Source organism: Episyrphus balteatus, chromosome 2 (genome assembly GCF_945859705.1).
Source record: "Episyrphus balteatus chromosome 2, idEpiBalt1.1, whole genome shotgun sequence".
Lineage (NCBI taxonomy): Eukaryota > Metazoa > Arthropoda > Insecta > Diptera > Syrphidae > Episyrphus > Episyrphus balteatus.
The window spans coordinates 118,099,112-118,243,290 of NC_079135.1; the positions used below are offsets into that span (position 1 = coordinate 118,099,112).

At 29.9% G+C, this 144,179-nt stretch overlaps 1 protein-coding gene across 2 annotated transcripts; it reads right to left on the reverse strand.

Moving 5' to 3' along the window:
* Positions 1-16,051: 16,051 nt before the first annotated feature.
* Positions 16,052-90,888, reverse strand: LOC129909813 (chitin deacetylase 1). 2 transcript variants are annotated; one of them, XM_055986910.1, is made up of 8 exons: positions 90,444-90,888; positions 64,282-64,373; positions 63,846-63,957; positions 57,401-57,528; positions 40,020-40,162; positions 18,168-18,387; positions 17,711-18,096; positions 16,052-16,568 (listed from the first exon to the last, which is right to left on the reverse strand). In XM_055986910.1, the coding sequence occupies exons 1-8, from the start codon at positions 90,508-90,510 to the stop codon at positions 16,238-16,240; spliced, it is 1,479 nt and encodes a 492-aa protein (XP_055842885.1). In that variant the 5' UTR covers positions 90,511-90,888; the 3' UTR covers positions 16,052-16,237. The 2 variants fall into 2 exon arrangements, with proteins under 2 accessions (XP_055842885.1, XP_055842886.1); XM_055986911.1 differs by lacking the exon at positions 90,444-90,888 and adding an exon at positions 64,980-65,076.
* Between the last annotated feature and the right edge of the window lie 53,291 nt (positions 90,889-144,179).

Consider the following 144,179-nt stretch of genomic DNA (forward strand, 5'->3'; position numbering starts at 1 on the left):
CAACTTACCCCACATACGGGGCAAAGTGTAACACATACCGGGGTAGGTTGTACCAAGAACTAAAAATAAGAGAAAAATACCTTTATTTGTTTATATTTATTTGTTTTTAATTAATAACAATAAAAACAAATCTTAGTCATGAAATTTTGGTGCAAATTTGTAAAAAGTGGAGCAAATCCAAGATTTCCAGAGAAAATTTGACAGTAGTCTTAAATAAAAGTTATTCGAATTCATAAATTGTTTTATAAGCTTTATGAATTCAAATGGTGGTTCAAAAATGTGTTTCCAATTTCAAAATAAATACAAATTCAATTACAAGCATTCATATTCAGGGTTGTTAATTATATTAGGTAAACAGTTTTTCAGTATAGGTAGGTTTTTACATGGTACAACTTGCCCCGGAAAAATGTTACAACTAGCCCCAGCATGAAATTTGGCACATAAAATCAATTTAAAAAAAAAGCGAAACTGATATAGACATAACACATACACGCAATTTGAGCCAAAACACGGTTGCATATAACAAAAAAACACTTAGCACTCTATCTTTTTCGGGTAAAGAGGTAGACCAAAAATAAAATTAAAAAAAAAAGTTACAAACATGCATTTTTTGGGCACCACTAGTGTAACTTCTCACCCTGTCGTCTAATCTTCATCTGAAGAAAATGTGCCGGTAGATATTCAAAAATTGAGCATTTTTCTCCTTTACGCGTTTCTTAATATTGAAAGGAACATCGCTTTTTTTAGCTGTTAATTCTTACCCCTGTTACATTTAGCCCCACTCTCCCCTATTTGTTTTGTTTACATAATTATGACCAGTATGGATTATTATTCATGGTCAAGGTGTTTCTGGTTTCTGGGTGGTTTCATGCGCGTATGGATTATATGGAATGTATACAAAAAGAGGTTTTGTATGGGATTGAGGTTGGTTGGGACTGCGGGTCACAACAAATTTTAAAAACACTATTTAAAAATTAAAATAAAGCGTTTAATTGTGGCTTTTGAAAAAAATATCCTTCATAACTCTTAGTGTTGCCGTTGTTTTTTAATATTTTTTTTAAATATTAGGTTGTTTTTTAGAAAATTTCCCCTCCCGCCTAAACAGGGTTAGATAGACCCCCCCTCCCAAAGTAAAAAATACTTGTATTGAACCCTTCTACAAAATACAGTTATCAAATCTCAGCGCCATAGTTATCGTGCTCTCCCCTCACCCTGTTTTTTCTAATTTTTTTTATTGATTTTTCGTTCTAGTGAGGGAACGGTACGTCGGAGAAAAAAACCTTATATGAGAAAAACATAGTTAATTAATAGTTCTTCAATTTTTATAACAACAATTTTTTGATAAAAGTTTAAAATAAAAAGTTATGGTGCATATAAAAAAAAAGTGAGCATAGCATTTTACGAAAATCATTATAATTCCTAAATGGTGGGTTTTAGAGTAAAAAGTTATAAAATATATTTTGTGGGAAATAAAATTTACTACAAGTTTGTCTCATAACATTTTTCTCTAACACCAAAACTAGCCGAACTACAAGCGATAGTCGCAAAACTGTTCAAAACAAAATGGCGGCCAAAGTCGTCCAGACATTTGTTCGGAAAATGGGGGGTTTAGTTCCTGTACTAGTGTACTTTCATATTTTAGGTACGAATTGCAGTTGCGAATTATTTCTCAGACCTCCATACAACCAAATATAATTTGACTGGACTAAAGTTTCATATAGCACCAATGCCTTCAAACGTAGACAAAAAAAAAAAAGTGTGTGTACACATGTACACGCGACTGAAGTTATACTTCTTATTCAGTAAATGTAAATGAATTTTATTTGATATTTTTAATTTCTATTATTAAATTAATTAATCCACACTTCGTTTTTTACATTTTTATCAAGTGAACAATAAATTAATTCTTTCATCTTCCTTGCGTCCATGTAGTTTTCAATTTATTCTGTGAAATTTACTCATGTTGTGCGGTTCAGAACGTACGGTATATGGTTAACGAAAGTAAATGAATTGCGCATAAAATGTGCGATGTGGTAATTTTATGAGAATTGTGTGTGCTTCAGCACTAGTAGCATAGAAGAAGGAATACCTAGAGAGCCGACTCGTACCCCCCTTACCTAAAACACCCGCAAATTTAATTTCAGATAATCTCTCTTATTTTTCTCTTGTTTTCCTATCTGTGAATACGTGTGAAAAGTACAATTCGTTTAATACCTTCCTTTCACCAGTAGATGTCCTCACAAATTTTGAATTTAAACATGATTTTGGTTTGTACATGAACTTGAATAGCTCAAATAGCTCACTCCAGACACCCACCTTTCAATAAATATGTACAGAAGTAAAAAAAAAGGTTCGTGTTTTGAATTTATTATATTATTTTTTTATGAATTTATTTCCTACTGAGCACTTAAATTGTTTTTAATTGTTTTGAGCTCAACTCCACAGTTGAATGTGTTGGTGCCATTTAAAATGCACGGGAAAACTACCACATATAAGCACTGTGGAGTTTTGCCTCTCATTGCAGCTTGTAGGGTGGAAGAGAAAAACCAACAGAAGTCGAGTCTCTAGGTATTCCTTCCTCTATGACTAGTAGTAGCAATATGGAACTTGCAGGGTTGCTACAAAGCTCAAAAGTTAGCTGAGCTCAGCTCACAGCTCAGCTCAAATTTTGAGCTATCTCACTTTTGAGCTATGTACCATAGCTCAGCTCATTTGAGCTGTGCTGAAAGTGAGCTGAGCTGATGGTTGAGCTGAGCTGTTGGGTGAGCTGAGCTGTCGATGAGCTGAGCTGAGCTGTTGGGTGAGCTAAGGTAAAGTGAGCTGAGCTGAGCTGTGATGGGTGAGAGGATACATTGATTTTTATTTGGAAAGTATAATGACATATGAAGATATTTTAAACTTTTATAAAACACCATAGCTTAAGATGTTTGGTTCTAGTTATTAATGGAATTATTTTAGCACATGGATATTTTTATAAATAAAACAGATAATTTTTCGTGATCTTTTTTCTTGGTTTTTTTAATAGTAAATACATTTCTATTTTTTTTAGTAAAATTTTGCTTTTTTTATCATAAAAAAACATTCCGGTACAATCCGGTTTTTCGACTTTTTCAAAATTCCGAGAAAATCGCGTTTGAAAGTTGGGGTAATTTTTTTTTTCGAAAAATCCCCGAATCTTTGAACGCTCCTGGAAGCTAAACCGCTTGAGAGCAATATTTGGGAGTGATGCCAAATGATAGCTTGTGTCATGGGCCTACGCTTTGCACATTATCAGATTTTTATAAAATCGCCTTCCATGTTAAACCGCCACATCATGACTTTTTTTTGAGAATCGTGCCTATTATTTTTTTACTTTTAAGTTCTCCCGGTTTGAGAACTCTTGGACCTACAGGGATGGGAGTTGTACCCAAATGTAGGTTAGAGTCCCCGCTACCTTTTGGCATCAAAAATTTTATTTTCATTTTCTTCAAAATTCCGTTATATAGGCGTTGGAAGTTGAGGCGCGAAAAAGCTTCTGGGAGCTGAACGCTTTGACCTAGAGACATGGGAGTGGTTCCATATGATAGCTTATATTCTTAGCTACTCGATAGTGGTATAATCAGTTTTTTCAAAATTCCGAGAAAATCGCGTTTGAAAGTTGGGGTAAAATTTTCTCTCGAAAAATCCCCCAATATTTGAACGCTCCTCGAAGCTAAACCGCTTGAGAGCAATTTTTGGGAGTGATGCCAAATGATAGCTTGTGTCATGGGCCTAGGCTTTGCACATTGTCAGATTTTTAAAAAAGCGCCTTCCATGTTAAACCGCCACATCATGCCTATTTTTTCAGAATCATGCCTATTTTTTTTTTCTTTTAAGTTCTCCCGGTTTGAGAACGCGTGGACCTACAGGGATGAGAGTTGTACCCAAATGTAGGTAAGAGTCCCCGCTACCTTTTGGCATCAAAAAATTTTTTTTCATTTTCTTCAAAATTCCGAGATATAGGCGTTGGAAAGCTTTGATCTAGAGACATGGGAGTGGTTCCATATGATAGCTTATATTCTCAGCTACCCGATAGTGGTATAATCGGGTTTTTCGAGTTTTTTCAAAATTCCGAGAAAATCGCGTTTGAAAGTTGGAGTAAAATTTTTTTTCGAAAAATCCCCGAATCTTTGAACGCTCCTGGAAGCTAAACCGCTTGAGAGCAATTTTTGGGAGTGATGCCAAATGATAGCTTGTGTCATGGGCCTACTCTTTGCACATTGTCAGATTTTTAAAAAATCGCCTTCCATGTTAAACCGCCACATCATGCCTATTTTTTCAGAATCGTGCCTATTTTTTTTTTTTTCTTTTAAGTTCTCCCGGTTTGAGAACGCGTGGACCTACAGGGATGAGAGTTGTACCCAAATGTAGGCTAGAGTCCCCGCTACCTTTTGGCATCAAAACATTTTTTTTTAATTTTCTTCAAAATTCCGAGATATAGGCGTTGGAAAGCTTTGATCTAGAGACATGGGAGTGGTTCCATATGATAGCTTATATTCTCAGCTACCCGATAGTGGTATAATCGGGTTTTTCGAGTTTTTTCAAAATTCCGAGATAATCGCGTTTGAAAGTTGGAGTAAAATTTTTTTTCGAAAAATCCCCGAATCTTTGAACGCTCCTGGAAGCTAAACCGCTTGAGAGCAATTTTTGGGAGTGATGCCAAATGATAGCTTGTGTCATGGGCCTACTCTTTGCACATTGTCAGATTTTTAAAAAATCGCCTTCCATGTCAAACCGCCACATCATGCCTATTTTTTCAGAATCGTGCCTATTTTTTTTTTTTCTTTTAAGTTCTCCCGGTTTGAGAACGCGTTAACCTACAGGGATGAGAGTTGTACCCAAATGTAGGTTAGAGTCCCCGCTACAAAAATGGCATCAAAAATTTTTTTTCATTTTCTTCAAAATTCCGGGATATAGGCATTGGAAGTTGGGGGCGCTCACTTTCAGCTCAGCTCACTCAGCTCAAATGAGCTGAGCTATGGTACCTAGCTCAAAAGTGAGCTAACTAAACTGAAATGTGAGCTTTTTGCAACCCTGGCAACTTGCCACATGCAAATTACCACATGCAACTTGTCACATGTTGCCACATGCAGCTTGCCACATGCAACTTGCCACACGCAACTTGCCACATACAACTTGCCACATGAAACATGTAACTTGCAACGTGTTGTGTGTTTTATGTTTGCCGTACTGCGGCGTACTGCATTTTAAAATACTAAAGTACTGCCTACTCTAAAGGTGAAACGACAGCCCTGCTACCCAGGGTGATCGCGTCATAATCCCTTTGACATTCTTGTCAAAAAGTAAATTTTCATACCCACCCTCCCATAAGAAGTATAACTTCAAAAATTGATTTTTCAGATTGAATTTTTTAGATTTGAGCCCAATTTTGTTATCATTTTTTTCAATTTAAGCTTTCTTATCAAATGCGATTTTGTACAGAAAAAATAGTAATTTTTTTCTTTCAAACGTTCAAAAGTTCCCACATCATTAAAATTGAAATTGCTTCAAAAGCGGGGAAAAAAAGTCTAATTCGTTCCACATTCGTGTAGTGCGGCTAAAGGAAAAATATCTCTATTTGATGATGCTTCCAACATTGGACTATGAATTGATGAGCATAGGAGTTTCATAGATCGAACGAAATAAAAAGAAAGGTAGGCCTAAAAACTCCTGGTACAAGCAAATGCAAAAACACCAGTATTCAGTTGGCCTCAGAAACGGAACAATACAAAACCGGGAGGCTTGCCGCCGATTTCTGAGGTCAACCCGGCGAACCCCACAGGCGGATCACTAGTGTGAAGCAGTAACGTGGGAAGGTTATGATCCCCTCGACATCGAGATCATAACAGCGCCGAGAAAAAGGAAGAAGAAGGAGTTTCATAGATCGGATCATTGAAACAAATAAGGAAGAGAATTGGATACAGAACGGAACCCTGGGGCACACCAGCGCTTATTTTATGAGCTTCAGACTTAAATCCATCTAAAATGACCTGCTTCGAATGGTTTCAAAGGAAATTTCTAATCAAACAAAGAAAGGAATCATCAATACCTATTGCATGCATGCAATAAGAAAGCTTGAAGCCAAAGTCTCTGAAATTTTTTTAAATCATGAAGGGCAATCTTAATTTCGTCAACTGATGTAGATTTGTTTCGCTGTAACACTGTCCGGTGAGATATACCTGCCATCACATCACAAGTGGAGTTATTAAAGCGCTCATATGAAAAAAATTAATCAAATTGACCCGTGGTGTTCAGCAATAAGGCTGTTACCAAAGTGAATGCTGAATGAAACGTTAATGAGCGTATTCGCTTGAACTACAAAAAAAAATCATTTATATCTCACTATCTCAGCCAAAATGTCAGAAGTAGGTTAGAAATCAATATCAGCTAATAACTCTTAGGATTTTAATTAAACAAAATATGTTTATTTTGGCATCTAACGTCCTACTTTTAAAATAAAAAAATATTTTTTTAGCCCTTATTAACAGTACAGTGCCATAGAACCGTTTTCTTCATATCGGACTTTCTGATAAGTGACTTAGAGGATTGTAATAATTTATGTTAAAAAAAATGATTTTGAAAAAATTTGAAAAAAAATCTTTAAAAAAAAAAACGGTTCCTACAATTTTGGAAAATTCTAGAAATTAAATGGCGTTTTCAGTTTGAAGATAACAACGATTTAAGAGGCTGTTTTTGTTATTTAAAACAATTTATAATGTTTTTTTTTACATTTCTTATAAAATTAATATTAAAATTTAATTCTTTTACCTAATACTATAAAAAAAAACTTTAACATTCTAAGCAAGCTTTACCATAAGAGCAAGTACGGTACATGCGACCCAGTCGTGCGTTAAGCTACAATAATTTTTATCGAGAAATGAAAAATATGCTTGTAAATCGAAAAATCTAAAATCCGGAATTTCGAACATACTTCGCCATACCAAATTTTGAGCTCAAAATTGGATTTCATATTCTACACCATCATTTTAACCTGAGTCATTTCATTTACATACTTACATTTACATTACATTTCATACTGCAATTGACTGAGATAAAGTAAGTGGAATTTTGTCAAGGATGATCGTTCTACTTAATATCATTAACCTTGAGTTTATCAGAGATAAAGTTTATGTCGAAATTTTTATGAAATATCGTAAACTTTGTTTGCACCTACGGTTTTTATGTATTTTGCCCATGTAAATTAGGGTGACCGTTATTTCCCAAAGTGATGTTTTCGGGTGAGACATCCTCCAGATCGAAAGTTTAGGACCTGAATACAGGAACTGTTAATTCTGGTTGCAAAATAGTTCCTTTAAAAGATCACAACCAAAATTTGACGTTAAAAAATGTTTTTATATTTTATTTCGGTTTTTGAAATTATTAGCTGTTTTTGTAGTTTTTGCTTTTACGTTTTATTTTATTCTTCTTAAAGTACACCACTTACAATTACTGTTTTTCGAAAACTTAACGGCAATCGCTTTGTCTCAACAAATACTCGATACGACATTTTTTAGTTTTTTTTTTTTATTTACCGTTTTTACGAAGTTTCGGCCAAAATAAAACTTCAGACCTACTCCACTGCAGTTTCCAGTATTTGTTGAGACAAAGCGATTGCCGTTAAGTTTTTGAAAAACAGTTGAGTTTTACGGCAGTGGCAGAAGTCCAAAGACCAGCAGTTAAATTGTCTGCAAAGTTCAGGGTCATCTTATTTCATTATTTGTGGATCATTTTTCTAGTTAAATTTCATTATGAAATTTGTATCGTATAAGTTTACAAGAAAATATAGTCGAAAACAACTTATTTAAGACGCCATTTTTTGTAAATGCAGGTACTAAGGTGGAAAAACCGAGATGCATAATCGAAATTTTAGAAGAACAAGATACCGATATCTATAATAAAATCTCTCTTTTTCAGTACTCCCTTTAAACTTTTGTGTAAAATGTAGTCCATCTCTCCTGAGAATACTTGACTAGGATAGGTATATCCTCAGATGTTAATGATTTCTTTCCTTTATCCTTTCACATGAACTTTTTCTTCCTTTAAAAACCATAATATAATTTCCAATTTCTCTGTTTGACATAAATCTTCCACGAATGTTTGAAAAAAAGTTCTCTATAATATTTTAACTATTCAATTTTGATACCTCAAATGTTCCATTTTAAATGCAATTTTTGAAAATATACGAGTATATTTATATAAATTAATTTTATTACCCGCTCCTCATGCATACAAAACATTTTCAGTTTTAGAACTCTTTGATATCGTTCTTTTGTGAAAATTCATCAACCACATTTTTGGCGCTCTTCATCATCAACGGAACCAAATAAAACTAATTAGCTTAACCGAATTCTGTCATAGTTTAGAATTCTTTGGTGGTATTTTCGGTTTTTGTGGTTTACAAAAAAAAAAAAAAACCATTATATCTATACCGAAAATTTATATATGTTTTTCAACTTCAAATGAAAAAGGATTAAAATGTTGTAAAACTATGTGTATGCTAGTGACATTAAAATGACTTCTACAAATGGAAAATTATAATTCCAAATGAAAAAAAAAAAAAAAAAATTCTAAAATATGCGAAATTCTATTATTTTTCTCGACAGGGTGCATTTGATGAGCTTAGTAGAGGCTTATGTGTGTTGGTTAAATGATTTTTCTGATTAAATACATTTGCGCGCATTTAATTTTAAATTTCATAAATTAACATCTCTCTCAGACTAAAACTATAACTAAATGAAAAAAGGATTGGAAATTTTAAATATAAATGAAATTTAATTGCCAAACACCCAGCAATAGGACTTAATGATGAGCTTAATTAAAATACTAATTTTATTTGGAAAATATTTTAAGTGATGATATTTTTGAATAATCAATTTATGACAGGATCGGATTTTTGTGAAAAGTTAAAAAGTTCTATTGCAATATTTTGATAGTCATTGGAATCAATACTTTGCGCCATACCTCCAACAAAAGTTAGTTCGATCCTGTTCAAATTTATTCAATGCCCTTTAATTTGACCATAAAAACACATAAAATGACCAACATAGAAACACGTGTGATATCAATATTTTAATTTGTTTTCAAAAAAAGGCAAACAAAAAAATTGAAAAAATAAAAAATAAAACAGTAATTAAAATTGAAAATAGGTTTTTTGATTTAATCCAGTTCGTAGAACTCTAAAGCTACATAACTATGCATCGATATTTTTGTTTAAATTTATGCAATATTATTATAATTGTATGCAATATTTTTGTAAGGTTAAATGCATTCGCAAAATCTCTCTAATTCTAAACGGAAATGTTTAATTGCTTAAAATATGCTGGGATTTATTTAATTAATTTTCATTATACGAGCATGTATTCGACTTTTCTCAAATCATTTATATTATTTGCTTTTTTTTTGGTATTGGCATTTAAATAGAATAATATTTAAAATATGAACAATATATTAGTTTGTATTATAAAATATTTTTATTTGTTATAGTGATTAGAATAATTGGCAATTAAAATTAATTTTAATCAACGATAATTTTGTATTTTATAATTTATTGCATAACAAAAGACATTTTTTAGATATTACTCATTTAAGATAGGTAATACTATTTGTGTACAATTAAGTTCATATTTTCGATTGAAAAATTAATATAAATGAATTAAGTTAAGTTTATATTTAAATTAATAATAATAAGAATGAATTTACAAAAAATATTTCCGAAAAAGATAAATTTTTTTTTGAGTTAATTAACTTTTGCATTTCAGCCTTTGAATATTTGGAAATTTTTGCTGAAAGTAACATAATAAACAGATATAAAGCAGAAAATAGTTATTAGTGGTTCAATGGTTGCTCAGGGTTCGAACGCCTCCTCTAATTCTATAAAAACGAATGGCAGGCATTTTACAATTTAAAACTTTAACACTTAGAATATTTCTGATTCATCTTCAATTTTCCACCTTTGTTTAGTTTCATATTTTTTTTTCTGTCGAATTTTGTCTGAGCCCTAAGATTTTTTTCTACTGCAGTGAGAAATGGTATTTTCCATTTTGTCAATCACCTTGTCCCTAAAAGAAAATAAAAAAAAAATTGCAAGCAAAACTGAAAAAATGCTAAAAAAAATTGTTATTTACACCTCTTAAGCCGGTTGTTGTGTTCTAGGGTTGCCATAGATAAATTTTCCAAAATCATTTTTTAGGCTTACTCTTTTTTTTATTTTATTTAATTTAATGAAAAAAAAAAGAAGAAGAATGTAAAAGACAAATTTGTAGTTTTATAGGTATTAAACTAATATTTTTATTAAGAAAAAACTGAATTTGCAATTATATTTAAAGAAATAATTGAAAAATAAGTAAGAATAAATGAGAAATAATAAGAGTCCTTTAAAAAGTATTGAAATTCCCATGTTACCTTTGTGAAAGTCTGAAAAAAAGCTCTTAATTCATCCAAAAAGGAAGAAAAATAAAAACAAACATTTAGCAACTCTGGTCCTTCTATAACAAATGAGAATCCCACAAAATAAAAGTAAAAACAAAATTAAAAAAAAAAGAAGAAATTGAGGTGGTTTCTTGCTTATTTTGTATTTTATTTTAATTAATATTTTTTTTTTCGTCATCGTTAACACAAAAAAAAGGACGAAATTATGTAGAAAAGTAATCTTCCTCTTGGTGTCGTCCCTGAAGTTCATTTGTTCAGTGTTTTGTTGTTGGCGATTTTACTCTTCTTTTTTTTTTTGTTTTTGTGGTTGATTTTCCTTCGCCCATTGTTTTTACTGTCGATGATGATTATGGTGTAAATCTTTACCAACGGAACATGAAAGTAAATCCCTTAAAGGATTTTAATAAAATCTAGTTCGCTCTTACTAAGGAAGATAGTGGGGGTGGTTTTATTTGTTTTTTTTTTTTTTTTAGTTTTAGGTTGGTTGTTTTAATTTTTCTGTCTTTTCAAAAAAAGAAATTCCTTCACTTTTTCTATAGTTCCTACTCTAGTTTGCAGGACTATTATAGTGTTTACTATAGTATTTTTTTTTTTTTTTGTATTATGAAAAAGTTTTAATTATCCTTCAGCTGTCTTTTGTTACAAGGAGAAATTTATATTCAGCTTTTACTTTTCAGTGCATTTTTGGTGGTAGCTAGTTCAGCAATTTAAAATTTAGTTAAGGATTCTTAGAACTCGGAAATTGGAAAATGAGCTCAGAAGCAGTGGCGTATTGAGGGGGGGGCTCAGGGGGCTCAAGCCCCCCCCAAGCCTTCAAGATCATGTTTTTATTTAGCTGATTTCATCAAAATGTACATGATTAATTGAAACTTGTTCGTAAATCTTAGAGATTTAGAGGCATCACAGATGCTCGAGCCCCCTCCAAATTCTAAAACGGCTGTTTGGGTTTGTTTGAGTAAGAGCCTTAGCTGACGATGAGGGTTGTAATAATTTTTTTTTTCAGATTTTAGTCCAATTCCGAATTCTTTAGATAATTTTCTTAGTATTTTGACGTCCAATTACATTACCATTAAATTTTTGCAATACTTCTTATGCATTCTCAAAACGCCGTATTTGATCATATATTTACTTTTTTTTTATTAATATTTTTCTCAAAGATATTGGAAATATAAATTTTTGATCAAAATCTCAAAATCTAAGTGGTCAACAGGTTTCTTTAAGAAAATTGCAGTTTGCGCTTCCGATTAGGATTAAAGAGCAACATATTACGAAAAAACATATATATTTCGAATTAAACATCAAAAAGAATTTCATTCAAATTAGTTTTTGAGACTTTCACGTTCTGATTCACTTTTTGCGTATTCACTTGCCGAAAGTGAAATAGGTGTTCTGCATTTTTTAACTCATTTAGATTTTCTAATCGAATTCAATTCACTTTGTTTCTGTTCGTGAATTTGGGGGCCTTTCTCAATGAATCTGCAACTGCAGTAATTTCAATAGAAACAAAATAAAAATGGAAGATCCTTCAGTTTTGACAATTAGAAGCAATTTCGAAGTTTTCAAAACCGATCGAAATGAAGAATATTGATATTTATTTCACGTGAAATTGAAAAGTGATTTGAATTCACTTTCGTTCGAATTGCGGAACATGGCCACATATAACGAAAATATTGGTGAGTTTAGCCCAAAAACTCTTGACGTGATAGGAATAAATCTGTAAACAGTTTTGGATTCAGCACATGACAAAGTTCGAACGAAATAAAGAGTTTTTTTAAGGATGACTCAACTCCTTGCTGTTTAAACTGTTTGGGACACAAGAACTTTGAAAAAAAACTAGGTACCTACTCTGAATGTGAAAGGAGGAGACAGTAGTACGAATCTGTCTAGAGCAGTATAATGCTACTTTACCACTTTCAGTACCGCAGCACCAGCGTTTAACTCTCGATGAAAGATTAATAAAAAGAAATGAAATTTTTTTCGCGCATTAACCCTCTAAAAAATGTTTGAAAAATTTTCCAGCCCCCTCCAACATTTTTTCTGGATACGCCACTGCTCAGAAGTATTGCCAAAGAAAATTCATTACTTGTTTTGAATTAGTCTTTTCTAAGGTTTTTATCCAAAGTCAATTATTTTATCACTTGAATGGAAATTATGTATTTCTTAAGGACATTCGATTAAAGTACCTACATTTTTCTCCCAATTTCTATACAACAAACACTAAATAACTAACTTATATTAAGTGTGAAATGCCTTCATTTCCACCACAATAAAACAAAAGGAGGACAAAAAAAAAACATAAACAAAAAAAAATGTCCTACGCCCTTATTGCCAGGTTAATTGCCTAGTTAATGGCAAACTGTGTGTCATCTCATTAATTATAAGGACACTCAAAGTGAAATACTATCCTGCCGGCACAACAAATATAAATGCTTTTATCACTGTCACACTTATATGTAATTAATTGTAACCTAAAACATGTTTGAATCATGTTTTCGAAATGCGCGTTTGTACTTTTTAACCTTTATAGCCCACTTACTTATAATTTTCAAAATAAGGATTTATTGTGATGATAAATTAAAATATCAGATTTAATTAATTTGTAGGAGTCCGAGTCCTTGGATAAAATTTAAGATTTTTTAACATTTTTAAAATTCAATACAAAATTTACCTCAGCTCTAAAAAGTATGCAATCCGAAATTGTAGGTGAGAAAAATACTCAAGAAAGTGTTGCTGGGGCCAATGTCAATTGGATTTTATGCCTCACAGCCGTATTATATATTCGCCACATCTATGAATGCATAAACATACAAACATAGCAATCATATAGAACGCGAAAAAAAGATGTCAAGTGTCCTATTTAAGCGGTTGATGGGCTTAAAGCAACTTAACATTTTTTTTTCTACCCCTTGAATTTTTTTTCTTCTTCTTTCATTTCTTCTATACTCTTAATATTATTCAACACTCTGTTTGTCTTTGGGGTCGGGGTCTTCTTTTTTCTATTTTCTTTCGATGAGACAAAAAAACCTTAGAAGAGTGTCCTTATAATTTCATTATCATACTTTTACTGTGACCTTTTGTGTTTTCTTTGTTTTTATTGCTGTGCCAGAAAAATGCAAACATCCTTGATCTCCAGGACATTAGTGGGTCGCATCTTAATGTGGGACATTGTACTTGAACTATTTACTTGTTTCCTTTTTATTTTTTGTTTTGTTTTTTATAATGGAGTATTTAAGTGAAACCATTACATTAGAAAGATTCTTTTTTTTTTAAGGTTGTACTTAATTTTTTTTTGTTTGTGTTTCATTTTGTGACAGTAAAGTCCTTTGGAATGCCAGAATTGTAGATTGTATAGTCCATTAACAAAGTGGTGGAAAATTGGTCAGTCAGTTATGATTTTATTTCGTAAGGCTTAATGAGAAACTTTTATGGTTTTATTTAGGCTTAAAAAAATAGAAGTGGACAGGAGAGTTTAAAGTTCATAAAATATTTGGTGATTCAACTTGAATGTCTTTCGTGTTTTGAAATATTTGTGGGCGAAATAAACTCAAATGAAAATAAAAACGTTTTGAAATGCTTATTGGTCATATTTGTGTTAGCTTAAGATATCAAAATAATGACATTTAACAAAATTTGAAATCAAAAAGTTCAATTAAAACCAACAAAATTAAGTAACCACAAATATTTTCAAACCTTGTATTATATTGTTTTATTTCTTGAATTCAAAAGCTTTAATGTAGTTAAAAGTCCTCATTGAAAAGTCTTCATAATGTATGAGAACTTCAAGGCGTAAAACGTGTGTCTTCATGGAGTTAAAAGTTCTCATTGAAAAGTCTCTATAATGAATGAGAACTTAATGGAGTAAAAAGTGTGTCTTCATGGAGTAAAAAGTTCTCATTGAAAAAACTTCATAACGAATGAGAACTTCAGGGAGTAAAAAATGTGACTTCATGGAGTAAAAAGTTCTCATTGAAAAGTCTTCATAATGTATGAGAACTTTAAGGAGTAAAAAATGTGACTTCATGGAGTAAAAAGTCCTCATTGAAAAGTCTTCATAATGTATGAGAACTTCAGTTAGTGAAAAGTGTGCCTTCATGGAGTAAAAAGTTCTCATTGAAAAGTCTTCATAATGTATGAGAACTTTAGGGAGTAAAAAATGTGACTTCATGGAGTAAAAAGTCCTCATTGAAAAGTCTTCATAATGTATGAGAACTTCAGTTATTGAAAAGTGTGCCTTCATGGAGTTAAAAGTTCTCATTGAAAAGTCTTCATAATGTATGAGAACTTCAAGGAGTAAAAAGTGTGTCTTCATGGAGTAAAAAGTTCTGATTGAAAAGTTTATATATTGAATGAGAACTTCAGGGAGTGAAAAGTGTGCCTAAATGAAGTAAAAAGTCCTCATTGAAAAGTCTTCATAATGAATGAGAACTTCATGGAGTAAAAAGTGTGTCTTCATGGAGTGAAAAGTCCTCATTGAAAAGTCTTCATAATGAATGAGAACTTCATGGAGTAAAAATTGAGTGAAAAGTGTGCCTAAATGAAGTAAAAAGTCCTCATTGAAAAGTCTTCATAATGAATGAGAACTTCATGGAGTAAAAATTGAGTGAAAAGTGTGCCTAAATGAAGTAAAAAGTCCTCATTGAAATGTCTTCATAATGAATGAGAACTTCATGGAGTAAAAAGTGTGTCTTCATCGAGTAAAAAGTCCTTATAGAAAAATCTTTATAATGTATGAGAACTTCAGAGAGTAAAAAATGTGTCTTCATGGAGTAAAAAGTTTTGATTGAAAAGTTTATATATTGAATGAGAACTCCAGGGATTGAAAAGTGTGCCTAAATGAAGTAAAAAGTCCTCATTGAAAAGTCTTCATAATGAATGAGAACTTTAGGGAGTAAAAAATGTGACTTCATGGAGTAAAAAGTCCTCATAGAAAAGTCTTTATAATGTATGAGAACTTCAAAGAGTAAAACGTGTGTCTTCATGGAGTAAAAAGTTCTGATTGAAAAGTTTATATATTGAATGAGAACTTCAGGGAGTGAAAAGTGTGCCTAAATGAAGTAACAAGTCCTCATTGAAAAGTCTTCATAATGAATGAAAACTTCAAGGAGTAAAAAGTGTGTCTTCATCGAGTAAAAAGTCCTCATAGAAAAGTCTTTATAATGTATGAGAACTTCAGAGAGTAAAAAGTGTGTCTTCATGGAGTAAAAACTTCTCATTGAAAAGTCTCTATAATGAATGAGAACTCCAGGGAGTGAAAAGTGTGCCTAAATGAAGTAAAAAGACCTCATTGAAAAGTCTTCATAATAAATGAGAACTTCAGGGAGTGAAAAATGTACCTTCATGGATAAAATAGACCTCATTAAAAAGTGTCCGCTTAACTTACCTGCTCATCATTTTTAATTTATCATATTATTTTAATGTAAAAAAAAATAATCAAATCCTGAAAATTATAATCTCATTTATTTATTGTATAAAAATAAAGAAACAAACAAACAAGACTCTTTACAAAACATTACAAATCTAATGACAAAATTATTTTCTCTTAACAACTAAATCATTTGGAAAGTAAAACAAAAAAAAAAAAATTATAACAAAAATAAAAGCAGAAAGGATTTTTTTTCAAAGAATCAGGAATTAAGAATTAAAAATTTAGAATCATTAAGTCAAAAAAACAATTTTACAAACAAAAAAATAATATAGACTAAAGAATCATTCTGACTCTACCATCATGACCATTATAAAAGTCATGATGATTGTTAAGCTGTTAAAAATAAAGCACACTCCTTTTTTTTTTCTAATTTGTACTCTCGGGTTGGGCATCTCCTTGACTAGTTCCCGTATAAACATAGTTATCCCGACCAACAATACCAGTACCCTCGGCATCACCCAACCATGGATAGGTATTTGGACATTCCCGGCATGTTTCCATATAACGGGTATCTGAGATATTTTTCTCGGGATTCTTAAAACTCAATCCACAATAATTTGATGTGAAACATGGTTTTGGTGCAGTTGGTACACGTTTTTGACAATCCCATGATTCGATGGAGCTCAGTCGGTTAAGTTCCTTGGGGTCGGTGATCCAGGTGAGAGCTTGAGTCACGGTAACAATGTATACATCAGGCCTGAAAGGAAAAAAGATTCATTTGTAAATAAGTACTTAAAAAATTTAAATAATACAAATTTATCTTTAATCGGTTACAAAAAAAAAAACAAATTTCCCTCAACATAACCCCAAAATGATTCTCCTTAATTGCATCACATTCCAATTAATGTAAAACAATTTGTTCAATTTGACTTTACATTTTCTGTTCCTGTTTATCTTTTTCAACAAAAAATAGAAAAAAAAAGAAAAATATTCTTCAAAAAAAAAAAAACTTAAACTTTCTAATTGGAAACCTATGTTGAGCAGAACAAACACCTAAACTCTCCAACAACTAAAAAATTCCCATCATCATCACAACTTTACTCTCTATACAACACCCAAGGTGCAAAACAGACACAAAAAATAAAAAAAAAAAAAACTTTTACGTAGTAAAACTTCCCCTTATCCATATAATCATCATCGTCATTCCTATCCCTATACACTATAGCTCCATCCCAGAGATATCCTTGTGCCTAGAAAACCATCGTAAACAAATTAAATACTCTTGTCACCTAAGCCAAGAAAAAAAAAATGACAAAAAAACTTCGTCAACAGCAAATGTTTACCAATACATTGTTTGGCAGGAAAAAACTTTTTCCATGTCACGATGAAACTCATCCTTTTTTTCTCACAGGATACCTTCACAAAAAAAAAATAAAACAACAACACCTCATCTCGTACCTTGATCTTTCGAAAATGACCAAAAACAACCAACAACAACGACGATATGGAAGGACGAAAAGTTTAAATGGCATTTTGTGTAGCCAAGCCTTGTCAACAAAATTTTAGTTTTTTTTTTCCATTCCCATTTGACACAAAAAGTGTCAAACACTAGCCATTGATTTTATGTCACTCCTGTCACATTGTTTACTCGCATTGAAAACACACCCAACTTCAGGTCATATAGATTATTGTCATTTGAATTAAAAATTTAATTTCTAATTTCATTTCGTCACTCGGCTAGTTTTGAATTAGTTTGACAGGAATATGTCATTTTATGAATTCCCACACGACCTGATGCAACGCTCCCAAATCCATTTAAACTTTTCTAATTACAAACTCCTATAACGCTTCTATAACGGTGTAAAATATAGTGAATTTTAATCCAAATCATATACTCACAATGTCAAAGCCCAATCGAGGAACTTGTGTAATCCAAGTTCCAACTGTTTGGTCTGGAACCAATTGGTGTGGAATGGCATCATGTATGGAGCTTTGTTTTGTTCATAATAACGACTGAAATCCTCTTGCAGCCATTCGACAACTTCATTCTCATCCAAACTATGCAAGACACATTGATCCAAGTACGGACAGTGACCACCCTCATAGCCTTCGACATAATGGGTATTTAATGGCACTTCCCAGACTCCAGGGAATTGCCTAGTGGGGCAGGTGCCGCTCTTGCATTCATGAGAGATTTTAAAGTCCAAAGTGTATGGCCAAACTGGTACATTTACTGGCGGAACTGTCACTGAACTGTCATAGATGTAGCCAAAGTCCTCGATAACCTGGGGCGGGAAATAAACGTAAAAGACAATTAAAAATGATAGCCTGGGTGCATATTAAGATTCGTTCTTACCTTGTATTGAGTATTCCTGCCGGGTTTCAAGAATGGTGCTCGCATGCCAACAACTTCACTGACAGACACATTTGCAAAGTATCTCAAAATTTCACGCATTCCAATCATCTCACCGACCCATTCCTCGTAGCCTTTGTCTTGTAGACCGTTTTGAAGTGAAATGGTTTCGGTAGCAATTTCGTGTCCTTCATAGGCCAAGGTCTGGATTTGTTGGTAGTTGCTGCAATACAGATAAGAGAAGTGTTTTCAGTTAGAACAACATTTTATATAGCTTAGAGGGGGGATTCAAATACCCCTTAGAGGTTTTTCTAAATAACCCCCAATGGGCTATTTTTGGATATTACCCCCCACAGAAATTGTCTCAGATATCTATCTGTATAGAAAAAAAGAGAGGGGATTTGCATTCGGGATGTGTGTTATGTAGGTCTGGTGTTTTTGTTTCGAAAATGAGTTTGTCCTTCTGTTTTTTCAATGCGGTTTAGATGGAACTGAGAATGGCTCTGATGTAGGGAAATGTGTGGTAGTACAGAGAGGTATAAGGTGTGTATTTGCATTCAGTATTCCTTGGAGAGATGATAGTTTTTCGGCAATCGCAATAGTTTCTAAAGTGAAAAACACACATCGTAGGAGAGACAGACAAGCGATGAGATTTAGAAAACATTTTAATACGTTTTGAATGGTCCACAAAGAGCAGAGCAGACTTTTCCCTTAGTGCGTGTATGCATTGGAATAAGTGTGTGTTTTTTTTTGGCTAAAATGTTGAAATTGTACTTAAGGGGCTGGGAAGAGGGAATTATTTTTGCTTTAAAATAACAGTTGGTCGAAGGAAGAGTGGTTGCCAACTTCTGTTGTCAACAATTTGGGGAACATATTCAAATTTTCTTGTTTCTTTTTCAAGTTCAAAATTTGAAATAAAATTGAAAAAAAAAAAAAAAATGACTTTTAAGATAAATTTTTCAAGAATCTTTGAGCGGAAGCCCTGAATTTCCAATTCGTATAGCTAAATCTAAATCATTCAAACATAAAAAAGTTGATAATTTTATTTACTTTTGCTCTATAAAATGAAGAATACAATAATTGATAAAATACAATTAGACCATTTTAAACCCACTACGCATTGAAGTGAATTGTCCACAACAGCAATTCTTATGTGAAATGTATACTGTTTATCACGGAGCATATAGCTAATAGCACCTGTACTAAATGGTTTAAAAGAAGCTTTAAAATGTTTCATTGAAAGAAGGAAGTCGTTAATAAATTTGAACTGCTGCCCTTTTTCCGAAAAAATTTGGACACGTAGCTGAAATATTAAAAGGTAACAAAAAAACTCTATATTTTCTTTATTAATGTACTTTGAGGTGTCATTGGGCATTATAAAGAAAAACCGAGAGCATTAAAGCTGAAATTGTAAGTTGTACAACAAAAGAAATTTCGATAAACTTTGTAAACTTTGACCTACAACAACAACTTGAAGGATGCTAGTGAAAATAATAGTCTATCCACTGGCGTTGATGAGCCAGTGTGGGTGAGGTACTAGCCTCTGAAACTCGCTTCGTCTGGTTCAATACTCAAGTGTACCTATCGAAAAAAGTTTTCCTAGTATGAAAACATACAAAAAATTTAGAAGCTTGTAAATATTTTAAAAGTTCCATTAATGGTTCAATAACTTCTCATAGAGGTGAGCTAAGTCGTGATTTTTCAATCACAGGTATACCTGTGACTGTGATTTTGAATTCACGGTCATTGTAAGCTGTGATTTTTAACCGTGATTTAAATTTTTTTTAATGAAAATCCAAAAAAAAAAAAAATTACACGTAGCATTATTAACGTTTGTATTTTCCAATATATACATTTCTTTACGATTTTTCACGTAGGAAGTACTAATGAAGCTCAAATACGAGTGTATTTGAAACAATGGAGCTGATTTTTCGAGGAAAACTCCTGGTTTAAGCAAACAGATCCGCGATTTACCAAAGCCATCCGTGATTATACACTCAAAAAATTTCATGTGTAAATAGTACTAATAACTGCGTACATTCTACGAATTTTATTCGTGGTTTTCAGCCACGAATATTATTCGTAAAATAGACGTATATTAGTACTTTAACAATATTTTATTAGTATTCGTAGAAAATCATGCGTATATTGTACGAATACTATTAGTAGATTTACGTTCCCATTCGTACATTGTACGAATAATATTGTAGTATTTACTAATTCATTCGTACATTGTACAGCACTATTCGTATATTGTACGAATAGAATTGTAATATTTACGAATGGCTTTACTAATAATTCGTACATTATACAGTGCTATTCGTATATTGTACGAATGTTATTTATTGTAGAACTTTCCGCCATTGAATTTTTTTCCTGAAATTTCCTGAAATATGAATTGTTGAAATAATTATTCAAGCATATAACTGTACTGCAAAACTACAAAAATATATTTCATTAATATTTTACATTTATAAATGAAATGAATGTTTTTTTATCTTAAATATTATACCATATGTAATGTATTCCACGGTGTTCATATTGTTTGTCTTGGAAGGCCACTGAAAATATACAAACATTTAACATTGAAAATCCTTCGAAAAAATGTCTACTTACTACAAATATTTTTAGAAAAGCTCCAGTAACCAGTGACAGGTTTTGATATCGTCCGCCATTTTTCAATTTGTTAAGCTGATTGTTGACGATTTTCAGATGCTAATTTTGAAAGAGTATTCCAAAATGAAAGTAAAAAGGCACTTAATAAATCAATATTTATGAAATAACATAGATATATGTATATTTTAATGTAACATTAATGTTTCACAACAATGAATAATTCTTAAACATAAATTTACTCACCTGGTTTTTGTTATAATTGTAGTTGTTCGTTCGGTTTAGTAATCACTTTATATATCCACGTTAAACTTTATATTAAATGTACATAGCTACACCCAGAGAAAAAACGCATAGTAATTTTTAATCCGTTCTACATTGAATCAATGGTGAAAAATATATTCATTAATTTTCTAAAAAGTAGTCCTATGCTTAAGTTACAGTTTGTCACATCAATTTTTATAAGTGAGATGGCACAGTGGTAAAACACAAGCTTGTCAACCCAGGTATAGCAGGTTCGATCCCCAGCGGATGCCAGTTTTACTTTTTTTTATTTTTTTAATGTGTGAACAACTTTGATTTAATGTGTGAACAACTTTGATTTAATGTGTGAACAACTTTGATTTAAAGTGTGCTACTTTGATTCAATCATTTTCCACTTTAGGCTAAAAATGTAGTGATTTTCCATTGATTCAAAGTGGTTTAGATTGATTTTACGTTGTTTTTTGGCTCAGTGTATAAAGAAACAAGCACTAACTTTTGACGCACTGAAACTAAACTATTTTTATAAACTTTATATTTTTAAATTATATTAATTTTATGTATATTTTCCACGAAATATAAATGTTATACATGCGACGACACGCGTATTGCAACTAATTTTTTGATGCTATTTAGGAATGGAAAACGTTTAACAAATAACGGAAATAACGGGTATTTCGGTTCAAAATTGTTGCAACTCAACGAATTATTCGTACATTCTACTAATAATGCGTACAGGTACCTTACGAATGAATTTTGGCTACGAATATTAGTTTTTATTAGTAAATATTACGAATTTATTAGTAAATACTACGAATTTATTAGTAAAAACTACGAAGTCATTCGTACGAGGAATTCACGAATGTTATTAGTAATATGTACAGTGTACACAATAATTCGTACAATGTACTCATGAAATTTGTTTAATTTTTGTTTACGAATAAAATTAGTGCATTGAACGAATAAATTCGTGCATTATACCACACTTATTAGTAAAACTTTACTAATGCATTCGTAAAAATATTACCGCACGAATACATCGTATATTTTACGAATATGCGTACAATACACGAATATTTTTTCTACGAATGCCATTCGTAGCCGTTTTACTAATAAATTTTTTGAGTGTACTGGGGAAAACATTATTTTGTCTAAGCGACTCTTGATTTTACGGGAGAAATTTATTATATCACGGGAAAAGTAGCATTGAAAACCCTTATTCTAATCAGGGCAACCTGCGATTTCACAGCCAATATTTGCGGGCAAACCGTGATTCTTCTGGAGCCATACGTGATTGTGAGGGGTAAACAAAACATTAATTTTACCGAACGTGCGTGAATTCCGGTAAAAAACAATTCACATTTACACAAGAACTGTTGAAAAGTTGTTTTGGGAAAAATCACAGGTTAGAAATAATTCCAAAGCACTTGTGAAGTGAATTCCGGTCAAACCAATCCACGTTTACAGAAGAACTGTTGAAAAGTTGTTTTGGGAAAAATCACAGGTTATAATTTCCAATGCACTTGTGTAAATTCCGATAAAAACAATTCACGTTTACACAAGAACTGTTGCAAAAGCTATTTATTTCCAAAATCAAAGGTAAGTCAAAAGTAATTTTCAATGCATTTTCGTGAATTCCGCTTTAAATTCACGTTTCCATAAGAATTGGTGCAAAAGTTATTTTGAAAAAAATCACGGGTTTAAAAAAAATCCTTAACATTTGCGTGAATTCCGGTCAAAACAATTCACGTTTACAAAAGAATTATTGCAAAAGTTGTTTTGGGAAAAATCACAGGTTAAAAAAAATTGGAAAGCAAATGCGTGAATTCCAGTCAAACCAATTCATTTTTAATAAAGAACTGTTGCAATAGCTGTTTTGAAAAATCGCAGGTTATAATTTGAATTTCTAATGCACTTGTGTAACATGAATTATTTTACGCGGAATTCACGAAAACGCATTGAAAATGACTTTGCCTCACTTCAGTGCCAACTGTAAAGTAAAAAGTGAATATCCAATTCACGGTTAAGGTAATCACAGGTTATTTGAAGACTGTTCACAGGTAGTAATTGTGATTTGTCAATCACAGGTTAAAAATCACAGGTCGTGATTTTTTGCTCATCTCTAACTTCTCAATTGTATTTGGAAATAAAATTTCTGAACAAGGAATGAAACAAGGCTGCAGCTTAAGTCCCTTACTTTTCGCCTTGCAGCAATGAAGCAATAAAGAGGAGCACGAGTTCTAACGATAACGAATGCAAATGATATCGGTGTACTTACAGAGTAACCTGGAGGTCTCTAACTAATGACACGAGCTGTGTTTTACAGGACAGTCGGTTAAAAAAAAAATAGAGATAATATCATGGTTTCAGTTATGAAGTAATACAGTCAAACTTCCATAACTCGAACTTAATTAAGTCTAAGCCTATATATGTGGAAGTTTTTTTTTTTTTGAGAACTTTGGTTATAAAACAGTAGGTTTCCAGTTTTTGTTTTCATCTCTTTAAGTCGAAGTTTCTCTAACTCGAAGACTCTGTGCAGATAGCCAGAAGCTCGTTTCATACTGGCATATTTGGGCAAATAGATGGGTATTTAACTTTCCTATTCAACTGATATCAAAACAGAGATCGAGGAAAAACATGCAAGCTATGTTACTTATATTATAAGGGAAGTAGGACCTTTTATACTTTTTGAGTCGATTCGATTCTAGTAAAAAACTGAGAGAGTATTTTGGGTAGGATTTAAATAAGCGATGCTGAAATGCTTAAAATTCAAATTAGAATAGGCTAGTCTAGTGTTTGATGCAAGATAACTTAAACATAAGTTTATCTAGCACTCCGAACAATTGCATCAACTGAGTTAACTCTAAGATTATTTGTTTTGCAGGGTTGCTAATCATACGGCCTGATGTGAACGATGGTAAAAATCTGACTTTTTAAGTCTCATTAGATGCGGTGTCTGAAACTATATCTTAAATTAATTAAATAATAAAACATATAAACAAAATTTGAAAAAAAAAATAAAGTTCGCTGATCAGCTCTTTTGTTTAAATCAGGTGAATTATTCTTCCTTATTTAAATAAAAGAAGATTCCTTTATTTAAACTAGATATATTATAGCAATGTTTGTCAGTCAAGAACTTTCTTTCTTTTTGAAAAGAAAATTTATAAATTCTAAAACACATTGTCTAATTGATTTTTTTCTCTACATATTGGCAACCATTCAAAAGTTTTTTTTTTTTTTTTTTTAATTTTTCGGGGTCAGCCTCAATGTGTTTTGAAGTTGATTAAAAACAAAAATTTAGAATTGGTCATCGTCTCATATACACATGAGTATTTTTGTGTATACATTTGAACCACATGTGAGATTTGTGACAGATAGATACTAGAGAAGGACCAGAAGGATTTTGGTTTTATAAAATTTTTGTTTTGAAATAAAAGTTTTGTTTCGAATTCATATATGCACCATACACCAGATAGGATATGCATGTACGCATGCATTTAGTATGGAAATTAAGTTAAAAGCATGAATTAATTTGTTAACGAGAGTTGCTTATCATCAACATGGAATGCATGGTGTTGTCTCAGTGTGACAGAATATAGACATGAGGAGGTTACACATGTGTAAACAGAAAACATCATGGGTGACTAACTTAGTCAGGGCAGTAATCTTGTAAATTAATTTTGACCTACAGATGTAAGAATAAACTACTATAAATGTCAAAAATTTACACCAGATGTTAAAAAATGTTAATTTAAGAAGATTCAAAGGTAACTTTAAAAACTTGTTCTACATATTTATTTTGTATTTGTTTCATGGATTTGATCAAAATTATCATTTTACAAAATTTTCGAATTTTTGGATATCAGTCAATTTTTGAAGTACATTTTTGACTTTTTTAGGTTCTTTACTTTCGATATTCTGCTTTCTCGTATTTTTGACTTCAATTTTTAAAAAAAAATTTCAATTCACAGTAAAATAAGAAACAAGCTAGAAATGATTATGTACCATTACAATATTCCAACGCAACAGCCTTACTTAATGAGCTAATAACAGAATGTTTTACACCACATAAAGACCTACAATAAACCGTTTTAATACTTGCAACTTCTATTAACCGCACGAACTACACCATCAGGTGCTAGTTAATAAAGGAAACAAGATATAATAATAAAATGAGGAGAAGAAAATGTAAAAAAAAAACTATATACTATAGAACATCCTGGCAAAGAGAGTCAAAGAAAATTAAACATCCAGGTAGTTAGGTTAAGTGCCCCGACGGACGTGTATCCTGCACATCTTCGTCAAAAGAATATATAAAAAAAAAAACAACCAAGCTCATATCCCCTCAAGATAGAGAGAATGGAATATGGGACCTTTTGCCTTATATTCGACTTTATACTTTTGAGACACCACCAAAGCCAAATCATCATGTACTACCAAAGTGCACATCCATTTTTAGAAAATTTGTGTCGTTTCCGCCTCCGTCGTCATCGTCAACGACTCGTCGTCGTCCTTTAAAGTTTTTTTGTTTTTTTTTTCTATCTTCTCATCTGTTTGAAGAAAATTTCCATAATATTACTTCTGGTAACGTCCTTTCACGTAGCCAGCACCGGTTTTTCAGTTATAAAAGGTGTGTATATAGTGTATGAATATATGCGGTCTGTGTGAGAAGGTCTTGAAAATTTTTGTAGGAGGTTTATGAGTGTATGGAATCACGTAGTCCTTCGCGCTTAGTAATAATGTTGGTGAATGTTAAGTTCTCTGACAGCTGTTAAACTTTAGGTCATTATGGGGGTAGTTTTGTTTTTTTTTTTGTGAGAAAAGGAAAAAAAAAAGTCCATTTAGAATGAGCCGTATAGCATACTTTTAGGAACCTTAATTCAACGGTCGCGGTTAAAAAGGAAGAAGGGTTGTTGGGAAGGAAAATTTTTAGTTTCCTGTGACGTGTGTAGTTAGGATTTTTATTCATCGTAAAGAGGTTGCATATGAAACCAGAGCGCAGCGCAGCGCAGCGGTTGACTTAAGTATATCCACAAAAAAAAAAAAAGAAACCTCTGTCGACGTGTCTTGAGCTTCTCTATATTAGAATGCTTATGAGGATTTATAGCTGTCATCTCAAAAAAACAAAAAAAAAAAAATACTTTCGTGTGACCTGGGGACTTAAATATATCTGAATTAGGACATTTTTGAATGGTTATCTCTCTGGAGGCGGACAAAAAAGTTTATTCTTATTTTTAATGGCATATACTCTTGTGGTTGTGTCGGATGGTATTTTGTGAGTTTTTTGAGGGAAGGAAGTTTAATAAAGTACCTTTACCATTTTTGCACTAAATGGTTGCCATTATCCTAAATACCGTACCTAACTAAAAATGTTTATGGATTTAGTTTTTTTTTTGCGGTGCAACGTGATGCAGGAATTTCAAATTTTAAGATTAGCTTTTTAGAAGTTATGGTTTCCCAAATGAAGGAGATGGTCTAATAGGTATGTTTAATGGGTTTGTTTTTTTATTGAAAATGATGGAGAACTTTTGAAATGTTATCATATATGTACATACCTACATTCAAAGAAGGGAATGTTTAAACTCTTTTACCTAATTGTCTTAGAAAAGTCGAGGAAATGCAGAAAAAAGTTAAAAAAAAAACAATAATTTCGTTTAATTAGCCAGTCTGAAGTGCAAAATCAATATAGATAACTTTTCTCAAGTGCCTAGATGCCTTGATGTTAATTTAGCCTGCAGTCTATCAGCTGCCTTTATTTTTCAAAATATTCGTCATATATTTTCCAAGATCCGAAGTGACGTTTGAGGTGTCAAATGGATGGAATCAGAGTATTAATTTAACTGTCAATCTCCCATGTTAATATGATTTTATGTATTAAACATTGCATTCAATCTCTTAAAAATATGATTACATTCAAATCTAATTTAATCATCTACTTTCCACAATAATTCCACCAATAAAAGTTACTTCTAATTCCTGCGAAAATTATATGACGATTTCTAAAAAAGTTCTTTATCCCTACCTACATTAATATTTCCTAAGCTAGCTATTCAAAAAGCTGAGGAACACATCAATTAACTTTTTAGAATTCAACAACAATAGGAGTTTTTGGATCAATTAATAAAGATCGGAGGTTTTATGCCTTTGAAGTCTTTCAACTTCTGTATTTGAGAGTCGATTTCTAGTACAAGCTTGACTGAACATGACTTTTGACAGGTATACATTCAAGGATACTAAATAATGTATGGTTATAAAAAAACAAGCCTCTAATTAGTTTTTGTCAATCTCAGTTCCCTTGCCCTGTGGATCGCTAATAAAATAAAACATAAGTTGAACTTAGCTGCTGCTCTCATAACATGCTAATGCAAATCACAGGTGACAAATGCTTTCGGTCACGAAGCGAAATATTTCCTGGAACTAAACTATCCAAATATAGTATAATATAATAAGGCATCGAAATTTGGAAGGATTATGGAAAACCATTAATTACACCGGCACACAAAAAAAAAAAGTGTCATGTACCAGAAACCAGACCTATCTTTCTATATGTTTTTGGACACGCTGAATCAGAATTTCAAGTCCGTTTGGCCCTGTCACCCTCCAGTTTTGAGCTGTGACTGCATTTCGTTTGAATTTGTATGACTTTTATGGAGTTTTTTTGCATTTTTCTCAAAACTGAAGGGTGTTCGGGCAAAACGGACTTGAAATTCGAATTCAGCGAGTCCAAAAACATATAGAAAGATAGGTCTGGTTCCTGGTACATGAAACTTTTTTTTTTGTGTTCCGGTGATGAAAGCGACATGTCGTGAAAATGCCAGCACACCAAAAAAAAGTTGTATGTACCAGGAACCAGACCTATCTTTCTATATGTTTTTGGACCCGCTGAATCCGAATTTCAAGTCCGTTTTGCCCGGTCACTGAGAAAAATGTAAAAAATACCCCAAAAAAGGCAAAAAACTTCTTTTTTTTTAGTTTTTTGCATTTTACTCAAAACTGGAGGGTGACAGGGCCAAACGGACTTGAAATTCGGATTCAGCATGACCAAAAACATATATAGAAACATAGGTCCGGTTTCTGGTACATGACACTTTTTTTATTTTGTGTGCCGGTGAGTGAATAATTTAAAATTAATGTTGAAATCGTCTTAATGTTTTTTAGAATTGAAATAACTTAAGCTAATTTTTAAATTTAAATCAGGTTTCAACTTTGGTTGCAGTTTACCATAAATAATAATAATTGTCAATAGTTAGAAAACATGGTAAGAAAGCACTCGTCTAGTGATAGTGATCCAAGAGTTGCGGGATCGATCTCTAGTAGCTGCCGTTTTTTTTTTTTTTAGTTAAAATGCCCTCACATAGAAATAATAAGATTTGCTTCTTTAACTAAATGGATTTCTTGTCCACTTTATTTATGACGGGAGTCTTCTTGGCAAAAAAACCATGTAGAATTTCGGTTAATTTAAGGGGTTATTATCTAGTTTTAATTTTGAAAAAAATCAAATATTTTGTATAGCATATTTTAAATATATGTACATGTACATATAGGAATAGGTATTTAAGAAAATTGTCCGAAGATTTCACATTGATACGGCAATTAGTAAAGGAGAAATTAGAGTATTTGTGAAGACGTTTTCAATTAGTTTACATGGTTCCCAAAATCTCGAAACAGTTTTGTCGGTGAGCAAAATTTCTCCTAAACGGCTGAACCGATTTGCTTAAAATTTTCACACGATCTTTTTAGATTCCTTTTTGCAGGTAATGAACGAAGAACAAATTTTCTAACAGTACTTCGATATTTTAAGCCACTTTAAAGTGAAAATCTTGTAAAAAACGATTTTTTTACTTTGATAAGATGCCATTTTGCCAAAAATCAATATTTTGACTATTCCTCCATTCATTACCTGTATTCATCTATTCTAAAAACTTCTTTACTTTTTATGAACATTTCTGGAATAACCAGAATTGTGAATTGTATGCTCATAGAAAAATTCTAATACAAAGTTTTCATTCACTTTGACTTTTTTTTTGTCTAATGCTGATAATGTTTGTTTTTTGGGGTTCAATTTATACCAATTGTTTTTTTTTTTTTTGAAGAACTAGATCTCAATAATATAAAAACCTTTTATTCAAAATTCATCTTGATGCACAAAATTGCAGATCCTAAAAGAAAAGAGTCCAGCTTTGTTCTAATCTAGAACTTATATTACCGGTAATTTACTGCAATTCCTGGAATGTGAATGCAGTATAATATACACTTCAAAGTACCAACATTACCCAAATAATGACTCTTGTTGGCCTTCTTTCTTTAATAAGCGAAAAAAAGAGGATTATCTATTGCAGCATTAGGACCGTAACAACAACAAAAAAAAAACGAAACAGTCTCTATATAGTCAAGTTCTAACTAAAAATCTTAATTTGCAGGCAAATTTGATTTCAGTTTTTTGTGTTCTTCTTCAAAACTAACAAATCCCTTGAATACTATGAAACTGAAATACATATTACGACTATGGTACTTTACCCTGATACTTTCTAGACGACTTCAAAAAATGTGTTAATACTAACCATATAGTCAATGGTTCTTTTCTTCCATCTTTAACATCTCCCGCAAGTCTCAAACAATAGATAGCTACACTCATAGAGAGAGAAACGACACACAAGACATATTTTTGTTTGCGTACTTTAAAATGTCATTCCGTCGCCCGTTGCCGTTGTGGGACACTTTTGTCGGAAATGAGTCTCATTTCTCTTAAAATTCAAACAACAACAACAAAATAAAATGTCTAAAGAAACACATTTTGCATTGTTTGAATGCGCTCTTGCTGCCAGTAGCTAGCTAGTTGATGACTGTGTTGCCAAAACATCCTTTGTATTCTCTCGAATTATATATAGCACAAGTTTTTTTTTTTGTATACAAAATAGGAGGGTGGCAACGACGAAGGGCGTGGGCGGTTGTAAAGAAAGCCCCCGGAGTACTTCATCTCTATCCCCAGCTATATAATATGTTGTAGGTACCTCGACTACTGCTATTCTTCATGCGAACAATAGCGAAACTTTAATTGAAGAAGTTACACTTTTCAGCAGAGTGCAACTAGCCAAACAAACAGCACAAAGGAAAAAGGATCCAAACAAAAAAATATAAAATAAAAAAAACTTCTTATGAAAGGACGAAAGGAGTGAAAAAACAAAGACAAGTATCTCACCGCCTTTTTAAGTGCGAACCTTAGCCGAGAATCGGTCCCGAATGGATGCATTCAGCATCTCAGAAGTAAAGAAGAATGCAGAGATTTGAAAAGTTTGCTCCCCGATAAGATGGAAAGTAATTTTGCATTCTTTGGTTTGTGCAGCCAGGGCAAGCTTTAAAAGCAAGGCAGTAGGTATACTCTACTCACTTCCAGTGTAGCTATAGTGGAGACGAAGAAGAAGCAGTGGTTGCTCGCTTTGCACAACAATTTTAATTGCGTGAAAAGTTAAGTTTCTGATAGGTATAGAGTTGAATTGTTTGCAACCATCACAGATGCAGCGATGCACTAGCGCCCTCTATATATACATGTGCAAACTGAGACTTCTAACATCTATGTGTGGCAATGATGGTGGCGGTAATGGGTTATTGGATTGATGAGGGGGGAATTGGGCTTTTCTATTGTTTCTATAGAACAGCCTAAGGGGGTTGCTTGGTCTATTGCTGATGTTCTTTTTTATTTTCACTATTCATCCTATCAGGCCTGAGGTTTTTCAGGTGAATTTCGTGTGTATGTACTTTTGTTGCTGAATTTATTTGCTCACAGTTCTCGCAATGCTTTGGGCTTAAATTTCTTCAGAGGAAAATTGTATAGAGTGTGGTTGTTGTGTTGCGCTTTTTTTTGTGTGGTAATGATGGTGGAAGGAAGGTCAGTAGCGTATCAATTCTAAGAATTTCTGGACTAAGGTTCTTATATTAATTTTCCTTTAAATTTCTTCAAGGAATTGATGTACCCAATAAAGTAGGAAATTTGATATGTTTACACACAGTGAACGGAAGATTGTAAGTATTTATCTATTCTGGAAGGCATTTAGATTAGGTCAAAAAATGCTATTTACTAAAAAAAAATTACCGAACTATATGATTTCTTGGGAACCTTTACAGCCTATATAATAGGATTCTTAAAGATGAAAATTTAGAGTGTTATAGTAGAAAATCCCGCCTAGAACGACCTACCCTCATCCTTATACATACCAGAATTACAGTTTTTTTTCGACAACTCTACCCTGCTTATATGATTATTGTAAAAGGTGTAAAAAAATATTATGTCAGAGAAAATTGAATTTAAAAAATTTGAATATTCAGGATATTTAGAAATTTCACATTTTAGTAGGTTAAACTGAGGTGAATTTAGAAAAAGGTCAACAATTTATTTCCTTAATAAAACGTGGTAGAAAAAAGATTAATACTGAAATCGCTAGATATTGTTAATATCTAAAAGTCACACATACAAATGAAAAATGTAAAAAATCTTCAACTCGAAATATGGACGTTTAAAAGTCCAAACCGTGAAATATGATATTTGAAAAATAATTCATCATAAATCAACATGAAAGGTGTTTGAAATAATGTTTATGTTATTAGAGAGCAAAAAGAAATTAACTTGACACGTATCTGCCAAATTTTTGATTTAACATAGTTTTTGGCTCCTGTGTATTTTAGAAAAATTACGAATTTTTACATTTCAACTGTTTAACGAAAAAAAAAACGAAATTTTGTAAATATTTTTCTAGTGACTTAATACGTTTTCTGGGGCATATTGAATATGCCCTATTTTATTTATTTTTCAAAATACCTCCAAAATCTGGATTTAGTTACAAAAAACGTTTTTTTTTTGGACCTTCAAACATCGCATATACTTTTATTTTATAGGTATATTGTTGTAATATCTTCTTTTAAAAACAGGTTTGAATATTACAATCAGTTGAAAATTAACGAAGCTAGAGTATTTGCAATGTAACTTTTAAGGTTTTGGCGGATGTTAACACATGACATTATTAGGGTTTTCGGATTATCCGCGTTATATATATAAATATAAAGTGAGTTCACTACTGTACTCACCCCGAACGTTTCGAATTACAATGAGCGTGGTCACCAGGAAACTGCCAGCGAGATGTAATGTGCGATTCGTGAAGCGATCGAAATAAAACGACATCAATATTTCAATCGGGACGAAAGTTTAAGCTATCTCGTACGTGGTACCCTTTAATAAACTCGTCACGATCTATCCAATAGCCGCTTCACACCAACAAAGATACAGTGAGTACGGTTTGCTCCCAACTTGCAAGCTTACAACAAAACACGGAACCTCCTACGCCCCGCTACAACTTGCGTAGCCAAAATCGCATATAACATCTCGCCGGCAGTTTCCCGGTGACCACGCTCATTGTAATTTGAAGCGAAACGTTCGGGGTGAGTACAGTAGTGAACTCACTTTATATTTATATATATAACGCGGATAGTCCGAAAACCCTAATAATGTCATATTTTCAATGTGTTAGATTTAATAGAACACTCTTAGTTAAGCTAGGCGCACACATGCGATTTTGATTGCGCGATTATTCAGTCGCAATTTAGATGACAACAATTTCAATGACTGTAGACACAATTTTCAAATTTTTAATCGCGGGAAGCATGTGTGTTCACAGGCATTGAAATCCTTGTGATCCATTTTTGCGACTGAATAATCGCGCGACTAAAATCGCATGTGTGCGCCTAGCCTTTAGGTACTATCAAAATGCAGAGTATTACGCTTCGTTACAGGCTGTGGATCCACGTGTTTTCCCGGGAAGGAAAAAACTGTGGAAAGTGGATTTTTTAACAGTAAATCTTAACTTATCACTTCATTTTTCCATTATTTTGTTGAAACGCCACTGCACTGCAAGATTTTTTTTTGTTTTTATTGAAATGGCTGTTTTAGATAGATCCTTTTCCTGTTGCGAAAAAGCTTTCTTGTTATTGTAAAACTGTTGGATGTGTTTTTTTTTTTTTTAATTCATTCTCTTTTTTTTGTTTTGTTCTGTTGGTACAATTAATTTACTACGCTAGCCAGAATATTGTATAGTTAGTTGTTACTTACCTACAAGCAACAACTACAACTGTTTATATCGTATAATATAGGTATACTCGTACCTAACCTATCTACCTTTTTATACGTTGATGGTATGTAAGTTGGATATAGTGAGTGAGATTTTATTTTTGTTATTCATTTGAAAGCGTACCAGCGAAAAAGTTACGATCGCATTACATTTTTGTTGTAACAAATATAATGTTGGTTGTATGTTTGTATTATATATGTTTGGCCAACAATGCATTTAGATATAATATAGCAATCTACTGTGTAGATATATTGGTCTAGGGAGTGAATTAAATTGAGTATATTTCTATATACCAAAACTTTGCAAAACCGTCCAACCAGACCATAGAGACCAAACCATTTCAAACTCCATGGCAAAACTACTCTCTTCTTGAGAATTAATTTGAAACAATTTCGCAAAAAGTTTGGTTTTTGCATTGTTTCGTTTTGGTGGAATTGGGCAGCGTATATAGTGTATTTGGCAGTGGTTGTATAGTATTATGATGCAGCTCCTCGATTAAAATAATTTGACTCTAGAGGTAATACGAGTGTGTAGGTATAGAACACGGTTAAAAGTTCTATTTTGTGATAATTTATTTTTTAAAGTTATAGTAAAGGGAACAGAAAGGCTTTAATTAAAGGTAGAAGTTAAAATTAATTTATATTCAAAGATATGAAGTTAAGAATGATATTATGAAGTTAAAAAAAGTAAAATAACAAAATAGCTTTATTTCGTTTATTTCTCAACGATTTCAGTTCTTTTGTGTACCAAGATTGATTTAAATTCGTATTTTTCATTTTTTTCATGGAAAGAGTATTAATAAGACAATTGTTTAGAATACTATAGAAACTGTTAACAGCTTCATCAATATTAGACAAAGACAATACGTCTGATATTCCAGACCTATATAAGTTTTCAGATAGCAACTCAAAATTTGCTTTTCTGAAATCAAAAAAATAGGAGCAATCAATGTCATTACTGTTTTCAGTAACATGACTGCTACAGTCAAAAAAGATTTCCAAGGGTGGATGGTAATTATCTATATTAGTAATTCCAATTCTAGACTCTAGAACAAGGGTACTAATAGCGTCAGAGGAAAATACCAAATCGAGAGTTCGATTTTTAAAGTTTTTAATACAGCTTATTTGCTGTAAGTCAGAATAACTAATTTTATCAAGAAAAGCCAGTTCATTTTGAGAGGAAGTCAACGAAGGTTCTTGGTAAGTTTCGTCTTCCGACGGAATCCATTGAATGTGTGGTAAGTTGAAATCTCCCACAAGTAATATATTGCTGTTGGGGCAAACCAGGTCAAGTACGAAGTCTAAAGCAAAGGAAAGTTCGACATAAACGGATGCTGAACTTTTTGGAGGAATGTATGCGTTTAGAATATAAACAAAATTATTTTCTACAGTAAGTTTTACACAAATTAAATCAATTGATAGTTTAAAAGGGAATGAAATAGAAGAAGAAACAAATTTATTATGTACAGCTATTAAGACACCTCCCCCCAATTCCTTTGAGTTTCCAACATGACGATCCTTTCTATAAACTAAGAACTCTTGGCAAAAAAGTTCCGTGTCCAAAAAACTTGGGTTTAACCAGGTTTCTGTCAGAGCAAAAATATCATGTGGGAATGTTTGAGAATTGACGAAGATGTCAGCGGTTTTGCTTCGAAGCCCTCTTACGTTTTGGTAGAAGAGGGTGATCCTACTGAGTTTTTTGATGGAAGATCCTTAGGCAAATTGCGTTTTCTTGTGGAGCAGAATTCCTTAACTAGTGTTCCAGGAGGCCAGTTATTAATATTGCAAATAGAATCGAAATGCAGTGGATTTGTAATTATTTTAAAAGAAGAGATAAAGCTATTGGGTTTACTGATTTTCGTACATTTTATATAAGTGTGATGGTATGCTATTACAAGAGACTAAGTGGGAGATAACATCTTCAGGAGCTGTGTCAGGATCCAAACGTGAAACGAAAATAGTTTTAGGTTTGGAAACAGCCTTGATAAGTTTAGGATTGGAAATGGAATTTGTTGTGGAAGTGGTTTCAATGGGTTCAGGAAGTTCTAATGTGTTGGCAGTGTTGGAAAGGTTGGATCTGAGGTTAGTTCTTTTTGGAGGTGGGCCAGAATTTTTAGTATGTGATAAGGAGTCGGCATCTCTACTTCTTTTCTTAACTTTTGAAACATGGTTTTTCTGAATACCTGACCCTGATTGGGCAAGGATGTCTTCATTAACAGAAGAAATTTTATTTTGGTGATTTTCAGAAATTAAATCGGTCGTTGAAGTGGAATTATCTACCATCTGTTGTTTTAAAATGTCCTTTGAAAGTTTTAAAATGTCTGCTTTAAAAGAAGACATTTTAAAAGCTAATCTTGATATTGTTAATTCGCGGCAGTCAGGGCAATACCAATAGGCAAACTTGGAATTAAAAAATAAATAAATAAAATAAAAAAATTTAAAAAAAAACAAACAAATTAAACTTTAAAAAAATTTAATAAGAAAAAAATAAAATTATTATGGTCTACAGCAGGAATCGAAACTATTTATTTAATTAAAAAAAAAAAAAATAATAAAAAAAAAATGTTTGGTTCCAAGTGGGAATTGAACTCAGAGCACTAAGATCTGAACTCTTAAAACTGCGCGCTTACTAGTTGGGCCACGGAGGCTGTAAATTATTGGAAGAAAATATTTAATATGATGCAAATGAAAAAGAAATATAATTAAATTTAAAATGAAAAATAAATAATTATAACATATAAAAATATGATAACGTTAAAAGCTTTGGTTTGTAATGTAGGGGAAGTGCTGTCTTATATAACAAAATAAATACACACTTACCTATGCATGCAAGCAATAAACAAAGACAAAACAAAACAAAAAAAAAATACTAAAAGCTTTGCAATAAAATAAAATTAAATAATTACACTTTTTATAACTAGAAACAAAAAAGAAAATTTACGTTTAAACACAAATTTAATAATAAACTAATTTGACAAATTCAAATAGTCCACTTTTTTCAGTGCACATTGACAAAAAACTTGCTATTAGAACTACAAATTATAAATAAAATGTTAAGAAAAACACGGACTAAAATTTACACACAGCTTTTAAGTATGAACCAGTGCTCTACTGTACATATGTACATATAATATTGCATATCAGAAGTTCAGCAAATAATAACCAAATTATTGGGACATCCAAAATTTAGAGAATATTGCACAAACAATAATAGAATATGAAATTTCAATCACTCATTATGATTCTATGTAGGACCTACATTGTATTGTATATTGTAGGTGTTGAAAGACTTGAACTTCTAATAAGGAAGGCATACTTTTACGACCACAAGAGTAAAATCACAACAAAACATTACTGTTAAAAAAAGAGCCAAGTTCTCCTATGTTGAAATTATTCTGGTACAAAAATTACTGAGATGTAAAAGTTTACCAGGTTCTAAAGACAATTATTTTTCTTTTAATTACCGATTTTTAAAGTTATTTGAAATAACTGCCAAGTAAACAATAAAAAATTTTATTGATACGAATTTGAACCCAAACTTTAGAACTTGGTAAACTTTTACATCTCAGTATTTTTTGTGCCAGCATAATTTCAACATAGGAGAACTTGGCTCTTTTTTTAACAGAAATGTTTTTGTTGTGATTTCACTACTTTTTGCAAGGTATGGCTGAAGAATTGAATATCTCTATATTTGATGAAAATTCAGTGAAAATGTCTAAAATTCTCAAGTTTTAAATTTTTTCTTTTGTATGTACTACCATCTCTACCATTCTACCAAATTTCAAGATTCTACGATAATCAGAAATGCTCTATAATATTTGATGAAAATTCAGCGGAAATGGGCGAAAACCTCAAAATTTCGATTTTTCCCTTTGTATACACCACAAGTCCTATCATCGTGTTTCTACGATAGCTGGAAGTTCTCCATAATTTTGATGATCTGTCAGTGAGTCAGTTACGGTTTTTCTGATTTTTGAAACTACTCATTGTAAGAACCTGAAATTTTGTGAGGAGTTTGGTTTGGACCATCAGCTGAACAAATGTAGCGCGTTTGAAATTTCTAGCCTCTTTGGTATGGAAATTAGAGGGGGGTCGAAGCTGGCCTGAGTTGTTTCTTGTAAATAAGGGTGTAGTGAAAAAGTTGCTAGAGAACTTGGCTGGACACTACCGTGCCCATTTGATTATAAAATAATGTCTATTAAATTAAATGTGTGTTAACCTAAAAAACTCAAAATAAAACAAATTTGGAAAATTTTGGTTTTTATACAGGTCCAATGATTTTGCTTGATACGATCATTTTTTTTCTGAGAGCCTATTGAAAATCACTAAAAAAATCAAGAATTTTGTTTGTTCCTTTAATTTTTTGGGCTAGTGTATGTTTCAAGGAATAGGGTCACTGAGGCGTATGCGTGACATTTGTTTATAAAACCTCAATTACAACTGTAAAATTACTTCGCTTACCAAATAATTAAAAAAAAATGTTTTTATTGAATCTTTCAATTGATAGCTTTAACTGGTCGTTCACAATTTTACATGTTTGGGTTACACAGAGCTATATTTGAATGCTTTCATAATCTAGTAGCTAGAAATCTTTTCTTTTTGCTCTTTTTTATTAAGAAAGAAAAGATCGATAAATACTTTGGTACAAATTTTTCAAAAAAAACTAAGGTACAATTTCGGTAAAAAGGTTCCGTTGCTAAATTAAAAACTTGGGACTTTGACTTTCAAAGGCGAAAAAAGCTTTTATTTTATATCTCATTAGATGCTCTCTCTAAAGTGAGGAAAATAAATATTGAAAAAAAAAAAATCAAGTTCGCTGCTCAGCTCTTTTGTTTAAATCAGGTAAATTATTCTAACTTATTTTTATAAAACTAGTTTCATTTATTTTAACAAGATATATTATAGAAATTGATATATATGTTTATCATTCAAGAAATATAAATTTCGCTTCTGTAAGGCAACGCCATAAGCGCAGCGTAACATGTTTTTAAAGCCCGAATAAGTCTCTCAATAATAACAACATGAATTGATCTGATTTAAGTTTAAATAAGCATTTTATTTCAATATAGTTTGCTTTGGAAGGTTCACATCGTAAAATTAAACAAAATACATTTAAGAAGCAATAAAAAAATTTGTGAAAAACTTAATAAAAATTACACCAAATAATGACTTATTGACTGGTCAAGAATAACTGAAAGGTGTGAGGTCCTATTACAAAGCCATATTTGGGAAGAAAACCGATTTTCTTATTGCCATGAAAAAGTATCCTAATAGCCATTGGGTACCAAAAAACAATCACTCAAAAACGAGGAAGACATAATAACAGCAATGTAAGACTAGAATAGGCTATTATACGCCTTTTAAAATCAGAAAGCGCAAAGGAAAATAACTTTTCAACGTGGGTAACACACAAAATTTAACAACAAACAGTGAACCCCATGAAATACTCTTCAGTTCAGTATTCAGTACTGAAAAGGACTTTAAAAAGTCTAATGGGGTGTACTTTTTGATTTTAACATCAGATGTTGCTAAAGCTTGACGTAAAATATGACCCTGAAGAGAGCTTAAATAAATCACTTGTCAGAAAAACCATATTCTCTTTGAGAATCACCTATTACAACACGAAAATTACAATTCTGATGACCGAAGTAAGTAATTTACGACAATAACAAAAAATTTCATTTATATTAGCTTTGTTATATATTTTAAAGCCTCCCTTAAATTTGTTGTCTTCACAGAAAACTTTAAATTATATCTTGTCAAAAACTTTTCTTCTCTTCCTCCTCAATCCTCTTAGTTACAAAAATATAAAAAAAAAAAAAAAAAAAACAACAAACAACGGAGATATCCTTTAACTTTACGATGTCTGAATCCACTTGACTCCCCACAGTATTCCCGTTTTTTCCCTCTTTTCCACTCTTCGTTTTTTATTTCATTGTTGTTTTCTTTAACTTTTCACTCATTCGCAGTTTCATGTTAATTGAAATTTCCCAACGACCAAACCTTTAAATGGTTTATATGGCACGGGGTTACAGAAAAAGGACCCTCGACCATGGGAAAGTGTTGTTCAGATAAGGGAAATGAATGGCTTTGTCACTGCCATGAGTCCTGATGAAAATGATTTACATTTTTTTTTTATTTTTCTTTGTTTCAAGTGTTTTCTATGGTCAGGCTTTTTTAGCTCTTGCCATGTTATAAACGTTGCGGACATTGCTTGGACAAAAAGTTGAAGTGAATTTGTCAGAAAGTGACCAAAAATAATATAAAAGAGTCAAGTTTGAGTTGGACTTTTGTTTTTCTGGACATTTTGGGAGAGTATGTGTACATCGAACAAATTTGTTGTGTGTAAGAAGTTAAATATTTGGTATTTTTTTCGATTGTGTTGGACTTAAAATAGAAAATACAAAATGAAAAGGTAAATTTCAATTTTCACACTAGGCAATTAGGAAACATAAAAATCCTCTCATAAACCTTGAGAAAAAGAATCCGAATGAAAATAAGAGAGAAGAGCTACAATTTGGATTTCGCTGTATAGTTTTGTTGTTGATTTTTTTGTAATTTGAAAACAAGGAAAGCTTTCCACTTCAAATAATAAATTTCACTCATTGTTCCCAAGGAAAAAAATAAAAAAAAATTCAAAAAAAAAGGGAAAATGAATACTTTCAACATACAACCAATTACTCGGTTTTATTTACCATCGAGAGGAAACCATGCGACTGCTCTTTGGCTACAAGCCAAAATTCTTCTTCACTGAAAAGGCGGCTTAAATTACCTTTTTTTATACAAATTTTAATCTTTTCTTGTGTTTTCTTTTTTTTTCACTTTTTACTTTCTTTCTTTTATTACTTTTTTTTTTTTTTGCTTACCTGTATTCATGGGAAATAAAGAATGTTCCCTTAATTTCGCATCCATTTGGATTCTTCCTTTTTTTGTCGAAAATCTTTTTGTAATGTTCATAGTTATTCAAATTTACCGCACCGTCGAATGTTAGCAGAATCATTTGGGGAATCTGTAAGAATACAATTTAAAAGGAAAGAAATGAATAAATATGGAAATGTGTAGAAAGTAGAATAAAAAGAAAATCATTTAGCACAGTTTTTTTTTTGTTTGCTTCTTTTTCTATTTGGTGGAATTTTTGGAAAATTAGGCCAAGAGTTTGGTGGATTTTTGTCTATGATTAAGAGATTTTATTATTTGTAATAAAGTCACACAGCGACTAATGTTTGAAGGTTCCAGTTCGATTCCCAGCCTGGTCATGGTTTTTTTTATTTTTTTGCAGATTTTAAAACAATAAGTAAAACCCGATTGTTTTAATAAGGTTTCCTTCTTGGATGAAAACCATAGAGAAATCTTATTGTTTTTGTTCTATTTTATGTGGTCTATTTTTCTCTGTGTAATGGTTTTATTTTGGCAGTTAAAATTCGGTCATGTGATTTTGGAAAAAAAATTAAATGTTTAAATAAAGAATCGCATGCGATTCATAGCAATATTTACAAAAGATGTACCCAAAAAAATTTTCAAATGATCAGGAAATGTAATTTTTTTTTTTAATGTAAACAAGAGAATTCTTAATGCCGATGTGGGACCTAGTTCTTATTTAGGTGGAATTTGATTCAATTCAACCTGAGTTGCAAAATAAATCTTTCAACCAAACACTACAACTCAAAAGCTATCTACATATACCTCCACCTAACCCAATAATTTGAACTTCAAATTAACAAAAAATCTGCATTAAAAATAAAATCAATGAAAAAATGTGTGCAAGTGTATCAAAATTGTAAAAAATTTGACGAATTGATTTTTTTTAATGCAGAAAGTTTTTGTATCTGTCAAGCAAGCGTCAAAATACAATCAAATTCTTCATATTTAAATTTTGATTGTTTTCACGTTTTTTTATTTCATCAACATATTTTGGACATGACGGAGTTTAAATATAAAAATATTGAACTTTTTGAAAAGGTTTCAAGGAGCTCCTTATTTGGTCACCATTGCTGTGCCAATCCAGAAACAGGATCCTTCATGTCATCAGTTTTTCCTTAAGACTTAATAGAATTTTCTTAAAAAAAAACAAGAGCTGCTTTACATACATTCATATGAGTGTGAAAAAATATTGAAAAATTGATCTTTACGGAATTTACCGTGTAAACTACCTACAATTTTTGAAGCTGAAAACTTTCTGTTGGAAACTCTGTTTATCATCAACTGTTGGCGTTGATGAGGCTTCAAAGTCAAATTATTTACGATTTGAAACTCTTTTGAAGAGTCAAAACAGGACACATTGTTTTGGAGAAACTGATTTTGAAAGCTGTTGTATTTGTGTTATGTATTCCGTTTAAATAAAATGTACGACTGGGTCGAACGTCCTTGAATGTTAAAAGTTTCTTGGAATACGAAAGCTTTTAAATATTTTTTATAATTTTTTTTATAAAATTAAAATAAAAAACTTAAAAATTAATATAATGTTAAAATTAATATAAAATTTGGTTATTATAAAATTGAAATAAGAAACTTAACAAATAAATATAAAATTTGGTTGAAGGTTGCAAAAAAATTTATTTCCTTAAAAGCTTTCGAGCTTCAAATGAATAATACCAAATTATTCAGAAAAAAAAAATGCCATTAATAAAGTAAATTTAAATTGGGTACGTTCAGGAAATATTAGGGACTAGATAGTTTGGCAACGTCATTTTCTGAACGGAAATTTGAGTAAATTGACTAAATTAATTTGTATATGATGTTATTGTCAAATTTCGAAACTTACTTAAGAATTTTACAGATCGCATGGTGCAGACACCAAATTTCACTTTACTTTAATAAATAAATAAAACTAATTATGTATAACCGATAGGTAATGCACTTTTTACTCGTTTTTCACATAAATAGATTTAATTCAGTTAACATAATTCTGTAATTAAAAACAATCAGCTGTCATGTTGACAAAAAAACTTTCCTAAATTTGTAGGAAAAATTTTCTTGCCTAATTTTCCAGTTAGCTTTCCAATAAAATTACCTAAATTGGAAGGATTTTTTTTGACAGTTGACCAATCAGAGACCGAGAAATTACCTAAATATTTAGTCCCTAACGTTTCTGAACCTGCCTATTTAAACATAAAAACAAAGTTTCAATAAAGTCTTGAGCCTTTTTTAAAAAATAGATTTTTCAAAAACAAAATTTGATTTTTTTAAAATCAAAAAACAATTTCTCAAAAGAAAAAAGACCAACTAAAACAAGGCCATTCTGTATAAAATCAAGCGGATTTCTGTATGATTTTTCTTTAAGAAGACTTCAGTCATAAATTAAGCGGACAAATCTTCTTCTATTCTATTGAATGTGCTAATTTAAAAGAATTCACTTAATTTAAGAAGAAGCTAGCAACTACATAGGATCGATCCTAAAACTCTTGGGAGTGTTTTACCATCAGGCATCTCACTGTTACGATAAACTGCAACTCAAGCTGAAGTCCTATGAAAATTTTAAAAATTTTGTTTAAAATGTTTCAACTACCAAACATTAAGACGATTTCCAAATTAATCTTAAATGATTCACTTTTTTCAAGAATATCTTTTAATAATAAGACGTATTCATATAGAATTAATATGGAATTTTTTCATTTTTAATCGATTTTTTTAAGACAAAAATTCTTTTAAGTCTATTATTTACACATTTTTTCAACACGATGTTATTAAACCGGAGTTTGAAGAAATTGTTCTAATAAACCTTGTCTCCTTACTAAAGAATTCATTATCTTCTGATCCAAATGGTCTTTAAGCTTATCCGCTAGTTTATCTATTTTTAACTTATCAATATTCTAACCTAGTATTAGTTTGCCATCACTGGAATATTTATATGTCTTTTATATTTTACTGCAAACGATCAACTCATAGTATCTATCTTTTGACATGATTCAATCTACCTACCATTCTTAAGATCCTTAGATTAACTTTTTAAATTAGACATACATAATTCAAGCTGAACATTAATATGAATAGGAAATTATTTTTACATAAAAACAGATCAAGAGTATTTTCTTTCACTTTTTTCATTTGAAAAAATTTCAATTTAATCACGCAAATAGAACACTAACCTAAAACTTAAAAAAAAAAAAACAATAAGCGTTTTTGCAATTCTTTAAACCAAAAAAGACAAATTCCGTGAATTCAAAGAAAATCATTATTCATCGCCCAATTCTTATAAAATAAAATTTCGTTCAAACATCACATTGGTATAGACTTTATCGTTCTATGAATTTCAAATCCCATTGAAGCATAATATAAACTTCATGACCGGTCACCAGCGACCATCATCATCGTTGAACGTTTTAAAAAAAAATAAAAAAAAAAAAAAGAAATATCAGTTGAATATTAAGTTCGATCAAGGATATCCGGCTTGAAACAACAACAATAACAACAAATTCCGCTGATGGAGACAGTGCAGCAGCACTTCAACCATACCATAACGACGACAACGATATTGGATTATGCCAATGAATGAGTAAAACTATTTCAATTTTCACTCTTCCCATGGATGTTGTTGGAGAAATCGAGAGAGAGTATAGCATAGGCAAAAAGAAGAATTACCATCATAGCCACACGATACGCGCTAGGACCAAACGAAGCACTAATTCTGCATTGCCATCGATATAAAGTGCAACGAGTTTTAAGACTACAGAACGAGCCATGAGAACGACAGCAACCAGCGGGTGGGCGGGCATTGGTCGTGGACAGACGACACGATGACGATGATGTTGGGATGAATGTGATTGGTTGAATGCATTTCTAATGCCATCCAATTTCATTTAGTGCCACAAATGTGGGTCATCAGTGGTATTAAGAATCAGGATTCACGAGAGGAACCACCATCATCATCATCGTCATCGTCGATTGCATTGGCAAACAAATCGCGTGAGGAAACGCGAACTTGCATATCCTTTTTGTCGTCGGAATTTGCGCTGATTCGTGATTGAAGTTTTTCCCAAGAATGTCCTTCGCTTATAGACAGACAGACAGAGACAGGCCGACATAAGCAAAAGGATGCCAGTTTTGTCGACAGTCGATTTAGAATATTATACGCTCGTTAATCTTGAATCGGATGATTATGATGGCGAAGAAGCATTTGGAATCCTAGAATCACATGACCATGCTCTCACTTGCAATTTCCATACAGCCAAAGACCAATCGACCAATACCACGAGTCTAGGCAATGAAAAGTTGAGTGGTATAGGAAGCGCGAGGGTGAGGATAATGATGGCCAATGGATAAGGAATTGGAAGTGATTTTGCATTTTGTTTGAGGCAGATCGAAAACAACATCTGGCAAGGTTCGTGTAGTGCATGCAATGAAATAGCCAGCGTTGTTTATTTTTGTCCCTTGCTCGTCCTCCGTTAAACGTCGTCGTTGGTCGTCAATGTCGGATTTGTCCTAGCAGTTTGCTTTAGCTACTCCATCGGAATCTATATGAGGATTATTGAAATTGATTTCAAAATGCATCCGCACTAAGTGATAATGCGAAGCATTTGGTAGAGGGAACTTTCAATGAGAGTAATGGAATTGATTTAGATAGAAGAAGCATTTGCAGTTTGTGTATTTATTCGATTTGTGGAAGAGATTATGGGACCAGTTAACGGGACTAAATGGGACTAAATAAATATGTATTTTTTGGTTCGAAATGTATAAAGAAACTTAACTATATTTTCGATATATGAATGACAAAACTTTTTGAGTCTTATCTATTAGGTATGTCGATGTTGGTTTTAAATCAAACAAAATATTATATTGGGTACTTTGTTTATTCGTATTTCATTTGGAAAAGTTCATGTTTATAATTTTGAGAAGTATTTGCGAATAATTTTAATAAATCATTGTGTAAACGAAAGAGCTGATTTGCGAACTTTAGAAAAGAAAGTATCGAATTTAATATATAATTACACTCATGATTGGCAGGATTAACATATAATGAGAGTTGTAAAGTGACCCAGGAGATTCTTCAATATTAAAATAAATGGAATTTCACAAGAATTTGCATCTATAAGTGTCCTATAGAGTTTAACTAAGAACGATTTTCTTATTTGGATGTCATACAACTATTTACTTAAGCCACACTAATATCGACCTGTCAGACTGTTGACCAAAGGCTTCAAACGTTCACTTAATAGTGTTGGGAGTATCTTATAGTTATGTTAAGGAAAAGTTGGAGTCGTTTGGAGGGTCTCTTTTCATTATTGAAGCTAAATGTTATTTGGGATATCATCGTTTTTTAGAAAATCTTCCAAAAACTTAACAAAGAATATGGTGTTTGGGGTTATAATAAAAAAAAAAAAAAAATTACTGTTCTTTTTCCAAAGCTAAAAAAATTATGTCTTTCTTTTTTAAAGAATCCTCAAAGATAACTAGATTTAAAGTAAATCAAAAGGTTTGTTCCTTTTGTTAATACTTAATCCAAAGTATAAATTTTTTTTTTTTTGAAATATAAATCTACAGTAAGAAAAAAAAAACAATTCCATTCACATTTGGAAAAAATCATTAAGAAAGTCAATAGTCTTTTTTTTTCATTCCTCCATAAAAGCCCATTTATCACAAAACGATTAAATCTAATAGACCATCCAAGTTCAAGAGTTCAAATACAACATCAACCCTATTCAGTTTACTTCTTCTCTTTCCAAAAATCATTTATTACAAAATTAATGAATGTTCAAATATACCCTCTACCACCTTCATTATAATACTTCTCAAATCCGAAAATAACCAACAGGGCCGTCTTTAACTATCCTGGGGCCCTTGGGCACACAAGAATTTGGGGCCCTTTTGGAAAAAATAAGTACAATGGTTGGCTTAAAGGCAATGGTTATGGTTAAAAAGGGATGCCAATATATCGTTTCATATAAAGTAAAGGCGGTGCCAATAATACATGGATCGAGACATCAATCGTTGCCACTACCAATAATTGTACCCTGTATCCGTTATATGAAGGTTTCAGTTTGAAGAATTTTAAAAAAGAGCTCAAACGGATTGATAGATTTGCTAAAAACTCGGTACAGACGATTTCTACGTAATTTTCAAGAGCCGTTTTTTTTATTTTTTGCCTTTTTATTTTAATGTCTCTTTTTCAAAGGATATCTCCAATATAAAGTTTTCGAGATATTGCAATTTTCTCAAAAACGGATAACGATTTTGCTTTGAAAAAAAAAAAAATATGTTTTGCTGCAAATAAGGCCGCACTTTTGAAAGAAGAAAAATATTTTTTGGACCGTTATTAACGGTACCTATGTACTTGCCATAGAACCGATTTCTTAATGAAAACGACACAACCGATTTTAATGAAAATTTTTACATAAAAAGGTTTATACTGATATTAAAACTAAGAAAACTTAAAAAAAATCATTTTGGATTAAACAAAAAAAATTAATTTTTTTTTTGAAAAACAATTTTTTTAAAAGTTATTCAATGAATTTTATGTGTCAATCTTTAAATACGAGAGCAATTCGCAATTCGAATTAAAACCATTGTACCATGGCGTTTTCCATTGAACCAAAACATTGATGTACCGTCGACGAGCCGGCAATACTTTTTTCTCAAACGTTTTCCAACGGAAAAAGTATTGATGTTTTTTGCCGACGAATTGATTCTTTTTCGTCTTTTAATACGAATCTACTCATATTTTTACACTGACTTTAACACGCACTACAAAAATGACAGTTTTGCAAACTTTAAACGAAATTATTATTTAAGGAAAAAGATAATGGAAGAGAATTCGTTGTTTTTATTAATAAATAATAAATAACACTGGTTAATAAAATTAAACTTTTTTTTTTGTTGCCGGAACAAAAATATACTTTTCTGAAGGTTTTCGGTGTGCTGAATTTGAATCCGAAGTCAGAGAAAATTGATCAGCCCCCGTTTTTGAAATATTATTACCGTTAGAAAATCCTACTTCGGACTACTTCGGACCTTATTCTTTTATATAATTAAATTTATATTTAGTAACATATTTAGTAACGGTTTCTATAAGAACTGTTTTCCTTCTTTCAAGACCTGTTTAAATCTTTCCGATATCTTTTTTACTGCCCGAGATATCTTCGGTTGTTTGGCTCATTATATCTACCATAGAAATTATAACGTCATTATCTCCTTTATGATATATGAAGCCAAAGCCACTAACTTCATTTTAAGATATCTCGTGCAATAACAAAGATATCGGAAAGATTTAAAAAGTTCTTGAAAGAAGGAAAATAGTTCTTATCGAAACCGCTAAATGTCTTCTAATAATTTTTCTTATATTAAAGAATAAGGAAGAATATTTCAAAAACGGGAGCTGGTCAATTTTTTCTGACTTCGGATTCAAGTTCAGCACACTGAAAACCTTCAGAAAAGTATATTTTTGTTTCGGCAACAGAACCCTTGTTAACCAGTGTAATCTTACCTACAGTGGAAAAAAAAGGTATTTTTCTTGTTTTTTGAAAATATTATTGTATTATTTTTTTTTTTGAAAATTGAATTTGGGTTTGGTGGTTTGGATTTAAAATTTTGTCCGCATACAACGCAACATAGTTTGTTTTATTTTTGAAAACATATATTTTCCGTATAGGTGTAGAAAAAAATTTATTTGATTGTTTGGTTGCCATATAAAAACTAAAATTTTTTGGTAGATGGTCTGACCGACAAAAATGTTTTGAGAATATAATTTTCATTCCTTCGGGGCCCCCCTGAGAATGGGGGCCCTGGGCACGGGCCCCGTGTGCCCTTATGGTAAAGACGGCATTGATAACCAACACACTTATACACGTGTCGTATATTAAAGTAATATACTCATTTTGAGAGAAAATCCATATTATTTAAGTATATTTCAGTATCCTTTTTCTATCACAGCAAAAAAAAAAAAATAAAGTAAAAGTGAAAAAAGATGAAACCTAGATCTCTCCTGTCAATGCACAACAAAAACCATGACTAAGCTAAGGAGCAAGGTATAGCTAGCTAGCTAGCTGCCAACCTTTCAAAAGACCACATTATCAACAGCGGTCATCTTTTCTCAATTGTTCACTTCACTTTGTTCCCTAGCTCAATTTTTTTCTTCTTCTTCTACTTTTTTTCGTTTTTTTTTTTCATCCTCAAGCCGCCTGACATATCCTGTCCATCTATCTGGTCCTTCAATTTCTTATCCCCTTTTGATTGTTCGTTCCTCCAGGGTATGAAAAAAAAAGAAAAGGATTTTTTTTCAAAAAAAAAAAAAAAAAAAAAAAAAAATGAACAACCTAGAGAAAGGATAACAAATGGAGCAAAAATCCAATTATAATCATGTAATATCCCTTTTCAGGTGGTTAGTCACCACACACACTTAATGGCAAAGAAATGAGAGGGAAAAGTATTGGATCATCAGCGAGAACCATCAATTACAGGTTTTCACATTGTACTGGCGACGGTGGTGATGGTGGATGCCTTTCTGGACAAAGCATTTTCCCTTTTCCCCTTTTTTTTTCTCTACCCCTCTGTTAAGGATGATCTGGGCCATTTTCACTCTTGTAATTAGATGGTCTTCTTAGCTTATTTTTTTTTCTACTAACTCTTTCATCAGAATGGTTTAGCTATGTTTACAGGATACATGATATTAACTCTTTGCAAAAGAGAGATGCCTTTCAATTGAGGATAATTTCCGATTAAATAACGTATCCTTCGTTGGAAGTCCTTTCTAAAATAATTTTCTTTTTTTTTATGTATTTTTTTTTTTTTTCCTTTGGGAAAAGTATTGTGATCGAAGAAGAAAATACTATTCTTCGTCGTCCAATACTTCCGATGACCGACCGACCGACGACGACGACGATGAAAGATTTCGTCCCATGATTGTTTCCTTTTCTACCTCTTCCTGTTCGATGAGGGATAAAAAAAGTTCCTTTCTATTGTTCACACCGGTGATTGTTGCTTATATTAAACTCATTGAATCGGAGGATAATTAGAAATCGATCCATACTGTCCCATCTTTACGTGGGTAGCTGGGAAAGATGACTTCAGGGCCCAGAGATGGATATTATTAAATTCAAATTCATAAAAACGATTTATCGAAATATCGATATTCTTTCAAAAAGTATCGATATTTGTCGTCAATTTTTTTCCACTGTGATATATCGATTAATTAAAATTTAGCTGCCAATTATATCGATATCGATGATTTTTGTAAATTTCGATAGCATTTTCAATCGATAAGATATAGGTATCTATCGATTTATTTTTTCGATTATTTTATAATTTTTAATATAAAATCCAGAATTGGTTTTCTCTTTTTATACGGTTTCACGGGCTCTTTCATTACTTAAGACGGTCCTGTCTAAATTCATTTTGTATTCCCCATCACCCTTTGAAGATGCCAATTGTTTTGTATAATTCCCCTTTGTTTAACTTTGTGGTTGCAAACCACACGAAAGGACGAACGACAGCCATTTGCTTGTTGTCCACTTTTCGCCTGCAGTGCAAGGCGCATTGAACGATTAGCGGTTACAATGTTTGGTTAGTCATCGATATTTACCCTAGTATTATTACTGTCAATTATAGGTATTTGACCATTTAATGGGGTGTAGGCTAAAAAACACCCGCTTTTAGACTTGTTGGTAAATATAATAAAGTAAATTCTTTTAAGAACAAATAATTCCAATTAACTTGATGAATTTTGATGGATTTATTTGATAAAATTTCACCGATTGTGGTGGTTTTTAGAAGCTTTATTATTAAAATATATTGATCTCTCATCCATATCATGCGGAATGTGTTCAATAATTCCAGTTGAATGATTTATTTGTAATATTAATAATTCAATCGAATTTCCAAGCAATTTATATTAAAGTTTTTTTTTTGTTTTGTAATGAGAATTACTCGTAAACATATTATGTTGAATATAGATATTAACATGAATTTAATAGTTTTTGACTTTTAATTATGTTAAAATACTCATTATATTGATAATTATCACTATAGTATTTCTTCACCACATGACAAGAACTGACTGTTCAGTATTATTAACAACAAAAATTTGGTACTATCAATGGATTCTAATACACTTATGACCGCTTAACCTGCAATATAGGAAGTAAACAAATGCTCAAGATATAGCCGACACATTAATAGGAATTTCATGCAAACAAAATGGTTGCTTCGTGGTTTGGGATTCAAAACCTTTGTCAAGACAAAAAAGTACCTAGAGACATTTGAGGCTATGAGAGCAATAGTGGCGTAACCGGTTTTTTTTTTCAAAAATGAGTTTTTCATAAAAACTTGGTCTCTTAATATATCTACTTTATTACAAAAATAGATTTATGCAGCTAGATACATTTAGAACTAGATGGCACTCAAAAAAGTGTTGTTTTGAAAAACCCTGTATCTTAAATCACTCGTAGCTCAAAACTTCCTCTTTGTGGCTTACGCCACTATTGTTCTCATAGCCTCATTTATGATCATTAATAATCGAAAACAAAAATTGTGTCACTAATCTCCAATCTTTTTGAAAAAGAAATCAACAAAATATTAAAAACTTTGCAAACATCTGTGTTTCTACCGAATGAATTAGCAGAATATTGGAAAAGTTATGCTTTTTAAAAACTTGATCATGAAAACATGCAATTCGGCTCCTGAGAGAAACATAGGATAATGGTTTCACTGTAATAGTAACAATCATTTTATCAGCACTGATTAATATCGAGACTCATGACAATCTAACTTTTTTGTTTGAAGAACTGGATAAGCTCCAAAATTCAAACATTTCCTACAGCCTGATGGCACCTGATGAACTTGTTCAGAAAAACTACGAGAATCAGAATTGTTTGCAATTTTTTGTGCAAGAATAAAAATGGTCTCAATTTTTTTCATTAGAGAAGTACTTTGAATGCTACATTGCAGTCAGCAGTTATTATCGAAGTTATAATAAAGCTTATTTGAAATAGTTAACTGACTAGTACCTACACTGAAAATAATAAATTTCGTAAAATTACGAAAATTGTTTCATACAACGAAACTTTCGTTGGCTCAACGAAAATATGTAATTTTTCGTAATATGAAAACCTTCTTTACTTAATGAAAACATTTCATAAACCTTTTCTCCCTTTTTAGAGTCAAAAAATCTAATTTAATGAAAATATTCATCACTTAACGAAAAATTTCATACTCATTTTTACGGAAAAAAATTGTTTAAAAAATTAATTTTTTAGTATTTTGATCAAAGTTTTCATTAAGTTACGAAATAATTCATCAACTTATAAAACTCAACATTAGCTAACAAAAATTTTCATCAGTTTATGAAAATAAATAATTTTTTTATGAAAACTCTTCATATACTAATGAAACATTACGTCAGCTTATGCAAAAATACATCAGTTAACGAAAATAAATCGTTACTTTACATAAAAAAAACGTAGACTAACGAGAGCACTCGTATTTTCTTTTCTTGTGTGTATTTCTGGTAGTTTAAATTCAACCGCGAAAGTGCGAAAACTTATTAAGCGGTATAAAAAAGTGGTGTTTTTATAACCAAGCGCTTATTATTTCAGATTCAAAAGATGTCAACCTAAGGGGTACATAATTCCGAACCAAAAAACCCAAATATTCATTTATGTACCTCCTTAAGAAGAGTAGATATATTTTTCCAGGTTTTTCATGATTTTAATTTAATTTTTTTATTCCATGTATTGAATTTAGAATATCCCGTATCCCCCGTGAATAAAAATTCAAAAATTAAAATTCAAAACATGCTTTTTTAATGGTTAAAAAATTTATCTCCACTCCACTTTTTTTTTAATTTCAGGTTTAAATTCCAAATTTTAGGGAAGAAAAATGAACGAAAAATTTCGTAGGCTTACGAAAAAATTCGTAGGATTACGAAAATAAAGTAAGTATAATCTACTAAAAGAATAATTAGTACAACGAAAAGTTTCGTTAGCTAACGAATATTTTTTCGTAATTAATTAAAATATTCGTTAAATTAATGAAAAAATTCGTTAGCTTACGAAAGTTTACGTTGATTGATGAAAAAAATTCGTAAAGTGATGTAAAAATTCATTAATTCTCGATCAAAAATTTTTATGAAAAATTTCATTAAAATACGACAGTTTTCGTTAATTGATGAAGTTTTTCGTTAACGTATGAAAGCCATTTCGTTGAGCCAATTAAATTTTTCATCGGCTGAAAATTAATTAAATTTTCGTTGGCTCAACGAATTTTTTCGTTGTATTTACGTAAGGATTTGGTTCAGTGTATCTTGTTTTAAAAAAATTTAATTGCAATACTTTTTAACTGTTTTGGTTAAGGGGGGAAATCCCTCTGGACGATAGCTTTTTCAATAATTTTTTTTTGGAAAACTGAAAGCATTTATTGAAATTTGGAAAAGTATGTGATATTATTGACATTATGAAGTATTGATACAATGTTTTTTGAAGTGCAAAAAAAAACAAAATGGCGGATCTACAGCTCTTTAAAGTTGACGTCTCGAGTTTGCGCCGTGCAATGCCCAGGTCCAGAAAATTATTTATAATCAAAAAAGAAATTTTTTTCCAATAAAATATATTTATACGCATTGCATGAACCTAAATTTAGTAGAAAAAAGTGTAGGTAAAATAAAAATTAGATAATAAAAAAACAAAAAACACAATAATTTTTTATAAAAAAAACTCGTTCCGCCATTTCTTGTATTTATTTCTTATTTTCGGCTCTGTAATTAGTTAATTTTCAAATGGAAAAGAGGATCAAAACTTGAAAAGTTCATAAAATGAGTTCAAAAATGTTAACTATGCAAAATACTCTTGCATGCGCATGATTAAAACCTATATTTCCTATAAGTTTGAGATTTTTTGCAGGCTTTTAAAAATTCGAAAAAAAATAAAAGACTAGGTACTAAAAAATGTCCCTAAAAACTAGGTTGTTTTTCAAAAATTTTTATTTCAAAATACAGGGCCTATGAAAAAAATCCATTTCAGACCCCTAATTTTTTTTTTAATATCTTTTTCATGGTGTAACTCAAATTTCTGTGCAAAATTTTGTGTACCTCTAATTAGTCTTTTGTCGAAGGTCTATGACTGCAAAAAAACCTTCACAACTTGGTTTTGAAATTTTTTTTGAATTTTTTCAATACCTTTTTTAACTATTTAATAAATTTGTCTATTATTTCAATGTCTCTTTTTTCAATGTCGTGTTACCCCTATTTACCCTATAAAATCAAAATTTTTTTTTGTTTTAAACCTTCTCCTCTTATGCCTCTTTGATTTAAAAAAAAAATATTAAGAAAATAAGTCAGCCGGTGTGGCCGGTTAGCGAACGTACACAAAACCAAACTTTCTCAAGTAGCACACTGGTGTATAAATTGGTGTAAATTCATTAATTTTGGTGTAAATTGAGAAAATTGAAAAAATATGGTGTATTTTTCAAATTAAGTGGAATAAAAATTATACCACTGTGTTTTTTTGTACAAAATTTCAACATTTTTTTAATATTCCGTGCAAAAAATACACCGATACACTGAAAATAATAAATTTCGTAAAATTACGAAAATCGTTTCATACACTACATTTTCGTTGGCCCAACGAAACTTTCGTTGGCTCAACGAAAATATGTAATTTTTCGTAATATGAAAACCTTCATCAATAAATGAAAACGTTTCATACACTTTTTCTCCCTTTTTAGTGCCAAAAAATCCAATTCAATGAAAAGATTCATCAATTTACGAAAAATTTTATACTCATAATTTTAAGAATAAAAATAAGAATTTTTTCCTTACTTTATTAAAGTTTTAATTAAGTAACGAAAAAATTCATTAACTTATGAAATTCAACATTAACTAACGAAAATCTTCATAAGCTTATGAAAATTCTTCATATACTAATGAAATATTACATTGGCTTATAAAAAAATACATCAGTTAACGAAAAAAATCGTTGCCTTACAAAAAAAAACGTAGACTTGGGTGCATTTCTGTTTTAATGATTAAAAATTGAATCTCGCTTTATATAGTTCACATTAGGTTTTTGTTTAAAAATCTATGTAAGCTGAGCTGAATATAAAAAATATTTGCGTATTGACAAGGTGTCTCACGATAAGTCGGACTCATCAGTTGACTTAAGTGAGCTCCACCGGGTCGAAACGCCAATTTTTGGTTTAAACTATATTAAATTAATAATTTAAAAAGTCCATTAAAAAAATACAATTAATACAACGAAGAGTTTCGTTAGCAAACAAATATTTTTTCGTAATTTAATAAAAATGTTCATTAAATTTACGAAAAAATTCGTTAGCTAACGAAAGTTCTTTCATAAATTAATCAAAAAATACATTGACTAAAGAAAAATATCACCGTGGTTAATTAAATTTTACGTTAATCGATGAAAAATTTCGTAAAGTGATGTAAAAATTCATTAACTCTCGATCAAAAATTTTTATGAAAAATTTCATTAAAATACTACAGTTTTCGTTGATTGATGAAGTTCTTCGTTAACGTATGAAAGCCATTTCGTTGAGCCAATTAAATTTTTCATCGGCTGAAAATTAATTAAATTTTCGTTGGCTCAACGAATTTTTTCGTTGTATTTACGTAAGGATTTGGTTCAGTGTACTCGGTTGTTTTTAAAATATACAATTAATGGTGCATAAAATTAATCGATTCTGAAATCAACCAAAACGGTATATTTTGTACACTGTCTTTGGTGTAGGAAATACATCCTGTGGACATAAAATTCACCAGACTGCATAAGTGGGAGATTTAAAAAATGAAGACAGCGATTAATTATTTTACTATAATAGTATATAATATCGACCTAATAACCCCGCATTCTTAGTTTTTTCGATTCGTTTATATTATATTATTAAAGAACTCTTCAAAAAAAAATGTAAAGACGACAAAAAAAATTATAATTTTTGAAAAACTGATTTTTAAAATCGAAAAAAAATCATTAATTCATTGAAATTTTTGAGGCGCTCGATTTTTAGACGGGGTAGTATCTAAAATCAGTAGACAAAATGTGTTTCGTTCTTAAATTAGGCACTCAAATTCATATTTAATCATTAGTTTCTTATTATTGTGATGGTGAATAGAAATTCATTTTCATTTCAAACTGTTTGAGGTAAAAAATAAACTTTGGTTCAAATTATAAATCAGAATAATTTAAATGGTGTATTTTTTCCATAGATTTATTTGGTTATTTTTTTCAATTTCAAAGGAAAATTATAATTATAATTATCACCAAAAACCAGATCATTTTTTATACCACTAGCGCTATTTATATACCAAAATTGGTGTAATTTTTTAAACAGTGGTGTTTTTTATATACGAGAAAATGGTATATTTTTTATATTCAAAATGTATATCACGAAAGTGCAAAAAATACTCCAAATATTTTGGTGTATTTTAGACTTTTGTGCTACTTGAGTTAATATATAGATTGTTAAAAAAAATATTTATTATACAAATTTTATTGAACTTTTAGGCTCATGCAATGGCCAATAAATTAAAAAGTAATTTAAAAGCTTCATTAGTTTTTGAGTTACGTTGCACGGCGCGGAAAAAAACGCGTTTCGAGGAAAAAGCGTTTAAAGTTTTCGTTTTCGTACTGTGGTAGGTTCGGAGGGCTAGGTTTCGGGACTATCTAGGGGCTTTTGAGGCTTCATTTAAAGCTTAGACCACTGAAAATAGTTTCTTCGGTTGATAAATGAATTTAGGTATTAGGCAAAAAAAAATTAATGCAAAAATAAAAATTTCCAGAGGGATTTCCCCCCTTAAATTTCTAAATCTCTATGGAAATTGACGGAAGTCCATTTATTGAAAGGATTTTACCATATTTCTTTGACTTTATTATTCAATTTTAAATTTTTAAAAACAAGTAAATTCAACTTTAATAAGCTTTATAATAAGAATATAAGTTTAAACGGTTAACTGTTTTCTTTTTTTTGTCTGCAGTTCAAAAACTTAGTTACGGAAATAACTTGAAATTAGTAACTAATTTCTTTGATTTCTACTGCATTGACTGCATTGATTGCTCTAAACCAGCTCTTGAAAAGCTCTGAAAATTATCTTTAAACGAGTTTCAAAAAAATTAAACAAAGAAATGTACCTAACAAAATAAATTAAACCAATGCAGGTTTGAATAGGTTATTTCCTAAACCATTTTTCATAATAAATCATCAACAAATTCAATATTTGTCTTATGTACCAATAAAGACATATCTCTCGCTTTTGAAATACCAACTTGAAAGTTGACAATTTATCCTTATTCAAAAATAGCAAATTTTCAAAAGTCTTCTTAATATGTTTATAAATTTCCAAAAATATGGAAATTTGTTTAGTTAGAGTATAGTCAACTTTATATTGTTCTTCTCCTGATGATGCTTTCATTTATATCATCATCATCATCATCTAGCACACAGGATAAGATTAATATCCTGCTGAGTAATATGACATTTTGTAGTATTTGCCTGTCAGTTCAATACGTCACCATTTATACTGACTATTAGACTGTTGCCCAATGCTATTTGACTTTTTGTCAAAGTCCATGGATCTCATCTCAAAATCTAAGGTCCTTCTCTGTAAGTAGTATTTGTATGTACAAGGATGATATGAAGTATAAAAGAAGAAGAAGATAAACCTTCTATTGCACATTTCAATTCTTTCCATATCTCTTTTTGTAGCAGTAAGAGAAATGAAATGAATAAAAGGACTAGATGAATACTGACTGAAGTTACAGTTTGGAGAGATGCTGGGTCCTGTGTGTGGAATGGTGGTTTATATGCACAAAACTAACATCCACAGGATTTATCCTTAATTAAAAGTGTGTCTCATCCTATTTCCTTTTTCGATTGTACACAAGGATTCCCATACCTTATATCTATGTGTCTCGATGAATGTTTGGAGTTAGTATATAACTATATTCCCTCTAGACTGATGACTATACAATGATGATGATGATGACAGACAGGACAGAGCAGTGAGGAAGAAGAAGCAAAGGAATGTCATTTCAAAAGTTTCATCTTCTTCCATTTGAGTGTGGTAATGGTAAAGATGTTAGTCTTAACTATGGTTCGGAGCTCATAAATAAATTACACAAAACAAAAACAAAAAAAAAAACTAGTTTATGTAACTCTGAATGACAGCTTCCCAGTCATCGTTCTAATCCCTCTTATTCTTGCCCATCACTGTGCACCTCTCAGAAAAATCAATAACAACTTGTATCTATTAATATCCTGAGGAATCTGTGTGTTCATATATGCACAAGAGAGGATGCATTTTATAACTTACCTTTTCGAGTTCGAGATCACCAGGAATACGGGTGCCATCCTTTGAACAGAAACAATATGGCAATTCACATTGAGCTGGATCACACTTTAGAGCCAAGTCCACTGGAGCATCTGTTTTTGGTGCTGGAGCTGTGTCAATCAGGATGAAAAAGAAGAAGGAGAAGAAAGGCATATTTCAATAAAACAATTTGTTTTGCAAAAAAAAAAAATATAAACACACACATAAACAAATTCTTAGTAAAATCTCTGTCAAGGATTTTTGGGGATAAAATTTGATGAAATTTTGAATTTTCACTCCTGCAAAAGAGTCCTGGCGTAGAGAGAAGAGAATGATTTTCAGGAAATAAACAAAAAACTTCATGCAAATACTATGTATGTATATTATTTCGTCTGAAGTTGGGGGGTGAATGGAGTTTGGGGGTGTGCATCAACAGTTCTAAGCCCCTTTGCTAGGCAGATTGAAAAATAATAGACGCAGAGGGAATACACCATCCCAACATGTTTATCCACTTTATAAGTGTGTGCATTTTGTTCCTATATTCCAAGGAGCATATATAAACTAGGGGATGATGATGATGGTAGCGAGGGTGGCTGTCTGATGGGCGGTTAAACATTTTGAGTCGTTTTGTCTAAATTGATTGTCGGAAGCGATAAATGTTTAAACATCCATTTTCTGTCAAGTTGTTACTCAATATTTATCTCTTTCTTCCTCTATCATTTTTTTTTCTTGTTTTTTTGTTTTTATCCTCTTTGATTTGTTTGTTTTTTTTTTTTTTATTTTATATTTCCTTATAACTGTGTGTTATAGGTGGTTTTATGTTATTTTATTTTTTTTTATGATGATGCAAAATAAAAATAAATATATACGAAATAGGGTTGTGGTTTTTTTTTTTGGGGTTTGGATTTGGGGATTCGGGACCGAGAAAAGTTATATATTTTTTGTATTCATATTTCAAAATAATCTTGAAAGTTAAAATAGAAAGAAAAATACATCTAGACATTCACTTTAGTCCCATCAGCTTTGTGTTTACATAATTTTTTATTGGATTTGTAGGAAATTTTGAAAATTTATTTTTTGTTTTTCTTCTTTTTGCCAATAAATTCAACGGAAGTATTTAAAAACAATCATATTCTCGTAGCTGTTTGCCATTTATGACAAAGGACAACGAATTTTGAGTTGACAGTTTGGAAATAAGAGTATGAATTTAACTACTTTATTTCAAGCGGGTTTTGAAAGATAAGGAGTTTCTGGTTTAATGCAAATAATTCAATTTTTTTTTTGACAAGATGATAATCGAATTTTTTTAAATACAAACAAAATAAGATGATTTTTTTTGTTTCTATTTAAGTATGTGTCAACTATTTAGGTTTAAAAACATCCATATAATCGATAAATCATTTACCTATCAAATAATGCATTTTCCAAAAACTGCAACTTACATTAAATATTCAAATTATTTCCATAAAATGATTATACGATACAAAGTCTCCAATCAATTGAGTTTACACAAGGTAAAAAACATTTGAGAATTCGTTTTCATATATTACGAAAACCCACAAGAGAAACCAGTTAAATTTCAAATACATTACAGTCTTTGCTTTTGGTTTAGAAATGTATATTGACTATGTCTGTCTATCAGACTGACACAAAGAATATTGACTTTAAAGAAAGACAAAATTCCCGCAAAATCTCTAGTCTACAAAAAGAGCATATTTGAATACGACAAAAAAGAACTCTAATAGTTTAAGTGCTGTTTGGAGACAAAGTAAATTGAAATCAGTTTGAAATTTCATCAAAGAAAAGAAGCAGTACAATGACCGTCTCGGGGGTATACCAACCTTCATAGAAGAAAATGTCCTTGGAAATAGATAAATAGATGTCCTTAAGGTAGGAATTCTTTGATATTACACTCGATTTCACTTAAATAAAGTCTGTTTCTCATTTAAAAAAAAAAAATAGATATCCTGAAGTTATTGACAAAGAAAATTAAACATTGAATGTGGAACTAAAAAGAGTAACCTATTGGCAATCTACTATATCTAAACGATTGTCTAAGAATGTTCACTTAAATAATGTATCAAATCTGAGTGTCTTGATTGTGTTATGTGCATTGAAGTCTACACACAACAGTACGCTGTGAAATGCAAATTATTTCACTGTCACAATGTCACTATAAAGAAGATCCTTTTTATTAAATAAAATTAAATAAAAGATAAAGAACTTCTTATACTCATATATTATATGTTGTTTATTTAACAAACGTTTTCGGGAATTCTTCCCTTTTTCTTTTTCAAATTGAATGGAATATGTTCTCACCTGATGATAAAGAAACCTCTTCGATATATTCGAAAATGCAGTAAAAGAAATTTTTACTTATTTTTCGAATTTCCTGTTTCAATTTTAAAAAGTATATCTAAGTACCTACATATACATAAGGATGTATTTATGTTTCTACTGTTTACAAAGTAGTTTTATTACCCAAAAAAATTCTTTAATAACCAAAATAAGTATGAACCATTTGAAAATTTTATACGAAATTGTTGGAAGTTTACTGTGCTTTTTCTCTACCTTACAAGAGGAAGTAAAAAAGGGTTTTACAATGGTTTGTAAACGAAATTCTGATGAAGTGTTGGAGATTTTCTGCATGTGTAATGTCTGTGTAATACATAAGCAAAAGATGCCCTTTAGTAGACCAAACGCAAAAAGATGTATTTTTGGACCACTTTCATTTGGTTTCAGTTTTTGTATGTTTCCATAATTGCAGTTGGGCTGCTGTTAATTCCATTAATACCATTAATATATTTGAATATTTTAAATTAGTGATATTTTTTAAAATGTGTAGGTATTTAGTTCAATTTTTTGTACAAAAGGCATCAATAGCTAATTTAAAATGGAACTTCAACAACTTTTTTACAGTGAAGTATTTGATTTTTAATTAGTAAAATTCATTGGAAATGTCTATATAAAAATAAAATTTTGTTTAATGTTAAAGCTTTTTATACATAGCATATAATATGCAAACTGGTAAAATAAAGTAGCTACGTTCATAATTTTGTGTCAGAAAGACAGGCATTTTCTTTACGTCCCATGAATAACATTTGATACATAGAAGTTTTCTGCACCGTATTTCCAGCGTTCATGAATCATATATGATCATAAATATGAAAAATATACTACGTCCCTACATAAATTGATTCAAAATGTTCTCTACGTCCAAACTTTTTTTGTGGTAGAAAGTATTGCGACTGACTCAGATATGAGGCAAAATGCTTTTTTTACCATTAATAATTTTGTTGCTTTGTTAAAAAAGAAGTTTTACTTTGTGTTTACATATGATTTATGGACGTAGTAAGTGTTCATATCATATGAACACGTCCTAGGAATCAAATATGATTATTGACCAAAAACGATATAAGATGATTGTTATAGTTGGTCTCATTAAAAATGATTATACACTCTAAGAACATGTAATAAAAATACTCAATTTAGATTAGATTGAAATTAGCAGATCGTCTATTAATCCAGTCAAATAAGGGTTTAACCTAAGAATGAATACTAATAGAAATTTTTTTGCTCAATACCTTCGTTTTGGCATTCTATAACATACCTCAAAAATCTAGAAAAATCTCATGTCCGCAACTCGCGATTTTCAAGGACAAATCGCGAAATAGAGAGGATGGTATTATATACACATAATGATACATGATATCAAGGTATTTTTTAATGCTGATTCCAAAAAATTTAAAATCAAGGCAATCTGATGTCTCTGAAAAAAGTTATACCTGTTTTTCATCTGTCAACCCGTATTATTATAACAGTTGCTAACTTACTACCGAAAAACCCTTAAAAGTTAGCGGAACCAAATTTTGCATAAAGGTTTCTATATCCATTATCATTAAAAATCAAAGCAATGCAATGCAAAAAAACATTCATATTAATGACAAAATGGTATTTTTGAGAAAAGGGGAAATTTTGGGATATGCACTAAAAAACATCTAGGTACAATCTTGGAATTAGTGCTAATAGGCTAATTTTTGGATTCTATCTTTGTTTGGATGTTCTATAACTTATGTCGAAAATTTAAAAAATCTCATATCCGCAAGTCCTAATTTTCCTGATTTGAAGATAAGGTGCAGATTTTAAAAAATTGAAAAACTACACTTCAGATATTTGTGTCAGATCAACATGAATAGGTACATTACTTTTCAGGGATGGTCAGATTGATCATTGGAATCAGTGTTAAAAAATACGTTGAAATCATATGGGTTATGTTGGTATAGGTGTAGAAAAAGCTTTGTTTGGTTGACATACATATAAAAAATAAAATTTTTTGGTAGATGGTCTGCCCGACAAAAATGTTTTGAGAATTAATGTGTGAGAGAAATTTTCGTTCCTTCAGGCCCCCCCTGAGAATGGGGGCCCTGGGCACGGGCCCCGTGTGCCCTTATGGTGAAGACGGTATTGCATACTTCTTAACATGCTTTAACGCCGCACACAAAAGTGCAAATAATTTGTAATCCTTGTTCATTGTTATTTAATTTTTTTTATATTTCCTTGTTCGTTTTAAATTAATTTACTAATTAGAATATACAAAAAAATCTCATTGAGGAAAAATGAGTTTTCTTAAATATATTTCAATTTTTATTGCAGTCATATTTAGGGGGTGTATAAACCTACAAAAGGATATTAAAATTATTTCTGTGATTTTTTGTATAAAATACATATATCCGTTATTAAAAATACATGTTCATGACTCACAATTGCTTCATGGACGCTGTAAACACGGTACAAAAAATAATTTATGTTCAAATGTGATTCATAGGACGTGGTATTGATGTTTTTTTTTTCAAGCAAGAACGTAGAGATGTTTTTTTACAAGTTTATATAGAGACGTAAAATAATATTCGTTTAGTAATAATGTTGAATCATATATGATTCATGAACGTAGGAAACATGGGAAAAAATACAATTCATGAATCAGAAATGATTCATTGGACAGTGAAGTTGTTAAGATGTTCCTTAGCAAAAGGAATTAAAGTTGTTTTTTTAATTCAAAATAGGAAAACCTATGTATTTTTAAATGTTTTTGACCTCGAAATAAAGTAAGCCATTAAATTAATCAATGATTTATTTTTCTAAAATTGTAGGAATCAATTTTTTAAAAAACAAGTTTTTGTATACAAGCATTTTGAAACAATAAGAAAATCTTAGATATGCCATTCTGATGTAATTATCAATCCAGATCTTAGAAAATTCATGATTTCGTTTTGAAAAAATGATTTTTCAAAAAATAAAAAAACACTGTTTTGATAATTTTGAACATTTTTCCTAGTTCTTAAAATTATATAAACTAAACACTTTTGTACAAAAATATTCGCTGAAAGCGGTTAAGTCGTTAATGTCAGTCATAAATCAAGAAAACGGATCACAAACGTATACCTGGCCCCAAAATTTGCTTTCAGCTCTTGGACCTAACTCTACCTAGTGGAATTGTTTTTTTAAGTCTGGTAGATGTTTCTGGTAAAATTACCACATCCACGATAGGTATTCTTCATCTTTAGATCCTTTTTATTATGATAGCTTTGCGATCAGAATGATATCATTTTATTTTATGCCAGTTTCATTTAAGAAAGAGATAGCGACAAAAGATGGTATTAAAAACCAGACCTATAGTGAAAACAAAAAGTTTAGCTGTTTTCATTGAGATACATACTTTGAAATTTGTCTTGTTCAATTTATTCACAAAACCTTATTGAAATTATAGAATTAAACAATTTTTATATTTTGTTGTTATATCTGCTCTGAGACCACAGTATCAATTTTTAAACACCACTTTTCAAATAAATATAGTACAAAGAAAATATGGGTCACTGTGGTGTATGTGTACTTTTTTTTATCCCAATTAAAAAAATATGAAAAATAGTAAGTTATTGAAAAATTGCTTGTAGGTACCTGATGAACTAATCGAGCGAGTTGATCTTAAATAACCAAATTTGTGATCTTCTTAATAATTATAATTGGGTGATTCGAAATATTTCATTCTTTGGGTGACTTTTATTTTCAGTAATTGAAATAACTCTTTTTCTTAGATTAAAATGATATATTCTACCACCTCTTACCAAAATATTGCCTGTGAGTAACTGATACACAAAAAACCTGTTTGTAAGAAAAAATGACTTATTTTCCATACTTCTAGTATGGACCCTGTTGAATTTCCTTCTTTTCATGATTTTATCTCAAAAAAGGATTATATTTTAAATCTTTCCATCTACATATCTCTAACAAGTTCTTCTATTCATGAAAGTTAAATTTTATTACTAAAAAGGATAATGTGCATCTATCACCTTGTTCATAGATTTTTACAAAAGAATTTGTTTGTATACATGCATTACATACATATAGATATGTATAAAACCATGAGAAAAACTTTACAAAATAAACTTACTAGTTGGAAGTGGTCCGCAGGTTGCTTCATCCTTGAAATTACAAAATTTGTTGATGTCATCAAAGTATAATCCTGAAGGGCATCGGTTTAAGTATGGAAAACCATCTACACACTATACAAATATAAAAGATGCATATAAGATGATATAGATAAATAGATTGAGTTATATAGAAAATAAAAGAAATTTGAGAGGATTTTCTAAGATAAACAAAATTTATTTTTAGAAAATAATTTAATTTTCTCTGCGGACAACGAAAAAAGACTCAGACAGGATATAATGAATTTTGTGGTATTTTTAGATAGAAAAAAGATAAAATAGTATGGTTTTAGTTTCTTAGAGGACACATTTATATAATAAATTAAATGGTTTCTTTTATTTTTTTTTTTTGCTTATTTTATTTGATGAGTTAGTGGTAAATATTTTAATTAAACAAACCTGGTAGAATCTACGACATGATGCGGGATCTGCAAAATTGCCATTGCCAATTTGAATGGGGCAGATGAATTCTTCTTTTTCTTTTGCTTGTGCTGAAAAAGAAGATAGAAATATTTATTAAATAAGAGAATTTAATAAAGCTCAAAAAAATTATAATTTTTCGATCAAAATAGTTTTTTTTTAAATTAATGTCCTTAATTTTCAAAGTTCTAAAAATAGACAAAATAAATTCAAAATTTTTTATATTAAATTGAAAATTTAACTTAAAATTGCATTTAAGAAATGATATATAAATTGTATCAATTTTTTTATACATATTTTCTCAATTTTCTAAAGAAAAGTAATAATAAAAGTTTTGATTCACACAAAACCTCTGAGGGTTTATTCACTTAACGCAAAATATATTGCAACCTTCAGGCAGGTGCACTGTACCTATACTCCTGGTCCATAATGCAAATCGAATTTACAAATTGAAAAGTTTTTCAAAAAATAACTTTGTATAAGTCAAGTATTGTTTTATTTCAAGGCAAAAAATTTATCAAAACTCTTTCGAAACCTCAGAGTTCTTCTTTGGTTACTGGTCGATTTTTAAGTGGGAAAACGTCTTCTATAAGTTTACTCCAAAATATAAAATATTGTTTTGTTTGTTTATAGTTTTCAAATGTCCAAAACACGTCTACAAACACGTTAGTCATTACCTTGTTTATTTTCCATACTCAGAAAATTATTACTTTTTCATGTCCTTTTTTTATTTTGAAAGTTTGCCCGGTATATTGAATTAAAAACTTTATATTCACTTTTTTGCTTCAAATATAATTTAGAACAACAAAATTTGTACCAGAAATATATTTTAGAATCGTGTATAGGTTATAGGTGAATTGCATGAATAAGTTAGATTTTGTGTTTGTCAGTATGGAAAGTTTATCCTTTCATAGGAGAGATGGTGTCCTTTTGTCGTGAAACTATATTTAAACAACAATAAAATCAACTTGGAAACTATACAAATATTTATCTGAGAGTAACATGATTAAAAAGATTGTTGATGCATATTTTGTTTGTATTATGTAGAGGGCGCTAAGGTAAAATAATTCTATACACATTAATATGATATATCATAACAATGGCATGTGCAATGGATGATGTGTTTTCCAGGAGTGGATTTCTCGTGATCTATTTCATGGGCACAACTTTGGTGAAATTTTATCTGGACTTTGTTACTTAAATAAGTTGATGAGCATTTAATATTCGGGAAGGATACAAATATTAAGGATTTGCATGATTTTTTTTAGGGTCTGATTTTCAAATTTTCAGAAAATAAGGCTCCAATTAGGCTTCAATCCATTCCTGATAGAATAAATTAATTTAATATAAATCATCACCTCTATAGAAAGTGCAACATTTATGATTATTCGAATGGAAAATCAAAAATACATTTTTGGATGCATTATACAAAAGCAGAGGATATGATAGAAAAAGTAAACCATAAAAAAAGAATTAAAATAAACACAAAACTGCATCATAATAAAGTTTTGAAAAAAATAACTAGCAGTTCATTTAACATTTTGATTCATTGACTCGAATGACTTTTATATGTTTATTATTTTATATTATTGTATGGTTTAAGCAGTAATCCATGATATCTGCATAGACTTTATGGAAAATGTTTTTTTTTTGTTTTATTTTATATTTTTAAAATTAATATTTGCAAACTGAATGATAAAAAAAAATTGAACTTTCAGTTAATATTGAATTTTTTTTTTGTGTTTTGTGTTTCAACTCTTTAATTTAATTTAATCAATTGCACCCTTACAATATTGTTATGTAATTAAAGAATAATGCTTTTTTATTTAATACTCTATTTTGTAATTGAATAATAAAAGGTTTAATAATGAAAGACCATAAGCGACTTTATTTGCTAGTAAAAAAGTAATTAAAATTACAAAAATGTGTTAAAATAGTAGGTATAAAATAAAAAACTTAACGATTAAAGTAATAAAATTAAAACAATTCCATGGTCTCTGTATCAATCTGTTTTTTTTTTTTTTTTTTGATGCAGACGACTTTTATGGTATTTTAAAAGTTAATTTTTTTGATTTTGTTTTATCTTGCTTATAACAAATAAATCTTATATATAAAAATGAGTTCCTTTAGTGTGTGTGGCCGATAAACTCGCGTTTGGCTGGTCCGATTTTGGTAATTTTTTTTTGTTTGAAAGGTATTAATATGTAGATGGTTTGTATCAAAAAAAATAATACCTTTTCTTCCATCTTTACATAGCTGTCAATTTGTACGAGTGAAAACACACTCTCGATTTTTAAAAGTTTTAACTTATCTTAATTTGTTAGCAAATTTATTAAGACAGGCTTCAAAATAATTATTAATTATTATCGTTTAAATCCTGACTTTGGCATTATTATTAAGATAACGACATTTGGACCTGCCCCGATTTACAAAATGTCCCGATATTGTTCCGAAATTCTGTTTTTTAATCCGGCTTTGTTTGAAATCGTTCGGCAAGAAAAAAATGTGACTGCGTAATGAATCACTATTAATGTGCAGCAATTTCAATTGATTTTGAACAATCATATTCATCAAACATTTTGATCTTTTTTAATACCGTTAAAACAGAAATATAATGTTGAAATGTCAATGAAAAGTAAGTTTTTGAAACCTGAGATATAAGACATTGATGAAAATGTTTTTTGTTCTGTTTACACTTACGTTATTTATATGTAGGTATTCGAGCTGTGGTTAAGAGGGCTATTCTCTCTCGAAAACATTTAATTGAGGTGACATTTACTTCCTTTTTGTGAAAATATATTGCCACTTTTATTATTACACGTGTATAAATGAATAGTAAAACTACCGGCCCAAATTTACAAAACATGTTTTTGAGATATTTTGTGGCGTCTTGATATTTTTAAGCACTACAACTTTTGTTAAGCATGGAATACACGGTACAATGATCGTACCGATTATCGTACAAAATTTGAATCGCATTCGATAATTGTATCGTATGTGTGCACCAAAGTATCCGCTGTACCCATATCGCACGGTCGAATGCTGATGATGGAAAACAAGAGGTAGTATGCGATTGATTAGATGGGGGCTGTACAGTGTGTGTGCTTTCAATTCACATTTGATTTAGTTTTTGAAATTATATTTTTTTTACAAACAACCAAATAATGGATAAAAATGAGAAATTTTTTTTGACAGTTAATGAAATCGTAAGTAAATCACATGGTGTATGTTAACGATATCGGTACAACGTAAATCGTGTGCGACGATTGTATCGTGTATTCCATGCTTTAGAGTTCAGAAAATTGAAATCTGGTAAATAGCAAAAGCTTAGAATTTCCAAAATGAAAAACTTCCAGCTTTCCAGATATAAAGCTGTAAGCCTCAATTTATTCACACTCCATTATATTTTAAGTCCGCATTTAAAATTAGAAAACTGTCAAAACATGGAATTTTTACCATCCGCAAAAATGTAGGAAATAAGTTTGTTTGGTGTCCCGATTTGTCCTGACTTTTAAAACCTATTGTCCCGACATTAATATTATTTTATCTGGCAGCCCTAGGGCAAGAACGTTTTAGTACTACGTTGTATGAAAAAAAAGTAATATTGGCAACACTTGCAATATAAAATAAGTGCCTTTTAGTAGGATCGACCACGTCTGTAAGTTTTACCAAGTTCAGTTGAGGCGCCGAAGAATTATGGTAAATTTTGTGATTTTTCATCAAATTGTTATTGTTCATGACTGTGAAAAGTCAGTTGTATTTTTAACAGTGAAAAAATTAAAATTTTTTTCTTTTTTTTATAATAGAAAGTCAATATTCAAAAGTATTTTCTGCGAAAGAAGAAGTCATAAAGATAAATTTAAAAAAAATAATCCAGGACATCAGATATGATATGACTCGGCAAGACTGCCCATGAGCAAAATTGGAAGCTCTGGTAGCTTAAAAAAAGTTAAAAAAGAAGTTCACCGTTAAATCTTCCAAAAAACTAAGCGACAAGAGCCAAATAATACTGTAAGTCACTTACACTATTATTTAGAAGTATTATCTGAGGAAGAAGAATTTACAGACTTTATTTTTAGGTACTTGCAACTGTTTTTTAGATCAAAGCCAAAATATTGTTGGATTAAGTGCAAAATGTGTACCAAATGGAACCATAAAGTTCGATTTTGTTCATAATTGCACTCAGCGAAGCGGGTGGGGTTAGCTAGTACTATATAAAATTTCTCAAGTATTTTAGTTTTCTTCAGAAAGACTTGTTAAAAAAATGTTTCTTCTTAATATGGGCAATCTTAGCGAAATGTAGTATTCAAATTAGTTCAACATGCTTGTTTGTGAATGTAGATAGAATTTATCGATTTATACGTGTCGTTATTACGTCAAAAAGTTTTTTTTTTCGAAGATCATTCATTGACAGTAGCTTACAAATTTCTTTAATTTTTTACTTTCTATCAAACAAATCGTCGGTGAAACCAGAAAAGTGTGTAACTCCATTTTAGCAAATTTTATAGGAGAGCAAAAAACAAAATCGTTTTGAAGGCATTGGTATGAGTTTTCATTTTCTAATTTGCTTATAAAATAAAAACTATGAACTTTAAGGAGATTCTGAGTTTAAGGAACGGTAGATATTAGGTGTGTCTAACAGATGGCATTCAAATCTAATTTTCAGAAAATTTGGAGTTACACACTTTTCTGGTTTCACCGACGAAATGTATAAAAGCTGATTTAAGAAGATTCCAATGGCATGTCAACACAGTTTGAGTATTAAACGTACACAAAGTCTCACAAAGTCGACAAAGAGACTTTTAATTAAAATATTATAAATGAAAAGTTTTCACAAGAAATCCTGTAACAAAAATCATATTTATTTTCCTCCAGAAATATGAGAAATAAAATTTCGAAAAACCAATTTGTATCTTACTTCTTGCACAAATTCATTGTGAATTAATTGTCCTTAAATAATGACTGCATTAATTTATTTAATAATTTTTAATTATTAAGTAAAAACTTCCAGTTTGGCTACATTAGATATGTAACTTTTGTCAGAAACACAAAATAACCTAGGAACCTTGGATGTCTTATAGTGAAAACAGCAAAACAATTTTGTCAATTTCTAACACAAATTTAAATAAGTAAAAAATTACTTTTTTTTTTTTTTAATTTAATTTCTATTACTTTGAGAATTTATGTCCGTGATTTATTGTTATATCTATTTCTTGGTAAAATTATTTTTAGACGACTTTTTAATGTGATGGTTAGACTGTCACCTCAAAAAAGTCTTGCCGAATAAAAATCTCGTATCGCAGTGTTTGTTATCAAACTCCTCCGAAACGCATGGACCGATTTATATGAAATTTTGTACACATATCGGATAGGTCTGAGAATCGGCAAACATCTATTTTGTATACCCCTCTAAATTGTTAGAATGGTCGAGCCAAATTTTTTTTATATGTTTTCAGAACGATTTTTATGAAATTTTTTGTGCATATCGGGTAGGTCTGACAATCGGCCATTATCTATTTCTCATACCACTAAATGGTTGGGGTGGTACAAAATTTGTTTTTAAATATATTTTTGGAACGATTTTTATGATATTTTTTTGTGCATATCCGTTAAGTCTAAGAGTCGGCCAACATATATTTTCATACCACTAAATGGTAAGGGTGGTCCAACCAACATTTTTTTAAATTTTTTTTGGAACGATTTTGTGGGCATCTGTGCATATCGAGTAAATCTGAGAATCTACCAAAATTTATTTTCATAAAATTAAATTTAGTTAGTGGAATTCCTCAACGAGTAGCGCACCCGGTTTTTGTTATTTTCGATTTTGTTAACTCTCCGCTCATAAAAAATTGAAGAAAGCCAAAATCTGTTAAAGGTAAAAAATATTTTTAAAGTGGAGTTAAAATGAGCATAAGAAAGAGCAAGCCACCTACACAATCTACATATGAGCCGTCGACTTTAGTCGCCGACTTGAGTCGCCGACCATATGGTAATTATGTACATACATCTACCAAATTTTTATATAAAAATGTCAAAATACTGTATTGGTGTCGATAGTAATAAGGAATTCATAAGTAACATAGATTTAGCTAAAATTTATCTTCCACACCTACTCAGTGCATTATTTACATTAGACTGGTTAAAAACTTGGTTAAAACTTACGTTTCGCTCAACTCAATAATTCCATGCAATAAACTATCAGAACAAATATGTCCCATAAATTCGATTTACTCAGAACCACATGCAAAATATTAAAACAAACAATTCGTCAAACAACAAAGTGAACATACTCTCATCACTAAAACAACATCGCACCACTAACACTTATAAAATAACTAATTGCCGATTAACTCAAGTATCACTCGGATATCTTGACACAAATACTTACCCTCTGATTCACCCTAAATAATAGCGTTGTCACCTTATAGTTTGTATAAAAGTACACTCAAATACTTGTAACTACTTTTGTATTGGATTCTTGAAAACTATCTCAAGTTCCATTCAGCTACTATCCCATCATTTACATTATCGTCAAAAAAATATATAGCTTCAAGTACCTAACACAAGTTCAACAAAAAGTACTTTTGAATAATTCAATTTGAAAAAAGGTGGCTGATCCGGTATATAAATCTAACAATGAATCTATGTGTAAAAAGCTCGCGATGCCAATTTGGGATGCTGTTTGTTTATGATCTGCAAAGCTTACAGGGTGGTCTTGAAAAATTATATTTTTCTACTTGTTGTAAATTTTAGTTAAATCAACAACTTGTGATAGCCATCATAATGGAGATTAGATTGTATTAATTCTTTTTAGACTCTCTATCTGCCAAAGGATCAACTTTTATATACGAATCATCGTTTTCATGATGTCACAAAACTGTCAAAAATGATACCAAAAATTATGCACACTCCAAAATCAATCAGAATTTTGAAGTCCTTCATAAAAGTTCATGATTAATTTGAATGCTCCTTAAATTTTTTTATCATTTGCTAATTACAAATATTTGTACGAAAATTCTAAAATTTCTGAAACACCCTGTTTCCAACATTCCACACACAGTCACTCTACTAGATCTAGACAAACAAACTCGCACTACTTGTCTCTTAACGGTTGAATGTCATTTTCGATGACACTTGAGTGTGTGTCAAGAGATTTGTTTTCGCCCGCTTTATGGTTTTGTCCACTTCCACGCTCTTACCCTTTACGTTATTGCGCTCCAACTGCACACACCGATGCGATGACACTGACAAAAAAAAAATTATTCTATCCCCACATCATGTGCAACACTGGACGATGGCGACAATTAAGTAGTAGCCAACCTTGCAACAGAGAGTGCCAAATGAAAATTCTCTTCTACTTCCTATACACCTCTTCAAGCTTCAGCCAGCGCAACGTTCCGACAGAAAGATAGGTAGGTACGAAAACAATTTAAATTCAAAAAATCCACGAAAGAAAAAAAAATACATATAAACACATATACATACATATAAAACAGTAGTGTCAGATACCGGTGTGGTGTCAAGGAACAAAATTTATAAAAAAAAAAGAAACAAACATCCACTTCTCAAGTGGACACATAAAGTAGAGTCCTTTTCTAGAGATAGGTGTCCTTGCTAAATATAATGAAAGTGCATATGGCTCTGCACACTTATTTTCACTTCACCAGCATCTGGTCAGTGCCTAGTGTGCAGTCTGCAGTGTTGTTGGGCATTTGACCAATTTTTAGGATATTTTTTTTCTTTTTTTGGTCATATATGGGAGTTCTCATGTGAATTTTTTTCGAGTCCTTTTTATGGTACAAAAAAAATCTGCATCCCCTTTCTATCCCCTTACCTAAAAAAAACCTAAGTTCTGGTGCTTGTACGCATAAAAATGATATATTAGATGTTGAAAGAGTAGTCATACCTTACCTTCGTTTGTTCCACCGCATACACAAATGTATATAGTGTCGAGGCAAAGGACTCCACTTCACTGTTTGGTTATACACCTGAGGAGTTTTTTTTTAATTTTTTTTAACGCTTATTTGGTGAAGATGGTTATAGTATAGTTGGTGAAAATTGTTTTAAAACTGGGTCACATGTGATTCATTTGGCAATGTTTCAAGAATGAGGAGGATTTTTTTGTTGTTTTATATTTTTTAATTCGTCATTTTGATGAAGATGAAGAGAAAGATTTTAATTTTCAACTTTTATTTGGTTTTGAGTAGCACTTGGAACATTATTTATTAAAATTAACACTTATATTAAAACTTAAGCAGATGTTTGTTAAAACTTAAGAAATCATATCTTTGTTTAAGGCAAAAAAATTTAAGATTTTATAGGGTAAATAGGGGTAACACGACATTGAACAAAGAGGCTATTTTCTGACCGGTAAGTTGTAAAGAGTTGACTTTTTTTTAAATGGTAGACAAATTTATTCAATAGTTAATAAAGGTATTGACAAAATTAAAAAATTAAATTCAGAACCAAGTTGTGAAGGTTTTTTTGCAGTCATAGACCTTCGACAAAACACTAATTACAGGTACGCAAAATTTTGCACAGAAATTTGAGTTACACCATTAGAAAGACATTAAAAAAAAATTAGGGGTCCAATACGGATTTGGCCTATATTTAACCAAACGTCAAACTTCTTAACTTCATGAAGCTTTTTTACTTTAAGAAGTCCCATTTCTCAGTGAAACTTTCTATCTATGAAGTGTCATCACTCTTTGAAGACTCTTTTCTTCAATAATCATTTTTATCAAAAAAAAAAACAAAACTAGGTTTTATGGTTTTTCTCATATTTCTATAGCCAGAACTGAAATTACCTAAAAAAAAAATAAAATACAGACGAATTGAATACCTCCTAATTTTTGTAAGTCGGTAAAAATGCTTTTTAGTTTATGAAATCTCATTCCTCTTTCAAATTCTTTTCTGCATGAAGAATTTATATTTCATCAAGTCTTATCCCTCTTTGAAGCCTCTTTTAACTTTTAACTTTTAACTTTCCGACAAACAATTTTGGTTCTATACAGCTTTACAGATGCAATTAAGCACTTAAGTATTAAAACATTCGAAAATTTTAAACTGTTGTAAAAGTTTATCAACTTTGAATATACGACTTAATATAGTCTTTAACCAGCAGACGTTTTCAACAATATCTCTCATTTGTCACATCACTTTATGTAGTTCAGAAGTTACATATTGAACTGATGAACAGACAAAACCATTCTTTTTGCTATTCTAAAGTCGGGTAAAAAGGTCAACAGGAAATGGTAACGGAGTTACGAATAACAGCGTTACGCGCGACAGAGTTACGGCCGTCAAAGTTACGCGAAGCCGAAGTTAATCTCTTGTTTGTATTTCCATAATTCTATGTCGTTCCTCGCAATTGTTGCCAACCCAAAAATCACATGTCATAGCTTAACATAACTTTAGAATTCGTAACTCTAGTTTTTCGTAACTTTGGTTTCGCGTAACTTTGACGCTCGTAACTCTGTCGCCCGTAACTCTGGTATTCGTAACTTCGTCGGTTTCCCGGTCAACAGTTTTAGCCTCTAATACAGCTCTATGAGAGGGGCAATTTGTCCATGTTATCCGTATTGCCATCGTACACTTAAACTAAAAGTGATTTGTTTAAGATAAAGCCTTCTGTTCCATAAGCATTGGGCCAACTCATAATTACCAGACATAATATTTCTGAGAAATTCTTCGATTGAAAACAGATTCTTCCTGGGAGGTCTACAAAGGATTTTCGCTCCAAGACTCATCGAATTCTTGTATGAAAATTTTTTCAGTTATACAATCGGTTACAGTAATATTTCTGAGAATAGGCTTCACATTTCCTCCTTTAGCTTTTCGAATGAAAATATTGTTGTCAATGCTTCTGATGAAAAGTTTGGGTAAATAACCGTCCTCGTACTTTCATTAAGTACAAATACGATTCACATATTTCCGAAGAATTTTCCATATTTTAATTAAAGGTTCCTTTTTGGCCAATGTACAAAATTTCAGTTGAAAAACAGACATCGATTAATATGATATTATGTGAGGAGCCTTTGTGTAAATTTTATACTCAACTAATAAATTATTGTGCTGAAAAACTGTAAGACAGGAGATTGGGACTTTAAAAAAAAATATTGACTGATATTCGGATTAATATGTAAATGTTAAGAAAAGTACACTGCTTTTTTCAAGGACGTGGGCAACAAAATTTAATTTTATTTTTCTTTCTCAAAAAATTACCCATCACCAGTTTTAAAAAAAAATTGCTTATCGATTTTTAGAACTCTTAATTCTCTCCTCGCCTCCTTCTTTTGTATATCTTTCGATAAATTGACTTGTCTATTTATAAATCATCAAGTCGTAGAATATTTTGCTCTTTTCCTATTTGATATAATTTTATATGTTTCCATAAAACATAAACAACAATTTTTTCTCCACCTTGAAAATACAAAAAAGGAAGAAAACTCAAGCTAAAGACAAAAATCTTAAGGCTCATGAAACATTTATGAATCGATATTTTTTTTGTTCCAGTATATACCAAATGGCCATATTATTATTGGTACATATAAAACAACGATACTGTATTGGAAGGAAGAGGAAAGAAGAAACTAAGTGCAGCTATAAAGACGTTAAAATGGTAACTCAAATCAAATGGCATAAAAAAAAGGATGAATTTTTGGTTAAGATATAAAAAAAGCTGAAAAAAAAAAAAAACAAATCGCAGGACACGTTTTATGTGATTTTAAGCCCAAATAATGTTGTTTTTTTTTTTTTTTTTGTAAAAATGTATACAATGTGTATAGATACGATCGAATGTTGTTAGCACAGGGCAAACAAATAAAATATAGTGTAGGAGTTTTTTGGATAAAATAAAGTGTCTTAATGTTTGGGGTTGGATAATAAGACTATACTTACATATTCACATATTCTATGGTTTTATGTTTTATAATCTAAATATATTATTTTGAATTTATATACCTACAGAAAAAAATGGCCTTGCCGGGTTATAGACTATTGTAATATATTTTACTCTAATGTGTTTTATTTTTTTTTTTCAGGGGTCGATGACAATAAAACTTGGTATCTCATCAGGCAGACATGAAACATAAACGATTACATTAAAACAAGGTTTGGAAGGTTTACCAGAAGGTTTACGGACGATGATTTTACGTAATAACGTTTTAAGAAAACAGGTTTTGTGCTTTTAAAATGTATCAATTGAAGCGTTTATTTATTTAAAACAATCATAATTTACAAGAAAAAGCTAAAAAAAATTACATTTTTTCTTTTCTCATTATATTAATTTTTTTATTTTAAAAGCTTACAAAAAAATTATACCATTAAAAAGCCAAATATTTTTTCTAAATAATAAAATCATTTTTAAATTTTTACAATGCGCAAAAAGTATTAAAATAATTTATTAAAAAAAATAATTTCTTATGACAAAAGTGAAAAAATCATTTCCATCACCCAAAAATTCATTTTTTTGACATAACAACCTATAATAAATTTTATACCAACTTAAAGCTTATTGCTTCAGATCAAAATATATATATCGATCGATCATTTTTCATCAAAAAAAGCAAACAAAAAAACATATAATTTTATGTTCTCACGCTGTTGAATCAATTTTTCTTATGACGTTTCAATCTTATTTCTGCGATGCCTAGAAAAAAAGTTAGAATTTCTTAAAGCAAACCATGTCGAAATTCCAAACTGAGAAATCGGTACTTCCCACACTGGTGGCTGTTCATGAACAACAGATCTACCCAGGTGTTTTGAGGTATTTCGCAAGTTTTTTTAATTTAACATTGTGTAGCTTGTAGTGAATGTACAGTTATGTGTGATATACCAAATGAAAGGTAACATCATCAGGATGCTCAATAAAGTTGAATCAAATTTGTATTTGCTTTAGATAAAAAGATAGAACCTGTTGAATTATAAAACTTTATTTTACCGTTATCTCAAAATTCTGTCTATTATCTATCTACAATATAAATTTCATTTACTTATCTGTTGAACAAAAAAAGATAAAAATAAAAAACGGTTAAAAAAGGTAAAAAAAACTTGGACAAAAAAACTTGTTTTTCCCGTTATTCGGTCAAAAATAAATTTTGAAATACCAATTTTTTGCACATGTATGCGCACAGTCATAGACTACATGTTCTATAAGCTTGAGATTTTTTGAATGCTAAAAAAATTTTTAAAAAATAAAAACTCATGCAAAAATACCCCAAATTAAGTAGGTGTTTTTCAAAAATTCATATTTCGAAACGCAGAGACTTAAAAAAAAATCCGTATCAGACCCCTAACTTTTTTTTTATTATCTTTCTAATGACGTTTTTCAAATTGTCAAAAAAAAATTTCCCTACCTATAATCACTACTTTGTCAAAGGTCTGCCTCATGCCAATTTTTTGCAATTTTATTTTACCCCTTTTTACCCTATTAAATGACATTTGGATTGAGTTTTAGGTTATTATCTTTCAAATAAGCTATAGAAGATTTTTGTAGTTCAAATAGTTTATTTTTAATTTTGAATTGAAATTTTTGGCTGCCATGGTTTATCGATTTATAAGACTTTATCACGTCAAAAAAAAACTTTTGCAATCTCTACATTGCAGATGACGAAACCAACTTCGCCTAAAGACGCCATTCAATGTTGAAAATGATGGATGGATGCGATGGACTTTGACACCAGAGTTCTGTGTTCGTATCCCAGCCTTCACTTGGTGGTACCGGCTCTTGCGACGAATTGACAAAACCTCCGAAAGTACAAAATTAATTAAAATCTCAACTGAACTATTAAAAAACTTTTGTCATTAAGTGACAATATAAATTGAATGATACCAACATAAATATTAAAAATATAATTTTTAATTATAATTTTACTTTTATTGCTTTATTTTTAAAAATAAATTAAAAACTGTTAATCGAGATACTTTAACGATACTCTCTTTTCTCTGTCCTGCTGATAAAATAACTTTCCATACTAATTTTTTTTTTTCTTTTTATTATTATTTTTCTTCACCATCATTGAGACTGAATAATAATAAATAATTTCCGCCTAGACCCACACAGATTGCCACCAGTATACAACGCACTATACCTTCGCAGACAACTTAATCTCTTTAAACAAACGAGTAAATCACAGCTTTGTTTTAATTTCCCATTAAAAACAAAAAAAAAAAAACTCTTAACGATTTATAATGCCTTGGCACACTTTTATTTTACAAAAAATTAAACATCCCAATTTGGGATATGCTCAACTTTTTGTTTTATTTTTTTTTTTTTAACAAAAGATAAAAGACCAAGCAGTAGCAGACATAAACTCAATTCAGAGGAGCAAAAATAAGCGGCCAGTCGGTCGGTGGTGGTGGTGGCGGCATAAAAAATACGTTCATGTCACACGTTTAATGCAATTTATTATTTTTAACGCAACATAAATTCCCAGGACGAAAGCGGGGACACAAACAAAAACAAAAAAAAAAAAACCGAAAAACTCGAAAAATAAAATCAGTTTCATATAGCACTTTTGTCTATAAAGGCTCAAAGATATAATTTTCACGCGCTTATATACACCCAAAAGAATTGACCATAAAAAAAATATACCAAAAACCTGCCACAACAATGGCTCAATGTAGATATAGGTGGGTAAAAGAAGACCCAAAATTAAGCCATTCATTAAAAAATGAAAAAAAAAAAAAAATATCCAAACACAATGAAAGCAAAAAGGGACTATTATATAGTCCTGTGTGTCCTGAACATAAATATAAAGAATAAAAGAACAAAAATAATTAAACATTTTTTTTTTCTATAAAAAAATCTCTCACGTTGCAAATATATATGTAATTTTATTTTCCGGCTTCAGGAAACCATAGCTCGGAAAGTGTAGCCTCACATATATCTTTCAAAGGTATATTGAGCGCGATAATATTTTTTAATTAACCAACAATAATTATCGAAAATTGCTGTTAATATTGTCAACTATAAAAAATAAGCTTAATTAAAATTAACTGAGTTTGTGATATGATCGAAGAATCGTGTGCCACCACCACCGGACCTCATTGTTAAAGTATACGCATTTACGTAAAGTATAGCGGTGACCATTTATTTTTACGAATCAAAAATTTTGTTTTTTATATACATACATCGGCCCTGCAAAATACTTCTTTAAATTATAACATTTACATGATTTTAACAAATAAAATTAAACTTAAGCCTAGCTATGCCTTTAACCAAAGCAACGTACTGCAACTTACTAAAGTTTCATCAAATTTGATTAAAACCACTTTTTTTCTTCGACAGTTATGTTTTCCTTTATTTTTTATGATTACGAAAAAAAAAAAAAAAAAAAAATCATGTGTGCAATTAACACGTGGTAGAAGTGAAACCTTAAAAAATCATTTTTCTTGCAAAAAAAAAAATAAAACAGAAAAAATCTACCTATTTTTATCCTATCACCTTCAAATCCATGTTTTTTATATGAGAACCTACCTATATAAATTTTATATCATCTGAAAGCTTGTTGTCTTAGCTCAAAATATATACATATATCGATCAGGTCTATGAGACATCTACAAAGAGAGCTAGAATTTTTTAAACTCGATGAAATTTCATAACGTGTGTTGGAAAAGAACATCTTTTTACCGTTATCTCCGAATTTTGAATATGAAATTAATTGAAATTTTGTACAATTATAATTTATTTAATTACCTATCTACAGTACAAATTTCATTCATCTATCTATTAAAACAAAAAAGTTATAACAAGTTGAAGTCGTGTCGCGTTTTCGTTTCATCTTGTTTCAAATCACTACGATACTAAAGAAGTTTTCACTTAAAAAAAAAGCTTGATTTTGAAAAGGAAGTACAAATTTGAGTAAAAAAATTCTATGACATCATGTTTTTGAGACACACAATCTTCAAAATACCTATTGAAAACGTGACGTCACAGTTTTTAAGATTTCAGATTCTAATTAATTTGTATTGAAAGCTGTTGTTTTACATTTTTTGAAATAGTTTTCTTTTTTTAAACGTATAGGTGACGGACAGAAACCCAAAATAATTCTGAATCAAGAAAATACAAAATCTTGAAAGTCCAAAATCTCAAAAACTAAGAATACCGTTAGCCTGTAGGTAAATCTCGAAAACCCTAAACACCGAAAATAAAATATAGAGCTTAAAAAAATTCTTCAAAAATGTTAACTGTCTACTTACTGTAACTACTGTTGTTCAACTTAAAAAAATTAAGAAAAATATTCTTTGGCAATTATATTTGCCACGAGTTTGAGTCAAAAATAATTGTTTTCCAGATATAGGTATTTCCTCAAATTTTTCATTTTATATAAAGTTTCTGTATTTGGGATTCTTCAAATTTTTGTTTTTTTTTTTTTTTTTTTTGGACTTCAACTTCTTTACTTAAACCTTAGTATTATTTTTCCAAAATCAAAATTACAAAAATTTCATGTTACCTATATAGTGGAGTAACTAAAGCTCAAAAATTGGCAATATTAGGGAACCCGGCCGAACAGCTTAGATTTTGATGATCTTTTTTTTCAAACGTTGGTAATTAAAAATACTTTAAAGTCTATAGATTAAAAATTGCCGGTGTTGCCGTTTTGATTTTTTAAATTTAATTGAAGATTTTTGTGAACAAAAACAAATTTTTTTCAAAAATATTTCTTAAATTTCATAAATTAATTGATGCCAAAAGATTGTCTAGGAAATTCAAGGAAAAAAAATATATGGGAGTGAGGGACAATCTTCCATAGTTCAAGCGATAGATGCAATTTTCTTATCAATTGACTTCAAACACAAAAAAAAAATATTTGAACACAACGGCAACACCTACAATATTCAAATATACATTTTTTAAAAGCCAGAAGCTTAGTCATATATGTAAAATTAAAATTAAGTAAATTGAATGAACGGCTTTTGAAAGAATGGTAATTGAAATCAGATTTTTGAAAAAAAAAATTATTGAAAAAATTTTAACATGTCGGTTTTTAAACTTGGTCGTAATATAAAATGCATTTATTTTCAAAATTTTTTGGCCGCATTTATTATGATTTCAAATTATAAAAGGAAATGTCAATATGTATAACGGTTTATGAAAAAAATTAAAAAGTATTTCATTTTCGAAGAAATTTTTTTAATAAAAGTTTTGAAAAAAAATGTAACTTATTTTTTTTTAAAGTTCAACATCTAAACATAAAATTATTTTTTATTCATTTAATAACTCTTATTTTTGAAAGTTAAATAGTAAAAATTTAAAGTTCCTATTTACCACAGTCTTTGAGAAAATTAATTATTTCAATGCAAAAATTCAGTTTTAATAAAAAAAAACATTGAAATTGAAGTAATTTTTCATTTTTTTTTTTTCAAAAGTATGATATATTTTATCTTTTTTGCTTCGAAATTCAAGTGATAATATTTATGGCCAAAAATTTTTTTGAAATAAATTCATATTTTATTAGAAAAAGTTTGGAAAAAAGTCATTTTAAATTTTTCTACTAACATTTTTCTTTTAATTCTGAGTTTGAGGACCATTTTTTCAAAAAGTCTTGATTAAATTTAGTAGACTTAAATTTAAGAGATAAGAATGAGCTTCTGGCTTTTTAAAAATGTATATTAAAATATTGTAGGTGTTGCCGTTGTTTTCAAAATATTTTTTTTCTGTTTGAGGTCAGAATGTTAGAAAATTGCATTTATCGCTTAAACGATGGCAGATTGTCCCTTACTGCCTTTTATATATTTTCCTTAAATTACCTAGAGAATCTTTTGCTATCATTTGTTTTATGAAATTTAAGCAAAAAAAATGGTTTTGTTAAAAAAAATTTAATTTTAATTTTAAAAAACAAGACGGCAACACCGGCAATTTTTAATCTGTAGACTTTAAAGTATTTTTAATTACCTACGTTTGAAAAAAAAAATCGTCAAAATCAGAGCTGTTCGGCCGGGTTCCCTAATAATTTGCTTTAGTTACTCTACTAATATTAAATTTTTGGTATTGTGGATTTCAGGGAGTTGAGGTTTTGGGTATTTTGAATTTTTGGGTTTTCCATTTTTCAAATTTTGAAAATTTGATGCCCATAAATGTATGCGTTAAAATAAAATTTCAGCTTTAATGTTTTTTTAATTTTTCCATTTTTCTATTTTTACATTCTGGGTTACTTACATAATGCATTCATATTTAGAAATCTGTTTTGGGCAACTCTGAGCTTTCTAGTACCAACTTATTTATCCTTCAACACCAATTTTTAAGCTAAGTTATTTAACGATCAAGGACTAAAATTTTCATTTTAAATTTCTTTCGATGGTCACCCTACAAACTTTCAATATCTTTTTCGTTCATTTTATTTTCTGTTAGGCCTCTGCTGTATCAGTTTATAAAAAAAACGCCCTTGCCATCATTATTCATTGAAAAAGTATAATTTTTTTTCTCTCCACAAGGAAATATTTGCAAAAAAATAAAAATACAAAAATAAAGATAAAATAAAAAAAAAAACAGTTTGGTTTATATCGTTGTGGCCAAAAGGGTGCTAGGCCATTGAATGCGAGTTGTATGTTTGTTTGTTTATTTGTAGAAAAATATAAACTCACATTGGACTATGAAAGGATTTTCGGAAACGAACAAATATATTTATTTATTTATTTAAAATTTATTTTCCTCGTATATCTGTTAAATTTAATTTTCTCTTTTTTAACTGGTTGTGTAGGCGCTATATATAAATTGCTATAGGTGGTCGATATAGGTGATATATGTAGCTTTTGTAGAAGAGAAACCCACTTCAATGCTTCGATTGCCATTGGACAAAAAATGCATATCCTTTTTTTTTTGTTTTTTGTCATATTTTTGAAACAGAACAACTTCACTGAAATGTTGAACGCAGCAGTGAATAAAACTCAGATAAAAAACAATTTATATTTAGATATTGGAATTTATACACTCATGTGTTTGTTTGGTTTATTTTATTTGTTGTTGTTTTGCAATACAAATTTCATACGAATAGGTGCCTATGGATATTTTATTTTATTTTTTTTTTATTTTATTGATATTTTATCCGTATAGTTGTCAAAATATATTGGTGTGTCGTAAATATTAAATATGTATTTTTGTTTGATTTTATGTATTCTTTTTTTTTAAGTTTTTGAATTTTTTGATACTCATGTTATTGTATAAGTTTAGGTGCACTCGTATCTAAAAATCTAAATAAATAAAAATATTTCTAACTAAGAGCAATATCTTTGTGTATTTGAATTGTTTTCAATGGAATTTGATGAAGTTGTAACAAGGGCTTAAAAAAGCAATTTTATTTTAATATTTTTTTTTTTATTTTGTGATTTAGAATCAATTGTTTTTTTTTTTTGTAACAAAATATTTTTGAAGGGTTTCTAGTTATTCTTGTTTTAATATTGATGGAATATTAAATTTAAACAAAATTAGTAAATTTTTAGTGTGAATAGTTTACAACCAAATATGTAGGAGTAGGTAAACATGACTTTATGTGTATATTCAATTTCATATTACATCCAAGTAATTTTGTTTAATAAAAATCCGTACACTGGGAATTTCAAGGACCTGTTTTTATTTTTATGAAATGAAATGAAAATGGTTAAATTGATAAAAGTTTATTACATACATTTTTCTATTTTTGTGTAAACAAACAAATAACACCTCAAGCACAGCCAAGTTTTACAAATCTCATCTATTTAAACAATCTTTGAAAAGAGATATACAAGAGTTCAAATCAGAGGACAGTTTTTTGTATAGCAACTAAAGCTCTTAACAATAAATTAAAATCAATTTTTCTAAAACTCAGTGATAAGGGATTTCAACGAAAAGTAAGGATGATGATTTCCAAGCTACGCATTTTTATCGTTAGCGTACATGCATATCCGTATTTAGGGGGGGGGGGGGGTTTGGGAGTTTAACCCCCCCCGAATTTTTTTTTTCTTCAGAAAAACAAAAGATATAGTATACAAAAAATACCTACAAGTTTAATATTTGCAGTACTAAATGGTTTGTTTTTGTATTTTAGTAATTTAATTACCTATCTGAAAATCTCCCTAAAAGTCTCTACCAATTTCGTATCGTTAAAGAAGCTGTCGATGAAGTTTTTATAAGGAAAAACAACAATTTTGTGGTCCATTACAACGTTTGGTAAGGGATTTCAAAAAAAATTAGTTTTTACCTCTTTGATCATTTCCTAAAGCACTATGTAAACACCTTAAAATGTTTTTTTAAGAACCCTTTAAATAACACAAGTATGTATCTTAAAGGTTTTTGGTGTCGAGGCTAAACTATACTTTTTCAAAGGGTTGCTGAACTCGAATCCGAAGATAAAAATATTCGATCACATCTCGTTTTTGAAATATTACCGTTAAATCTATTTAAGTCTTTCCGACATCTTATCCTTTTGTTTCAGAGAGTACCTATGTAAAATTTTTCGTTATATTTTTAGCTTTCTATTTATCAAATTGTTTCAAATTAGAAAATTAGCTCATGCCAAACAACTTGGATTATTTAAAATTTTTAATTTTAAGTATTCCCGATTTAATTTAGAACTAAATTGATATAATAGAATATTTCAATTTTTTGCTACAAAATTTTAGTGGGAGAAAAATTTCATATTTCAATGTTTTTATAAGTAAAATTGTGTGAAATAATTTTTTGTATAAAGCCTAATAATGGTTCAAATTTATTTCTTCAAAAAAATTTTCTTGCTCGCTAACGCTCGCAATTTATATCAAACAACTTATCACTCCTTGTACCAATTTAAACTAGAGATGCCGCCAAATATTCGGCCATTTTATAATCGGTACATTCTTAAATTCTTCTACGGTTAGCAGAGCTATTTTAAAATTTTAACTATGAATTTCTCTCCTAAAAAAATACTTAAAAAGGATATTGGCGAGTTTTTCGCTCTGACACAGTTCTAATGACCATTTGCTTTAGCGGAATTAAGAATCGACTGCCAGTTACATATAAGGCGTGTTTTTTCTACAACTCAGTAGCTACTCATTTTTTTATTTTATTCGAAAAACAATAAAGGCTTGGCCACACCGAAGGGTACATGCGGTAGCGGTACGGGTAATTGTATGAAAAAAATTCCACATCTGAACGTTGATATGTCAGTTTGAAATTTATTTCATACAATTACCCGTACCGCTCCCGCATGTACCCTCCGGTGTGGCCAGGCCTTAAAAACAAATACTTACTTGTGTAATTTTTATTATTGTTTTGCGAATAAAATAAAAAATGAGTAGCAACTGAGTAATAGAAAAAACACGCCCATAGTTAATAAAAAAGTTTTGTGAATCTTAAAAAAAAAAAATTTGTTCGGTCTGAGGTAAACCCCCCCCCCCCCCCCCCCCCCTACCGAAATGAAATCCTAGCTACGGCTATGCGTACATGTGATTCCGATATGACTTTGTCAACTTAATAGCAGTTGCACTTGAAGAAATATTTTGTTTTTATTGACTTAGTGCTGTTTTGTAGATGCGAAGTAAGGATATCATGAAAAAGAGGGAAGGTTTTAAAACGGGCATGTCAAACTCGCGGCCCGCGGGGCGCATGCGGCCCACAACGAATAACTTTGCGGTCCTCGACATTTTTAATAATTTTGAGCTTAAGGTTATGATTTATATTTTCTGTTCAACGCATATTCACATATTTTTTTAATGAACAAATAAATATAAATATGAAAATAATAAATATTAAATCTTGTGGCTTAAATCATGGTTGGAAGTTCTGTGATTTCTTATACAGTGATTTAGGAAGTGAATGTTCTGATTTAACCCAACGATAGGTTGAATCATAAGTGCCCTAGTTATGGCATTCAAATGCAACTTAGCTTTTTGGGACACCAGAAGAGTAACAAGGATTTGAGGCGTTTTCCTACGTGCAATATGCCAAATTTAGTAAAACTTCATCGTTGTATCAAAAATACTGCGCGCGTAAAAAAATCTAAACTTTAAAACTGAATATGAAAAAGTTTTCAGAATTATGCCTTTGAAAGGCAAGTGCCCTTCATTTTCTTTGATTTTTTTCCATTAAAATAGAATAATAGCGAATGATATAGAAATAATGCGATTTTTAGTGTGACTCCAAAGAAAGTTCAAAATTTCTGTGAAGTGGATATGACCGAATTTTATAAGTATTTTTTAGTCAGATTTGGGACAGTTTAAAACTGCCATATAAAAACGCAGTTTTTACACCTCTCCAATGGGAGAGGTGCGGACAGTGAGGCACACTTTTTTTAAATTATTATATCTTGGAATGTTTTCAAGATAGCTTAACGAAACTTTGAAGTCAGTTTAAGACATATTTTATCTTAATGTTGCAAAAAAACTTGTATTTAAAGAATGAATGAGAGCATCACATTGGACTAAAATGTAGAAAAAGTCAAAATGTCTCACTGTTTGCAAGTGAGACATTCTTAGGTGAAAACGTCAAATAATTAGGTAATTGACAAGTATATAATTAATTAATTTATGTTACTTTAACCCATTTTTTCAAAAAAAAATAACAAAAAGCAAAAAAAAAACGAAAGAAAAAACACTATACGAAATTATATTGAAGTCATGCTAAAATAATAGATTTTTTAAAAATCTATGTTTACTTTTTGTCATTTTTCGGAAAAATTTAAAATTACAAAAAACGAGAAGGAATTCTAATTACCTACATGATATTTTTTTATGAAAGAACATATAAATATAATACATATATGTAAAAAAAGTTCTGTCCCCTAACCAGATTTTTTTGTGTTATACACTCTTTTAATAACACTCCAAAAACTACTTTCACCTGATTTTGTGTGATATTTTACGGTGTAGAAAAATGGACAGCTTTAATTAAGGCAGGACAAAATTAAAAGACGCAGACGGGGAAATAAAAGTTTTGTGCTTATTTTCAGAAAAGAGAAAAATGGATTATCTCACTGTTTGCACTGTCTCACTGTTCGCACCTTTCCCCTACATTAAACAGGAAAACAAAAAACTGAGTCAGGCAGGTAAAGCATGGGCAACCCTTGAAATTCGAGTATTACGGCTGAATTGTTTCAGAGGAGGAATGCATGCAGCAAGTTTTTCATTTGAAGTAAAGTATGCGTATTCATAGCCGTAGCTAGGATTTCATTTCGGGGGGGGGGGGGGGGGGGGGGATGTTAGCTCAGACCAAACAAAATGTTTTTTTAAAAATCACAATACTTTGTATCAACTATATGTAACTGCAGTCGATTCTAAATCCCGCTAAATCAAATAGTCATTTGAACTGTGTAGAAGCGAAAAATTTGCCAATATCCTTTTTAAGTATTTTTTAGGAGAGGAATTCGTAGTTAAAAGTTTAAAAAAGCCCAGCTTACGGTAAACGAATTTAAAAATGGCCGAATATTCAGCGGCATCTCTAGTTTTGTAGGTACAAAGAGTGATAAGTTGGTTGATATAAATTGCGAGCGTTAGCGAGCAAGATAATTTTTTTTAAGAAACAAATTTTAACAATTCTAAGGCTTTATAAAAAAAATTATTTCGTACAATTTAATATATAAAACATTGAAAAATGAATTTTTTTTTGCACTGAAATTTTGTAGCAGAAAATTGACAGGTACATTCTATCTATTGAGTTCTAAATGAAATTAGCAATACTTAAAAACCAAAATTTTAAATAATCCAAGTTGTTTGACATGAGCTAATTACACTGGTCAACAAGGTTTTTGTTACAGAAACCAGGGTATACTTTTCTATAGGCTGAGCTCGAATCCGAAGTCAGAAAAATTCTATCACATCACGTTTTGGAGATATTCCCGTTAGAAAATCGAAAATGCCGATTTTTACCAGTTTTCAAAGTTATTTTTTAGCGTTTACTTATTTTTTTTTTTTAATTAAATTTCTAACAGTTTCTAAAAGAATTGTGTCAAAATTTGAAAGCGATTGGTACAGAACTTTTCGATATTTGCTATTAAAAGCAAATAAATATGAGATGCCCCAAACACTTTGATTTCAAGTTATGATTTCTCGATTAAGAAAATAGATATTTAAAAGATTTAACCGGATTTAGAGAGACAAAACTTAATTCTTTTAGAAACTATTACAAATTCAATTTAAAAAAAAAAGAAGTAAACGCTAAAAAATAACCCTGAAAACTGGTAAAAAGCGGCATTTTCGATTTTCTAATGCCGGTTTCGGTTTCGAGCTCAGCACACAAAACACCTATAGAAGAGTATACCCTGGTTTCTGTAACAAAAAAGAAGTTTAATTTTGTTGACCAGTGTTATACTTCACTTTGAAATTTAACAATAAACTGAAATTGTTTAATTTTATAATTTGAAACAAAAGAATAACGAAATGTTGTAAATACAGTGCTTTGCAAAAGTATAATCCCACCATATAAAAATGCTATTTATATAAAACCGAGTATTGCAGCGACACCCTACTATTTTTTTTATTAAAGGGGATCAAAAAACAAGAATATTGAGAAGAACAAAATGTCCCGTTACTTTCTCTTATAATTTTTAGAAATAAAAACAAGTTTTTCTTCCATTGCAAAAGTATAATCGCATTTTTTTTATTTTGAGTATGGCCAACAAGGTTTTTGTTACAGAAACCAAGATATACTTTTCTAAAGGTTTTTTATGTGCTGAGCTCGAATCCGAACTCAGAAAAATTCTATCACATCGCGTTTTTGAGATATTCCCGTTAGAAAATCGAAAATCCCGCTTTTTACCAGTTTTCGACGTTATTTACTAGCGTTGGTAGGTACTACAGTCTCTGAATAAATCGATACATTTATTTTCGCTTACATACTGGATTTAAGGTTAACATAGAACAAAAGTGGGTAATAAGCAACTGAAGATATCTCGGACAGTAGAAAAGATGTCTGAAAGATTTAAATAGATTTAAGGGTAATATTTCAAAAACGAGTTCGTCCACCGAAACCCTTTAAAAAAGCATAGTTTAGTCTCGGCACCAAAAACCCTGCATAAGTACTTGTGGTATTTAAAGGGTTCTTAAAAGAGCATTTTAAGGTGTTAACATAGTGCTTAAGGAAATGGTCAAAGAGATAAAAACTCTTTGTAATGGACCAAACAATTTTTGTTTTCCTTTATACAAACTTCATCGACAGCTTCTGCAACGATGCTAAATTGGTAGTGATTTTAAGGAAGATTTTCATATAGGTAATCAAATCACTAAAATACAAAAAAAAATCATTAAGTGCTGCACATATTATTTTTTGATTTTCTGTAAAAAAATTTCGGGGGGGGGGGGGGGGGGGGGTTAAACACCCAACCCCCCCCCCCCCCTCAATACGGCTATGTGCGTATTGCCTACTCTTTTACACGCGATTTAACATTAAAGTTATACTACTCATAAGGAAACAAAATAACATCCCATCACCTTAAAAAAAATGAGATTTCTCTGTTAAATTAAAAGTTAATTTCATTTCAATAAGAATGTTCATTTTAAAAAACTCGATTTGAAAAGAATAGACCACATTATAGCTAGTTGTAATAAGGAAATCATTCAAAATTAATGTTGAAATCTTCGTAATATCATCCACTTGTATGTATGTTTACCTATACCTAAAAATAAAAAGATTATCTTATGAATTTGCATTCAAGAAAATTAAGAAAATTTGTGCGCTTAATTTAAAACGTTAGTATTCTTGACAAAAAAAAAAAAAAATTCAAAAATCCGCTTGATTTAATACAGAATCTCTTTGTTTATAGTATGTCTTTTTTCTCCGTTTGAAACTTTTCTTAAATGAAACAGCTTCATACAAAAAAAAAAAAAAAACAAAAACTGAAAAGAAACATAGGTAAAGTATGACAAATCGGTTCAGTAATATCATTGATAAATAATAAAAACTGCATTATTAAAAAAAAAAAAAAAACTTGAGAAAATTACTTTAACATGCGTAATATAATTACTTCTGTTGTTAAGTAGTTTGGTTCAAGGTCAAAATCACAGTATTAAATAAAATCTCATAAGCTAAAGTTGAATTTCTTGTTTTATTCAAAACTCTTCAATTAGATTGAATTTTTAAAATAATTCATTGGATTTGGGGTTTTTTTTCACTTTCTCTTCAGAATTAGCGATCTTTCGTAACAAAATTTTTATTAAGTAATATTATATGAATCGTTTTTGAAAACTAGTTTCAAAATAAGCGAGGGTGTCTCTGTGAAAATCATCAGATAAACGGATTTGTCTGCTCAACATTGATCATATTTTATTTAAAGAAAAAAAAAAAAGTGAATAAAACACGATCGACCTACATTTTTAAAAAATAATTTCAAGTCTTTTATGACTTAAGAGCTTTTGCAAGTTTAAACATAAATCAACAAAACAACAGAAAAAAAATAAATATAAAAAAGAAGATGCATTGATAAAGTTGCAATGATCAAGTTGATCCGGTGAAATTGATGATGAAGTCTTCACCATTACCACCGCTTCCAAATTGCCGCTGTATAATGTATTTTTTCATCATAAAGCCACACTATAGTTTTGCAGCAATATAAACCTCATGTATACATGAATATACTATACACATATGCATGTGATTGCTCTTTTTCTTCTTACATCTCTGAGACATGACAGAGAGGTGCAGTGTTGCACGCAGCAACCGAATGTGCAAAAAAAAAAATCAATTATTTGTTTATGCAACGCAGCATTACACACGTTGTATCTTTTTATGTAGGCATAAGATTCGCATGAATAAGAAAAAAAAGATACAAAAATATATAAATCAACTTAAAGGTTTGTCTTAACTTTCTTTTTTCTTCAGAAATATCTTGAGTTTAAAATTATCTTACAAAAATAAAATTATGTGATTTTTATTCATTTCTTAAAAAAATTGAGATAAAAAGTTTTTATTTTTGTATAAAATTTATGCAAATGCAAATATTGCATAACTTTTATCATCCGATTTTGGTATAATGAATAAATTAACATTTTATTTTTTCTGATTTTTTTTTTTTTTGGTGAAGATCACTTCTTGTTTTTTACACACAAGTCTCGAAATCTGCACATTAACATTCCTTAAATTTCACTCTCAGTTAATAAGTTTTATGTGTGTTTGTGTATGAAACTTGCCACACATACAAAAACAGGAAGAAGAAGAAAAAAAAAAAATTATAAAAAATGAAAGTCCAAAAACTTACCATTTACAGTTACACTGCAGAAAATATTTAATGCTAAGAAAGCTAATCCAATAGATAAACGCACCATTTTGCAGTAAGAAAAATGTGTTATTTATCTTTAAGCAAAAATGAAGCACACACACACGAATAATAATAAATATGATGTATCTCGATCACGATAGATACAATATCTTTTAATGTCACACAGGAATGTGCGATCGATTACACAGACAACACAGAGCACTCTTTTTTTTTTTTGTACACGACACGTTATCGAAAATACATAAAAATGTATATCGACGACATTCACAATAAAGACACCTTCTTCGATTCCGTTGGTAGCGATACGAAATCAAACCGTCAACTGAACTCCAAGTTGGTTAGAGAAACTGCAAGAAGGTAGCTTTTAGCTCAATTGAGCTCGACTTTGTACGACAAATCGTACAAAAAAAAAGTAATATAATCGAAATCTCCACCTCTTCGGATAAAATTTCTTGGGTCGACGAAAATCGGGTACTGGTTTGGAACAGGTTGGTTGTCTAGGGGTCTTCTACTTCTGCCCCCCACTACTTATTACCTGTGTCAGCTTGAGTTTGCTCATCGGCAGCAACAGCGGCGGCGGCGGCGTGCGTGGTGAATTGACAATGATGGTGGTGGTGACGGACGGGGGGTGACGATAACAACGATGACGGTGGCATTACCGGTGTGTGGTTCTGGAAAATCAATGGTGATTTGGGCTTTACCTTCAATTCATGATCATTGTTGTTAATTTTTCTTTTTTTTAATTTTTGTTGTAACTGCGTTTATATGGCCAAGAGCATTTATTATACAGTTGCATCGATATATGTACGGTACGTCGTCGTCACTTAAGTTGTTACGGAGGCAAAAAGTAAGAAAAAAAAACAAAATGCAGAACTTCGATTTTGTTTGTTAAATCAACTTTGGAACCAGACAAATTCATTTAACTAAAGCTTAAGAGGGGATACAAATATTTGTAAAAATATTGCTCAGATACCTACTTGCAGAAAGAAAATGTTTTTGATATCGCACAGTAAATTCAGAATATTAAATATTACTAGAAAACGAAACATGAAAACAGAAGGGGTGGGGGTTAAGTATATTCATTTTCATAATTTTCCTTTTCTATTAAAAAAAAAAAAAAAATGGTTTAAGTTTGAGAACAAAAAAAATCATTAATTTATAAAATACTGATCAATAGGGTGCTCCAAAAAATATTTTGTTCGATTATCTCAGGTTTATTTGTTTTTGGATGCAATATTTGATTTTTTTTTAAGTGTTTAAATGTAAAGGAACAAAATTTTCCAACAAAAAAATTTAACAAATTGTGTAGATTTAAAACCCCTTAATGCATACGAAGCCAAATATGGCTTCCGTACTTTTTGCCCTCTCAAGACCAGGCCAATAATTTTTTTTCAATAAAAATTGGTTCATATAGCGTACATAATAAGACAATCGATCAAAAATAAATTTTTAGTTCCACTTTTCTTTCCAAACAAACGCAGTAATTAACACTTAAAGTATGAATATATTCTACACTTTCGATTTCAATGCACACGACTGATCGACTCACCTGTGATCATAAAATACAAATTTATTTTGTGTCGGACACACGAAAAAACTATCCTTATGGGTTCTCAGAAACACAAAGAAGAGGATTGTATTGAATCTTTATAATTTTTTTTGTGACAGAGAAGAGAAAAGTGCATACAAATAGACAAAACCATATTTGGCTTCGTATGCAGTAGAGGGTTAATTTATTCCAATCACCGATTAATTTGCAAACTCCACTAACAAAAAAAAAAATATTATTGATTAATTTCTACTAATAACCATAATGTTAGAGTAAATTATTTTAACATGTGTAACAAAACACTTTATGTATTTTCCAAAATTATATTCAATGTATGTAAGTTTTGACTTTTGGGTCATAAAAAAATTCATATTGATACATCTATAGCAAAATTTTTCGACGTTTAAACGCATTAATTTTGGAAATTGAAAATTTTCAAAAATTATATAGGTACGATACGATTAAGAAGGCAACTTAGAGACAAATCAAATCCTGTGTCTCTTCCAACGCATATGTAAGTGTACATGACCATTTTGTAAATAATTCTCACAGATTTTTTCTAAACTTTCGCCTATCCAAAGAAGCGTTCGTTTTAGTATTAGAAACTATTAATTTAAACAACGGCCGCCGTTCAACATACATTCCGGCTTTATCTTGTATAAAAAACGAATGGTTTTTCGATACACATATTAAAATAATTTACTCTAACATTATGGTTATTCGTAGAAATTAATCAATAATATTTTTTTTTGTTAGTGGAGTTTGCAAATTAATCGGTGATTGGAATAAATTAATAAACACTTTTAAAAAATCAAATATTGCATCCAAAAACGAATAAATTCTCCAAAAACGAGACCTATTTAGCTATCGTTTATTTATTGACGATTATTGACGATTATTGAGAAAATAAAAAAAAAAAAAAAAACAATTTCAATTTCGAGAATCGAACCTCGGACACCCTAGTAATAGCAACTACTAAATCACCTAGACTAATACGACTTCTAAGGATTCGAAAACTTTTATTTATATAAACTATTAAGGAAATATTGAATCAGAATTGACTTAAAATAGCTTTAAAGATTCTCAAACTGTAAAACGATTATCATCGATTCGATTATCGTTTTAAAAATTACGGAATGACCCCCCCTGATAAATGTATTCAACTTAGTATCTGTAAATAATAATAAAACTGTGAAATTTCAATTCACTGTCTTATACGCCATGAAGCGCTGATTAAAGTTTTTTTTGGGGTTTTTGTAAAAAATACGTTATTGTCAATTTTCTTCTCAAATTTATTTCAAGAGTTAACTTCTTACGGTTAGTATTTTAAATATCTTTAGAAAAACATCTTAAAAAACCGCATTTTTGATGCTTCAATTCGAAATTATTCTATTTTTCTATTTTTTTTTTTTTTTTTGACCCAGAAAAATAACTTAGAAAACCAAACCTGCTGCATTTTTTGTGTTATCGAAGCAAATGTTTTTGTTCTTATAAATATCGTAAAAGTGTACTTTCGTTTTGGAAAAAAAAAAAAATCATTTAGCCTTGGTAAAGTGTGAAATGCATTGCCATCAAGAAGAAAATCAATCTCATATATTAGCAAACTATGTCTTGTAAGTGTAATTTTTTTCCCCCAATTTCTTAAATTTGTTTTTTTAATTTCTTGAATTCGAGTATTTCTTCGGTTCTGGCTCAACGGGAAGTACTGATTACAGAAGAAAACACCTATTTTAAGATTTTAATGATGTTCGAAAAAAAATATAAGAATCAACTCCACCGTCATTTATGTTATTTTTTTCGTAGTAACCTGTTGCCAAAATATATGCATCTGACTCTTCAATGGATGAAAGGATGTCTGAACATAAAAATCCACCTGATTTACGGACCTACACTGCGCATTCTAAGCAAATTGTGGGTGATAATAAAGTGAGAGCACGATCATTATATTGAAAGTCGCTGCTGGTGGCAACGGACTGAAAAAAAAAATAAATATTACTTGACTGTCGTATAATTAATGGAATAGTGCATTGTGAGACACACTGAGCTATCATGCTCTTGAATTCTAATAGGTACTGGTACATAGATATAAAAGATCTTATAATTTATGTAGGTAAGTAAGTAACAAATTTGTATGCAATGCACATACATATGTATACGGCCAGACTAGTTTATGAAAGGTTACTTGGGGACATTTCAGTTATTTTCTTTAAACATTTAGATATTCTGAAGCAGTTACAGGAATAAATTTGAATGCTAGAAATAAAAATGCGAACCACTAATAAAAAATTGAGATATTTAAATAATACATAAAACTGAGGAATAAGCAATCAGTAGTCTAGTTTTCAACCTTGAAAACTTAGTAAATACTTTTATTTTAATAATTAATAAATTACATCAAAAGTCTAGAATAATCTCATGTCCAAAAATCTCGATTTTCAAGCAACAAAACGTGTCATGTAGGGGGAATAAAAACAAAATCAAGTTTTCTGCTCAGCTCTTTCGTTTTTGTAATCGATTTTTAGACTTTACTACATTTTTATTATAGTATTTACATATCTAAAATTAAAATACATTTTTTATTTAAGAAAATGTTTTTATAACTAAAATCAGAATTACTGAAACATAATTATATTCAAAACATAAAAAAATATCGACAAGAAGTCAATTATAACAAAATATATGAGATTTTATATCAGTTAAAAAAAAAATTGTGTTGACATTTAAAAGGTATTAAATAGCATGAATTGGTTATTTTTATTGTATTCCTATAGGTAGCAATAAGAAATCAAATTAATAAAATAAATATATTTAAAGAAATGCCAACAAAAAATGAAGAAGCAAAAAATCAAACCATATAACATTTACGATAGGGATTACCTATTTCCTTTGTTTCCGATTTTTTTTTTGTTGCTGTTATTTTTGTTTTGTCTTCATTCGATAACCATTATAATTCAAAACTTATATTCCAAATGGAAATAGTCTCCTGACCAACGGCAACATTAAGTTCAATTCACCAATAACATGCGGAAAGGAAGTAAAGTATACCGGGAGACGACAAAAGCTATTTGTAGTCAATTGTGTTGAAAATATTTATTGATTATGAAATCAACGACTGGACTACGTAGACGACGACAACAACTTTATTATTGTTGTTGTTGTAAATACGAACAACGATGATGGCGATGACCAAAGTTGCATGCGAGTGTTGCCGGTTCCGGAAGAATGTGCCTCGAGTACATTATATTTGTAAATAACAATAATTTACTAATTTGATTTTGATTATCGAAGTGAAATAGAGTTGCCTTTAGGCTGCTGGCGCCACACAATGGTTCGGACAGATTGTTTGGACAAATTATATTATTTACAAAATTTTGTTGTTGTTTGCAATGTTGTTGCATTTATGTAAAGTATGGATTTAGAAGCACTTTAAATGTAATTAAAATATTATGAAATCAATTAAGGTGTTGTGTGGTTTAGTTTAGGAATGTGAAATTGGTTCTGGTAAGTTGATTTGAATAAAGGTAGATAGGTATTGTTTACAATTTTTGTATTAATTTGTTGTTATTGTACTAAGTGAATTTTCTGGCGTATTCACTTGCAAAAAAAAAGGTTTTCAATTCAAATTGACACTGATATTCATAGAGATAATATCGTTTTGTATATTTTCGAAGAACACATTTTTAAAAATCCAATTCAATTTTAATATAATGTTTGCTTTACAGTTTTTAAAAAATCGCAATCAACACAATATTATCTCTCATATAACTATTTATAGACCAGTGCCAATAATTTTTGAAAATAAAAAAATTATTAGCAGCATATGGGTGGTGGCAAAATTTAGGATAAATGGTATATGAAAGGGGAAAAATAAATTGCCCACAAAAAAATTGGGGGAAAGGGGGTGGGTGGGCGAAAAAGTGGGGTGGGTGTCAAAAATCATGGTTTTTTACGATTTCTGTCAAAACTAGACGTCTAATCGAAAAAAGTCAAATGCAAAAGTTGTAGGTAGTATAAATGTCTACAACTTTTACTCAAACAATTTTTTTCTATAACCTCCAAAATATTGGAAAAAATGCAAAAATACGATTTTTTGATTTTTTATTTTTATCTTTTACAAAAATGGTTGGATTTTAACAAAACTTGGTTAGAAACTACTTTGTTATGTTTTCTATCTATTAAAAATGTTTTTTGAGCAAAAAGTGAATTTTTGGATTTTTAACGAATTTAATTTGAAAAAATAGCCTTTTTTTCAATCAAAAAAGTTACCGAAAAAATTTTTGATTTTTGAAAAGTTTGAACTGAAATTATTTAGATTAAAACCTATTATTTAAGCTTGTGTGGAAAAACTATACTTTTGTTTTAGAAAATATTGAGAAAAATTGAAAAAAAAAAAACAAAAAACGATTTTTAAGATCGATTTTTCCGTAAATGACAGTAATATTGGCGAGAAATTATTTTCCATAGAAACTAAATTATACTTTTCTAATGGCCTTTGACCTTCTTAATTTGAATCTAGCATTAGAATAGCTCTAACGTGAAAAGTTTTTGAGATATTGAATTTTGAACTTCCAAAACACTATTTTTGAAATGTTTTGCATGGTAATATCTCAAAAACGTGATGTGATAGAATTTTTCTGACTTCGGATTCGAGCTCAGCGCACAAAAAACCATTAGAAAAATATACTTTGATTTCTATAAAAAAAACTTTTTGACTAATGAATTCGAACAAGGCATTCGATTTTTTCTTCCCTGTTCGAATTCACTAGTCAAAAAGTTTTTTTTATAGAAATCAAAGTATATTTTTCTAATGGTTTTTTGTGCGCTGAGATCGAATCCGAAGTCAGAAAAATTCTATCACATCACGTTTTTGAGATATTACCATGCAAAACATTTCAAAAATAGTGTTTTGGACGTTCAAAATTCAATATCTCAAAAACTTTTCACGTTAAAGCTATTCTAATGCTAGATTCAAATTAAGAAGGTCAAAGGCCATTAGAAAAGTATAATTTAGTTTCTATGGAAAATTATTTCTCGCCAATATTACTGTCATTTACGAAAAAATCGATCTTAAAAATCGTTTTTTTTGTTTTTTTCAATTTTTCTCAATATTTTCTAAAACAAAAGTATAGTTTTTCCACACAAGCTTAAATAATAGGTTTTAATCTAAATAATTTCAGTTCAAACTTTTCAAAAATCAAAAATTTTTTCGGTAACTTTTTTGATTGAAAAAAAGGCTATTTTTTCAAATTAAATTCGTTAAAAATCCAAAAATTCACTTTTTGCTCAAAAAACATTTTTAATAGATAGAAAACATAACAAAGTAGTTTTTAACCAAGTTTTGTTAAAATCCAACCATTTTTGTAAAAGATAAAAATAAAAAATCAAAAAATCGTATTTTTGCATTTTTTCCAATATTTTGGAGGTTATAGAAAAAAATTGTTTGAGTAAAAGTTGTAGACATTTATACTACCTACAACTTTTGCATTTGACTTTTTTCGATTAGACGTCTAGTTTTGACAGAAATCGTAAAAAACCATGATTTTTGACACCCACCCCACTTTTTCGCCCACCCACCCCCTTTCCCCCAATTTTTTGGTGGGCAATTTATTTTTCCCCTTTCATATACCATTTATCCTAAATTTTTCCACCACCCTAATGCTGCTAATAATTTGTTCAACTTTTGCCCTCTGAAAACCGGATTGGCACTGGTCTATTAACCAATAAATGCAATTAAATAATTGCATTATTCCAGGAAAAGTAATTTTTTTATATTTTTTCAAAAAAATTCTTTCATTTAAAACAAAGTTGTTATAAGTAGAAATTAAATTAAATTTCTTGGAAATTATTCGCTTCCAACATAGGTAATTTTATAATTATACACATCATGAATATTGGCAGCTTACCATATCATAGGATCAATTAAATGTAAATAAATATCCAATATTCCGAAAATAAATATGCTGAATTCAGGTTTCCGCAATAAGAAATTCAACAAAAAATAATAAAAAAAAATCCATATCACAATTTTGGTTGCTAAAGAGACAGGTTATCATACCTACAAAAAAAAACTCACAAAAATCTTTAAAAACTTTTACTTTTATTTGGAATCCTGTTTTCGTAAATTATGTCTTTACTATAATCAATTCGATCACAAAGTTACAATACACAAGATATAGTACAGGAGATGTAAAATTATTATAAATTATTCAAATAAATTCACATTTTATTTGTTTGAATAATCTGGCGAAAATCTATAAAAAATGAAACAAACTTGAGGAAGCCGGTTCGATATGAGGAAGGTCATATAAAATCACATTTCCAGATTTTTAACATAAAAATGAAAATAAAAAAAAAAACTATGAATATAGCTTTGCAAAATGTCACTAGGCGAAACACAAAGAAATCATATTGCACAGAAAAAAAAAATTGATAAAAAATGAAGGAAATAAATAACAAAAATATTGTTGACGATTATTATCAATTTGAACTATCAAAGCCATAAAACCAGTTGCAAAATATTAAAGCTTTCAAGGTCACAGTATAATCAAAAAAAAAAAAAAAAAAAAATATGGTAGAGATAAGATAACAAGATTTAAAGTTGATAGATATTTATATTTTTATTTTGTCTTTAAAATGAACACAGATATTTGTACACGTATGCTCGTACCAGTTTATTCGTGGAAGTAGATATCTACTTAAAACTTTATTATGAAGTGTTAAACGGTAGTTGTGCCTGTGTTTGCAGGTTTACTGTTGTTAATTTAATAAACTCATGCCTTTAAATATAAAAAAAGTGTGTATTCACGCGTTTATTTTGGATGTGATTGTCATAATTAAGTGTCAGATTGGCAATATTCTATAGGTACTTCAATTAAGATGTTCATATTTTCGAATTCTAGTATTTCAGAATAGGTACAAATACAAATATATTAATGGTCCTAAACTTTGCTGACAATTTGAACCTGCACAAAACCATAATACCGTCAAAATTAACCGATTTTCCAAAAAATTACGGTGATCGAACTGTCGCGGCAAAATCTCGATAAAAAAAAAAAAACTAAAAAACGACGTATCTTTCTATATTTTGTCGAGACAAAGCAATCGCCATGCTTGTTATGAAAATTGATTCAATTTTACAGCGCAGGCGGAATTCAAAAATTTTAGTCTTAATTTGAGAGGGCATTCCTGATTTTTTTGAACAAAAGTTGTTTATTAAAATAAGCTTAGAAATTATGTATCGAGATTATGACAAGACCACGCTACCACTGTGCTTTTTTGGAAAATCAGTTCATTAGAAAAAAACAATAAATAGTGGCAACTCTATGCACAATTAAAGCAATGCAACCCTCCAAATTCTGTAGGTGACAAAATTCGGATTCCAAAATTTTGTGTTTTAAAATTCTGTAAATTCAAAATTCTGTATTCTAAAATTCTGTAAATACAAAATTATCGTCCTTTCTTTAAAACTGTTTTTTTTTTCGTACCTATTTCAACTTTTTTTTTATAACTTTTGGGCTTGGCTGTACGTCCTATACCATATCATGAATTTAGTTGAAGAGATTTTTTAACTTTAATATCGTACATATCTCAAGAATCATAATACAAGCTGACTTATTTTCAGCTAAAAAAAAAAAAATAAAAAATTAGGTGAAGGACCTACATAAATCCCCTTTGCCATTACCACAACATTATGTTTGGTTTTATGAAAACATTTGAAACCCTTCCAGAGATCACCTTGACAGCAACCTAATTAGCCCCTGTCATTATAATAACTGCTCGCAGCACACACAGCACTGATATCCCTCTGTAACTGCTGCATATTTTCAACATTTCTCTCGTTTTTGTTTATTCACTATGAATTCCAAAATAATTATCCTTCCTTCAGCCATACAGTTTTGATGATGTTTCCGCAGTTGTTTATTCCAATTCACAAAACTTTCGTGGTATTTGCATCCTCATTACCCACAACACAAAAACACAAAACAACACGCGCATTGTTTTCCTTTGCTCAACAAAAAATAAAAAAAAAAATATCAAAAACCAAAAGAATATACTTTTCCCACGAGAGGGAATATTTCAATTAACATAACGTCCATAAAACAATTACTCGACCCAAGTCCAACTTCTAGAATGTCCTTGCTTGTTGTGTGACTTCGGGTTAACTATTATACACGGACAGAGAAGAGCCAGCAGAACATCCTTTTGTATAAAAGGTGACTTTTTGTTGAATGAGATTTCTCTCTCTCTTGTGGGATACCTGAGCTCCCCCGAAAGTTGAATGAAATGTTTGGTTTTTGGTTAAGTCCACTTAAGGAGCAAGGACATCACAACCAGAAATCTTCACAACAATACTAAAACAAAAAACAACAACAAGGGATTTATACCAGAACAAGAAACAAAAAAAAAAAAAAATAGAAAAAGAAAGAAAAAAAGACACACGAGCTTCCGGTGATTCCGGAATTAAGTGATGGACAAAACTATGATGGTTGTGTTACAAAATCTCAAAAACGTTCCATCTCTCAGATTGCATCTGGTTGCATTCATGTGAAGATTCAAACCCTAAGCCTCGAGATCATTTTTGACCATGTTCACAAGCTACATACCTATGAGACACGGTTGAAACGGGATAAGCTGCATGCAGGCAATGTGCGCAATATGAGAAATCCAGAGCAAACTATAAAGCAACATACAAAGGACCAAAGATACCTTGCTTCATATTCCTACAAATGGTAAAATCTCTAATGGATTCCTTGGGCAAATATGGAGGAAGGAATCCTTCTAGCCCTTCTACTCGTATGGTCGCTGTCCAACTGAGAGTCCTTAAAACCCCTCAAGGATAAGAATCGAGTGACAGAAACTCGATTCATAATTTTCCCATCCATCGTCTCCGCATGTATAAAAGAGAAAATTGCAGTGTCCTGGCTGCTCCTGCTGATGCTCTGTGCTGTTGAATGGCATGAACTGAACGTGTATCGATTTATGGTTCAATTGATTTGAGTGGGGCCAAAACCCCAAGAACCTAGAAGCAGACGTTTTTATCAGTTACGATGATGGATTCGGATGAGCCGCATATGGTCGACGACGACGTTCTTTCGTCCTCTCGGTCGATTGTGTGTGTTGGTGTGGTCTTGTATGGAATTACAATATGTAGAAGGATTTCAAAATTGAAATTTCACTTTATTCGTACACATGTGTGTATTGCTGCAGAATTTTCAATATGTTCAGTGCAGGGGCATTTCGCAGAAAGGTATGCGAACCTCGAGGTTTATTGACATAAATGATATCACTATTTCACATGGTAGGAGCTTTGTGGAGAATATAGAATAGGCAGCCGTTTAACTGCAGATTTAGTAGTTTGTGGAAAATTGGGAGCTCATCTGCATTTAAGTATTTTCTTGAAGAATATGTACAAAGGTTTACTTAGAACTATTTCTAATGGGATATCGGTTGGAATGAAACAATCGTTGAAATAGTTCTGGGAAGTGGATTATGACATTTTACTTAAGACACAAACATTTGAAAAGGTAGGTGTATCGCCAAATCTGGTAGGGAAGAAAACTACCACATTGTTGGATGTGAGATACAAAACACTTTTCACATGTAAAATATCTTAAAATCCCCAAACATAATGATAATAATAAATTTTGATGTTCTAACTTTTAGATTTTACCTTTTTCTAAAATAAAGCAAATTTTTTTAATTTTGTCAATTTTTGTCCAAATTTTAAAGAGGTAGTTGGTAACTCTTAAATTTGAGCAACGACAATTTACAGATTTGAGTGAATGGCGTTAGAAGCTTAAAATTGATATGCATATAGGACTTGGAGATCCTAAGAAGATACAAAAATGGTAGAAACTTTAGTGGTGATACGAAAAGGTTCCCGGTTTCCGTAAAAAGCAAAGTAATCCTCGGGTAAAAGAGAACATAAACATTAGGGTGGGTCAAAAAAATCGAAATTTTTTTTTTGATTTGGTACTCCGAAAAATCGATTGCTAGACACCTCTAGAATATACACACCAGATATGAGCTCTTTATATAGATGGTAAGGTCCTCCACTTTGCAATTTTCCATTTTTAGGTACATCAAGCTTCTACTAAAAAAAAAATAATTTTTTTATTAATTGACTTTTTACCAAATTTCTTTTCATATTCTTGTAGGAAATTGAACGCTCTACATAAAAGGCCTAATACACTTTTTTCGTTTATCTAACCGTTAAATAGATATTTGAGGTCCAAAAATCGAGGAATCTTTAAAAATTCGTTTTTTGTTCTTAAATTTGTAACAAATTGAAAAATTATAATAATCAAACGCGCAAGACATATTCTTGTTGGAAATGGATTGCTCCACAAAAAATTTGTTGTTAAATTTTTCATTAATCTAACCATTCTAAAGATATTCAAGGTCAAAGTTAAAAAAAATTATAAAAACATTTTATATTTTTAAAAATCTTCCAGTTCACTGAAACTTCATTATTTGAATTATTGAAAATAATGAATTTTCAGTAAACTGGAAAATTTTTAAAAATATAAAATGTTTTCATAATTTTTTTTAACTTTGATCTCGAATATCTTTAGAATGGTTACATTAATGAAAAAAGTTATCAAGACCTTTTTTGTGAAGCAATCAATTTCCAACAAGAATATGTCTTGCGCGTTTGATTTTTATAATTTTTCAATTTGTTACAAAATTAAGAACAAAAAACGAATTTTTAAAGATTTTTTCGATTTTTGGACCTCAAATATCTATTCAACGGTTAGATAAACGAAAAAAGTGTCTAAGGCCTTTTTTGTAGAGCGTTCAATTTCCTACAAGAATCTGAAAAGAAATTTGCTAAAAAAACAATTAATAAAAAAATATTTTTTTTTAGTAGAAGCTTGATGTAAAAATGGAAAATTGCAAAGCGGAGGACCTTCACCTTAATATAAAGAGCTCATATTTGGTGTGTATATTCTAGAGGTGTCTAGCAATCGATTTTTCGGAGTACCAAATAAAAAAAAAAAAAAAATAATTTCGATTTTTTTGACCCACCCTAATGTAGGTACATTGTACATACATTGTACTTTTTGTAAAGCATTCACTATCTATAAGATATTCTGTTCTCGAAATCCCAACGCTCTTGGAAGGGTAAGTGGGTTACAAAAGATAAGCTATAGAAATCAAAATCATCAACAATTTATAAATTAACTAGCTAACCCAGCGAACTTCGTTCCGCCATGTCTTGTATTTATTTCTAATTTTCGACTCTGTAATTAGTTAATGACTCGTCATGGGCAACAGATCCCCACAGGTGTTTTGAGGTATTTCTGTGTGATATATCAAATGAAAGGTAATATTATCAGGATGCTCAATAAAGAGTAATCACACAGAGAAAAATAGACCACATAAAATAGAACAAAAACAATAAGGTTTCTCTATGGTTTTCATCCAAGAAGGAAACCTTATTAAAACAATCGGGTATTCCTTATTGTTTTAAAATCTGCAAAAATATAAAAAAAAACGATGACCAGGCTGGGAATCGAACTGGAGACTTCAAATCATTAGTCGCACACCTTACCACCTGAACCAACCTGCCATGAAAACTTTGATCGCGATTTTTGTTCTTGTGCTAACTTGCAAAAAAAATCAACTTTTCAGTCAAATTTTAATAAGATTTTCTCTATAAAAATAATAAGAAATCTCCTTAAAAAAACCTTATTAATCGTTAATTTTAATAAGATTTTCTTATGAAATGTATGGACGGTAAAACAATATGGCAATCTGTTAGTTTTTAGCGGGTCATATTTTTCTCTGTGCAAATTTTTATAATCTCTAGATCAAAAGATGTAAAGTGTTCAAATATAGAGTTTTATTTTACCGTTATTTCAAATTTGTCATTACAAAATTAATTCAAACTTTGTATAAATATAGTCTTGCTCATTATCTATCTACACTGAATTGAATGAATTTCATTCATTTATCTGTTGAAGAAAAAAAGATAAAAATAAAAAACCGTTAAAAATAGCCAAAAAACTTGGGACAAAAAAAACTTGTTTGACCCGTTATTCGACCAAAAACCATGCATGCGCATGATTAAAATCTATATTACCTATAAGTTTGAGATTTTTTGCATACTTTTTAAAATTCCAAAAAAATAAAAGACTACTCAAAAATGTCCCTAAAATTTAAAATTTAGTTGTTTTTCAAAAATTTGTATTTCAAAATACAGGGCCTATGAAAAAAATCCGTATTATACCCCTAATTTTTTTTTTAATATCTTTCTAATGGTGTAACTCAAATTTTTTTGCAAAATTTTGCGTACCTGTAATTACTCTTTTTTCGAAGGTCTATAACTGCAAAAAAACTTCATAACTTGGTTTTGAAATTTTTTTTGAATTTGTTTAATACTTTTTTAACTAAAAAACAATAAATTTGTCTATCATTTAAAAAAAAATTCAACTCTTTACGACTTACCGTTTAGAAAATAGCCTCATTTTTCAATGTCGTGTTACCCCTATTTACCCTATAAAATCTTAAATTTTGTTTTGTCTTAAACCTTCTCCCCTTTGATTTAAAAAAAAAAATTAAGAAAATAAGTCAGCCGGTGTAGCCGGTTAGCTAACGTACACAAAACCAAACTTTATTATATGGGTAAGAAAATGTTTGACTTACCAAAAAACTTAAAGGAATGCAAATATTTTTTGCGATTTGCCATGAAAATCAAAGGAACATAAGATTTTTGTGCATAGAGAATATTCACCAAACATTTTGAATTCATTTTAGGATTTCTCGGAGAAGAAAAGCGATATCAAAAAGATTTAAACAGATTTTGAAAGAAGAAGTTTAGTTCTTTGAGAAATTGTCACAAATTTAGTTATAACATATTATTACGCAAAAAGGACACAACCTCAAAAACTGTTAAAAAAGGGTATTTTTGATTTTCTAACGGTAAAATCTCAAAAACGTGATGTGATAGAATTTTTTTTGACTTCGGATTCGTGTTCAGCATACGAAAAACCATTAGAAAAGTATACTCTGACTTCTATAAAAAAAAACTTTTCGATTAGTGAAATCGAATTGGGCAGAAAAAATGAATGGATTTAGATTTGAATATCTGAAGATATAAAAATGATGGCAATTTGATTTAAACGCCGTTAAACGAGGCATATTTCTTCTAAAATTAAAGCCATTATTTGAGTTTCTACCGTTTTTATTAACAGAGTTATTAACAAAAACGTGAGTGAAAGTACGTAAAAGTACGTTTTTTCATAACTAATTAAGCTCCTAAAAAACGAATAGCTCGATAGAAAATTAAAAAAAAGCTTTTTTCTTACTATTTAGACCCCAAGGAACATTTTTGCATCAAAAAATTTGGAGTGCAAGACACTTCGAGTAGTGTCGCGTTCAAACGACCCGTGGGCCCTTTTTCTTTTGGTTTTCTTCGCTTGGTTTTGTATTTCCAACTGATTTTTCACAATTTTTGTCACTAAATTACTTCGGTTCGTTTTGACTGTTTTCACGAGCCATTTAAACAAAACTTTGCTACCAATTAAAAAAAAAAAAACCCTTACACATGAATTCTAAGAACTGCGTCTGAAAAGAGTAGCAAAATGTTTGACCAGCATTTTTGGAACTTATAAGTAAATTTAAACATAGGTATCACAAATTTAAAATACCTAAATAAATGACTTTTATAGTGTTGTATTACAAAATATTTCTGCTGAAATTGAGTACAATCGTGTTATATTACGGGTATGTTAATAAATCGAATGGACATATAAATTAAAGTCTTTAGTTTTGGTAGCGATCATTTTTCATCTTCATAAATGTCAATCACTCAATACTTGACAGCTGTTTATTTTGTTTAACTTTGAAATGTAATTACATACATCCATCGAAGTATTTTTGTTTTACGAGTATCAAGGACGCTCATACTGTTTCATTAATTTAAAAAAAATGATCCTATTAACATAGCATAACTCTCAAATGACTTAACAAAATACCACTTGCATTGATATTCGATGATTGTCATATATAAAAGGGATCAATATTACAATGTTAATTAAATTATGTTTTTTTTTTTTAATTTTTTTTTTGTAGGGATATGTTACTTTTGAATTAAAACACACAGCGGTTGAATGAAGAGTATTTTAAACTTTATATAACGATGGAATTTAAATAAATGTAAAGTTAATTTCTCATTTAAATTGTTGCATAAAAATAAGCTCCTCAAATACATCATAGTTCATAGTGTCACTTAAATTTGACATTCTGTTGGTTTTATTATAAATTAAATGCAATTTGTTGAATAAGCAATTTTTTTTTTACTTAATTACTGAAATAAATGTTTTGGTTATGTTGATTATTGACAAATTAAAAAATTCTTTTAATGTTGCAATGGAATTGTATAACAAACTTTATACAATGTCACAACATCAGACAATTGAATTTTTGAACTCCTACACTATTTACGTATTTTGTCATTTTACAAATCTGATATCGTTAGAAGCACCTTAATCATCCGCTGGTTACAGACTAGTATTGCACCTTCTAGAAATTGAAATAAACTATTTAAAAACTGTAATTGTATTGTACATTATCATTTTTTTGAACATTTTTTTTTTACAATTTGAAAAACGTCATTCAAAAGATATAATATTAAAAAACAGAGTTAGGGGTCTGATACAGATTTTTACTTGCGATATATGTAGGTACTATATATCAAGTTATGCATTCGTAAAAAAAAAAAGTTGAGATAGCATTTTTTCATGACATTACAATGATAGAGAATGCCAAAAAAGTGGGTCCCGGAAGTCCGTCTGTCTGTCTGTAAACGAAGCTACAGCCTAAACGGATGGACCAATTGATGTCAAACTTGGTATGTTTTATTATTTGGCGACTCTCTAGAGGGATTTTTGGAATTAATTTTTTTGGACCAAAAATAACGGTACTTGTCATAGGTACCTATACCGATTTTAGTAAAATTGAAATTGCCCAAAAACGACTTCAACGATTTTGTTTAAGAAATTCAAATATAAGTTTAAAGACAAGGTCTAACTTCTAATAAAAATTTTTATTTTTGAAAATCATTATTAACGGTACCTGCCATAGAACCGTTTTTTTTTTTTTAAATCCGATTATCTCCGAAACCGCTTATTCGATTTCAACGAAACTTTTTGTGAAGAAGAATTTATACAATTTCAATATAAGCCCAAAATAAGATTTAAAAAAAAATAATTTTTGGATTTTTAAAAAAAATTTGAAAATTATTTTTTGAAAAGTCAAGTTCGAAAACGGGACATTGATTTTTTTTGAAATTTTGTGTTTAGATGTTGATTAGTGATTTCTACAAAATGGAATACCAATTTTATTTTAAAACTTTTTTTCCAAAAAAATATTAATAAAAAACTAATTTCTTAAAAAACGGCTATAACGATTTTGAAAATTTTTTTTCTAAAAATGCATCTTAATATATCAATCAAAACTGTATACTTCTTGCTTTGGAGATTTTATTTTATTTTTTAAAAAACGAATTTAATTTAATTTAATTTTTTTTTTTTTTACCTATATAGTAGGTACCAACATTTTCCAAATTTCTATATAAAAAGTCTTAAAAATTTAAGCAACTTCAACTCTAAGAGCAAGTTCGTGCAACCCAGTCGTGCATTTTATTTTTTTAAGTCTCTGCATTTCGAATTATGAATTTTTGAAAAACACCTACTTTTTTGTTTGTGTATTTTTAGGTGGGTTTTTATTTTTATAAATTTTTCGTAGCGTTCAAAAAATCTCAAACTTATAGAACATATCGTCGGTACAAAGCCAGAACCGCTAATCTGTATTTTTGGACATTTTCACTTTAATGCGTCTTTAACTTGTTATCGGTCCTTCTATTCATTGTGTCGATCCCAATACTCCATCTGTTGTCTAGAAGCCTAAATTATCAATTTCTGTTGCACGAGTTCCCATAAGATTGCATGAGTTTCCAAAACTTTGAAGCCGTTTTTCTCAAAACTACAATTTTGCAGATTCGTGGTCTTGGCGTTATGCCGACGATATTGTATATAACATTGCGCATGCTTGCGCAAAAAATTGGTATTTTTAAACCTTTTTTGACCCAATAACGGGAAAAACAATATTTTTTGTCCCAAGATTTTTGGACCTTTTTTAACCGTTTTTTATTTATCTTTTTTTTCTACAACAGATAAATGAATGAAATTTATTGTCCAAAATTTGAATCAATGTTGTAGTCAGAAATTTTGAGATAAAGTTAAGATAAAGTTCTATTTTTCAACACGTTCTTTCTATTGATCTAGAGCAGATCAAAAATTTAATTTATTTAGTATTTCATTTGATATATCACACAAACAGTACATTTACTACAAACTACACTATGTTAAATTAAAAAAAAAACTTCAGAAATACCTCAAAACACTTGTGGAGATCTGTTGCCCATGAGCAGCCACCAGTATTTAGGAAGTACCGTATTCTCAGTTTGAAATTTCGACATGGTTGGCTTTAAAAAATTCTAACTTTTTTTGTAGACATCATAGAAATATGATTGAATCGTCATATGAAAGGTAAAATAATAAGCTTTCTTATGATATAAAATTTCATATACGTTGTGATAGAATAAAAAATAATTTAATGGCATAAAAAAGATTGATAATTTAGCTTTTTTTTGGTGAAAACTGATTTAGTTCAAAAAATTCTAGCTCTTTTTGTAGATGTTGCACAGACATGATCGATTTAAGGAGTTGTTTCACTGAAAAAAGTATTATTCTTAAAAACTATGAATCTCGTTCATAAACCAAAATTCATACATTTTTAAGAAAAATTCATTAAATTTAAGCACAAATTCTTAAAAAAAAAGTTTAGATTTAAGAAAGATTCATAAAATTTAAGAATCAGTTTTCATAAAAATTTTCCTATGGAAAATATTTTTATGAATTTTTTTTAAGAACGAATTCGAAAGTTTATGAATAAATTCATAAACTTCTAGCTCCAATTTGAAAGAATATTTTGCTGAATCATAAAATCTGGACATACTTTTATGAATGAAATTCACTATTATTTTTCATTCAGTTGTATTTTGAGTTAAAATAATTTTTAAAATTGACTTTTTTCCCTTCTAAAATTGAAAAAAATCTATTTTCAAAATTACATTTGTAAGAAGTTCATAAATTTTGTGTTTTTAAGTATTTTTTCTTAAAATGAATGTATTTTTTCATTAATCGAGAAACAACGAATATTTTACCGTTAGCCTGTATTCGGTATTAAGAACTTATTCTTAAAATTTAAGAATCTGTTCATACTTTTTATGTTCGAAATTCATATTTTTCAAAAATTTAAGAATTAATTCATTAAATATTATGAAAGTATACATAAAATTTATGAAAAAATTCTTACGTTTTGAGTGTTTAAGTATATTTTCTTAAAGTCTATGCACTTTTTCATCAATCTAGAAAATAATAACTGTTGTTCTGAATCTATGCCTTAGAAAGATTTCTTTGAGGATTTAATTAAAAATCTGATATTCAAAGTGGACGGTCATTGCCGAAACAAGTTATAAAAGTTTGTGAATAAAAGACAATATTTATTGCAGTGTTAAGCATTTTAACCACGTGGACAATTTTGAAGAGTATAAGTACATTTCAACAGTGTAAAATATTGTTGGTTCCTGTTGCCTCTTTCCCATATACTCAGATAAGTATAAAAACATATAATGTTAAAAATTGCTTTCTTTTATTTATGAAATATATTTTTTTTTTTTTTTTAAATATGTAGGTGCATATTTTAAAATTGAAAATCGTAAATTGATATTATTGTGAAATAAGGAGCCACGTACGTAATCTTCAACTTTGGACCGGCAAAGGCGATTCTCAACAAATCCTGTACCCTTGAAATTGTCCTTGAAATTGTCATTGCAAACTAAAGCAAAACATTGAATTTAGTAGGTAAGTGTTGCATTTTATTTTATTTCTCTAAATATTTAAATTTTGTTCTAACTTAATATTTCCAACATTTCTCATAGGTACCTAAATTCTTTATATTTTTATCTTTCCGCAACTTATTCAATTTTGTATTGTTTTTTTTTCAGCTCCAGAGTCTATAAATAATGCTGCCGATTAGAATAAGGTAAATATAAGATAATTTAACCTTTTAGCTATTTCGATTTTTTAAACCAAATACTACATATTCATTTAACTTATACCTACAAACTTTTTTCTATCTTTCCAGATGATGCATCCATTAAAAAAGTAAAATTAAATTAAAAATTAACTTTATAGTGAAATTTATAGTGATAACGATCAATAAAACATTTTTATTACGTTTAAACTTAATAATTTCTTTTATTTTTAAAAACAATTTTCATTTTTTTTGTTTTAGATTTTATGTTGTTTTCTTTTGCTGTTTGTTTGTTTGGGATACAATTTTTTTAAGAACAAATTAAAGGCTTGGAATGGAAATGGTAATAATAATATAAATAAATGCATACATTTTAATGAAAAGCGAATTATATTTTATGAAAACAATCATACAACTTTAAAAAAAATTCATAGTTTTTATGATTTTTTTCATAAAATTTAAGCAACATTTCATTTAAATTTTAACGAAATTTATGAAAAAAATCATAAAATTTAAGAAATAATCTTAAAATGTAAGAAACTTTTCTTAAAATCTAAGAAACTTTTCTTAAAGATGTTCAAAAATTTTCGAATTCGTTTATGAACAGAATTCTTAAAATTCAAGAACTTATTCTTAATTTTTAAGAAAGATTCATTCCCTTATGAATTTGTTCATAAAAAGATTCTTAAATTTAATGAATTTGTACATTGGCTCATTTGCCATGAATTTTTACATTAATTTAATGTACAAATTCATTAATTTTATGTACCTTTTTGGTTCAGTGTTCTTTTTTTACAGAAGCACACAACCTGTTTTCTTATGACGTTATCACGTAAAATTATCGTCCGTAAACCGACTTTACAGACAACCACTTTTTCCTTGTTTTCTGTTGAAATACTAAAACATTCTTTTTTATTCCTTTTATCTGTCCCATAACTGTGTAATAGGGATCATTCCTAGATCCAACCTTTGTACAATAAAAAATTAAAAAAAAAAATATTGAATCGAATGAATGGAAAATCCAATTCACTGTCAACATCATCGGCCACGATGTTCTGTGGCATGTTCAGAATGTATATGTAGGTGGTAGATACATCCTACATACAAATATGTATAAATCTGTAATTCTCTTTGCATCATACATACGCACAGCATGCAACTGTCGTATGCTTTTGTCACCTGAAAAATACGGCAAAACATGAATTTTTTATTGCAGTTTTCATGTTGTTGTTTGGGTTTATAGAGGTAGGATATTTTGTTATTTGTGTGTGTGTGTGTGTGTGTATAGGTAAAGGTATCCATTTTTATTAGTTCGGCCGAAGGCAAACCACAGGTTACAAAGCAAATATGCGGCTTTCATTTCCCCACGGCCATCATTCTCTGGCTGTTGGTAACATGTAAACATATTGTTCCCCGAAAATTCATTGCTGCTGATGCTGTTGGACTTGTGCGTGGCATAAAACAACCTTACTGTAGCAGAAAGCACATTGCCACATAACAACCAAAGCAAATGCGGACGCAGGAGTTTGGGGAGGGAAGACTACTCTGCATGACATTTATACAGAAGCATAGTAACAACCAAACCAACCAACCAACAACCATCATAGTACACCCCCAAGCCTTAAATCCTATTTTAATCTGATTTCCATATTGAGAGACTGAATTTATTTGCTATTTGTTTGAGTATCAGAGGACTCAGGGAGTATTGTGTGTGATGTGCCACCAATAACAGAAAAAAAAAAGGAATTTCATTTGTGAGTTAACAAAAAAAAAAAAAAAGTGAAAAAGCGAAAGATTGATAACTGAAAATATGTTCACATATAGAAAAATAATGACCTTAAAGTGGTAGATTAGGTGAAGAATTCTTGAAAGCATGTTTTGGATTCTAACATTAACTTAATTTCAACTCATTTCAAAACATTGCATAATAACTAGAATGAATCGCAGAGAAAAAAATAACGCAGTCCCATGAGACATGTCCCATTAGACACATCCCATGAACTTGAACATGTCTAATGAGACATGTCCCATGAGGCATGTCTCATCAGACATGTCTTATTGGACATTTCTCAAGGGACATGTCTCATGGGACATATCTTATATGGGACATGTCTCATTGGACATGTCTCATGTATCATGGGACATGTCTCATCGGACATGTCTAATGGGACATGTCTCATGGGACATATCTCATCAGACATGTCTCATTAGACATGTCTCATCGGACATGTCTCATGGGATATATCTTATGGGATATGTCTCATGAGACATGTCTCATGAGACCTGTCCCATGAGACATGTCTCGTGAGACATGCACACTCTTGCGAATCTAGATAGCGACTTGAAATTTCGCAAAGTTAATGTTATAAATAAATGGAACAAATTTAGCGGGTGGCCCGACCAAATATCGAAACAAATATTTTTCGGTTATGAGCTGGAAAAAATTCGACTAACCATAGTACCTGTAAAGGATATAACGAAACTCAGGTGGTGCAAGCAGGAGCTCACCCCACTTCGCTGAAGAATTTCCTTTCCACTTGATTGGTAGAGTCAATTTGTTTTACTTAACTTTTCAAAATACTTTTTAATGCAAGCTCCAATTTTTCCCAAAATTATTTTTTCAACTTAACCAGTAACATAATAATAATAACCAGCCCGCTGGTTATTGTCCAGCTGAATGTAAAGTAAAGAATTATAAATTTATTTGCATTGTGGGGGGCTTTTCATATAATTTAACTTTTTATCAGACACCAAATAAAACAAATAAGGCTCATGTAATTTAATTTTTTAATCTCTGCAGTCTCTCAGGATATAGGCTATATAGAACCTCATAGTTATACCTTATGCATGACATAAATTTATTGACAATATTATTATGTGTATGGATATGAAATCATTTTATATCGCATTTAAAAATGCCTGCAGTATCTCGTGCACCTGCATAAATATTCTGTCCACACGATGTAAAAAGAACCCGAATACATGCTCCAGGCAATAAAAAAATTATAAAATGAAATGAGGGAGATTACATAAAACAAAAATTAAAACAACGACAAAAAAAAACTAGGCCGAACAGAGCCGAAAAACATTTTAATGAGCAGTTGTTAAAATGGGTTAAGTGTGTCAATTTGAGGTAGAGTGAGACGACAATTCGTCCATTTTGAGATAGGTATTTAAAATCCCAAACCACCGAAATCTGATTTTAATGAAAACAAAATATTTTTTGTTCCAAATAACTTCCCTCTACTAGTATATTCATATAGTAATTCAGTCTGATTAGAGCCTTTAACTGGACGATTTATTCAAAATCAAATACCTAAGATCTTATCGATAAAGCTAACGCCAATAGCAATCAACTTTCATATAAGGGATTTTTTAACAAAAGTACACAAACAATCTTTAACTAGCACTACACATACGGTGACCATATATCTGGAAGGGATACCCGGGACAGATAAAAAATGCGTTGGATCGTTTTGAAGATATGTATTGATTTTTTTAAAACAAAAAATTTGTTTTTTAAATGAGTTTTCATAAATTTTCCATATTTTGATTCAAGATTTCCTAAACGATTTTATGGGAACATTTTTGTTGAAATCATTTAAGCCGTTTACGAAATCAGAAATGATGAAAACGGTTTGTTAATAACTTCTTAAAAAAATATTTTTTTTAATCAAAATCGGGAGAGCTGTTTTTTTTACATTTTAATTTTATTTTAAATGATTTTGAAATTAAATGAATTTTAATTCAACTTTTTATATGTCCTTAAAAGTTTTGAAACTTATCTGGGTTCTTTACTCTTCTATATGTTGTTCATTATTCGAAAAAAAAATTTCCTGGGTGGAACTAAAACATGCCTAGTGAAACGAAAATTTTCACATTTTTTATTTACTATAATTTTTATTTGCTATAATTTTTAAAAAGAGATATCGAAAAGATTTAAACAGCTTTTGAAAGAATAAAATATGTTCTCATAGACACCGTTACAAATTTTTTTATAATGAATTATCCCACATAAAAACATAACCTCGAAAACAGCTTTTTTGCTTTTTATAACGGTAATATTTCAAAAACGGAGGCCAATCAAATTTTTCTGACTTCGGATTCGAGTTCAGCACCCCAAAAACCTCTAAAAAAGTATATTTTGGTTCTTGTGGCAAAAAAAAGTTCAATTTTGTTGAAAAGTGCTATTAAAAATAAATATTCGACAAAGTTTAAACATGCATAACTTTTTTTCTTATGAATTGCACTAAAATTTTCTTTCAGATAATGAAAGCTTATAAAATTTCAAATCGAATATTAGAAAAATGGTTTTCCTACATACTCCAGAAGTTGGTAAAAAATGCAATTGTTTATAACAAAATCAATTATTTATAAATAATTTTATTTTTTGAAAAATTTTTTTTAAGTAAATTGTTGTGTGTACAATTGGTAATATGTGTACCAAGTTTTATTTATTTTTATCATTTCATTACTGAGATATATAGCTCAGGGAAATTAGTCAAAATATGAGCATGAAATCGCATTTTTCGCGGGACAAAATTTTTTTCATGGAATGTGTTCGGGTGGTTGTCCTTATCATAAAAGTCAATTTGTTGGGATAATTGGAGGTTGGGAACAGCCGCCATCTTGGAAAAGAGATTGGTATCGTTTTTATTGAATAGCTCCATTGTTATTCATTTTAACAAAAACTGACAAAGGTAAGACTTATTAACAATAAAATTATCTAAAAACTCAGATACAAAACAATTCCGTGAGTTGATTAAATAAAATTTTATAGTTGGTCAAAGTGCGTGTTTGTATCGCAAGGTTGGGGCAAAATGACATTTTTTCATATATCTGACGAACTTTTGATTTGTTTGGATAATTCTGCAAAAATGAATTATAGTATTTATAATTTTCTATAAAATGAGACCACAATCGTTATTGTGACCATCATATTTTAGAAGTAATCTAACTCCGAAACTCTCCATGTGCTAGTCAAAAGTGAGAAAAAAGCTAGTTTTTTGCTAGTAGGCCGAGCAAATTTTGGGAGTAGAGGTACAACCAAAATATAAGTACGCAGTTTTGCAGCCATACGCGTCTTAATATCGATTTCAAATGTCTGACAACTCTAATTTTGTGCTTTATACGGTTTTCGGGGGGTTAAATAACTTAACTTTTCCACTTAATGTGAATGGGCTAAATTTATACTTTTTGAAATTATAAATATACAAGCTGGTGCTTTATTATTTTTTCTAAATCTAGACACCCCAATCTTGAGGATGTGACCAATAGAACTCAAGATATAAGCCGTTGATGCGATTATGGTTTTAGAGGCTTTTTTGTTTAGATTTTGTTTGTTTATTTGAATTAAAAAGCGTGATATGGTTAGTTAAAAAAGCTTATATCGTGAGTTCTATTAATCCGATCGCAGAGATTGAGGTGTCCAGATTTAGGAAAAATGATAGAGCATCAGCTTTTATATTTATAATTGGAAATAGTATAAATTTAGCCCATTCACATTAAGTGGAAAAGTTAAGTTATTTAACCCCCCGAAAACCGTATAAAGCACAAAATTAGAGTTGTCAGACATTTGAAATCGATATTAAGACGCGTATGGCTGCAAAACTGCGTACTTATATTTTGGTTGTACCTCTACTCCCAAAATTTGCTCGGCCTACTAGCAAAAAACTAGCTTTTTTCTCACTTTTGACTAGCACATGGAGAGTTTCGGAGTTAGATTACTTCTAAAATATGATGGTCACAATAACGATTGTGGTCTCATTTTATAGAAAATTATAAATACTATAATTCATTTTTGCAGAATTATCCAAACAAATCAAAAGTTCGTCAGATATATGAAAAAATGTCATTTTGCCCCAACCTTGCGATACAAACACGCACTTTGACCAACTATAAAATTTTATTTAATCAACTCACGGAATTGTTTTGTATCTGAGTTTTTAGATAATTTTATTGTTAATAAGTCTTACCTTTGTCAGTTTTTGTTAAAATGAATAACAATGGAGCTATTCAATAAAAACGATACCAATCTCTTTTCCAAGATGGCGGCTGTTCCCAACCTCCAATTATCCCAACAAATTGACTTTTATGATAAGGACAACCACCCGAACACATTCCATGAAAAAAATTTTGTCCCGCGAAAAATGCGATTTAATTTACTAATTTCCCTGGGCTAATAGCCATTTTAACAAAAAGACCTGAAAAATTTCATTTGTTTATAACTTTTAACAAAATTGAAATTTTTCAAAAATACTTTGGAATATTATTTTTAACATAAAAATCTTCCAATATACCTATACAAAAAAAAAAGTATCAAATTCGAGAAGTCGGTTTTAGGTGGCCCACTTGCGAAAATTTGACTCATTCAATAAACAATTTTTAGGTTTTTAAGAAATATTTCAAAATTATGATTTTTGTAAAAATCAATTTTTTTGAAACGGGTTAGTCAAATATGTATTTCAAAATTTAGTTTTTTAGTGTTAACCCTTTTGGACCCAGCGTTACTCTCATGTAACATTTTTTTAAAAATTCGTAAAAAATATTAAATTAAACAATTTTTTAGGTTACGATGGCTTAATTGAAAGATAATAATGCCTAGTTACTGGATTATTACAAAAAGTTAGTGAAATATCATAGCTTAAATTTTTTTAATCGAGAAAGGGACTGAAATTCACATTTTTTTTGTTTGAAAAATTTTTTTTTTTTATATATGGTCATAATTTTGAAAAAAAGATGTAAAAATGTTAATGCAGAAAGTGTTTTGTTTTTTTGCTTAGAAGAAGTAGCATACATTATAGTTTCATAAAAAGTTATTTTCTCAGCTCTCCGACTTTTTTTGGTGGTCATAGGCAGTGCATATTACTTACATGTAACATGAGAATAACACATTAGTTTTGCTATTTATTATTTTGGAAAATAACTTTTTCTATTCATATTTCTTAGTTTTGATATTTTTGACCCGATAATACCGAAAAAACATTTTTTAATATTGATTTTCATAGCTTGGCTTCGAAAGGGTTAATTCAATATTTCTTCAAAATGAAATAACTACTAATTTTTTAATTGAAAAATGTTATAAAATTTTTATAGGTACCTACAATAAAAAAAAATATTTAAAAAACAAAACGGCTCTAACGATTTTCTATTTCACTAATTTTATTATAAGAGCAAGTACAGGCGAAACAGTTGTGTATTTTATTTCTTTTAATTTCGTTTTAGATCTAAAAGTCCAAAAATTGGTAGAAAATTCAGACAAAATTGAGATTTTAACTTACCTAATACTCCTTATTTCGACAATCTTAAACAGTTTAATGGTTATCCTCTAGATAAAAGACTTTAAAGATGGCTCTTTATATTACGTGATGGCACTACATAATATTAAGCTTATAAAAAAAAATGTATAATAAGCAGGATAAGAATTTATTGATTTAGACACATTTTTGACGTGATAACGTCTTATAAATTGATGAATAATGGCAGCCACCACAAAAAAGTGACGCCATTTTCTCCCGTTTCACTCTCGCACTTTCGCAGTGCCGCAAAAATTTCAATTAAAAATTAAAAATAAACTATTAGAGATACAAATATCTTTTATTGCTTATTTGAAAGTTAATAACCTAAAGTTAAATATATTTGAAAGATTTTAAAAAAATTCTATCTTTTAAAGGGGTAAATAGGGGTAAACAAAATTTCAAAAAATTAGCTATTTTCTAAACGCGATAATGTAAAGAGTTTAATTTTTTTTTGTTGACAATTTGAAAAACGTCATTCGAAAGACAATAAAAAAAATTAGTTATTTTTTTTTTAAGTCTCTGCGTTTCGAAATATGAATTTTTGAAAAACACTTACTTATTTTGGGTTATTTTTCAGTGAGTTTTTATTTTTTTAAATTTTTTGTAGCATTCAAAAAATCTCAAGCTTATAGAACATGTTGTCTATAACTGTGCGCATACATGTGCAAAAAATTGGTATTTCAAAATGGTTTTTGACCGAATAACGGGAAAAACAAGTTTTTTTGTCTCAAGTTTTTTTTTACCTTTTTTAACCATTTTTTATTTTTATCTTTTTTTCTTCAACAGATAAGTAAATGAAATTTATATTGTAAATAGATAATAGAAAGGACTATATATTTTGAGATAACGGTAAAATAAAGTGTTATTATTCAACAGGTTCTATCTTTTGATTTAAAGCAAATACAAATTTGATTTAACTTTAATGAGCATCCTGATGATGTTACCTTTCATTTGGTATATCACACATAACTGTACATTCACTACAAGCTACACAATTTTAAATTAAAAAACTTGCGAAATACCTCAAAACACCTGTGTAGATCTGCTGGTTGGCTTTAAAAAATTCTAACTTTTTTTCTAGGCATCGAAGAACTAAGATTGAAAAGTCATATGAAAATGTGAAATTATAAGCTTTTACATGATATAAAATTTTTTATAGGTTGTCTAAAAAACATTGATTCAATAGCGTGAGAACATAAAATTATATGTTTTTTTGCTTTTTTTGATGAAAATTGATCGAGTTCATGATCGATATATATATTTTGAGCTGAAGCAATAAGCTTTCAGTATAAAATTTATTATAGGTTGTTATATCAAAAAAATGACTTTTTGGGTGATGGAAATGATTTTTTCACTTTTTTCATAAGAAATTATTGTTTTTAATAAATTATTTTAATTTTTTTTGCGCATTTTAAAAATTTAAAAATGGTTTTATTATTTAGAAGAAATATTTGGCTTTTTAATAGTATAATTTTTTTTGTAAGCTTTTAAAATAAAAATATTAATATAATGAGAAAAGAAAATATGTAATTTTTTTTTAGATTTTTCTTGTAAATTATGATTGTTTGAAATAAATAAACGCTTCAAATGACTCGTTTTAAAAACACACAACCTATTTTCTTAAGACGTTATCACGTAAAATCATCGTCCGTAAATCGGCTTTACAGACAACCTCTTTTTATTAAAAAAAAAAAAACTGGCTTGAGGTCAACTTAAAAAACCCACTCAATCTTACTTACAACTTCTATAATATATTTCAAATATTACAATTAAAAGCTATTTCGAACTAGTTTGTATTCTATTATTCTTCATAATATTAATTTACCAACCAACAAGTCTCCTCTTTAAACTCTAAAAAAATAAAAAAACACATAACCGCATTTAATTGTTGCTCACCCAAACCACATCTGGGCCAACAGACCCTACTTGTCTAATCATAAACGTTGTCTTTATCCAATAAACTTCTTCTTCCTGATGTTTATGTGGAAGTAAAGTAGATTCCAACTAGATATACATAAATTAGACAAGATACCTAAACACAAACCTGTAGATATAAATATTTAAATTAAAGTCATCCCTTGCACCTGGTGATGGTAAACAAATCAAAAAACCACCATAGCTTATATCTTCTAGTGTCTATACAGCAGGTACCTACAGTATAGAGACCAGAAGACGAAGAAATCAGAAGAAGCACCTGCGTCTAATTCAGTCATAAAATCCCGGAAACAGAACTTTAATTCAATTAAAACTTTCACCTAGAGAATGAAACAATAAACTAAGGAACTTGCCCCAAAAAAAAAAAAAAGTGGTACGATAAAGAACGACCTAGGGAAGGTCGATGATGGTGGTGACGAAGACGCACGGCATCTCAGACATTTTTAATCTGTTGGTAAATCTTTTCAACACCACAACAACCATCAGCTTCAACCAAGACTTTGTTTATCTGAATAAATAAAAATTTATTCAGAAAAAAATATTATAAACACTTGAATCTCTCAACACACACACATACACAATCAAAAAACTCCTACAATTTAATGCAAATCAAGAAATTTTGCCAATTTTTCGTGTGGTTCACCCTTAGCTGAAGTCAATTTATGCATTCAGCTCTGATTCTGAATGCTAAATATTGAATTCAGCAGCTATTGAAAGAATTCAGCAATCAAACTATATACTCCAGTCAGTGGTGAAGACTTGAAAGTACTTCCTGTGTAATGTGGTTGCTGAGTAGCTGTGAAACTACTTAAATATGCATTTCCTTTCGAAATCCGAATTCGAATCCAAAGCAATGTCCCGTCCAATGGCCATTCGACGAGGAATGAGATGAAATCCTACTTAAATGTCATCAGCAAAAAAAAAATATCTCAGAAATGTGTTGTAAGCACATTATCAGCAAATGTAAGCACATTGTTAATGTGTGTGTATGTGTATTTGTGTGTAAAGCAGCACTTTGGAGTTCACATCCGGAAATCAATTTACAACAAAATGTCATCCCCGTAGAAGAGGGGTGAAGGACTAGTGACTACTAAGGGTATAGCATTGTATAAGGTTGTGCGGTGTGAGCAATGGCGTTTTGCTTTTAGTTTGAGTTGTGAGATTGAGAGGCAGCAAGTGACCGCAGTACAAACTGAAAATCCTTACAGTAAATTGCCATGATTAAGGGCTCGTGCCACAATAGGGGGTCATTGAATCAACCAGACAGAGAACTGGTAGTTGTGGTTGTTTTTGAAGCGCATTCTCAGAAGTGGAAGTGAATGGTCAGCAACACTCGCTTTATCTTGCTTGTATGAATGTTTGTATGTAGAGATGTCATGATGTGCGGTTGAAGGCTGCAATGGCATCAACATTTTCCACAAATGAAATCAATATGCAATTCTGCACCAATGGTGCGATGGGATGTAGTGTGAAGTTCAAGATGATGATGATGACGGTTTAAAAGAGAGATCCGCTAACATCAGCAGCAGCAGCGGTCTTCAATATACAGTCTGTCACAGCAATTATCTGTGTTGAGGGCGGATGAAGTTCCTGAGTGAAGTGGCAAACGGATTGCTGATTAAGAGATCAGAATTTGAGTACCAATGGTGGATTAATTTTGTAATTGGAATGATAAAAAGAGTCGACAGACCATAAAAGGAACTTCTTCTAATTATTTCGTCAAGTTGCATACTTTTTATAGTTCTTGAAAATTTGCCAAACAAAAATATATTGCATAAGTTACGGAGCTAATCGAAATTTGAAACCAAGAAACAAAGAATCTAAATTCCAAAAGACTTTTGGCACCATGTTGAAGGGTTTTCAAAAATTCCAAAAATTCTAAATTTGACAAAAATCTACAAATCTAGTACAATTTTGCTATACCAAATGATAAGTTGAAACCACACTGTTTGAAGTTCTTAAAGCTTAATTCCAGTGAAACAGAAAACTCAAAAGCAGCAAAGATTTATTATTTTTGTGGAAATTGAGGAAAAACAAAAAATAACTTCTCCTTGTGATTTTATAAATCAAATCAAGTCGATCCAAAAATCAATTGAAACTTCCTTGCTCACCTAAGGCATTATCATTATTAGAGATATCAATTTTCGATGAGGATAATATCATTAATATTGAGCAAAAAGAATAAACAAAAAAAAAAAAACAAACAAAACAAACCCTTGGTGTTGGTGACATAAAAAAATGAGGAGGATACTTTCACAAAAAAAAAAAAACATTAAAAAATATAATCCCTACACCTCTGCACTCAGTTTTGATCGAAATGATTGCTATTGTCTCTCAAAATGTAATCGAATAATGATTTTTATCATTTTTCTGTTTTTTTTTTTCTTTTCAATTCACGTGAAAAATATTTTAACTTCTTATCAATACTTTTGAAATTGAAAAAAAAAAAAAAAAAACAATAATAAAAAATAAAAAGTAATAAAAATGAGTTTTAGATAAAATGGACTAAAAGAAAAAAATGTTGTTGTTTTGAACCGAAAAATATGTATTTGATTTTTTTTTGTTTTGTCATGTTTTATGAAAGCTATTTGGACTATATACTTCAATAGATAAAAATGTTAAAAATTTAAAATAGTTTTGATTAAAAAAAAAAGAAAATGAACAAATATAAATACATAAATGAATGCATGATATTTCAATTAGTTCTGTAGTTTTTAGTTTGTAGTTAAATATTTTGAACCAGTAAGTAACACAATTCTTTTCGAATTGAGAGATTCGTAATAGGAGCATTCTACTACTTATAAAAGCAATATGTACATGTACATACACATTTTTATTTCCTTTTTAAAGTATCTTGATTTAGATTTATTAATATTCCAAAAAACGTTTTGATTCTATTAAATAATTTTTACATACATTATATAAACAAATCCGTTAAATTTTTTTTATCTGTTTTGAAATACTAAAAATAAAATTTAAATTTTTTGGTTTAACGTTTTGTCATGTCAGATGGTAGCAAGTACCGTTAATAAATAAATATTTAAAAATAGAGAAAATTAACTAAGCCTAACTGGATCAATTTTTGTTTTTATTTGATCTTTGTATTAATGTTTCAAAGTGTCAAATATGTCACCATGGCGTATACTTTACAATAGTTTTAAACAATTTTGTGTTCGTTTAGAATTTTTCTTTTGCTAACCAGTCGATTTATTTGGATCATAAAAATTATAAGAAAATCAGTCATTTATAAAAAAAAAGAGGTTGTCTGTAAAGTCGGTTTACGGACGATGATTTTACGTGATAACGTCGTCAGAAAACAGGTTGTGGGCTTTTGTTTAAAATGAGTCAATTGAAGCGTTTACTTATTTCAAACAATCATAATTTACAAGAAATAGATAAAAAAAATAACTTTTTTATTTTCTCATTATATTAATTTTTTTATTTTAAAAGCTTACAAAAAAATTATGCAATTTAAAAGCCAAGTATTTCTTCTTAAGAATAAAATCATTTTTCAATAAAAATAATTTATTGAAAACAATCATTTTCATAAAAAAAAAAACATGAATTTTTATCTTCTCACGTCATTAATTCCATTTTTTTCCCTAACAACCTATAAAAAATGTTATACCATCTGAAAGCTTATTGTCTTAACTCAAAATATATATATCGATCAGGTCTATGAGACATCTACCAAAAGAGCTAGAATTTTTTTGAACTCGATCAAATTTCATTAAAAAAAGCAAAAAAAAAACATTTATTTTTATGTTCTCAATTTTTTTGTTTGACAACCTATGCAAAATTTTTTACCATGTGAAAGCTTATTATTTCACCTTTCATATGACGTATCAATCCCATTTCAAAGATGCCTACGAGAAGTTAGAATTGTTTAAAGTTAGCCCGATCAATCTAGAAATTTTATCAAAGTTAATTTAAGTACAAAATTTTTTGATGCAGTTAGGTTCCTTTGATGGAGGAGAATATAAAACCACAGTTTTACACCAAAATTTGATATGGCGTATCCCCGAAAATGACCCCTGACCCCTAAGTAGTACGGAAAAAGTGATTTCAGTCGAATTTAATAAAATTTTAGTATGTTGTAGTTCATGTGAAGCTCATAACAACTCTCTATGTATGCAACCCACTTGCCCCAAGTATACCCCCTTAGCCTCCTTCTTACCCCCATTTGTACCCTTTTAATGGGTTGAGTACGATACTTAGGCGCCCAGAATTGATAACGGTTTTTTGAAGAGGAGTGCAATACAATAATTTTTTTCTATAGAAGGGGTGATCTATCTCCCCCCCCCTACCCCGTTTATATGGGAGGGGCAATTTTCTAAAAAAAAAAATTAAAATTAAAAAAATTTTAAAAAACAACGGCAGCACTTACAGCTATGAATGATATACCATTTTCAAAAGCCAGAACTGCACACTTGATTTTAATTTATAAAACAAGTTATTTTAATGAATTGTTTTTGAAATAATCGATTTTTCAGTGTTCAGTGTTTTAAAAACTTTTTTTTCCAATATTTTGACTTAAAAATCTATTATTTCAAAAACAGTTTATTAAAACTTGATTTATAAATTAAATTAAAGTGTGCAGTTCTGGCTTTTGAAAATGGTATCATTCATAGCTGTAAGTGTTGCCCTTGTTTTTTATAATTTTTTAAATTAAATATTTTTTTTAGAAAATTGCCCCTCCCACCTAAATGGGTTCGGTGGGGGGTAGATAGATCAATCCTTGTATAGAAAAATTATTGCATTGAACTCCTCTTCAAAAAACCGTTATCAATTCTGGGCGTCTAAGTTATCGTACTCAACCCATTAAAATGGTACAAATGGGGTAAAAAAAGGGGGTAAGAAGGGGGCTAAGGAGGGGGTATACTTGGGGCAAGGGGGTTGCATCCATAGAGAGTTGTAATGAGCTTTACATGAACTACAACATACTATAATTTTATTAAATTCGACTGAAATCACTTCTTCCGTACTACCTAGGGGTCAGGGGTCATTTTCGGGGATACGCCATATCAAATTTTGGTGTAAAACTGTGGTTTTATATTCTCCTCTATCAAAGGAACCTAACTGCATGAAAAAATTTTGTACTTAAATTAACTTTGATATATAGTGAAATTTCGTCTAGGATGATCGGGCTAAGTCAACCATGTCGAATTTCCAGACTGAGAATACGGTACTTCCCACACTGGTGGCTGTTCGGGGGGCAACAGATCTCCATTGGTGTTTTGCGGTTTTTCGCAAGTTCCTTGATTTCACATTGTGTATAGCTTGTAGTTAGTCTACCGTTATAGTCTACCGTTATGTGTGATATACCAAATGAAAGGTAATTGTATCAGGATGCTCATAAAAGTTTAATAAAATTTCTATCTGCTCTTGGTCAAAAGTTATTCTTAAATTAGTCTCATCTATCTAAAGCAAAAAAAATCAACTCTCTACAGCTTCGCGTTTAGATTTTAGCTCAAATTTCATCTTTCCGTTTTACCCCTGTTTACCCTATTAAATGACGGAATTTTAAAAAATCCTCCATTCGGATTAAGCTTTAGGTTATTAACTTTCAAATAAGCTATAGAAGATTTTTGTATCTCTAATAGTTTATTTTTAATTTTTAATTGAAATTTTTGGTGCGAGATTGGAACGGGAGAAAATGGCGTCACTTTTTTGCTATGGCTGCCATGGTTCATCGATTTATAAGACGTTATCACGTCAAAAACTTTTCAGCAACTCCTAAAACACTAAATTTTTCGCTTTTAAGTGTACTTTGAGGAATAATATTTGCGGCCCCTGGCTCCCTGGGGTAGTTACAAAGTTTTTTCATGGCAGCAAAGTCTTTATTTGATCATTAAAAAGAACAGAGAACATTAAAAAAAAAACTGAGTGGTACCTGAAATATCAAATTTGGTATTAACTTTCAATTTTTTTTTTGAAATTTTGTATTAATTTTCAAATTTTTAATATGTCACTGTGGTGTATGAGTAACATTTTGTTTAAAAAAAATGTTATCATATAATAAAATCAGTTTATTTGTGTTGACCATAAACGTAAAAAACTAGATAAGTCAGTCGAGATTTGTATGTATCGTAAACCAGGGTTATAGCATTATAATCCAAAATTTTCTGGAATAGCAAATTAACCCTTCCTTTGGAAAACTTTGCCCCAATTTCAAACTCAAGAAAATTGCACTGTGAACAATAATGTTGTATTTATTCTCTTACATATATCTTATTTATAAAGGGGATATAAAATTAAATGTATCAAAAAATCTATATAAATATATAATGATTTTTTTTTCTACAACGAAATACAAAAAATGAGACAAAGTAACCCTAGTTCACTGTATCGTCTTTTTATTCTCTGGCCTGTGATATTCGTAACTATAATAATAGTCATTTTTTAATTCTAATTTGAAATATGCTTTATCTCTTTCATTCTAAACATTCTAAATTAAGTAATTATCAGATGTTAAAGATGAATGAAAAATAGAAGAACTTTATTTTCATTAAATTTTCTCTAAAAAATGTAAATTCTATATTTTTTAAACAATACTCAGTTAAGCCTGAGGCTTAATTTAAACTGTTGTTGGATAGATAAGTAACCTTTTTTTTATTTTGTATTTTAATTTTCAACCACAAACCACTTCTTCTATTTTCATTTTTTTTTTTTCATAATTTTTGTCTGTCCATTTTATTGACATTGCGGTTAAATCTGTCTTCACTTGTCAATTCGAGAAGAATTTATAGCTCTCAGAGATACTCACATCTAAAAAAAAAAAACATTCTTTAACATAACCAACCCGGTCTACCCTCAAGCCTCCAACCAAGCACCCCTTAACACATATTTATTTATCTTTACATAGAACACACTTCTACTAATATATAAATCAAACATTCATAAATCATAATTTCCAAAGCAAACAAGAAAATAATAGAATTATTCTTGAAGTATTTTCATTTGTTGCTCCTTTTAACCCCCTTACCTTATACCTATATTTCTATATCTTCACATATCAATTCTTATAAAATGACCAACAGTACTCTCTAAGGGTAGATATTTCCACAGATCGAAAAGCCAACTTAACCACAATCACTGCAAATATCTTTTCTCGTAAATGTGCATAAATGTGAAAACCACAAAAGACCCGTCCGGTCCGTCCCCCAAATGCGTTTTGTTATAAAGGACGAATCGATATACAATTAATCATACCAAGACTTGAAAAAAAAAAAAAAAAATAAAGCATCCCCACAGACCACAGTCTTGAAATGTGAGGATAATATTTTCCTGCAAAAAAAGAACACTCAAATAGTTCAAGTGGGAAAAAGTTCAAGTTTGAAGCTAAGGAGCATAATAATCATGCATAGTCTTAGATAGGCTAAAAGGTGCAATGTCTTTTCTTCATGCTACAAAGGATATTCGCTTTTTCTCAGCTTTGAGATGCAATGTGTATTAGCTTGTGTGGTAGACATACTAAACGACACGTTTTGTTATTATCTTTTTCTACTTCACGCAATGAACCTTTCCTTGGTTAAGGTCAATCAAAACAGTGCACACCATCACGACAACGCACAGCAACAAAAAAAAAATCCACTGCAAACTACACGACGAGACTCCCCCAACATCGTCGCGTGATGGTAAGGCGCGTCACAAACAAAGGCAACGACCAAATACCTACACTATATTGCCATCGCCTACAATAAATTGGGTTGAATGCCGTTTGTTGTTTGGGGTTGTTCGCCCCATTCTCTTGGTTCAGTGTCATGGACATATTTAGGCCATCATCTCATCACTGAATTGAGAGCAAAAAATATAACTCCAATAATACTGCATTGAAAGAGAGGAGAGTGAAAAATTGTTGCGTGCGACTGGGAGCCGGTAAATTCTAGAGAAACAAAAGAGAGAAGCTGAATCTGCAGGGGATATTTTTAAAAAGCTTTTAGAAAATATCCTACAGTTTTTTAAATATTTTTGATTGATTATTTTGTGGAAATTTAATATTTTTCACATTTCAATGGGTGTCGGCTATTGAGGTCCATCAAACTGTTAGAGAGCTCGTGGATATGTTGCTAAAATAAGCTAATGGAATAAAGTATTGAACTATTAAATAAAGAATTCAGAGTTTATTTGAGCCTAAATGAGGACGTATACTTAACTTCTTTACCTCGCCTCATGTTTACCCTTAAATTTTGATATTTAAATATTAAAAAAACAAAGTATATCGGTATTTTCTCTTAAACACATCTCATTCAACCCAAAGCTTGCATTCTGCTACCAAATATTTAACAATGTGATACATTTATCTGAAGGCTGTAAACCTGAAAATTCCAAAAAGCCCAAATATTCATATAAAAAATGGGTATTTGTACTGTACACATGTTCACACGCGATTGAAGTTACACTTATCACTCAAAGAAATTCACTTAGTAGTCTCAAACCATATAAAAACTGTTTTACAATTGAGGCTATGAGAACAATAGTGGCGTAAGCCACAAAAAGGAAGTTTTGAGCTACGAGTGATTTAAGATACAGGGTTTTTCAAAACAACACTTTTTTGAGTGCCATCTTGTTCTGAGTGTATCAAGCTGCATAAATCTATTTTTGTAATAGAGTAGATATATTAAGAGACCATAAGCTTTTATGAAAAACTCATTTTTGAAAAAAAAACCGGTTACGCCACTATTGCTCTCATAGCCTCAATTATTATGATGGTACTTGCTAATCCCTTTGGAATTTCTTTTCAAAAAGTACGTTTTCATACCCCAACGTCGCAAAACGAAATATATCTTCGAAAATAATATTACAGGAATGTTGCTTTCCTATTTTTGTCAAGGAGAAGACAAATTTTTCTTAACTTAAAAAAAAAATTGCTCAGAAAAAATGTTACACATACGCCCTAGTGTACGTTCTAGTTCAAACGCTGAAAATAAGTACAATGTTGATATAACAAGAAAAAAAAATCAATTGGGTATTGTTGAGTATTCTCTGTTCTTCGAAGAGTGCTCTTAATGTTCCCTAAGCCCTAAAACTCTCCTTGAAACCAAAACGAACAAAAGCACACTCGATTTTTATTTTTTAGTAATATTTTTTATTTCTAACATTTTTTAAAATAAAAGCAGGTTTTCTATTTTTAAGAAAATACTAATCAAAACTTATTAAAAACAAAGTTCCAAGAAATTCTTTGAACCGTTTTCTAAAAATAACACTGTGTTCGAAAATGGAACTTTTTTTTCCGACAGAGGGCTCTCATATCTACTAAAGATAATTCGAGTATGCTGAACACGATGGCGTACTTAGTTTTTCTGGATTAGGTCAAATAAGAAAGATTTTTGCGTTTGAAATTTTGTTTGCACATGCCAAAAATGAGGCTATAAAACACCATATATTTTCTAATTTTTGATTTTTTATCTATGTAAAATAATGAAAAATCTATTTTTTTGGAAGTATTATTCGTAAAAAAAAGGTATTTGAAAAAAAAATCTGTCGAAAGACTATTTAAATCATTATTTTCATGGAAAAATTCATCGATTTTTCTTCAATTTTTCTAATATTTTTCGTATTACCTTAATTAAAATGCAGCACTCGGTGGCAACGATTTGATCTTGAATTTCAGGATAAAATATGGAATTTTTCAACAAATCGTTACCGTTTATGTTAAAAGTAAGTTGCACTTTTTACCGTGAGAGATTTAAAATTTTTAACTTATTCTTTTTTATAAGGAAAGTTGGATATTCAAGAGTATTTTTTGTGAGAGAATGAATCCTAAAGGTTTGAACCTTAAGAAAAAAAAAATATTCTAGAATATCAGGTAAGATCGGAAGGGGGCAAAACACCCATGGGCTCAAGTAGCTAAAAAAAAAAAAAAAAAAAAAAAGAGATGATCCTTAAAGGAGTCAAAACAGATAAGCGTGGCAAACCCCCTTAAGTTAGAAATGGTCTGACAAATATATTATGTGTTGTGTATGTAAGCTCATATAATGCAGTATGCAGATGGAAGTAATAGTAAATATGTTTTAATTTTTAAACAAATTGAAAGAATTTAAATTAAAATATTGATACCATGCCTGATTTTTTAATTAAATATTTACATCTACATATGTATAATATTCCAGAGTACTAACACATAAAAGGTGTCTACATAAAAATGTTGAGTTTTCGCATACATTTGTACCTACCTTTATAGTTACTTGTCTAACGTATAATACTTCCAAAAAAAATAGATTTTCCATCATTTTACATAGATAAAAAATCAAAAATTCGAAAATATATGTTGTTTTATAGCCTCATTTTTGGCATGTGCAAACAAAATTTCAAACGCAAAAATCTTTCTTATTTGACCTAATCCAAAAAAACTAGGTACGCCATCTTGTTCAGCATACTGGAATTATCTTTAGTAGACATGAGAGCCCTCTGTCGGTTTTTTGAACTATCACAGTGTAATTAATTGATTTTTTTCAATAATTTACAGATACTAAAACATTTTTGCACAAATATTTTCATTAAATATGTTTGAGGAAGTTCTAATTTTGTTTTTATCTCATTTTGACAGCCGAAGAGAAAAAATTGAAATTTGCTTAAAAATCCTTAATTAAGTAAACACTTGGTCAAATAACTCATATCAGATAAATATTTTCATTGGAAATGATTCAGGGCTCACCTTCAAAGCTTCGTCAGCCAGCTCTTTCCTTATTTAGCTACTTCCAGTTTCGCACGTTAATTTGAATATTATGTCCTGCATAAGTCTAGGTTTGAATCTTTTGCGTGCGACAAATAAAATTCAAGATATAACTAACTACATCGGCTTTTTTTTTTTGGAGAGTTTTGAATTCAAATAAACAAATAAAAAATTAAACAGTAAAGTCTCCAAAGCCGCCTAATTAGCTTATATCTTGTGTTCTATTTCTTCAAGCTTAGGGGAAATGACACAGCATCTGTTCTAATTTAGAATATGAAAGAGTGTGATTTATAGCTGCCAGGCCTCTGGATCATTGTGGATTATTAAAACACATAAGGCTTTTAAACTGCATACACACATTTTGGTTATATTTCCACTCCCAAAATTAGCTGTGAGCTCTTAGACTATACAATTTTTCTCAAAATTTAGAGTTTGGAACCAGTTCCTCAAAAAAACTTCGTTCAATTTGCTTGATTGATTTGAGCCCAATTTGTTTGAAAATTGCTTCTTTCGCTAGTTTATGGAAAATTATTTCACTTCCATATAATTGTTTTTTTTTTTTTTTATTTTTTTACCCTTTGTAATCTTATTTAATTTATGAAGTTTTAACAAATTAAAAGAAATATTTGTTTGAAAAAATCTTAATTTAAAATAAAAAAAAACAATATGGAAACAGCGGCACTTTTTAACTTGGTTAAAGAATTTTTTAATTACGTTTATAAAAAAGGTCATCAAAATCCGAGCTGTTTGGTCGGAAAAACGTTTGCCTTCAATTATGTGCTCTCACTCAGAAATCGTTAGTTTAAAAACAAACCCATAATTTTGCATTTAAAATTCGAGTTCTCAACAAAAAATTGTGCAGTCAAGATTTTCAAGATTAAGATAATTGAACCTCAAGAGATATACATTTTGTTTCATTACTTTGTATTATAATACACAGAGAAAAATAGACCACATAAAATAGAACAAAAACAATAAGATTTCTCTATGGTTTTCATCCAAGAAGGAAACCTTATTAAAACAATCGGGTTTTCCTTATTGTTTTAAAATCTGCAAAAAAATAAAAAAAAACGATGACCAGGCTGGGAATCGAACTGGAGACTTCAAATCATTAGTCGCCCACCTTACCACCTGAACCAACCTGCCATGAAAATATTGATCGCGATTTTTGTTCTAGTGATAAGTTGAAAAAAAAATCTACTTTTCAGTCAAATTTTAATAAGATTTTCTCTATAAAAATAATGAGAAATCTCCTTAAAAAAACCTTATTAATCGTTGATTTTAATAAGATTTTCTTATGAAATGTATGGACGGTAAAACAATATGGCAATCTGTTAGTTTTTAGCGGGTCATATTTTTCTCTGTGTACTTTTTATTCACTTTTAAGATTTATGTTCATTTTTAGGTATTCATTAAATATTATTACGTATTATGAGGTTATACATAGGGTCACTGTGGTGTATGTGGAACTTTTTTTGTCAACTAATCTTAACGATTAATATAATGTAAACTTTTGCATTGAGCAATTAATCAAAATATTATGGAATAAATAATGCACATATAAAGATCCAATATAGAATTTGTAAAGCGGTTACCAAATCTAAAAGAAAAACAAACTTAACCACGAAATTATATGCCATAGTTTTAAATTTTTAATTTCAAAGTTTCTTTGCCAGAGCACTAGGTTAAAATTGTGTCTATACTGAGAGGACAAATGTCGTGGATATTATATTCAGTGCAGCGTTCTTCTACAGTAAATTTTTTAACTGTAGCTGCTCTGTACCTACTTGGTTAAGGTATTTTGCAAATTTCGACAAGTGGAACACTTTTGAAACATCAAAGTAAAATTAACCATATTAACATATTAAATTAACCAGGGTGTAATTTATGGGCAATTTTCAGCAGAATTATCCTTCACATAAACTGTTTACCTAAAAAGTTACATCTCCCTTATTTCAATAGCATAGTTTCTTCTTGGCTTCAGAAGCATTTTTACTTTTTTTCGTAATAAAAACACCCTGGCTAAGGCATAGATAACCAGACAAACAACAGGCTTAGTAATTCCCTCACAACCCTGCCCTGTAAATATTATAATTTTGTAAAATAGTGAGACCTTTGCGGACAGAATTATGATAAGTTACGTAGGTACCTGCTCCTAATCAATTAAACGGATTTGGTGTTTTAAAATAGAGTGTTGCATATTGCAATTTCTTTATGAACTATTAATTGTTTATATATAGTTGTAAGTGCGAAAAATCGTGCTTTTTCGTGAATTTTTTGTGAAGAGGCTTTCTATTAAATAAATACATACAATAAATGGTTATATTATAGCGAATTTAATGTATTTAAAGAATTCGCGATGTATTTACAAAAATATTGAGTTGCCTTTTTTTTTTTGGTAGTAGATCTCCTAGAGGAATTCCACAAAAAGATGTCTGGCGGTGAGGAAGATATCTCTGATCCAAATAATTTAAAATAAGAAAGCCCAATAGATTCGTTTTTAGAATAGATGAATACAGGTGATGAACGAAGGAATAGTCAAAAGTTTGATTTTTGACAAAATGGCGGCTTCCCAAAGTAAAAAATCGTTTTTTATCAAGAACATTTTCACTTTAAAGTGGCTTAGGAATCAAATTATTGTCAGAAAAATTATTCCTTCGTTCATTAACTGGCAAAATTATCTAAGAAGATCGTGTAAAAATTTTAAGCCGATCGGCTCAGCCGTTTAGGAGAAATCTTACTCACCGACTTTAAAAACACCGTTTCGAGAAAAACGCGTTTCAAAATTTTCGGAACCATGTTAAGTAAGTTAAAGCTTCTTCATAAATATGCTTATTGCTCCCTTATTAATTGCCCTATCAATGTGAAATTTTCAGACAATATTCTAGCTATAAGCTATATGTTCAAAATATGCAAAAAAAATATTTGATATTTTTCAAAATTACAACTAGATATAACCAATTAAATACATAATAAGTGTTTGACCTTTCATTTTTTTTTTGACGTGATAACGTCTTATAAATCGATGAACCATGGAAGCCACCCCAAAAAAGTGACGCCATTTTCTAACGTTACACTCTCGCAGTGCGTCAAAAAATTTCAATTAAAAATTAACTATTAGAGATACAAAAATAATAATAATAACCTAGAGCTTAATCCAAATGAAGGATTTTAAAAATTCCGTCATTTAATATGGTAAACAGGGGTAAACACTTTGCGTGTCGAAATATGAATTTTTGAAAAACACCTTGTTTTTTAGGGGTATTTTTGGGTAATTTTTGATTTTCAGCTTTTTTTGGAGCGTTCAATCTACCGTAATCTAAGTCTGGAAATTCGACATGGTTGACTTTAAAAAATTCTAACTTGTTGTCATTGAAAAAAATTAATAAAAAATTTTTTTTTTTGCTTTTTTTAATGAAATTTGATGGAGTTCAAAAAATTCTAGCTGTTTTTGTAGATGCCTCACATAGACCTGATCGATATATATATATTTTGAGCTAAGACAATAAGCTTTCAGATGGTATAAAATTTTGTATAGGTTGTTAGGGAAAAAAATGAAATTAATGACATGAGAAGATAAAAATTCATGTTTTTTTTGCTTTTTTTTGATGAAAATGATTGTTTTCAATAAATTATTTTTATACTTTTTGGGCCATTGCGCATTGTAAAAATCTAAAAATGGTTTTATTCTTAAGAAGAAATACTTGGCTTTTAAATTGCATAATTTTTTTTGTAAGCTTTTAAAATAAAAAAAATTAATATAGGTAATGAGGAAATAAAAAAGGTATTTTTTTTTAGCTTTTTCTTGTAAATTATGATTGTTTGAAATAAGTAAACGCTTCAATTGACTCATTTTTAAGATAAGCACACAACCTGTAAACCGGCTTTACAGACAACCTCTTTTTCAATTTCTAATAAATATTTCAGTTTAATATCCTTCGTTATGATATAATGAATACAATTTACACAAAAACAATCTATTAAACCACTGTCCGAGACAGAATTAATTATTTAATAAACCACCAAAAACATAATCCACACTCAAACATCCCCCCAAATCAACAAACAAAAAATCCATCATTAAAAAAAAAAGATTTAAAAAAAACTTAATTAATTAAAAAAACATAATTCCGTCTAGAGTTATGTACATTTTTATCTCATCTCCTCTTAATACCACTCTGAACTCAGCTCATCTTCAAACTCATTGAAAATTAATTTTAATTATTCAACAACCTATCTCTCTCTCTATAATATTAAAAGCATGAAAACAAAAATAAGTGATATCCTAAAAGAATTACTTACCAACAAAAAAAAAATAAACAGTCTAAGCCTTTTGCCAAAAGTAAATGATAAAATACTCTACAGTACCAAAATACTTGTACACAAACCGATTAATAAAAATAAAATAAAAACACAAAATATTTTTTCTTTTTCTTTCTCAAGGCCAATGTGAATGTAAATCACATCTACTTACCCAATTTTCTTCGCTAATTATTGAATTTATTTCTCAGAAAAAAATATAAAAACAACAACACAAAAAAAAAAAAATGATATACAAATAAAAATAAAAATAAATATGTACCTCTACCTATAATATTCTACCAACCCTAACCTTAACTTTTCTAACCCAGTCTTCTAGTCTTATTATATGCGCCAAATGTTATACTCTCTCGATATATCTCTCTTCGAATAAGTATAAGAGATTAAAAACACGTGTTTTGCTCCAAAATCATCACCAACTTGCAGACTAAAAGAACTCCATCATCAGCCAGCATCCACTGCAGCTTCTCTAGGTTCCACAAATCCAAAAATCTGCTCCAAATATAGAGAAAGTATCTTGTATCTCTTAAAATTCGAACAGAAAGAGCGAAAAATTTCCCCCCACGTAAACGTAACACAGAATAAAGAATTTCCCTTGACGCAATATCTCACCAAAAAGGGAACAAACCAACACACAACAGCATCCAAATCCAACAACATCTGTAGTGTATCGCCTCCCTCCTGGATGCCGATGGCACGAGATAAAAATTATTCTGGAATTCAGTCTTCGTGTGAATTTTATGAATCGTGGTTCATCCGATATATACGAGGGAGTATAGTATAACATCGCCGCCGAATCGTCTTTATAATATGGTCTTTATCGTCGTCGTATCGTATCTTCAAATCCAAAATCGTGAATAATTTCTAGTCACGGGGATTAGCGTGTGTGAAAAAATAAAAAAAATATAAAAAGGATTTATCGCGTATCGAATGCCTTTTTTCAGAGATCCTTGTTAAAAATTTTTGTGTCGGCAGAGGATATCCTTGAGAAATCGGTAATAGAAAATGATTCCCTCTTGAATTTCACTTATAGATAAGGTATCCATCAGGACTTCCAGGATTTTATTTTTTTTTTTTTTATTTTTTCGTCCTTTTTTTTTATTTTTGACGAAGAAAAAAAAATCCTTCGCCTTCTTTTTGATACCATTATACCCATTTTGCAAAAAAAGAAAAAAATATATATATTCGAAGGATATCAGAGGCAATATAGACATGTTGTGTGTGCTATTTCATTTCTCAAGGAAGTAGAGCTTATAATTTTTGCCCTCTTCTTCTTCAAATGTAACCATACCAAAACCATATCCTGTGAACACACTTAACTCGGCGCCCTTGTTGTGCCTCATTGCCACCGCAATCATCTGTAAGTGAGAAAAGTACTTGTCAACATATCCTTTGGCAGTGTCATCGAATATCCTTCTTCTAACACCATTTATTTTCTTCTACAAATAAACTTTTATCCTTGTTTCCTATGTATAGTTCCTGTTACATCTTCCTCCTCCCCCCATTTTCTTTATATTTCCACTCACAAAAAGGCTACAAATAAAAAGGATTACATAATAACGACCACAATATAATGTTGTTCATATTAGCGAGAATATGAATAGAAAAAAAAGGATATTTAAGGATATTGTTGTCATTGCTTTTTGCCGCGTGTTTGTATATTTTTTTTTCATTTTTATTCTTTTTCTATTTGTATTTGTTTTTGTCCTTTTATTTTTTATTGAAATATGCCTGCCGCCTACTCGGTTTTTTGTTGTTGTTGTTTGGTACGAAATCCTATCACGCGAAATTGTGAATATCACACTCCTGTTGGAAAGGTCCTTTTTGTTCGCAAATTTGTTTGTTTGTTTTTTTTTTTATTATTCAGTGGTGAGTGATGCGTGTTGAATCAAAACAAAAAAAAAAAATTCCTTTTTATCTACTTTCATTAGAATAAAAAAGTAGCTAATTTAAAATCATATCCCGAAAGGATCCTTGCGTGTGGAATTTAAATTAGATATCACGGTAAAAATAAAAGAGCCTTATACATTTAATTAAATATTAAAGTGAATTAAAAAACAAAAATAAAATGTGTTTTGTGATAGAAAAAAATATAGAGATGATGTCCTTTGGGTGAAAATAATTACCAATGTGTGATGTTTTGTGAAAAAAAAATTTTAAGAAAAGTGAGATTAATAATTAGAGCAGTGATTTTTATTCCACAAGAGAAAACATAAAAATCTTTTGTGGTTTTTTTTTTTCTACTAAATGTCTTTTCCTGTCTGTTTCGTGCTTATTGGCATCGTGTATCCTTGAATTTGTAACACGAATTGTACCAAGAAAAAGGAATCATTTTCCTTATTGAGTGAGATATTATAATGCTCCTCTTTTATATATATGTATGTATGGAAACAAATTTTTTTATACTTGTATTTTTTGGAAAAATTCCTGGGGGCTCATCCTGGAATTTATTTTATGTTCATTATTTAAATTTGCATTTTCTTTGTTTTGTACTTGTTTTGGGTATATTTTTGGGTGCTCCTTCTTTTTATATAAATGGCAGAGGAGTGGTATAAGACACAAAAAAGAAACAAAACAAAGTACAAGAAAAAAAAAAAGGTAAGGTAAACAAGGATAACAAGAACTGCTCCTTAGCGTACTACGTAGATAGATAGAACGTGCGTAAACTTTGTGGTAAGGTTTTTCTTTCGTTACACATTTTTTTTTTTTTTTTTTTTTTTTTATTTTAACATTCTTTGAATATTGTTTTTGTTTGTATATTGGTGATGGTGTATAGGTACTTTTTTGGAGCAAGTACAATAAAATAAAAGAAGAGTACCTCTATAACAGAAGAAAAGACGAAGAAAAAATGGAAAAAAATTTGCTTAAGGAAAATATTTACTTAATTAATTGAAGAGGAACAAAAGATAATTTAGCTGGATTACATTATTATTAAGGTTTCGTTGTTGTTTTGGTTTTTCGTTGTTTTTTGTTGTTGTTTTTATTGTTTTGGGTTGTGTTTTTTTTTTTGTATTTTTGTCTTAGAATAAGTATGTGCAAATATTGTTTGTTTTTTTTTTTAATGAGGAATACAAAACAAGTTAAATGAATGTTTTTGGTTTCTTGACGATATTAGAATACCTATACAGACAGTGAATTATAATGAATGTTGATTGAGATGGAATTGCTTATATCTGTTGGCATTTTCATGTAACTGTTTAGTCATCAAAAAATATTTTTCAAGAATGAGCAAAAAAAAACCTATTTTGTGTTTGTTGTTTTTCTTTTGAAAAGGGGTTAAGGATTTAAGAGGAAAATGAGGATTTGTCTGGGTGGGAGTGTATTTTGTTCTCATTATTTGTCTGTAATTTGTTTGTCTGATTTTTGTGCAAATATCTGGTATATTATAATGATTTACGAAGAATTTCGAATTAGTACCTACGTAAAAAAAAAGTTTCTGAAATAAATTATTTTCAAGAAATTAAGCCGGAAGGTTTTGTTTGTTATAAGATGGATGTTAAGGTTGTGCTTAAATGAACTTCATGGAAAAATTGAAAAAATATCTATATAAATAGACTTTTAAAAATAACGAGCATAACTCTGGATCGAAATACCTACTTGATAAACTTATACTAAAGATGATATTCTTTGGTTTTGGCATATCAACAGTTAATTGATATAAAAAAAATGATTTTGAGAAATTGCTCAAAATTTGGTTCAACTAAATTAAACTATTTAATAAAAAAAAACGGTATTATAACGGTCATGAATGATTCACCGAGATTTTAATATGATGAAATTTTTGCCGTACTTTTTTGTTTCTCACAAATTTGACTACAGCACAAGGATTTTACCTCAAATTACGTTGGCACACAGAAAAAAAGGTTTAATGTACTTTGGACCGAACCTACCTACCGACATGTATTTGGACCCGCTGAATCTGATTGGACCGCCCACTACCCAGTTTTAAGCAAAATGTTAAATAAATTCCACAAAAAGGCAAATTGCAAAAACCTGCGGTCACAGTTGAAAACTGGAAGATGATCTAGCCAAACGGACTTGAAATTCAGATTCAATGGTGTTTTTTCTGTGTGTCGGTGTTATCTACATAATTCAGGGAAATTCAAAAGATGTGACGTAACAAGGATTCTGTCTGTCTTTTGATGTAAGACAAATATTGTACCATACAGTTTCAGACTTTATTTCATGGCTCCAAGGAGATAGGATCTTGTAAGGTTAAAAATTGTTTAATAAAAAAGTACGTATACACCACAGTTACCCATATTCGTTAACTAAAATAATGAAACCATTTTACCTTCCTTGCGATTCAAAAATATGCACTTACTTATTCCAAATTTTACAATCAATTATTGAAGTGATGCATTTGCTTGCAAAAAGTCTCAAATTTGCAAAACAAGATGACTGTATAGTTTCGATTGAATTCTCTTTGAGCTATGAATAAATTATTCATATTATAGAAGATCGATATTATTATAAAAAATCAATGTTCATATCATAGAAAATTGCCTCTTTGAATTTATGATCAACTATGTATTTGGGTTAAATATCTCTATGTGACCAGTGAAGAAATATAACTTCAATAGTCAATACTCAATGTTTGATAAAATATGAGTTATTTGTGTGTAGGTAATATAATATAAGTGTGGGGTTAAATTTTGTCTGACGTACGTTTTATTTTTTTTTTGTATAGAGCTAAAATTTAAACTAGTACACTTCTAAATGTGCAAAATTATAGGAACTTATTTTCATTAACTTAATTTGTAACTATTGCTGACTTATTATTGGTTTATTATAGTAACATATTTTTATAATAAGAACTTAATTCAATAATACAAATTGTATTTTATATATGCATTGAACTTTTCATAACAATTCCATGCAAAGAGAATTCTGGTAGGTAATAGTTTTCGTTATGTACCTCCCTCAAACTTAAGTCTTATTTGGCTGTACCAAAAAATTGAAAAGTAAATATATTTTCCTCATCTCATACTTTCATAATTGTCTGGAAAATCAAACCATCATCAATTCCATCATCAATAGAAGAATATGTTTTAAAATTTAATACTTTTTAATAAAAAAAAAAAAGTTACTCATACACCACAGTGGCCCCTTTTAGATATGCCATAGATAGCAATAAAAGAAAGATTTTCAAACTCACCCAATTTTGTTTAAAAAATGTAAATATGTCCCTCATGTTATCAGTACAAGGTTAGCAAACCATAAAATTTTGTATTACATCTGTATGAGATTATTAACTGCTAGGTGCTACTAAAGTTCTCTAGGAATCTTACACAAAATTACGAAACAAATTTTCATTAAAAAAAAAATGTTTTTGTTTTGTACCACATTTTTTGTTTTGTATAAACAGAAACACTTATCTGTTGCATTTATTCTTGAAAATCCAAAAGTTAATTTTCAGAAAGAAAAACAATGAGATCAATAATAAGATCAATTTTTTTTTTTTAATAAAATATTTTTTTAATTCAATGATTTTAGAAGAAAATGTATGAACTTAAAATGGACAAACTTTTATAACATGGTACAGAAAATAAGGTACTTAATATGTATTCACAAGTTTAATGTTGTTGTTTATTAAAAAAATAAAATGCACGACTGGGTCGAGAGTTAAAGTTGCTTAAATTTTTAAGACTTTTATAGAAATTTGGAAAAAAAAAATAAAATTCGTTTTTTTTTTTTTAATCTGAAATCAAATTGCCCTCCAAAACAAGTATGCAGTTTTGATTGATATATTAAGATGCATTTTCAGAAAAAAAATTTTCAAAATCGTAAGAGCCGTTTTTTAAAAAACTAATTTTTAAAAGTTTTAAAATAAAATTAGTATGCCATTTTGTAGAAATCACTAATCAAAATCTAAAAACAAAATTCAAAAAAATTCAATGTCCCGTTTTCGAAAATTTGATTTTTCAAACAAAAATTTTCAAAATTTTTTTAAAAATCCAAAAATTATTTTGTTTGAAATTTTTATTTCTGGTTTATATTTAAAATATATAAATGCTTCTTCACAAAAAGTTTCGTTGAAATCGAATAAGCAGTTTCGGATATAATCGGATTTGAAAAAAAAAAAACGGTTCTATGGCAGGTACCATTAATAATGATTTTCAAAAAAAAAAAATTTCATTTAAAGATAGACCTTAGTTCAAAATCGCTATAGTCGTTTTCGAGATATTCCAATTTTACTAAAATCGGTATATGACAAGTACCGTTATTTTTGGTGCAAACAAATTAATTCCAAAAAACCCCTCTGCAGAGTCGCCAAATAACGCTACATACCAAGTTTGACATTAATCGGTCCATCCGTTTAGGCTGTAGCTTCTTATACAGACAAACAGACTGACAGACTGACAGACAGACCCTTCTTCCGGACCCACTTTTTTGGCATTGTCTACCATCGTAATGTCATGGAAAAATGTTATCTCAACTTTTTTTTTTGTACGAATGCATAACTTGATATATGTATGTATAGTACCTATATCGCAAGTAAAAAACATTAGTGAAAAAAAAAATTTAAAATATTTGTTTTCTCATATATTTTTGACTGTGTTATATAATATAACACTTATATTAGTTATATTACAACCAGATTGTTTTCAAAAAATCACATACATATTTACATCTAAAATTAAATTTTAATTACAAAAAAAAAAATAAACAAAAACCATAAACCAAGCTTTAATTTAGACAATTTTATTCCATTTAATATAAATATGTATAAATCTGTATTTTCTAATCGCTCTGATTCCCAATTCTAATCCAACTAAAACAACCTATAACATAAAACACTATGTTTTGTTTCCCTAAAACAACTTATTTTACATGCATATATTTTTTATATCAAACATCAATAAATCGTACGAAATTAAATTCGATAAATAACACTACAACTAAATCTGTTTAGTTCAATTTCAAAAATACACCACCATTCCCTATAGTAACCAAAAACCGCCTTACCAAAAAGTCTTCCCTATAACCTATAAATATATTTTTATCTAACTAACAATTATTTTTCAAAAAAAAAATTTAATTTTAATTCCACCAAAAAAAGGACATAGTTTTTGAATTTTATATAATAAAATTAAATTAATCCTTTTTTGGGGTTTATTTTCATACAAAACAAAAAAAGGATACAAAACAAAAATAACACTCATCCGCATTGTTGGCTCTCTATATGTCAGTGTCACACAATTTAGTATAATCAGAAAATGAGTCCAAACGCTCGCTGTTTCGGTTCAGGCTCACATATCGGCTAGTATCTAAAATTGACCGAAAATATCAATTAGCCCCATCTGGTGGTGATTCTGGTTAGTGCATAAATTCAACCCACATTTACCATACAAAAATTTCATTACACTAAACATAATAATCATCAGCAGCAGCAGCAGCAGCAGCAGCAGCAGCAGCAGCAGCATCAGTTTCAGCTTCAAAACATTATAGCATCACGACACACGACAACACCAACACGAGCTGTGTCCAATACGAAAGCAACATGTTAGAGGCGAGAATGAGGTTTTTCCGGGAGAAGAAAATCCTTTTTTAGTTTTTGGTATATTTAGTATATTATGAAAGCAAAAAGAGGATAGCCATGGGATTAAATTCACCATTCCCCAGGACTCTATCCTCTCTTTTTCGGTATTATGACTATAAAATTATTTTCAAAATTCTATTTTAGGGTCACTATATCCAAAAAAAAAGGTATGGGTTGGGTACTCATCATCTATATAATAGTGGACTAGAACAAGGATACTACTAGGATATCATTTTGTATACATTTAATGAGAACAAAAGGATAAACCGTATTGTTGTTGTGTGTTGTATAGGGATCTAGTTTCACTCGTGAATAACATATAATCGTTGATAAGGATTTTCTATTTGTAAATGTGTCAGGCAGCAGCCAGGATGCTCTTGTTTGACTGCAGCATATAACTGAAACTAATTCGAGTGTGACATTATGATAAGGAACTTATCTAACTTTTTGACCAAAATTAACCAACCACTGAAGCAAGGACTTTTTTTGTTTTTGTTGTTGCACAATAATGATGGTATTACGAAATAGTATTTAATACACGAGTATGAGATTAAATTAATTTAAATAGCCATTTTTGTATGTGTACATAAAAGATCCTTTATTCCTGGGATGTTGTTGATAAAATATAAATAAAAAAAAAAAAAACAAAAACCAAACCAACAATAGGCTATCATGACAGTTCATTAGTTGAGGTCAAAGTGGTCAGGATGTGGTTGATATTAACAACAAAAAAACACAAATAAACAAAAAAAGAAAAAAATTGTTACAAAATAAATAACTGGCTTATGAATAAAGAAGACTGTTCATTTTTTGTGGTTTTGATTAATAAAAAATTCCAAAAAATATGCAACAAAAAATATTCACGTGAATATGTTTGGATTTTCATTAATAAATTTAACCTCAGTTAAATGCAAAAAAAATGAAGCAGAGATTATTTTTTTTTTGTTTCATAACGAAAAAGTAGATAATTTATTAAATCGAATGAAATAATAATAATAAAAAAAAATTATAAGCACTGATAATTGCAGAGAGCAGACAAATATTGTCATGGGGGGATGCATGCAATTGCACCCTGATAGTGTTTGTGAAGGGTGGTTGTGATTAATTGGTATGCAATTTATTTCATTAAATAATAATAAAAATTGTTTTTTTTTTATGTTTAAACATTTTTTTGTTTATTTTTATTCATTTTTTTTTTTTTTTTTTTTTTTGAATTTCAAAGGGAAAACTGAAAATATAGGTAATTTTAATAAGCCCCACAAAGCTGGGTAGATAATTGAAGCTTCTGATGAAACACATCCATTAGTTAGCCTACATTCATACATTATATGAACCTTATTTTTATGATGTATCAATTTGTGTGCCTTTAGATAAATTTTTATAAATGTGTGTATAATAATTCAGAGTATTTTGATTCATTGGCGGATTTATAAATACATAACAATCGTAGGGAATTAAAACATCGGTTTTGACACTGTTGATATATGTTGGTGGTTAATATACCTATTTTATTATTAAATGGACATCAATTTTTTGTTTTAATTTTTTTTCTGGTTCACATATAATACTTTTTTCCCAGAAGAATCAACGAAGAAGTGTAGTAGTATGCCAATAAACTGTAATGTGTGACGTGACGTAAAAGAGTACTATTAATTAAATTGAAATGCAATATTTATTATTATTATGAAAAAAAAAAAAAAAATTAAGGGTATTTATTATATGGTTATTAAACTTTATGTTGGAAAAAAAAATGAGAGGAATGTCAGAAAAAGATAAATAAATGAGTGATAATTTATAAGAGTTCTGTCATTTATGTCATGAATTTTATAATTGAGAAAGGATTTTTATTTTGTTTTTTTTTTGTTTTTTTTTTTTTACTTCAGGATTCCAAGAAAAGTATCATAATTAATGTGGCGGTGTGAAAAAAAAGTTTCTCACTTCATTTTTGTGTCAAGAGGTTATTGATTTTATGTGAAATTGAAATGATGTTATTTTATTCCAATAAGTAAAACCAATTTAAATTTTAATTTTTTTAGGAATTTATTGTTAAAATAAAAAACAAAACTTTTAAATTATGTTTTAACTTGATTTAACCCAAATTAAAAAAATGTGTGTTAAGTAAAAATCTGCAAATAAGTTGAACCAAGTTCTAGGAGTGTTGCTTTGCGTTCACTATTATAATTTTTAGCAGGTTCGTTTAAAATCATTCAAACACAAAAACAAAATGTTTTAATTAAGCAATTGATTTCTATGTTAAAAAAAAAAAACTTCATAAAATCCATTCTATTCCAAC

What these genes read in the sequence shown, in the direction of transcription:
- LOC129909813 (XM_055986910.1), bottom strand. Translation starts at nt 90,510, where the DNA reads ATGGTGCGTTTATCTATTGGATTAGCTTTCTTAGCATTAAATATTTTC. An exon ending in CTGCAGTGTAACTGTAAATG is followed by an intron (nt 64,374 to 90,443) that starts GTAAGTTTTTGG and finishes CTTCTTTTTCAG; the next exon opens with CACAAGCAAAAGAAAAAGAA. An exon ending in GTGATCTCGAACTCGAAAAG is followed by an intron (nt 40,163 to 57,400) that starts GTAAGTTATAAA and finishes GTATTCTTACAG; the next exon opens with ATTCCCCAAATGATTCTGCT.